At 40.9% G+C, this 132,704-nt stretch overlaps 3 protein-coding genes across 7 annotated transcripts; all 3 read left to right on the top strand.

Annotated features, from left to right (window-relative positions):
- Positions 1-12,231: 12,231 nt before the first annotated feature.
- On the top strand, positions 12,232-30,129 carry SINHCAF (SIN3-HDAC complex associated factor). The gene is made up of 6 exons (XM_053978437.1): positions 12,232-12,258; positions 22,274-22,421; positions 24,059-24,158; positions 25,127-25,253; positions 26,565-26,715; positions 27,590-30,129. Exons 2-6 carry the CDS (start codon positions 22,294-22,296, stop codon positions 27,750-27,752), a joined length of 669 nt encoding a protein of 222 aa, XP_053834412.1. The 5' UTR covers positions 12,232-12,258; positions 22,274-22,293; the 3' UTR covers positions 27,753-30,129.
- Positions 30,130-48,255: 18,126 nt separating this feature from the next.
- On the top strand, positions 48,256-81,245 carry CAPRIN2 (caprin family member 2). 4 transcript variants are annotated; one of them, XM_053978420.1, is made up of 20 exons: positions 48,256-48,260; positions 49,415-49,677; positions 51,343-51,405; positions 54,519-54,605; positions 56,226-56,464; positions 57,803-57,885; positions 59,754-59,918; positions 60,423-60,466; positions 61,791-62,633; positions 67,791-67,922; positions 68,118-68,205; positions 68,643-68,698; positions 69,284-69,385; positions 71,013-71,123; positions 71,752-71,904; positions 74,817-75,000; positions 76,559-76,741; positions 78,003-78,103; positions 78,818-78,884; positions 80,321-81,245. In XM_053978420.1, the coding sequence occupies exons 2-20, from the start codon at positions 49,429-49,431 to the stop codon at positions 80,887-80,889; spliced, it is 3,519 nt and encodes a 1,172-aa protein (XP_053834395.1). In that variant the 5' UTR covers positions 48,256-48,260; positions 49,415-49,428; the 3' UTR covers positions 80,890-81,245. The 4 variants fall into 4 exon arrangements, with proteins under 4 accessions (XP_053834395.1, XP_053834394.1, XP_053834397.1 ...); XM_053978419.1 differs by having other exon boundaries at positions 76,556-76,741; XM_053978422.1 differs by lacking the exon at positions 61,791-62,633 and having other exon boundaries at positions 76,556-76,741.
- A 6,906-nt stretch (positions 81,246-88,151) lies between these two features.
- Positions 88,152-132,153, top strand: IPO8 (importin 8). Of its 2 annotated transcripts, XM_053978424.1 has the most exons (26): positions 88,152-88,251; positions 96,465-96,546; positions 98,702-98,858; positions 100,109-100,267; positions 101,225-101,381; positions 102,712-102,801; positions 103,199-103,293; positions 103,861-103,945; positions 105,919-106,053; positions 106,919-107,018; positions 108,670-108,746; positions 110,024-110,140; positions 112,392-112,481; positions 113,134-113,299; positions 113,852-114,012; positions 114,462-114,587; positions 115,218-115,284; positions 115,929-116,054; positions 116,531-116,628; positions 117,651-117,746; positions 119,143-119,363; positions 125,781-125,986; positions 127,408-127,644; positions 128,314-128,430; positions 128,528-128,588; positions 129,121-129,208. In XM_053978424.1, the coding sequence occupies exons 1-25, from the start codon at positions 88,168-88,170 to the stop codon at positions 128,548-128,550; spliced, it is 3,072 nt and encodes a 1,023-aa protein (XP_053834399.1). In that variant the 5' UTR covers positions 88,152-88,167; the 3' UTR covers positions 128,551-128,588; positions 129,121-129,208. The 2 variants fall into 2 exon arrangements, with proteins under 2 accessions (XP_053834399.1, XP_053834398.1); XM_053978423.1 differs by lacking the exon at positions 128,528-128,588 and having other exon boundaries at positions 129,121-132,153.
- The last annotated feature ends 551 nt before the right edge of the window (positions 132,154-132,704 follow it).

The following is a 132,704-nucleotide window of genomic DNA, read 5'->3' as shown; positions in this document are numbered from 1 at the left end:
GTAGAGCTGTGAGCAGCATGGTTTGTCTTATCACAAAGTGCAGGGTGTTCTGGATAGATCCCCCTCAGCAAGTGGGGCAAATCTGAGCCCTCATTCCCCACGGCAGAGCAGGAACTGGCAGTAGAGGACAGGCATGTCCCTTTTGTCCCCTCCACAGCCACTCCAGGCTCTCGTTATCAGAAGCATTTTTCAGCAGGATGCACACATCCATCTTTCACTTGCACTTGGCCTGTAACCAAATTAAGTTTTCCTTTGACATTGGAAATTAAATCTGTTTGCAACGGGACCAGCTCCTGCCAGCATCCAAAGTGTTGGGAAGTTTTCACACAAAAATTGGTGCAGGGCTACCAGTGCGTTTTGCCAAGCACTGTAAGCCTCATGCCTTATCTGGTTCATCATCCAAGCTGGCCATGTTCCTGGAGATATCATAAGCTGAGCTGCTGAGCAAGGTCCTCCTCCCTGGGTTCCCCCTCTGTCCCTTGGACCTTGCTCCTTCTGAGTTTCATAAGCAGGGGGATTCTGAGAGACTTTTGTGCTGAGGATAAGGGTTAAAAAGGGAAGGAGATAGGGAAGGATAAGGGTTAGGAAGGGAAGGAGAAGGAAACAGCAGCAAGAGGGGGGAGGAGGGGGTCCATAATTAACTTGAAGTGGTTCTCAGCAGGCAGTGTTTCCATGCAAGCACTTCTCTGACTTCCCCCCAGCAAAGCACAGCTTTTGGGGGAGGATGGCAGGAGGGCTTGCACTCCTTTTGCTCCTCCCAAATGTTGAAGTGACTTTCTACCTCTGGCTTAGGCCAGGTAAGGAAAAACCACTGAGGACTCCAGGCACAATACACACTGTAACATCTTAATCAATTTCCCCTTCCCCCTCTTTCAAAAAAAAATACTTGCCTGCAAGGGCCTGTACTATTTTCTTCTTTGTTGGCACAGGAGCCATGGGTAAGGAGATGATGGTAGCAGCTCTTTTTGTGTCTGTATAATAACTCATGACTCTCTTACTCAGCTAATTAAAACCAAAACCCCTCTAGCTACCCTGAAAAATGTAAATAACATTTATTAAAACATTGTTCTGTGGTATAACCAGCACCCAAGTTACAGAAAGGCTGTTATGAAACAGGACTTTGCTTGTGAAGAAGTGGATGGCTGCAAATCAAGTGAGTACCAGGCTTTCTTCATGAAAGCATTAAGCTGGAGACAGACAGAAGTGTGTATGATTAAAAATGCATGAAATTCAGAGGGCAAACAGCTGGCAGGGACCTAAGCACCCTGAACACCTTTACATTGTGCTTTGCCCATCTCTGGAGTTAGCACAGATATATAGGGTGTGGAATATGCAGTGAAACAAGATTTCTCCAAGGGCATTGTGTTCTTAGCACAAGTAGCAAGGTAACAGGAAGACAAAACACATCAAAGCAAGAGAAAAAAGTTTTGATGAGACAGGAAAGTGTTCTTGAATCTCTGTCTCAACGCACAATGCCTGTTCAACAGCAGATCTGCTTTAATGTAAAATAAAGGGAAAAAAACCCATGAATGTGAAGCCAGGAATAAAGTCAAGTCCAATATTAGGACACAGCTCCTGTGTATGCACATTTATATCAAAATCCAAGCATGTTTCATCCACAAAATGAACCCCTGGTGCAAAAGCGAGTGAGTGAAACTCCTTGCTTGTTCCTTGCACTTGATAAAGATGCTATGGAACAGGTCTGATTTAATTCTTCAGCTGTGACAATGCCAGACTAGCTTGAAAGAATTTAATCTAACTTTTGAACACTCTAATCTGAATATACAAAACCTCTAGAGGTAACTAAATGAAGAACTCTGGGATAACAAGAGCACGTAAATCCAAGTGCATATTGTAGCCTTGCAAAGCATGAGCCATCCTAAATACTGTTTTGTGAAATCTGGAGACATTTGGAGAAGTGCTTTAGCTTTAATGCAGAAACAAAACCTTTCCCATTCACTAAAAGGTCCTGCCACCACTGTTATAGTACAGTTGGCAGGGCTTTGGAAACAATTCAATAAAGGGCTTGTAAAAGTTCCAGATGAGAACAGATGTTTGAAAATGTATTTTCTTTGCACTGTGTAGGAGTTCATCTCATTCTATAATCTCAGTTTAAGTTACTTGTCCCAAAGAATCAGATCCACAGGCACAAATACCCCACTGAGCTAATGTTTGCCATCTTGCAAGCAGATGGCTTGCTAGGATCAAAAACATAACTGTACCCCTTGGTCAAATCAAAAATCACAGTTCCTCTCCTGTTTTAGTTTTGGGAAAAGATTCTGTCTCTGTGTCTAGTGAAAAATCTTGTTCTATGATGTTGCACTGTGTCAGAATCCAGTCTTGTTTAGTACCCAGAATTTGCACAGCTAACATGAGTCCATACAGAATAAGCTGCTCTTGGACCTACAAGCTGCACAGTCTGGAAGAAATTATCAGGTAGTAGTTACCAGTTTGATTTATTCTTTCTATCACTCTCACTTTCTGTCTCACCCTGAGAATCCTGTGTTGGTGAACAGTAGGAGATATGAAAGCTGACAAGTTTTTTATGACCTTCTTACTAAGGTTCACCTGATACAATCTAGATCAGGTGTTCTTTATCCAGTCAGAGCAGTCTCCAATTCCTAACAGAGAATAACTGGAGTACACTTGGCTGGCTCTGCACTAGAACTAATCTGCACATCCAGGTACTGCTTCCTTCTGCCTTCCAAAAGCTAAACCCTGTTGCCTTTAGCCCCCTAGATGAGGTCATGCTGGTCAGAGTCACCTCACAGCCTGAGAACAAGGGATGGTCTCTGTGCCAGCCCCAGCTTTCTCGTAAGAGACTGGATTAGTTTCTTAGCTGGACACAATGAATAATAAACGCAGTTTATTTTCCCAGGACAGAAGACTCCACTCTGCTTCACACACCATGTGTGGCCCTGTGTCTCAAAATTTTGAGACAACTGTGTGAAATGGATGCTGTTGCTTGATGAACACTTTGGACAGTCCTTTGTTGTAAGATCATTTTATGGTACATGTACCTTGCAACTGGTTAATGCTGAGTACTATTTCTAATTTCCTGTGACTGGTATTATGGGCATTATTGATCCTACTTGAGAGAAACATGAGTTTTCCAGCAACAGGTTACTGACCACCTCAAAGAAATTAGTTACTCTCATTTCCTGTTTAAGGAGAGGGAAGTGCTGGGACCACACATAGAACAGGTGAGTTTTATAAGCCCTTAGTGCCAGCAAAGAACTATCACTGAAGGGAACATGTCATGCTTCTTCAAGAGGTTTTTGGATGTTTTCAAGTCTAAAGCTGTCACCCCCCACCACATCAGACTAATTCCTTAGCAGGGCTTCCCCCATTGATGGTAACAGACTGCCCTCCAGCAACTTAGCCTAAATTTCTCTGAGGAATGAAGTTAAGATGCTACAGCCAGCTACTCTCAGTGTTTTTGCAAGGGCTGTATGTGAATTTCACACAGGCAGATGGTTTGCCAACCATTACAGACTTGGTGAATGGAAAATGAGTAGCTGCTATCATAACTGCTGCCTCTAAATGGTCCTGGGTCGTTTAGAGAATGACTTGCCTGAAGCATGACTGCAGCTACCTGTTGGAGGGGGGAGTCTGAGTCTTCCTCTGTGCATTTAAAGCATTAAAGACAGTGGAGCAGGAAGCAGTGATGATGGTAGATTACATAAACCTAGCAGGGAGGGGTGCTGTTGCAGAGCAGAAGCTGGCCAGCATGAAGACACACCAGACTGTTTGGAAGGAAACAGTTCTGCAGGCATCACTGAGTCCTGCTGTCCCCAGAAGGTGGGATGAATGTAGAAGCCAGCACAGGAGCATCCCAGCCTTAAGGCAAGGAGCGTTAGGAGTCTGGGACCGTGGCCATGGAGCACAGAGATTGCAAACCCACACAGTGTCAACCAGAGCTCAGGGGTCTGTTGCTATGGACAGAAGCACCTGTGCAGAGGGTCTCAAGGAAAGGGCACTGTGGCACTGACCTGTTTCACTCGGTCTCCAAGCAGCTGAGTCTGGCACACTCTGCCTGCACCAGGTTCACTTCCTGACATTTTGGAAGTGTATAGGGATACATAAATGGTCTGTATAGGGATAGATAAATAAGTGCCACTGATTTGAAGTTGACTTCTGAGTTTAGCCACTGGTATCTGTCTCCCAGGACACCCTAAAAATGTTATTTCCAGTACCCCAGTCAGTATCTACATGCTGACTCAGTGTAAGGAGCATGCTGGGAGCCCATTTACCACAGCTTATAAAAGAGGCTTTAAAGGGCTGCTGCCGCCTTAAAGAATGGCCCAAACAAAACTCCTCCTGTTTTGCAGACCTTCTATGAATGGCTACTTATTCTAATTTACCACAGGATGGGTTTTACAAGAGGGTAAGTTTGGCCTGAGTGTGTAAGTGAGAAGCATTTGAACATTTAGACACACAAATGGGAAAGACCTGGACATTCCCACCTCACACACATCTGCTGGATGGGCACCCTTGTTCCTGAGGGTGGCAGCTGTGTCCCTCCTTGCCTTTTTTGTGTGGCTGAATTGTCGGGTCTCTCTGTTGTGGAACAGCTTGAAGGTCTAGAAGTAGAGGGAACACCCCTGTGGCCAGACCTGCCGTCTGGGGTCTGTCTGGGACTGTGGCTGGTACAAGATGGCACAGAGGAAATTACCTGGGACCTCAGACTGTTTTGCTCACCATGAAGCAGTTGGTCCAAGCAGGAGGGATTTAGCCCCTGTTCAAATTTTTTTTTTTTTTTTTTTTTTTTTTACTACATGGTGTGAATGGGATGTTTGTGATTCCCCAATCCACTCTGAGTGGAGTACTGACACCTGACATATGCAGGGCAAAGAAGGATCAGCACAAGAGATCACTTCCAGAGCTATCCAGCTTTCCCACTTTCCTCCTACAGATAATGCAAATCAACCAGTAAATATTGCTCTTGCTTTTGAAACCTTGAGCTAGGACTGGTTCAACTGCTGCTAAGTGTAGTCATCCTGACAAGAAGAGTCAGTCACTTCAGCTATGGATAGAGATTTGTTTTGACAGCATGTTGAAAATAGCACCTCAGAAACCACACTGGTGGTTTTAGAAAGGGCAGTTTTTGAAATGTTTCTGAGCAGCCAGCTTGTTACTCTGTAAATAGCAATCACTTTGTTTCGCTGTTTTTCAGAAAGTGCCCGTGCCTGGAGGACAATGCCATCCCAGGGCACCTCCTCACAGCCTGGTCATCCTGCAGGCTGCTCTTATTCAGCCAGTCCTGGGGATGCTTTTGCTCAAGGAGCCACCCTTGTGCCTCAGGGCGCTGCTTTCCGAGCCCCCTGCGTGCCCAGGTGAGCTCAGTCAGTCCAAGCTGGAGTGTTTCCCCTCCCACAGCTCCTAATCAGCCATAACCCTCACAGACAAACCCAGTCACATCCTACTGATGCCTCAGGTTCTACCTTTTATATTTTTCAGATTCTGTGCTGCTTTAGTGTGTACTTCTGAGCTTCATATTAGGGGATAGTAAGCTCTCTTCACAGAGTCGGGAGACAAAGCAATTCCTTCTCTAGCTGGGGACCAAGGACAAATGATCCAGATTTCAGGCCCAAGAGCATAAACAATGGTGGACAAAGACAGAAAAATAAGAAGGATGGGACTCCATGGGCTAAAGCTATAATTGGACAATTAACTCCAATATGCAAATGGACCAGAACTTATAAAAGTGAGAGACCTCATGACCAGTCATCCATTTTATGACCATTTTGGGTTCATCTTGGGTGTAGCCCTGGCTGGGCTCTTGTGCTGCCCCAGGTGTATCCATTGAGGCCTCCTAATAAGCACCTACTTTATTCTTTAACTCCATCTAGCCTCTGTTCTAGGTCAGCCTTCACAAGGCATCACTACTGACTGAGAAAGAGACAGAAAACTCTAGCTGTGGCTTTAACCAAAGAACTTCTTTGGGAGGTAAAAGGTATGTGGTGTAGAAATCCTAAACTCTCCCGATCCAAAACTCACCCTCTCCTTTCTGAGAGGCTTCTTACATTTTTCCTGGTGGTGGAAATAAATTGAAAAATACTCTGAGCCTGCAGGGCAGTACCCTCTAGCATCCCTTCTCTTCTACATGCAAATAGAATAGGTCCTGTGTCCTTGGTGATCTCTGCATCACGGGGACAGTGAAGACAGAGGAACTTTCCCGCTGGCCCTGAGATGTCTATCAGATCACTCTGTGCCTGTGGAGCACAGGGGTCATGCTGCACACAGGCTCTGTGGCTCAGGCTCTGCCCTGGAGGCAACATCTGGGTCCCTTGACTTCTCTGCATGCTGTAATTTACAATATGAACGGGCTGTCAGACCTGAGGGATGTCACTAAGGTCACATGTGTGTCCTGGTTTGGGTTTATTTCTCCTTCATCACCCTGTAGAGTTCACTTGTGACTATGAACATCCATTAAGGGACCTGACTTGCTTTTGGGGAACCCCTTGATCAATTTTTGTTCAAATTTTGCCTGAAGCTTACCCATCCTGCTTCTGCCCTCCACTTATCTACATAGCTTTGTGAGTGAATACTTCCTCCTGGAAAGCTTCTCACCTTTTCTTATCTTCTTTTCACTTTCAGAGTGGGATGCCTCTGCCCTGAGGAAGGGGGATGTATCTTGCTGCCTCCTCCCTTTGTGCTGCATTCTCCCTGCCTGCTCTTTTCCTCCACCTGCCCTTGGCTTGTTTTTCAGAGGATGTTGAGTGTCAAATTTGGTTGATTTGTTGCAGTCCAATTAACTGATTCAATCCAATTAAGCTATCTGAAGTTATCTCTGTAATGTGGTGGCTTTGTTAGTCAACTCCTTTCCCTCCTACCCTTGCAAAAATTTTTGCCTCCAGCTCCTCCCTCCAGATTTTGGCGGTAGATTTCCACTTGGTTCTTGGCTGCTTGATCAAAGCTTGTGATCCGGACTGCAGATTCTGCAGATTTCCTGCAAAGACCAGCTCCTCCAGCTGCCTCCTCCTTTCCTTGGTTAGCCAAGTCTGCCCACAGCTCTTTTTCCTCACCAGAAGACTTGCAATTACTGTGTCTGCCTTTGACAGCTTGGCAAGAAGGTCAGCAATGCTTCATCTCCTGATGAGACTTGTCACTTGTACCTGAGCCTGGAGAGGTGTCACCATCCCCTGCCTTGCTTTGGCTGAGTGAAAACTGCCCACAGAGACATGTTTTTTCTGTAGTTTCTTTGGCTTTCTGCAGTCTAAGCCTGAAATCTGAAATTCTGTCACCTCCTCAAAGTGCCTTTTTTCCTTTCATTCTGCCTGCTGGTACTGTAGATTAAGTAGTGTCACTGAGGACAAACCTTTCTGAAGAAAGAATGGGTGATGCTTTAACCTGGAAAAAACTGCCTCAAGTTTCTTGCTTTTATTTAGCAGAGTACCTTACACCTGTAAGAAAACCCTTCCTGGCAGGTCCTCTGGCTGCTCCCAGAAGAGGATTTCAGGCATCAGCCATTTCAGACAAAAATCAATTTTCTTCCCTAGGTGTTTCCATTCCCAAGCATTCCTATTTACCTTCTTGATTCCTGTTGAGAAAGAGGTAAAGATAAAAAGCCTGTCACACTGAAGCATTGCTTCCTAGACACCATGGACACTCCCCCCAACTACCTGGCCTTGCTTTTCATTTTCTCTCAGCCAGCTGTGTCTGTGTTCGGAGCCATACAGTAGAATATAGGATTAAGGAGATGGATGTACCTGGTCAGGAGTCTTAGGTTCAGTAAGAAACTTCAAAGAGCAAATTTTGTCCCCTAAGTGATCCCACCTGACAACAAGCCTACCCAGCACTCTCCAAAGGAGCTATCAACTTCCTCTTCCCTAAAGATTACTCTGAAACCATCAGTATAAAATCTGGAACTGCTCCCCACTGCAGCAGATGGGAAAGATGGGGGACTCTGTTCAGAGGAGAAATCTCTTTTGGGTTTCCAAACACGGTCTCTGCTTTCAGAACTGCCCCAAATGACAGGATGAGGGGGGATAACTTTATTGACAGGAAACAGCCTGGCAGGCAGAGAGGGCTGATCTTCTTAACGGTGTCTTCAAATCGCCTTAATATAAATCTCCATAGAATAGTCTTACTGGCTTTAATAGGTATGAAAGCAATAGTGCTGCAAAGAAACCAGCAGTGCTTGAGAGGCTGCATTAAAGGTGTTTAACCAGCAATAAAAAAATGGTCATTTTGCTCTAGAATTTGAGGAATCCTTAAGAATTTAAGAGAATTATCTTCCTCTTAAGGAATTTGAAATGTCAATTAAAAACACTTCAGAAAGGTTATTATTCTCTGTTAAGCCCTAATGGATTTCTTAGGCTGGGCTATAAATGATCTGCCTTGTTCTGAGGAGTAAGCCAGTTCAGGGTCCTGTCTCCCTGAGCCTCATAGCTTGAGTACTTCATTCTGGAAGCATGAGTATCATAATATCAATTTTGATTATCATCAAACTTTGCTGCCTTTTTTTTTTTTTTTGTAGCCATCTGTTATTTGGCCTAAAACATAAAATGGTGAAAATCCCATTTCTTTATTAACCTCCTTGCTCAGTACTACCAGTTTTCAGAGCATTTGTACCTTCAAGAAATTAACATGCTGCTACTTACATGGGCAACTGGTGAAAGCAGAAGCTAAAGAATTCATTTGTTGATGCTATCTTGCTCTGAAATTGTACTCCTTGGCAAAACCTTATTTACAACTCTATGTCAACACTTTTTTTTTTTTCCCTTAAAAAACTCCTGGTAATTTTTTTCAAAATCATTTGGCCAATCACTAGGCCAAGAAAGTAAATTTTCAAATTACTCAAGTTACAAAATGAATTTTACAGTTTGAGGAGCATTGAGCAGTTCCTCAAAGCAGGAACAGTGGCCTGGGTTTTGTCTTGACAGCTGCTCTTCACCTAAAAACAAGTAGCCTATTTGTGTTTACTTATTCATTAATATTGAAAAATAACACAATGGGATCAGATGTCTTGTCTGGCAAATGCCCTGCTTTTTCTCTGTGTTAGCACTTCTCCCTCATCATTGATACATTTATGTTTTAAAAGCCCTCACTTTATTATTCACTTTATTATTATTACTATTGATATAATTTAGCTTCCCAGATAAAATAATTAAGAGCCCAGGCAGGGAAGGTACCAGTTTAACTGGAACACAGCAACAGTCCAATTAGTTTTCCAGATGCATTCTTAAAGTAAATGTTTTTTAGAACTGATCTGGATGAAGATAAATCCTCTGGTCTAAAGCTCATATTCAAGGTCACCTGGGATCTCTGTGAAATCCCACATTCCTCCTTTATACCAAGCTCTTAGTGGAAAGGAATATGCTTGATTTTTTAAAAACAGAACCTTGTGAAATAAGGCTTTATCTGTAGTGTAAGGATGCATGCATTTTTTCAGATATCTGCATTTTCTAAAATAAACTTCCCAGATTTGTCCCAAGTTGGAGGCCATTTTTCATCACCCTCTTTCCAAACAGTGAGGTCAGACAAGGTGTCCCTCTTATGCTTGGACAGCACACATGGCTTGCTCAAGGGGAAGGGGCTAGGGGAACCTTGATGAAAGATCATTAGGTATTTGAGTGCCTTTTATTTATTTGCAAGCTGGCTATCAACCAAAAATGAAAACTCAAACCATTGTCGAGTTACAGCATAGCCCTGAAATGTCATCAGCAAACACTTCAGGGGAACCAGAGATGTTTCAGAAATGAAGGCTGGACCATGTTTTTCATTTCTGTGTTGCCATTTGGAATTCTGTGGATAGAAGGGTTTTTTTTTCCTCTGAGAGGACGGGAATGACAGAGCTGTTTCACAGGCTGGAGCAGCACTGAATTTGGAAATTCAAATCCTCCCCAGGTTACAGCAACACCTGTCCTCATGAGATTTGGAGTGGAAGGGCACAAAGCTGTGAAATAAATACCAGAGAAGTTGTTCTGACCCTGGTTTGTTTGCAATCAAAGCCCACCCTGAGATGTTCTGTGAATGCTCAGCATGGTGGTGACAAGTGCAGCAACTGATTGGCACCGAGAGATCCATTTTGTTCCATTGGGTTCTGCTTGATATCTTAGGGAATTCTCATTGGAAATGTCATTTCATTGTCACTTGGGGATTTAAATGCTATACTAGATGGTGCTGGACTAAAAGGAATGTCACCAAGGGGCCTTGAGAAGTGTGCTAGAATAAAGAAATGAGGAAATAATGGGAGAAAATCTGGGAGAACCACTCCCTCCAATCAAAAAGAAAGAGGCAGATGAAATCAGACACATTATATGTAGACAAAAGTTGCCAAAAGTGCTGGTAGAGTTCCCTAGACCAGTTAAAAGCAGTAAAAGTATAGAAATATTTGGAGAAATTATTCAGCATTTGATACATTTGTGGCTCACAAGTTGTACATGATTTGGTTTAGCTGTGTCTGGAAGGAAGCCCTGGTAGCACAGGCAGCACTCTATGATCATTCAAAAGAACCCCCCCAAAACTCAGATGACAACCTGGAGGGTTCCTTGGGTGGTGTTCTCCTGTGCTTTGTGCCCAAACTGACTGGTTTGGCAGCACTGAGGAAGGAGATGGGGTAGAATTACCATGGGTTTACAAGCAAGTAGAGAAGATGTAAGATCCTCAGACTAAGGTAAGAAAAAGTAGCTTGTCCCACTCTGAAAACTAGAGCTTAGCTAGTGTTATTGATGGAAGCAAAAGGATAATTTCAGCAAAAGTTCTTGGTGAGTTGTTAATTCTGTGCCTAAATCAGGATTAGTCTGAAAAGGTCACTGTCATGAAAAAAAAGTTATAGAAATATTCATTGGCATTATTTCAGTGTTTTAGAGTACTCAACAACACCTGCATGTGGTGCCTGAGCTGCAGTTGATTCTGTGGGAAACTTTTAAACTTTTAAGTAGTTCAAAAGAAGGGAATCCATATTTGGGCTCGGTTTGAGTGCCAGCCCAGGAGGCAGTAGCTCGCAGCTTTATTGCAGTCACAGGCTGTAATGGTGCTAAGTCATAACTCCTTAGGTGTTACCTTGTATATCACATGCTAATCCGTCTGACACAGTTTTCAAAGAAAATCTATTTCAACATAACCTGCCAGCCGCCTCGTGAGGCAGCTCCTCCAAAATTGCACAAAGGAGCGTGAACCCAAAGGCTGCGATGACGTGACTTTTTAATTCACTCATTGTGACGCTGCAGGAAAAATTACATAAGCCACTGATGACTTTTAAAGCGCTTTAGAAAACGAACTTTAAAATTAACCCGGAGCGGAAAAAAAAAAAATCTTTCCTTTTTCCCTGTGACAGTCCCCCCGCGGGGTTCTGCGCGAGGAGGCAGCGATGGCCGCAAACACCGCTACGTGCGGTGGGGACGGGATGCGCCGTGCTGGGAGGGGGGCGGCGTGTCACCGGCGTGTCACCGGGGGTGGCAGGCTCGTGTTGCGGGGCTGTGTTTGCGGTGATGTTGCGGGGCTGGGCTGTGTTCGCGGTGATGTTAGGGGCTGTGTTTGCGCAGTTGTGTTTGCGATGAGTTCAGGGCTGTGTTTGCGGGGCTGGGCTATGTGTGGGTGATGTTTTGGGGCTGTATTTGTGGTGATGTTTTGGGGCTGTGTTTACGGGCTGTGCTCTGTGTTTGCGGGGAAGTTTGGGGCTGTGTTTGCGGGGCTGGGCTGTGTTTGCGGGGATGTTTGGGGCTGTGTTTGCGGGGCTGGGCTGTGTTTGCGGGGATGTTTGGGGCTGTGTTTGCGGGGCTGGGCTGTGTTTGCGGGGCTGGGCTGTGTTTGCGGGGATGTTTGGGGCTGTGTTTGCGGGGCTGGGCTGTGTTTGCGGGGATGTTTGGGGCTGTGTTTGCGGGGATGTTTGGGGCTGTGTTTGCGGGGATGTTTGGGGCTGTGTTTGCGGGGCGGTCCCGCGGGGGCTGCTCCGCCGCCGGGCGGGGCGAGGCAGCGCGAGGCAGGTGCGGGGCGGGGGCGCGCGCCGCGTGCGTGAAGTCACCTCCGCCGTCACGGCGGGCGCCGCCCCCTCGCGCGCTTCCCGCGCGGCCCTTTCTGCCTTAAAAGGACAATGGGGCGCGCGCAGCCGGTGGGGCTCGATTGATGAGAACGGAGCCGTGGGAACGGCGCCTGCGCAGAGCGGCCGAGGGGCGGGCGGCGGGCGGGGCGTGGGGGGGCCGCGGGCTCGCGCGCCCGCCCGCGCCGGCGGCAGAGCGCGGGGAGCCGGGGAGCGCGCGCAGCGGCGGGAGCGCCGCGCACCGCACGGGTGTTGGTGGGCGCAGCGCGGCGGTGAGTGATGCTTTCCTTTCTCCCGGGCGGGAGGGAGCGGCGGGCTCAAACTGAGTTTCGTGGCTGCTTGTTTCTTGTTGTTCGGGGTTTCTTTTTTTTTTCTTTTTTTTGCTTGTTTTGTTTGCTCATGGTAGGTTTCTCTCTTTTTTTGTTTTGTTTTCTTTTTTTGGTGCTGGGATTTTTTTTTTCCAGGAGCCGGTGGTTTCTGTTCATTCCAAGTTACTCCCCGAAGTTTGTTCCCAGTTTTGCAGCGGCAAAAAGACTTTGCCGCCTTGAAACAATTTGACACGCGTGTGGCTTCTGTGAGCGGCGTTTCGCCTTTTTTTTCTTGGATTAGTAGAGTTTTAAAGGATGCGCGAGCGGAGAGGAACGCCTCCCGCATTGTTGCGGACCCATCCCTAGAACTCTGACTTCTGTCCGCCCCCCATCCCAAAGTACGATTAAATCGCCAAGTCTTTATGAGGAAAGAGTAGCCAGTTCCCCATAATTTAACTCCGAAAGCAGTCCCAAGGTGCGGAGCGGGTTTGGAAAACCGGGCTTCTTGGCGATGACGGGCTGCAGGGCAACTTTCCCGGGCCGCGGTGGCCCTGGCTCGCCACGCGGGTGGCGTGGCCCCGCCGGTGCGGAGCGGGTGCCGCAGGTGCGGCCCCGGCGCGCCCCGCAGCGCACACCTGTAGCGCTCGCGCATAAGTTGGTGCCAGCGGCATGGCTGAGGAGAGGGGGACCCGCTGGTGCCCGCCATCCCTCTCTCCCCGTGTTTCACGTGGGGAGAGTGGGGCAGTTCTTATTGTTTCCAGTTATCATTAGTAATTGCGGGGGTGTCCGAGTCCGTGCCCGCTGCAGAGGAGCAAAACGTGCGGCCGTGGGCTGGCGGGACACGTGCTGTCGGTCGCACAGGTCGCGGTATGGGGCCTTCCCCGTCCTGCCCCCGGCCCGGTGCGCGACGTTGCCGGCGTGGGGACGGAACGGCGGCGATGGCGTCCTGCCGCTCCGTAGCTCGGTGCCAGTGCAAGCGGCTCCCGTTCCTGCTGGCGTCTGCCCGCGCCCGGCGCCAACAAGTTTTAACTGGGGGCTCTGGGGGGCTGCGCGGCGCGGGGCGGCGGGGCGAGCGGCGTGCCCCCGGCGCGGCACGTAGGCAGCGCCCGGCTGCAGGGAAAACAAAGGGCTCGCATGTGCTGCGGGCGGCGCGGCTCCCCGGCGCGCCGGGGGAAAGCGCTCCTCCGCGCCCGGCGGGGGCTCGGTTCCGGGGTGGCGGGTGTCGCTGGGGTAACACTTGTCGTGCGCGGGACGGTGTTTTTTAGGGGCTGCCTGCTGGTTTTGGAGGAGTTTGGAGGGGCGGTGAAACTTTGGATGCACGCGCGCTCCGCACGGCACCGCGCTGCGCGCACGGCGCTGCGGCGGGCGGGCAGGCCCCGGCGGCCGGTCCGGGGCTGCCCCGGGGTCTGGGGGTCCGCGTCGCCCCCGTCGCGGCGTGCCCGCGTTGCCGGGAGGTCTGCGACGGCCCTTTGAAGTGAAACTGTTGCCATGTTTGAATTACGTCAGGGCCGAGCCATGAGGAACCGGCGCGGGGCGGGGAGGGAAGGACGGGGGGCGACGGGGCACGGTCGTCACCGCGCCGGAACGGGGGTCCGGGTGCTCGGCGGTGCGGCCGCGGCTCCATCCCCGCTTCCCGCCGCTCCCCCCGCGCCGGATGGGGCGGCTGCTCCGCGACCGCGTGGTGGGGCGGTGTTTGCAGTGCGGGGGCCGCCTCGCAGCGCCCACCTCCGCGTTCGGGGCTTTCCTCCCTGGCGCGCCGGCTTCCCCTTCCTGTGCTCTTCTAATTTATTTTTGATTTTACTCGTCTTTCGGCGACTTGAGCGCTTGGCAGCCCCGCGCAGGGCGGGGGGGCTGCGGCCACCCGCGTGTGCGCTCCCGCGGCTCCACCTGACCGTCGGGGCCGCCCGCGAAAGTAGGTCGTGTGCCCCGGGGGGGGTCTTTGTTCCCGGCGCCGCCGCCCGCCCGCTCCTGGCTCCGGCCGCCGCTCCAGCCGCCAGCGTTAACGGGGGAGCGGGGCCGTGCCCGGGGCCACGAGGTGCCCTGCCGGGAGCGGCGCGAACGAGCTCTGCCTGTTTGGGCGTTTTTTACCGTTGTTATTTAGGGTTTGGTGGTTTTTTGTTTTGTTTTAAAGTCGCAGTCTTGCGCCAGGAAAGCGCTCCCCGTTGCGCTCTCACTTTGGTGAGATAAAAGTTGCCGTCTCCTTTCCTACCCCCGTGTCCGGATGCGTGTAGCTGAAGGGATTTAAAGGGACCTGCCAAACCTGTTGTTTACTCGGGCCGTGCCCGCACACGGCGAACAGGGCTGAATCCCGCCTGCCCCCGAGCCCCCCCAGCGGCTCATTCCTGGCGGGAACAGCCCCGGTTCATCCTACAGAGAGCCTTGTCCCCTGACTGATGGTCCGTCCTTCGGACTTAAATTATTCAATTAACATTACAATTGCAAAAATCTTGGGAGCTGCCCCCCAGCGCTGTGGCTGTGCAGGCAACCGCTGCAGGCAGCCGATGGAGGATGCTGCCTGCTGCTGTGCCCTGCACACGTGTCTGGGCTGGAGGCCGGGCCGTGCCACCGTCCCTGCGTGGCTGGGGAGCGGCAGGAGAAGGCCCAGCGTCCTGCATTGAGCCCACAAGTGCAACAGCAGTGGTTGCGCTTGAGCACAACCTGCGATGCTCTTTTTTACTTGGAATATTAATTTGGCACTTAGGAAGATAGCAGGCTGACAGCCGTGCACACAAGTGTTTCGCTCTTTGGACAAGGCAGTTGGTGAGGGTGATGGCTCCTCAGCAAACTGCTTTACTGCTGTGTGCTTGCTTCCAAAGCTGAGACTGCTCCTGGCAGCCGTGTACAGGGTGTGTGCACTCCCTTTCTCACCAGCCTGCAGGCAGACAGATCCACTGAGTAGTTTACAGCTTTTTAAAATTAAAGATTGCACGAACTTGGCACCGTAGGGACAGACAGTGAACTGGAAACCTTTCTCCTGATACCAGTGGACACTCAGCGCCTTTGATACACAGGTGAGCTCTAGGTTTCTTGGGATCTGTGGTACCTGGTAGAAAAGCAGCAAGTAACAAGTCTGGATTTTCAAACACAGCCACAGGCATGCAACATCCAGCTCCCGCTGAAAGTAAGTGGGATTGAGTGCCAGAGCCTCTGGGAAAAATTACTCCTCACTTCATTCTCTAAAATAAGCTAATTGCCGATGTATTCAGTCTTTCTTTATGAAGAAAGTATCAGTGACTCTTTGTAGAAGACGTTAAAAAAGCTGATAAATTCACAGAGGCTAAAAATAAAGTAAAAACTGTGACGGTTTGTTGTCTCACTCATGCCGAACAGCTCTTTCTGTGTTAGCTAACTCTGCTTTGCATTGATTCTTAACACCTCATTTCTTGTACCTCTCTCATAATGACATGAACGACATCCACAGGGTCCTACATGACAATCAGCTTCATTCTTGCACCCTCCGTAGCACTTGCTTTTTAACACAGAGAAGAAGCCAGTGAGCTGGGATTTGAAAATTGCCCAGGCAGGGCTCCATTTCACAACTCAAGCCTTTGCATTTCTGTAGAATGTGCTCAGTCCAAAGTCCAAGTGAAATGACCAGTAATACTGCTTAAGGACATGGAAAAGTGTCCTTTTTAATGAAGTTACTTCAGTTGTTCTGCCAAATAATTACTGCTCCTTCTGTTCAAGTCCCCATCCAGGGGACTTGTTTGTTTAAAATCAACATAAAAGAACCCAGCCAAAAAAACACAAACAAAAACTGTTCAGTGTCTCCTGATGTGAAGTGGCTGTGATGCTTTTTCAGTAGCAGGTGCTTGCAGACAGCATCATGAAAGCTGTGGTGACTGCACTCATAAGGATCGCAGACTGAACTCCAACACATGTTTGAGAACATCCCAGTTTTCCTTGCTGGGCTCCTGCTCAGGCTGAGCATGGTGTTAGTTATGCAATAGGAATTTCAGCTAGGGGGAAGTCATCTTTCAACATGGAATGTCTGCAGGTGGGACAGGTTTGGATTTTTTTTTTTTTTTTCTCCTTATGCAAATCTTGCTGATTATTGTTTTCATGCTTTGGCCTATCCCTTCTGGAGCACTAACCACATGGCAGTTCAGAGGAACACCCACGTGGCTTAGCCTTTCAGTTCTCTAGCTTAAAAGCGTTAGGAGCTTCCTTCCCAGGGAAGATCCAGCAGGTGAGTAGGCTTCTTTATGACTTGACTGCTTCTTAAAATGGAACCAGGAACAGCTTGTGACTCAGCTAGGATGCCATGGAGACTCAAACATGGGGAAGAAATGTCCAATTTGATTTTTGATATGTGCTTAGTAGTTGCTGCTAGGTGCATCGGCTGTGCTGAGATTTCACTTCAGCACTGAGCACACAACAGTAGCTGTGGACATCTACCAGCAAAAGAGGAAAGATTCCTGAAGATGTCATTTTGAACTTCTCTGGTTTTGCTGAACTCATCAAGTGACAACTCCACTGCGTGCTGTGGCATTCAGATGTTCCTGGTAAATACAGCTTTCCTACAAGTAAAGTTGTTTTGAGTGGAGAGAGGAAGGAAACTCTGAGGATATAGGATACACTGTACAGGATGCACAATTCCAAGGTTATTGGTTGTTGGTTATTAGTACCTCTGTTTTAAACTATAGGGAGAGATGACAGTAAAAAAATATTTTTGCAGATGCTGAAGTTGCATTTTCAGATGACTCCAGTTAGATTGGTCTCTTGCCATCCTTGGAGCATTCTGGCTCTGTGCATGTTAAATTTTTTTTTTTTTTTTTTTTTTTGAGGGATCCAATCTTGACTTCTCTTCCAAGGGTTTTTTGCAGCAGCCTGTGAACTCAGGGGAGGTATGTTTATGTTGAGTGTCTGATACAGATCGGTTCCTCTGTTGATGTACAATTCTCTGTCTTACAGTTGATTTGCAGTAGAGGTATTGCAGTTCATTTCAGCAGTGGGACAGGCTCAAGAATTTATTGTGAAAATAGCAGCTCTGCTTCTGGCGCCGTAGACAGCTCTGGAAGCATTTTTCATGTGTGTGCATGTGCTTGGGTATATGCTCTTGCAGATGCAAAAGCCAGAGCACCAAGGTTCTTTTTATATTAAGGCATCTGTTTAGATCCCTTAAAAAAAAAAAAAAAAGTGTAATTTTGGCTGTGTTTCTTAGTTCCAATGAAATACTGTAGGGATGACAATTGTGAGATTTTTACTGACAGAAACCGGCTGCATCAACATATGTAGGGTAGATGGTGTTTTTCTCTAGCCCAGCTTCAGGGAGGCTGTGCCAAGGCTGTTGGGTACACAAAAAGGGAAATCAAATCGTTGTTCTCCTCTCTGACAAAGGTAATGGCAGTTCTGGGTTGCACAAAGGGGAGATGGGGGGAGAGGAGGATACTAAGTATTTGGACTGGCATGCCTCTGCTCTCCCATAAGGCCAGGGAATGTTTCTCTTTCAGCTTTGCAAGAAGCAGGTGAGCATGTTCATTCCCACTGGCCTGGTAATTGTGTTACAAAGGGAGACATGCCTGTCTTCTAGGAATTCCATCCTTTCTATTATAAAACGTTTTCATTCTTCTTGGGTGATCAGAAAGAATGCAGAAGGAATCTGGAAAAACAAATGAAAGTAGCTCAGCTTACTTTAAGATCTGAAAGAGTTCAGAAGTTCTTCCCTAACTTGAAAACTTAATGAGCATCTGAAGCAATGCCTCCTTTTAATTTAGATCATCAAATTAAATTTTGCAAAGAAAACTAAACACTAAATTCTAGTCCTGACAGGTAACAAAAACATGAAACCATTTTCACACACATGCTTCTTTGTACCAGCCTTTCACAAAGGTAATAAGCAGGGTGTGGGGATTTTTTAAATTTCCCACTACTTTTCCTGACTTTACTGTTCTCTTTTGCAAGACAAGTTTCTATTTTTGATGCTGCTTTTTCAAAAGTGAAAGGGCAGAAGAATGGAGAGAGCACTTTCCTGGAGACTTTTCTGAGTCCCTTCAGGTTGCTAAAGCAGTTGTATAAAGCAGAACTTGAAGGAATAGCAACTTCTGCAAGGAGAAGCTGTGGAGAGGGACACCAGGGAAGGAAAAGGATCACTGTTTCCCTGGCTTGGGGGAATACTGCTTTCCCACTACTGCAGGTAAATCTTCATTTCTGCAGAATGACAGATAATGCTCTGCTAAGATTTCTGATTCTTTTTTGGAGATCTGTCCCTTTCACTTCTGTGCAACTGCTGATATATTTTAATAACATGCTTAAATTTGGCAAATAATAACAATGTTGAATAGCATTAATAACATGCTTAGATTTGGTGGAATTATATTGTGTAATGCTTTTTAACTTCTAGGCAAGTTACTTTCTACTTGACATCTTTTTTATCTGTCCCAAATTTCGCATGGTTAAAGTTCCACAGCTAAGATTCAGGTGTTAGGGCAGCTGGCATCCTAAATCCCTGGTTCTAATTTAAATTGCAAAGCTTTCAAGTTCAACTTTTTAAAGGGCACAGTCATATTTACTTCTAAGTCCATATTTGCCATTAAGCTCTCCAGCTGACAGAATATGTAGTGTATAATGGTCAAATGGCAACTGTTTAGGATTAAATGTGTAACTGGACTGACGCCTTCCATTTATAACTGCACTTGGATGCAGTTGTCAGAGAAATCTGTTTAACTTGTGGTTTTGCTACTAGCTCTTCCCCATTCAGGCATGATGTGTGGCAATACCATTGCTGACCATTCATCAAGTGGGAAACAGATGGCACTAGTTTCCCTTCTATTGAAGGATGGTGTTGAAAGACTGCTCCTGTGAGAATGGCAGCAATGATGCAAGCCAAAATATTTTCAGAATATATGTGTTTTCCAGTCTTTGCCAGAACATTGATTGTAAAACATGCATCTTATTCTACTGTGGTGTAAATACCAGCTGGTGACAGAGATCATCTTATCACTGTCTGGATTCCTGGAAGAAACTTGGTTAGAAAGTAAGCTGCATTGTTGATAGTTGTTTCTTGCCACGTAGCAGTCAAGATTTTCTTGCCGCTTAAGTTTGGTAGCACGGGTGAACTTTGTGTCTGCAATTAGTCTTTGACTTTCTAAAGAAAAGTATCAGACCACAGATTTAACATTGGAATAGTCAAACAACATCTAAAATTGCTGTTTGGAAGTTGAAAATTCCCAGGTGAGCATGCTGTTGGATCTCCAGAGGTTTGCTAACCAATGTTCTCAAGAGTATATCCTGAAGAAGGTGCTAAGAAACTAAATACTCAAAGCGTATGCCTAGATACTCTGTTGTTTATTTTCTTGACAAGCCAGGAATGTTTACCTGATTTGTCTGTGTATTCATTTGCTACACATCCAGCAGAGGCTGAGAGTAGTTCTGAGACTTAACCATCCCTCAGTAAGTCCATTCAGCAGGTCACTACTTGGATACCTTCTTTTACTTACTAGATCTACTCCTGCCCTTCAGGCCAACGCTGTACTAATACAGAGAGCAGTGAATCTCCTAAAAAGCCTGACACCATTTGGGATGACTTTGCTGGATATTTGCACAAGTTAACCTTGGGAGAACGTCTCCCTAGGTGAGCTCCTTGTGCTGTAAATGTGAAGAAAGGAATTCAGCACTTCAAGCCTGTGGAAGACAGCATGACCTGAGAAAGGAGGGAAGGAAGGACTTATCCTCTCCATCTCTCTCCTAGGCCTGGAGGATCTCCTTGGCATTCAGCTTGAGCAAGTCCCTTGCCATCAACAGGCTCTACAAGTCAAGGCAAGCTTTATGGAGAGTTGAGTCTTCCTAAATGTTGATGCAGCAGTAATTGCAAAGAGCCACAACCTCAGTGAGCCCCAAGTGGTCTCGTATATGCTAAACTGAAATGCAAACATGTACACTTTCGGCTGGAAACGGGTTCCTCGATTGATTTTGTGTCTGAGTATTAGCCAGCAATATTGGATACAATTTTTACTTTTCTCTTGTTCTTGGGAGTCTGGGAAACTGCATGTTTATTTTGTTGTGCTCCTGGACTCTTGCTATTCCCCCTGGGGTGGGGAGATGTATTTTCACCTCAGTGTAGGACTGTACCTGGGCTTGGGTGGTTCCCTAGCTTTTGCTGTGGTCCTGCAGAAGTGTGTGGGATCTTTTCCTGTTGCACAACATCCCCCTGTCACTTGGGTGAGTGTGATGCTGGGTATGGTCATTTTGTGGAAGTGTGTTTCTGACCTCACCTGAACCTGCTTTTCAAAATATTTTATTGCCATAATGATGCAGCAAGTCCTGGCAGTGTAGACACAAGATTTCAGATTATTTTTCTCTGTACCACTGGAGGGTAAAAGGATTCCAGCCCTTTACCTTTCTGAAGGTGGAAGATTTTGGGACAGATGCCTATGCCACAAATGCTAACTAGTAACCTGAGTTGGGTTACTGAGACTTGGTAGTGCCTATGACTGAGAAGTGACTGAGAGTCCCCCCTCACCACAGTTGCTCCTCTCCTGAAAGTCCTTCCTGAGCTGCTGGGTCATTCAGTTGTTTTTTGTTACCTTCTTAATGAATTCAGCAGCTTGGCCTTTATTAAGGAAAGATAGGGAAATGCTGTGTTATTTGCATGGCTCCATCCAATTTTAATTTTTTTAAAGCAGTGGGAACCTGTTCTCCTGGGGCTTCCTGCAGCCTGTCCCCTCTCTGAGCCCTTGGTGTGTGGTGAGCCTTGCAGCCGGTGGTAGAGGCAAACCTTGCACCAGGGTCTGTTCAAAAGAGAACATCTTGGAACAATCCCTGCCTGCGTTATGAGACAGATGCTGTGTGGCCTGTGAGGACTTGCTGTGCGTCCAGGCCCAGCGCCAGGAGAGCTGCAGCTTTGCTCAGTTGTTGGTTTGAGTTTTTGAAGCGCTGTGGGAACCCTGTTTGCTCTGACAGCTTCTCATGCTGTGTTAGACTGTGCCTGACAGGGGTCTGCACTGAGGAACAACCAACTTAGGGGAGAACTGGCTTGGTGGGGGGGTCAGCATGTGTTGAAGGGGTCTCATGGTGACTGCACTGACTATCTTGAGAAGTTTCTGCCTGGAAAATGGCTCCACTGTATGATACCTGCTCTGATAGCAAATCCCAGCCTTGGTGTACTGAAAAGAAGAGGATCTCGGAGAGCAGGAGGGCATTCTTGGCTTTCTGGGCTGGAGCCAACTTTGCAGAGCTGGTGGTTACAAAGCAACAACTTCCCTGTAACCGGAGTTCCATCCTTATTGGCAGGGCATGTGTGGTAGGCACATGCTGAGATGTGCCCCAGGGTCCTGCTTCCTGGCCCTTTCTTTCCTAGCTAGGTTTCCTTCCCATGGAAAGCAGGGTGGGGAAGGCAGGAGGCTGAGCATGTGCTGACATGGAGCTGGGATGCTCACCCAGGCCCTGAGAACAGAGAAGTGCTCCCGGGTCCTGCAGTGCAGACAGGGCCATTGAGGGCTGGGTGGGACTCCACCCTGCTGTTTTTAGAGCAGCTTTTCAGGTATGTCTGCCCTACAGCCCCGGGGGTATGACTGCAGCTCATTTAAAATGACTCCTACTCACTCTCAGCTAAGTTTGCCAGGGGTGTTTCCAACCGGCATAGGTGGTGGTGATGAAGTAGTTCAGTGACCCAGAGTTCAGCTGCCAACTCCTTATCCGTGGGCATGGGCAGGTTCACACAGCCTGTCCTGCAGCTTGTTGTGCCGCATGCACAGGGCTTTCAGTGGCCGGGTTGGCTGCGTTCACACATCTGGGTTGTGCTGCCTGTAGATGTGCCCTTGGAGTAGATTTGTGCAGCAAATGATCTTGTTATGGGTCCTGCTGGGTTTTGCTTAATATTTCAGCTGTTAATTATATAATTTCTTTAACTACTGCTTTCTAGATGCATCTGTTCTTCTGAGGCAACATGGGATAAAAAAACTATGCCCTAATCTAGCAGTTTTTTTCCTTTCATTATCTAACAGTGATAATTAATACCAGTTTCTGTTTGTTTTCACAGAGTACATCTGGGAGGAAAAGATGTTTGGCTTTCACAAACCGAAGATGTACCGGAGTATAGAGGGCTGCTGTATTTGCAGAGCTAAGTCTTCCAGTTCTCGTTTCACTGACAGCAAACGTTATGAAAAGGATTTCCAGAATTGTTTTGGGTAAGATTCCCGCCTTAGTCAGCACTTTTGGCATTGATCTCTAAGCTGCAAACCTGATGTACTGTCCTCCTTGCTCTGAAAGGTTATCAGAGGGGAGTGGTGGGAGAAGGCTGCCTTCAGCTTCCTCACAGCTTTCCTGGGCAGACTAGGAGGGGCTGGATCCTCTGCTGCTGTGTATGGTATAGTTTGATTTTCAATGTTGTCGGTGCCAAGGGAGAGCTGGTAATTCATAACAACAAAGGATCAGGCTCGTGTCTCTCCCACCTCACAGCATGTGCAAGGATTTTAGACTTCTCTCAGTACATTTTTTGCTGGTTCCATAGAGGTGTAAACAGCTACATAAAATAAAGAACTCTACAGATCCATGGGGGCTTTCTGTGGCTCTGAAGATTCAAGAATGTTAGATAAAACTTGATGAGCAAATATTTAGCAGTTTCAGCAGGGTTTATGTAGAGTACCCTGTTTACAAGTATTGGTGTCTTTGTTCAAATAGGACACAGCAATGTGTTATTAAAACTTCTCATTGGAAAACCATTATCTTGGAAGGTGATTAGCTTTCCAGTTAGGAAATGTTTCTTGAAAGCATTGGTAAATAAAACTATAAATACTAGAGATTTCTTGTACCACTTACTGTGATCTTTGAATTTTTTTGAATACTTTTGAAGAGTTTGAAATTTTGTATAAAATTCACAAGTTTTCCCCACTTTTTCTAGAAACGCTCTTTTCATGTAGTGAACTTTAGAGTGCTTTGTGTTTACCTTGGATTTTTGTACACAAGTCTGGTGCTGGCAGTTTTCCTTATCATATTTCTTCACTACTGTCCTTGGCAGTCAAAGGCTGTGTGCAGATCCATTGCTTTTTTTTGGTGGTTGTTGTTTTTTAACTGCAGTAAAGCAATTTGCAGTTTACCAGGACCACTGTTGTTGTGCTATCTGAAATGTGTTTGCCAAGGTAAAAATGCAGACTAAACACTGGGCAATAATGGTTTTCTGAGCCTGCCTCATTCAGCTGTAAATGATCCAAAGTTTCCCTATTTAATTAGCTGAAAAATTTTACGGTGCTTCCCTGTTATATTTCTTTTAGCATGGATTAGCAGTAGAGATGATTCCTGAGGAAAGCTTGTTAGAGGGAGCAAGTATTGCTGTCATTCCAGTGACTGCTGTTTCTGAAACCTTATCCTGTGCTCATGTGGGAGTATGTTAGGTGATGTTTGTTACTCATCCTTGAAGCTCTGTGGGAAAGTTAAGACCCGAGTAAGCTTTTGATGTTTGTTCCCAAGTGTACGTTTGAATAACTTGATTATTCCTTCTGCTCCAAACTAAGCAATCCACTGCAATTGTGTCTTGGTTTTGGGGGAAGAGATTCCAAAACCTGCAGGTGGTGGGACTGTAGTTTTCAGTCCCCTCTGGAGGCAGAATTGTGACACCTTTTTTTTAATGCATGGAAGAGTGCTTTCTGAAAGTGAGACCTGGTCTTTAAATTGCACTGTTTGAGCATCCTGGATGACCTGCAATGTCAGAAAAATAGAATTTCAGAACCCTTCTATTAATCAATTTTTATTTACTTCTTGCTGTTACCAAGTGGGGGTGTGCTTTTATTAACTGTTGTTAAGTGATCTTTGCTTTTGTTTTTACCAGGCTCCATGAGGCTCGCTCAGGAGATATTTGCAATGCCTGTGTTCTTTTGGTGAAAAGATGGAAAAAATTACCAGCAGGATCAAAAAAAAACTGGAATCACGTTAGTAATTTATTTCTCTTCTGCCCCAAAACTAACTCCTTCTAGAGAGGGGAGGTGCTGGCAGGGGTTTGGGGTTTGCTCTTGCACCCACACCCTCCCTTCCCACCCTCAGCATCTCTAAATGCTTCCTGGAGCACTTACTACTGTGTGGCTCCTACCTGCTTATGTGCAAAAGGTGATTATGAAAGCCTGAGATGCAGTCACAGACTGACTTACCTTGTAATTCCTTGTTTTCACAAGCTCATAACTTTGTCCAAAAGTCTCTTATGACATACAAAAAAAACACAAAACCAGAAAACATTTCAAGTTTGGCCTTTATTCAAAATTGGTTGCTTTTTTTTTTTTAACCAGGCAAAGTGACTTGCTCAAGCAACACATTAATCAATCTTATTTAATCAGATAATTACAATGACTAATAATCTTGCAGCTATTTTCACTCATATATTCTGTTTTGATACGTCTAATTCAATTCAGGCCTAAGGCTGGAAGGATGATCATGATTCCTTGTGTATATAATAATCTTTATATTCAGGATGCCTTGATAGTAATGGGAGCCATAACTATGGTTATTACTACCACTAGCTTTACTCAAAAGTTAAATTTATGACTAAAAATACATCCAAAAAACTACAGGGCAAACGCTTGGCAGACACTCTTAACTGGACCTGTATTAGCTTAAACAATTATTTGGTTCTAAACTGAATGTGTTAAAATGGGAAGTTGGCAGAAGTTGAACTAAATGTGCTTTTTAAAGTAGTTTGCTGTATTTTCCTGCAGACTCAGCCTCTTGCAGAGGCTGAGATTTAGCCAGATTAAATGAAGCATGAGAGTGTCAGTGCACAGAACTGGCTTGGATTAACTTAAGGGGATTTTGAACACCTTCTGCTAAGTCACTTACCTGTGTCTTGACTGGGGCAATACCTGGGCATGATGCATAAGTATTCAAACATGCATTTTCCCTGTCCTAGGTGGTAGATGCCAGGGCTGGACCCAGCCTTAAAACAACATTGAAACCAAAGAAAATGAAAACTCTCTCTGGAAGCAGAATAAAGAGCAATCAAATCAGCAAACTGCAAAAGGAATTCAAGCGGCACAGTAAGTGGATCCAAAGAGATTTTAGCCATAAACTTCAGCCTCCCCTAACACAGCTCACTGTTAACTGGCCAAGCTGACTCACCCTCTAGATTTGGTTGTGCACTGCCACATTTGGGCTCTCCCTGTTTTCACAGCTTCTTGTCCTCTGAGAGTTTTGGGTGGCATGAGAAGGAAGAGCTTGTGTGCAGGGTGGGCTGCAAGACAGAGGTGGGGAAGTGGCAAGGGAGCACGAGGAGTCTGGCTTGAAAGTGCAGGCAGTTGTAGCTTATGTCCCACACTTAAATGACATATCCCTAGAAAAAACATCTTGGGCAAAGATCTCATTGAAACTGAAGCTGGAAGAGGCTTCTCCCTGCTTTCAGTAATGTGCTATGGCCATATTCAGCTCTCTTTTCCCAAAAAACATTACAGTCTTTTTCTTCCATACATACTTTTTAACCCCCGCCTTAAATTCCTACCATGTTTCCTTATACCTTCCTCTGCCAGTCTCAGTGATTTCTTTCCAGTAGCACATGGACTCTCCAAACAGATTTGGATTCATAGCTTTCCAACAAAACCATCTGCCAGTTATGCTCTAAATGTGTGTCAGTACTTAAGGCTTTTCTTCTAAAGCAAACCTTCCAGCTTCTTAACCGTTGCTGACTTGAGTCTCTCTCTCTCTTTCAATTATCCTACCTAGTCAGAAGGAGAAGTCTCCAAAGAATCAGTGAAGGCTCTGACCCAATGAGATTTTATCTCCTCATTCAAGGCACTGCAGTTAATTTAATTGTCACTGTAGCTGCCAGAGATGGCAGCTGAAAGGTGGGAGAGCAAGACACTGTTAAGGTGTGTCTGCAGCTCCTGGTCTTGATCCAGCAAAAGCTCAATACTACCTAACACATAATGAGAATATATATATATATAATGCATTATTGGGAAGAGCTTTGCAGCACTTTACCTGAAAGAATAAGAAAGAAAATGTACAGTGAGAGAGAAAGACTGGAACACAGATCTCCACTGTCTTGAGGGATCTCCCAGTGATTTCAGTGTGTGGGCTGTGTAGGCTATGTTTGAGAGCCGGCAACTGAAGCCTGATCCTGAACCTTTTTCCAATCCCTCATGTAGAAGGACTCCCTCCACTTCTGATGGCTGTTTCACAAATCCTGACACTCTGTATCGAAACAGGCAGGAGCAAGTGAAATAAATGGGTTGTCGTTGTTAGGTTTTTCTTATTAAAGCATATCTGTGCATCTGCTCCCAATCCACATGTCAGGAAGAGGGTAAGTTGTTGGATGCATGTTCTGATCTTTGCATTTCTTCTTTGCTCTGCAGATTCTGATGCCCACAGCACAACTTCAAGTGCCTCCCCAGCTCAGTCGCCCTGTTACAGTAACCAGTCAGATGATGGTTCTGACACAGAGCTGAGCGCTGGGGCCAGCAGAACACCAGTGTTCTCCTTCCTAGATCTCACATACTGGAAAAGGTAAAAAGCAGCAGAATGTGCCCTCTGTGCAGGCAGCAAGCTCACTTTGCATACATGCTGCTTGATTCTGCGTCCTCATCCTGATTTGTTATAAGGATATAATTTAAGTCACAGGGCATTATAGAACACCTGTCTGTTTATGCACAGAAAGAAATGCTTTGTGTTTAAGACATTTTCCCCTATCTCCCTTCAGTTCCATAAACACTAAAACAGTTGCTGGAAAATGTTTTTGCTGGTTTTGGGAATAGCAGATTATATTCCTGTCTGTCATTATCTCTTCTTAAAACTATACCCTGTAGATACGGTGTGTTGCTACATACGAGGGTGTTCCCAGCTTGCCAGCAAAACATAGCATTTGATTTGGTTGACATGTGATGGTAGTCATTTGGGGGAAAAAAAAAAATCCTGGAGTGGGAGGAAAACCACAAGGTTTTCTGGGAGCTGACGAGCTTGTTATCTTTTATTGCATGTTGTGACACAGTAATCCCTTGTTTAGCTAATTGCTCAATTGAAATTGTTGTGACTTTGCTGCCTCCTCTCAAATAATATTTGCAAGTGCATTGTAGCCAAGGTTAGTTCAGATCAGATGGTTGTGTCTGAAACTTCCCTGGGAAGCAAAGTTGGAGACTTGGTTTTTGTATAGACATGTTTGGGGTTTTTCTCTTTTTCTTTGTTGGGTTTTTTTTTCCCCCAAAGACCTGTTGTTGATTTAGACACAGATTTGTTTTCTGTTTGTGAGCAGTCTTTTTGCCCCTGTCCTCTGGGCTGGAGGCTCAATAAAGTAGTGTCTGGGGTCAGACTTACTTTTTGCATGTTTGTGAATTCTGTATATTCTAAACAGACAAAGTATCTGTCTCCCTGCCATTTCTTCCAGGCAAAAGGTCTGCTGTGGAATTATTTACAAAGGGCGTTTTGGAGAAGTCCTCATAGACACTCATCTCTTCAAACCTTGTTGTAGCAATAAAAAGTCTACCACTGAAAAGCCAGAACAAGAAGAACCCCAATCTCCAGCAATCTCCACCCAAGAGGAGTGGTGACTTCCTTGGATAGCTGCAGAAGGTTATACGATCCTCTTATTCTCTGGAAAAATACTAGAAAAGTGACTGTTCATTTTGGACACCTGCTATGCTGCCAAAAGACTATTCCCTAGAACTGTTTTGGGTTTTACTGCTACAATTTCCTCAAACTCTGAAGCCAGTTTGTATCCTTTCAGAAAGACTGTACATAATATTTAAGATGCTATGGAACACTTGGCAAAGCTGAATGCTGCTGCAAGGTTGTCTAATTTTTCCCCCACACTCACTTCCCAGGTGAATATGAGGATGGGGTTTGTATATTAAAGTATATGTAGTTCATGTTTCTATACTGAAAGAAGCAGTGGCTGTAAGGCTTTTTTTTTTCCTTTCTTTAAAAGTTGGTTGGCAAACTTCCTAAATTCCCAAGAAAATATTTCATTCTTAGACATGTATGAGTCAATAAGATTAACTAATACATAAAAATGTTATAAGTCACCTCACCAGTTATAAAATATATATTTTTAAAGGTGTGGCAATTTCACCCTATACTACTGACAACAAAGACAAATATTTCATTCCTCCCATGTGATACAGACTGGTAATCTGCAGACATCTCTACTTCAAGTGGTAGCTATCTGAGAAGCCCTCCAGCATAAAAGTGCTCTTGAGAGGGGGTGGGAGAGCTCTCCACCTTAGCTAAGGATGAAGATTTACCTGAGAACTGAACATAGCAAAATGGGAAGTTACTTTTTTTTTTTAAGCCAGCAGCAGGCACCCTGGGCTTGTTGTAGTAACCCCTGGTGGTTAGAGATGGACCAAGAAACATCTTGATGCTCAAGTCAGGTGTAGATGGCAGCCAGAACTGAGTAACTGCTCTCTGTTGGCCCAGTGCAGCTGAAATGTGACCACAAACAAAACTCCTCCTGGTTTTGGACCTGACAAAGAACCAAACCTCTTGCTAAGCAAATTAGGCTCTGGTCCAGAGACATAATCTGGTTGCAGGTCTGGGGTTTGGATTCACAATAACTGTTTTGAAACCCTTCCCCTGCAGTGCTTTTCTGTGTTTGGGTTTTGTTGGGGTTTTTTTTTTTTGTTTGTTTGTTTAAGCAACTGCCAGGTCCACATCTTTGTGAATATTGAAACTGAAAATTCTGCTAAGAATGGTGCTGTGATGAATCAAGGCAGCGGCTCTGTTTGCATATGTGATCAGAAGATAATAATTTTTGCACAGATTCCCAGACAAGCTCATGTGCAAATTGTTGTGACACTCCTTCAAATTCTGCTTTGCCTCTAGGGTGGAAGCAGCTTCCTGGAAGACTGTGCTGCAGTTTTAGCTCCCAGTTGCTTCACGTTCCTTTTATGAAGGTTTTACTTGTGTGAGTTGGGAATTCTGCTTTTTGTTTGGTTGTTTTTTTTCCTGGTTTTAGGGGGAGGGGGGATTTTTTTTTACTATTACTCTTTTGGGATAGCCTACAATGGATTACTACATGGTGTGATTCTTGTGGTGTCCTGTGTAGGGCCAGGAGTTGGAGTTAATCCTGATGAGTCTCTTCAACTTGGCGTATTCTATGATTCTAAGCTTTCCTTTTTTGTGAGAGTCATTGGCATAATACTGTGGTGGGTAGGGTTTAGGACTGGATTTCCATGTGGTCTTGGTTCCTGAAATGGGAATACTTAGCAAATGAAAATATAGATAGGGAAAGATATGCAGGTTTTAAGAGGAGCCTCTACCCTCAAAGCTTTTTTTTTTCTTTCTTTTTTCTTCTCCTGTTGGGTCAGCCAATCTCTGGAGAGAAAGAAAATCAGGGGAAACAAGGCTTTGACTTATCACAGCCTTAGAGCTTTCCTTGGACTAATTTTGCTTTTCCTAAACGCCAAGGTTCTTAAGGGAGGACAAAGCTGCTTACCTTGCTTTTATTCTCAACCAAATAGAATCATTCAGGTTGGAAAAGACCTAAGCCCATTGAGTCCAGCCATAGATATAATGGATACTTGATTGTATAAAGGCATAACTAGGTTGGTCATGGCTAATACGGGCTTGAGCAAGAGTCCTCGCTGTGTTTGCAAACACCCATTTCATGTGAATTTGTGTTTTCAGCATCAGTAATTCTGTACACCTAAGAAGGCTGCAGTGTTGGTGGTAGGATGTGCTCTGATATGGATCATCTCTTCTGTATTTATTTATTTATTGCTAGATTTCAACTGCCAACTGCTTCCCCTACTCCCTCCCACCTGTTCCATTCCCGGTAGTAATGCAAAATGAGTAGTCATGCACTTTGTATTAATGTATTAGAAATCTATGGAACCTGTTTTGTACTTTTATACTGTTCAGACACTTGTAATCCAAACTTTGTTTTTACTAGGGTAATGAATAAATTCAGTCTTATTTAGAAAATAAGCAACTTCTCCTGTGTTTATTTCGGCTTCATTCTTCTGTTTATTAGATTTGGTGTTGGAGCCAGCCCAGGCAACCCATGTTTCTATTTGAACAAGACCAAGCCTTTTTTTGAGGGGGTGTGAGGTAATTCCCTTCCTATTTCATTTGGAAAGAAGAGCAGAGCAAGGGAGGGAGGTGGTGTTTGTTGTGACAGACAGCTGTCTCAGGACAGAATCACAGAGCTTTCCCCAGCACTGTGCATGTGTCAGGCATTCCTTTACTGGCAGTGGGTGGTGCTGGCAGTCTGTGTTCCCAGGGGGCTTGCTCTTTCTAGCTCACCAGCATTCATCAAAGGCCAGCTGAAGTAACAGCATGGAAGGGTTGGTGCTGACAGTATTTGGAAATCCCTTTCCAAATCAACAGGAGATGGTGGAAGAGACTCGTGCTCCTCTGTTGAAGCTGGAGCCTGGTGTGTCCCTTCCCACGGCAGGCACAGGCAGCTGGATGAGCTCCAGCAGACTGGTGGGAGCAAGGTCTCTGGTCAGTGAGGAACTGAGTTTATAAGATAATGGGGAAAACATTGCAACCTTAAGCACAATGGCTTGTTCCAAGAGGCTGTTTTGAACTTCGGTGGAGATGCTGTTTTATTCCTGCTGATGTGCTAGCTGTTTTCTTACAAATTGAGCATGATGATATTCAAGATACATGTAGAAATCATGTCAGAAAGCCCTGCATAGACTGCCGGATTGTAGTACAATAGCATCTGGTTCTGATGTATTTGCATTTTCTGCTGTAGATGCCTAAACATACATTGGGCATAATTCAGTTTACCTAAAATGTAAAGTCTATGTGAAGTCACTGAAGAGAAGCAGATGCACCAAAAGGTGGTTTAAAGCAGGTAACCTACTGTGTAACCCATTATTTGCAACTTTCCACCCTGTTTCAAACAATCAGTTTCTTTTCTCACTCTCCCTTAGACTGCTGCTGCACACCAGTGCTACAGCTACTGTCAGGGTAACCTCTGGGTGCTGAGGACATCTGTGCTGATGGATAGAGGGCTTTGTGGGGCAGAAAACCTAACAGGGTTACAGCTATGGAGGAGGAAGCTCCTTTGGGAACACTGTGGAGGCATCTTCAGAGCAATGGGAAGCAAAATCCTGGGTGTAAAGCCCTCCTGTGTTTCACCTGGGTCAGCTGTTGCAATGGCATCTGCTAAAACACTTCATAGTGCATGCACTGTAAAGGTGCTTTACAGAGGATTATATTGGAAGATGAGAAAAACACAGTATGGGACAAGAAGATATTTTGTTGGAGGTCACCAGTGGACAGGGAGCAGATCCATGATTTCCAAAGTCTGAGCTGGGCACCCAGTGCTGCTGCTGAAGCATGCAATGGGAAATTCTGTTTGCTTTTGTGTGGTGCTGCCTGAAGAGTAATTTTATTCCGATTTGTACAGTTTTGAAGTCTCTGTAACTTCTACAACACTGAACCTGAGACATGCTTTCTGAGCAGATGACTGGGTCCCATCCAGTCCCAGTGACCAAAAAGTTACAGCTCTTCTGAAGTCATATAAAAAAACTTCATTTGAATATAATGTAAGAAAAAAGGAAACTAAATGGTTCTTGTACCACCTAATGTAATTTTGTAGGTTGTCCAGATCAGCAGTTAGAGCAGTCTGACATGTATTCTGCAGATCTGGTCCTGCAAGTGTTAACATCAGAGACAGAACTAACTCCTTTTTGGCTTTAATTTTCTGTCTCCTTCCCCTGGACATCTGTCCATGAAGAGGAAAGGGAGCATGTGTCCAGCTTCTGTCCAGCTCTTCTTTCTCAGACATTGGAAGTGGCACCAGGGAAATGCTGCTGGCTTCCTCCATAGAAACAGTCTACAGTAAAGCAACACAAAACTGGTGCTCCTTTTCAGGATAACTATATGTAGGGTTTGTAAAGCTGTTGTGGAGCTATTTGGTCATGATGGGCATCATGTAGCCAACCCAGCCTTTTCAGGAAACTCCATTTTGCTCTTTGGTGGCATTTCTATTGGAAATTCTATGTTTGTGTTGACCCAGCAGCAGCTTTGAACTCCATTAATGGAGAACAGGTAAGTTAATAGTTATGTGTCTATAGAGAAGTTATACATTCTGGGAGAAAAGAAAGGTACACAGAACCCTTGTGTACTCCAAATCCTGAATGTGCTTAAAATTAATGTGACACTAACATTTCACGCCCTCTGTCATTGTGAATTTAGGTTTTGTATCTCTTTTATATTTATTAATGAGACTTATTTGGCAAATACTTTCTAGTGTATCTGAGAGAGAGGTTATCGCTACAGGAGTGTGGGACATCTTGCCATTGCCTCTGGCCCAGCAGAAGAGTGACTGGAAAGGGATGGGCTGCCTAGGCATCCTAACCCTCAGTTCTGGGCAGGGGAAGGGATTGTTCATGATCCTGCTCAGCTCTTGCCCTTGCTGCTAATGTCTCATCACCACAGACATGGGTTCATGCCTCAACTGTGACCTTGGCCCCGCATCCCTGCAGAAGCCAGAGGATGGGAGAGCACTGGGAATGGACTGGGAAACACACCATAGCTGAGACTTCTTGGAAAGGAATGGGGGAATCGGGCGCTTTGAGGGCTGCAGAGAAGGGTGGCACGGGTGGCTCTTACTGCCGACCTCTACAGCACGGCCTGACAATACCAGGGAAACCACGGGCGTTTATGAGGTTGGAAACCCTCAGTCCCCGACGGCCCCGCGGGAGCCATCGAGGCCGCTTCGTGCCGCGGACGGGCGCGGCCCGAGCCGCTCCCGGAAGCCGCCAGGTGGCGCCGGCCCGGCCCGGCCCGGCCCGGTGCTGGGCGACCGCGGCAGCGTCCGGTCCCGGCTGCGGCCACCGCGTCCTGGGCATCCCCGGCTGCGGTGACAGCACCCCTGCCGTGCCCAGCTGCAGTGCCAGTGTTCCTTTCCCGGCTGCAGTCCCGGCGGAGCCCCGGGATCGGGCTGTGGGTTGCCGCGGCTCAGGCATGGCCGGCAGCACTCGGCTCTCCTCACTGCACCGGCACGGCCGGCCCCGTTCTCCCGCCGCAAAAACCGAGCACAGACCTCATCGCCACCTTTCCCCACACGAAACTGGGGCTTTAATTGCCTTAATTTCATCACGGCAAAGAGTTATTGGACACATTAAAAAAAAAAAAAAAATATATATATATATATATATATAAAACAAAACTGGTATTACTTGGACACAAATAATACCAGAAGTTCATGGTTGTCAGCCTGAGTAAATTAGTGTAATTGTGTCACCTAAGCCAGGTGGCACCAGATTTGGCCCAGTAAAAGCAGTCTATAAGAGAGGTGCAAAGGAACTGCTGCCAGCAAGATCCCTTAGCAGGGAAAGCAGCTCAGTGAAAGCCCATGTCTGTGTGCTCTCATTGCTGCTGGAGCTGGTGTGATGATGTGAGAGCCACAGCTGCACTCACGGTGATCCTGGCCCAGGTGCTCGCTGTTCTGTGGATGTGTCTGCCCTGCGAGCTTCTGAGAGCAGCTCCACACTTGGCTGTCCTCCACAGCAAAATAGGGCACAGGCCCAGCACTGCTGCAGGCTAGGACACATGGCAGGCAATTTTCTTAGAAGCTGGGCTAAAGATACTTCTCTGCTGCCAGGTCTGTTCCCAGGAATTTTAACTATGGAACAGCAGGATGCCCTGGTGATAAGGCAGTGCTGCACCTAGTAAGTGTTTCACCTTCTGACATCTAGGCAGTAACTGCTTCCTGATGGCTCTGACTGATCAAGGAGCTGGATCCTGGGCATTTGCCTTCAAGTGATGATCTCTGAGCTCCCCTTCTGCCTGAAATGAGATGGACAAGGACTGTGACCTCTTCCCCACCACCTGTGACCATGAGAGAAATAGATCTTATCTCCACCTACAGTCTTTTCAACTCTGCTTTAGGGAGAGCACACATTAGGTCACAAATCAGTAGGTGGGTTTTGATGCTGCATGAAGAGGCTCTGGAATTCCACACTGCCCCATAACTGCTGGTATGCCTTCTGTGATTTTTTTCTTCAAGAAATGGAAGTGCAGGACATGAAGGAGACACACATGGCATCTATAACTTGCAGAGCACAGAGCCAAATCCTCCTCAAAGATGCAGGCCACTGCAATTGAGTCCCAAGGCCCTGTTCTTTCATCTGAGAACAGGTGTAAATTAAATGGTTGTGAAATTTACAGTTGATTCCCAGACACTACATAACCAGAATCAAAAACTTCTGTTCCACTCCAACGAGATTTCACATCCATGTGCTCCTGCTGCTCATTAACATTGCCTTAATTAGGCCATGGTATTCCACAGCAGATTGGTACTGCTGCAGAGTTCTAATCTAGTGGGAGGTCTTCCACCTGCTTAGTGAGAAACCTCACTAAGTAATTGGGAAAATGCAGTGGATTGAATCCAGGTGAAGAATCACAGGTTAGTCACTAATGGCTCCTCGCAAGGATTACTTTCATGGCAAGGCCACCTTGTGAGGCATTGGAGAGCAAACCATACAGAACCCTTTACAGAAAGGCTGCCACCTGGTAATGGTGGCACAGGGAGAGTTCCTGAGGACTTAATTAGATCTATGTAAATTATTAACAATGAATGCAGCCTCTTTATGTCTGATTTACCAAAATGCCCATGATCCAACCCTTTCACAGAATCACAGAATCAGTAGGTTGGAAAAGACCTTCAAGATCACCGAGTCCAACCCAGCCCTAACACCTCAACTAAACCATGGCATTGAGTGCCACATCCAGTATTTTTTTAAACACTCCAGCACCTCCCCAGGCAGATCATTCTCTGGGGACTCTGTGCCAAGAAACCCTGCTGGGGGCTTTGGCAGGGGTTGCAGTGCTGGGCAGGATGGCTGCAGTGCCATGTATGTCAGTGTGACAGAGTGTACCTGCAGAGGGATGCTCCATGTGGGCAATCAATGTGCCTGGGGCACAGCAGTGGTATGTGTGCCCTGGTGCCGCACAGCCAGTCCATGGGCTCCTGCTGAGCCAGCCATAGGGACAGAAATGCTGGGGGAGGAAACAAGATAGGCATTGTTCTTGAAGCTGCTGTGGTATAGACACTACTGCAATTATTTTATGTCCTGAAGGGGCATCAGATTTATTGTCCCCCTTTTTGTCTTACTGAAATAAAACAGGAAATAGGAACCTGTTTGCACCTTTTTTTTTTTTTTTTTTCTTCTTTCTGCTATTTTTCATCTTCTAAAGTTACAGAGCTTCTAGAAATTTCAGAATAGTCATGAACAGGGGTCAAGGCACCATAGGAAGAAAAACCCGAGTAAAATCTAACCATGTTAGATCACATGTGTAGTAACTCTCCTAAGTAACATCACCCGCTTAATCTGATCCTGCCCCATTTTCTCCCTTTCTCTCAGCTTCATCTCTTTCAATGTTTCTGTCATTTTTGTCCAGCCTGTTGGACACACTTTTGAAGTCTGAGTGATAACTAATCATCCTGGGTTTGCTGCTGACTCTGTACCTTTGGGGGGTAGATGGCAGTCCTGGCACTAGCTGAATGTTTGAGACAAAGATCACGTGGAAAACGGGAACAGAGAATCCACATGGATTTCATAGGAAGACTAAGCAAATGTGCCTCTTAAAAAGAAACAGAAAAGAGTACGTTTTCTAAATCAAGGAAAAGATTGGTGGTTTTTTTTCTGAATGTAAACAGTAGTATAATGCATATTCCTATTGCAGGTGAGGAATGTGCCCTTACGGAAGGGTCTGAGAGAACATGGAGATATGTGCGAATATTGAATAGGAGGAGAGCTGAGAAGCATCAGGACCTGAACAGCTTTTCAGTAGTGTTCGCACACAGCAACCATCTGCTGTCTCCCGTGCTTCTGGAAGGCCCCTGTGGGCAGCCGGGGGGCAGGAGCCTGCCCTGCTCTGTGTCCGCAGCTTTCCGTGGCAGACGGGCTTTTCGCTGGGCAGGCATTTTATCCCCGTGCCAGTGAGTGCGGAGCGCACCCCTCTGTAGCACCTCTGCTGCTTTACACAGGCCAGCCCTCGGCTACTGTCCGTGCCTCCGTGCACAGCGCTCTGCGCGGCGGGACCGCGCCCGCGCTGCCGTGCGGAGCTGCCGATGGCAGCGCGGGGACAGCTGGCCTCCGCCCTCGAGAGACACCTCTGCCCGCGGGGACCTGCGGGCATCCCTCACAGCCAGCCTTACCTGCAGGCTACACAGAAAGGAAGCTAAAACTAACTAGGACTGATTTAATATCCGTGCAGGAAAGTGTAATGCAGAGCTTTGTAGGCTTTGAGGGGCTAGGGAGAAGTTATGGAGGTGAAATATTTGCCGTGTGGTTTGGAAGGTGATTCTGCCACTGGGATACATAGGGAGATTTGATTTTGATTTTTTAACACAAAAATGTCAGGAAAGTCATGCCTTCTCCTTTTACATTAGTGCTTTACAATTTCCTACATCTCTTGAATTAGGTTAAAAGCAGCAATGTCTGTGAGCTGTGAACCATGAGGCAGATTTCTCCTGATTTTCTAATGTGGAGATTATGTACCTATGAGCTGGCCAAAGTAAAAGGGCAGTGTTTGTATAAGGGATTATGCTTTCTGCCTGCCTGTGGCTGCAGGGGAACAAACCCCCTCCATTATTAGATGGGTGCTCTCACTGCTCTGTGTTCTGTAATGAATTTGGAAATGGTATTTTAAACTGTGTAAATTATTGCCTCTCTCCTTGTTTAGAGGAGTTTGGCCAGTTACTGCCAAATTATTGGCTAAACCTAGTGAAAAGAGAGTACAAAAGTTATGCTGTCAGGTCTGCTTTTGTCTCAACAAAAAAAAAAGTGAAAACTTTTTGTTTCAGTCTTTTCTCTCATTTATAGTGTAGGAATAGTGTAAATTATATGTGTATGTGCATTAGATGGGGGTTTACCCAGGCTCCTTGCTAACTTTATAAAGCTGTCCCTTCCCCTTGGAACTTCCACCTAATCTCCATTTTTTAAACTACGTTTTCTAAAAGCTTGTTCTTTTTTTAAAACGAAACCACAAACAAAAAACAAAACCAAACCAAAAAACACCACCAAAGCCAGACAATATAACCAGCAACCAAATTAATAGTGGATATTGGCTGACCACTACTGCTTGTTTTCAGCCATAGCCCTTATAAGTACAGCAGTTGTTGTGAGCAACCACTGAGAAACACAAAGGAAAATGAGATCTCTGTTTTCAGCACTGTCTTTCTCTGATCTCTTGTAAACTGTAAATTCATTTAAATTTTCAAGTTAGTTGAAAGCTTATGTCCAACAGAATAAGTATGTTTGGCTTTAAAAAATCTCACACATTCATCATTACTTCTACTTGCCTTAGTGTCTAGATAGCAATAAAAATAACAAATTCTTCAGTCATCAGTACATTCATTTAATAATTATAAACATCACTGGGCTAAAAGGATTCAAAGGAAATTAAATGTGCAAGTAACAAGCCTCATGACTATGCAACAAAGTGGGAAATTTTCAAATCACGGTTTTACAGCATGTGTATGAGTTCACTGTTCTCTATTATCTATTTAGAAATCACTGTCACAGCTCTCTTATTAATGTATGAGGTAGAACCCAAATGTATAATAATTTCAATCACCTTCATAATTTTTTTAAAGTATTGCTTTAAGACTCTCCATTATCATATGCCAAATGGCAAAGTCGGTTCCACTTGATTTATTTCATATGCTATTCCAACAGCATCACAAGCAGTTCATTGTTACACGTCTCTCCAAATAATGAGTTCAAGACATCCTTTCCTTCCCACCACTTCATGCTGCACATTTCGTCATGTGTAATTGTCTGATGGAGAAGGGAAGCAGGTAGCATGGGGGTATGAGAGAGAAGCAGCATCAATGAAAAAGTATTGGACACAGGTCTTATACCCCCTGAGGGCCATGGAGTATTTGGAGGATGGATAAAAAAAGGAAACAGGATGAAACTAATCAACAGATGATTAAAAAACATCCCTCCCTCATCAGAATGCTATCCATCATCACAGATGTTCTCTCCTAGGATGGGAAACTTCCAGACAACCATGAGATTCCCATAAAAGTTACTGGATAAAATTAACTGAGCTCTGTCTGAATGCTGCGCTTACAATACTTGCTGGAACAATTAACATGAGTCCAACAAACCACTTATTAACTAATCAGTATATTTTAAAAAGCCTAAAGAACCTAAAAAAAAAATCACATAATGGTGGTAAATTAAATTGGAGTAAATTAATTTCTTGTGTACTTAAGCCTGTGCTTTGCTGGACTGGCAGCATACTAATCATATAAAATGCATCTACTTAGAAATACTCCCATTTCTTCTCAGTCTACAAAATGTAAACACCCCCTGTTCTTACACACACACAGAGTGAAGCACATGTTCCTCTTCTGATGATTGTGATGTAAAAGTACAGCAACTTCTGCTTCCTCTATATATTTGGAGGGGCAGGCTATTTGGAAAGCAGAGAAAGCATCTAGTCAATTTGCAAAAATTCAATCTGCTGCTTGACATACTTTTTTATCCTTGATGCCAGTTTTCAAGGGAAATTCCCATATAAAGCTTAATTCAACTGCACCTGCTGCCTTGAATGAACTTCTAATAGCAAGAGTAACATCAGCTAAACATGAAAAAAAAAAGTTTAGAAATGTTTTGTAGCCCATTAAATTGCTATTATTTTTCTACTTGAAGTCTGTATATATAATTTCAGTGTAAATAATCACATAAATTTTTGGCTGTGAGAAGGGTCATTTGCTGTGAGGATGGAGGGGCAGAAATTTCATAAAAATATTTTCTTTAAGTTGCATTGGAAATTTAGGCAACTAATTTAGGTTCCACCTTAAGGTCATTCATACTTGTTGGGGTTTGGTATATTGTAGGGTTTTCTCTGCTACATCCCACCATGTAAAGCAAACAGCAGAAGAGGAGCTGAGCAGTATTGTACTGCCTTGTGTAGAGCCATTTTATTCCTGGGGACGTTCCAGGTTTGTGGATCCCCTGTGTCATTTAAAAAAACCCACAGCTCATAAGTAAGAGAGTCTGAGACTCAGCCTGTGATCCACTGAAGGAAGACAAATAATAACTGCCAAAAGAACAGTTCTAAATTATATTGGCACTTCGTATGGCCATCACATCTGAGTATCTTTATAAAATCAGGTTGAGTAATGCAGTTTCTAGTGAATTTTCAAGATCCTCTGAGTTTTTACTGTATGTTTCCCTGCAGAGAGCAGAAACATCCACCTAACTGCAGTCAGGTGCTGCTTGAGGGACTTTTTGGTAAAGGTACAAGAAACTTGAATTGCACAGCAAAATAAACTTTCGACAGGAGCAAACTAACATGCAAACCTGAAACTGGTAAACCTTTGGAAATGTGAAATTAACAGCAGCATCGTGTGTAGACATCATGGCAAAGTAAGGGGGAATGTAGATGTTTTTAATTTTAAATCTTTCTCATAAAATGCATCAAATATTCAGAGTGAGGGTTTTTTTTTTTTGTTTGTTGGGGTTTTTTTGTTTGTCTGTTTGCTTTGGTTTGGGGCTTTTTTGTGAGCACGGAAGTCAAATTTAGGTCCCCACTGAATATATAAGTACAGAGGGAGTGAGGGGCAAAATACTGACTGGTGAGAAGCCCACAGCAAAATTCCCAATGCCTTCAATGAAGGCTGGGTGATGTCTTGCAGGATCATTTATGTACTTAATCATAAACTTGTGAACAAATACTTACAGGCCATGGGGCTTTTGGTTTGGTTTTCAGAGTGCCTGGACCTTTCTGATTCCTTCTGATGTCAGAGGGAGCTATAGGCAGTTCAGCATTTCTGGAAGTGGAGATTTTAGCTATGGAGCTGTCTGCTGGGTCTAGGGCTACCTGGGGTCCTACCTACCGCAGGGGTCTTGGAGAATGTTAAGATGGAATGGCTCATGGTTCTGCATCCGAACTCTGATCCACTCACCAGTCACACAGGAGATTTTCTTTTTTTCAGTTTATGTTAACAATCCTGTGTATCATCATGCTGTTGACTCTTGAGTCAATCCAGGGTGTTTTATTCTGTGAAATGAATACATATTTATTTATCATTGAAACATGAAGATCTGACCATGCTGCCTTTCAGCCTTACTGTAAGAAAAGATTTGTGCTTTGATGTGGTTTTTATAGTTTTCCCAAGCTCACTCCTGCATCTTTGTTTTGTTATCAGCAGTGATGGTGCAAGGCTGCTCTTCTGAGGATCTGAAGATACTCTGCTGCTGTTACCTTGTCTGGAGGCATTATTTCACAGGTTTTTTATCTAGTGTGCAGCCTGTTGAAAACCAGGAAAATATAATTATTCTCCTATATCCTGTCAGGCTTCAGAGATGGTTCTGGTGTTTTTATACCAGAAAATGTTCCTGGTATTCCACTGGCTCTAGGAGGTATAACAGCAGCATGCTTTTGACAACATTATTCGTTGCTTTTTTTTAAACTACATGTCTGCATGCTCTAAGTGCTGCAAAAACACTAAGGTGTTTTTGGTTTTTTTTTTAACAGGATGTCTGAATTGACCAGTATTCATAACCTTTAAAACATAATAATACATATGTATCTGAATTAGATGAAGGAAAAATACCAAGAATAAATAATTATTCATAAACACTCTAAGTAAAGTTCTTTCATGTAACTTTTTCACTGGCATCCTAATACTATCCTGGAAAGCTGTCTAGATTTTTTATCTCAAAGAAGCACTTGCTACTTCTCTTTAAGAAGATGAACCATCCCATTAAGATCACAGCTTTATGAGCAGGAAAAACAGAAAAGGCAAAACCCCCCATGGATTTCAATATTAATTTTTAATAAAAATGGAAATTGCATATGGTTTTAATGAAGTCAGTGAGATTAGTCAATTGCTCAGAGTTAAACATGGGATCACGCAGATGGCTAATAAGGGTCCTGAATAAAAAAAAATTTGCAGGTTCAGCTGCAGTTTATACTCCCTGTGGTTCCATGTTCTGGCACTTGTGTGAATGACACTTACATCAATACAGCAAACATAAAAAAATGCCAAGTACTTAATCAAAAAGTATGAAGCATACTTAGATTTTACTTAATCAAGTTGTTTCAAGTGAAAGCTTCCTTCTTGTGGCAAAACTTAATAAGGTAAGAGAAAACCAAATTAGTTTCTATGCAGGCATTTTAAGAGGGAGCTTTCTTTATAACAGAGATTGAGAGTAAATAAAAATGGGAGTTAGATGAGGCAAGGGTTTAAATCAATGGCCAATATTGAATTAATTTTAATAGTATAAAAAATATTAAGACCCAACTTGTCAGAATCTCTGGACAAAGGCTTGCTGCTCTCTGAGAGCTTTATGGATTTGTAGGGATGGTTTCAGCCTTGTTAAAAATTGTCAATATGCTTATTTCTCATAAAAATTGATGGCTTTTTTTATAAATATACTGATAGATTTAGGAGCAATCTGTTTGCTGGTGAGTCTAAGAAAATAATGGTTGCAGGATAAGATCCTTTTAGAATACAAATGAAAGAAGAGCCTGGATTTTATTAAAAAGTAGAAAAATGAAGGACTATTATCAAAATTGGTTTTTGTACTTTGAATTCTGCAAGGAACCATTGGAAGCCTTCAAGAAACACAGGGCCTATTCTATAAATCTTGAATGGGTTTATTTGCATTCATGTGTTCAGTATTGTTTTATATTGTGACAAAATGGCCAAAGTAAAATTACACATATGCATGCACATATTAGAAAACCCTTCTCTACTTTATAAAAGTACCAGAGAGATGTTTTGAGTCTCTGCTTTGTAATTTTTCCCTATAATTTTTATTTACCATGCATGTTAAATTTTTGTCAACATTTTCCCCATATAAATACCATGTTATTTCATGTAAAATTTAAGTATTTACCAGAACATAGATGAATGAAATAAGTTAACTGATAATAAAAATTTCTACAGTCTTCAAGCTTTGTTCACTAATAATTTTGGATGGTTTTTTTTTCCTCCTGACTGAATCTCACAATAGCACTTTGTGGAGTTGCCAAATTTTGCCCCTCTTTTTATTCAATTACATACAGGTGCGTAACATTTTGCATATTAAATTGCTCAGACCTTGTAGCAGGAAAAAATGGAGCCACAGAAATTGAATCCTGAATTCAGGTCACAGAGAGATTTCAGGAATGTCAATTGTTTACCACTCATCCTTTTTTCCTAATGAGATAAAAAAATCAGAATGTGGTGCCTATTTTTTCCTTTCCTCTCAACTTAGTGAATAATGATGCAGAGGAAGCTACCAAATGGCAGAGATAATCTGCAATGGTCTGAAATCAGACTTTTAAATTAAGTTTAATTGAGCCCCAGAATGCATCAGTGACACAGTAGGATTCAAAGGGAAACACAAGTGAAAACATTTTTCCCAGGTCCACCTGAAAAGCCTGAGATCAAAGGTGTTTAGGTGGCAATAAGAAGGAAATAAATCTGTCATTAGCATTTCCCTGGGAATAATAAAAATCCATTAGCTTCTCTGGGGGAGCCAGATTATTGGTTGTGGAGTAAAAGACATGAGAACTGTCCAACTCATTACTATCTAAACCATACTTAGGACAATTAACTGGATCAAAAGCCCAAGCAAGTCAGGCTGTTATATTTTTAAAACCTATTTAACTTAAGTATTTCTGACCCATGCGCCAGGGTTGTAAGGGTACAGAAAGTCTGAGATTCATGTTTGTGAGGTGCCAGGAGGTCCCCTGTAACACAGAGACCAGAGCTGTGAGCCATTAAGGATCCTGCAGCTGAGTTGGTGGAAAAGCAAACCAAATTCTGGGAGAAGAAAATGGAATCACATAAGAACTCAGAAATCTGAAAAGGAAGGGCCTGAGAAAGGTTTTTAAAAACAGTTGGGAAGCTACTTTCATGGAAGTGAAAACCATAGCAAAAAACCATAGTGCTGCAGCAGGAAAATATAACAGCCTGTAGCATCCAAGGGCTCTTAGGGCTGTGATGGAAGGATAAGGACACCAAATAATTCATAGGTACTTCTTGGGAAGTAAAGAATCCCTGGACTATCAAGGTTCTGCCAGAGAGCAGATGAAGGTAGCACACCCAGTATCTCAGTATTGTGTGGTTAATCCCTGTGCAGAACTGTGAGCATGTGCAGTTCTATAGTTCCTCTTTTCAATGAACTCTTTCCACGACAGAACTCTCCTTTCCTTTTAGGGAAAAGAAAACATTTTTGCACAGACTAACAAAACTAAATAATAAAGATCTGTTTGGGAGATACTGTTGGTTTCAAATGGACAAATACCCTGGGCAGTTTTTATCCAGCATTCCTGTGAATGGTGGAGGTGGGATTATCCCCCTTTTCTACAGGCAAAAGTCAGAGATGCTACTCACTTTGAGTACATAATTCAAGATATAATTCCTCAATCTCCAGGATATTTGTATTCTAAGGGCCATATAATGCTCAAAGCATCCCCTTTGTTTATGCTATTTGCAGCTGTGACTGCTCTGTACCTACAACCAGATCCTAATTCATCTAGAAAATGAAGAACACATCCATGTAAAATTCCTCAGAAGTTTGTAGCAGAGATAGCTTAATTAACTTAAAGGTCAATGTTCACTTGAATTATCCATAAAAATACATTTTCCTGGAGTTATTTTGCTCATTCACTGTAAATCTTCTAAATCCTGCAAAACCTAAAAGAATATATTCTGAACTCAACTGTTTTAATGCACAGTCCACCTTTGTTCTAAGGCCACATCCATACCAGGCACAGAAAAAGGAGATAGGAGAGCTGTTGTGGAGAAAATAACACTCTACACGTGTTCATATATCAATGTATCAAAAACAAATGTTTCTGACACAAATAACAAATCCACTTTCACGGACTGGTCCCTGTTTTGAAGCATTTACAGGCACATGACAGCTGCAAATTAGTGATTTTTAAAAAAACTTTTTCCTCATGCACACACAATAAAGAAATCCCATATGAACACCTGCTCTGCAAAATTTCCCCTTTTGCAACCACGGTTTGATTAACTTCTAAGAAAGGACAGAGACATTAAGAGAGGCAGGTGCTGCTGCTTCCACTGCTCAGATCACATCATCTTTCTGCTTAGCTGGGCCCTCTTTCTACTAAGTTTGCCCAGCACCTTTAAAAATTGTTTTTTCTGTAAGACTTTTTCAGTTCCAAATGAACTCTTCCATTCTGGGTGAGTGCTTCAAATTGAGTTGAGACAAACTAGGGTTTGGATTAAGTGATCGTTAGATGTCCCATCCAACCCTAATCATTTGGTGATTCCCGGAGGGACTGAAAAAACAAGCAGTTCACAGGATCCTTTCTACACTTTCACTGAAATTCCAGAAACCCACAGCCTGGAAACAGGAATTTCAGCTTCTGCCAGGGAGCATTACTCCATTCCCTTGCAGATCTTATACGTGTTAACATAGACCTTAATTAAACACAAGCTGTTTGGCCTGGAGCTACTTAGGTGAAATTTGGCTAAGCTTGTAATGGCTGCTCCCCGGCTCAGTAACTATTTCTGTTTAATTTTGTTGCTCCTTTTCTTCTTTCCCTTGAAAATTTTGGGAGAATTTTTCTGATGAAGACAAAGAAAGTGAGTGAAAAAAAAGAAAAGCAAAATGAGAGGAATGGAAAGGAATCAATAGAATCTAGAATTCTGGTGAGGTGAGAAGTGAACCAGGCTACTGAAACTGACTGGAAATTGGAAAGGAAATGGAATGAAAATGCCTGGCACTGTTTGCATGCAAAGAGCAGGAACATGAACAAGTTTGCTGGGCAGGATTGAACATGGAGGCAAAAAAAGAGGAAAAGTTTCTATACAAGGAAACTGAAATCAGGATCCTGTGACAAAAACACAGAAGACAAGGAGCTGGAGTGTAAAGGGAGAAATGTATGTTTAATGTGTTTAAGAAGCATTTCTAAAGTTAGAAATCACTGTAAGGTGCAGCAGCTTGTGTAAGGCAATGCTGGAAAAACTTTCTCCAGACCCCTTGGCTCTGAGTTCTGAACATCAGACAGGCAGCCACAGGGTTTATATGTGGATAAAACACCTTGCAGCATAAAACAGCCTTGTAGCAACATATTTCCTCCAGGTCTTTCCAATAAATTGAGTGTAATTCTGACTAACAATCCTCTTTGTGAGACCTAATGTATTCATCTCATGTTGGGTCCAGAATTCTTCAGCCTTCCTGTCTGAAATATGTTCTGTGACTGAAGCAGGTTTCTCTAGTCCATCGGTGGATAATCTTTGCAACATCTTCACTGTCTGTCTTTCTCCCCTTAAGTTAACAAGCAGCTCATGCTACACATCGACTTCCTGGAGTTTCAAAAAGCAGTAACAGAAGGGATGGCAGGGAATGAAAATGGGAACCTGGTCTCAGTGCTCACCACAGCTGGCTGTGGGCTGGAGGGACACAGTTGATGTTGAATGCCACTGGGATTAGGAAGGGGTTTAGGGGCTGGATAAAGAGTCGGGTGGGGAAAACTGGAAGTGGTTGGGCAAAAGGTTGGAATTGTGTGCAAAGGAGATCCTCCTTCTCAAAGGAGCCTGTGACTTGGACAGCTTGGACTCAGAAAGACTGAGCCTGGGGTTCAGGAGTGGAAATTGGAATCTGAGAAAAATGAGAGCAGGATAAACATCTAGAACTGGGAAAAATCAGGACAGTCTCATTGGGAGGGGATAAACAGAATCAGTCAAACATTACAAAAAGAACAGAACTATTGTCTTCAGCCATTAGAGTGTATTCCCCTTCTGATCCTAGAGTAAAAGGCACAGATCCCCATGGCTATGACTGATGCATGTCTAAACTATCATAACCTATGATCACCTACTTAGAGATGATCTCAAAATAGATCTGCAAAAAGGCATTAAACTAATTAATTTAGGCTGTGCTTAATCCTGGCATTTCCTAACTTCACTGGGCTTGACCTCACCACATTAGTACACTCTTTAGAGCTTAGAGACCAGATATATTATAAATGTATATAGCATTAGTCTCAATTAGCTACTCTGTATTTTTTAAAAATGAAATTAAAATATTATTTGATTTTAAATATGGATTTGGCTTGTATGAATTTTCCTTTTGATTTTTCCTTTTTTTATACAAATAATTGTAAAAGTGCACTATAAAGCAGTTTGTCAGTAGTAACTATGACTTACAGAACAGTCCCAGGTGTATGAACATTAATTATGACTTATTATTAACAAACGCATTAACTGATCATTCATTTTATAATTACTTTTCAAGGATCTAGCCCATTCGTGTTAGCTTTGGAAAAAACCCACAGAAACCTACTGCAAGGACTCTCAGAGCATACTGCTGATCCTAGACACAAGCTGTGTCTTACTCATTAGCATTTATCAGCCATGAAAACTGCCTCACAAAGTGACCTCATTCTAGGAGCCAGGGCTTTAAAAAAGTGTAGACTTTCAGGACATGTGATTAAAGAATTTGACACATTGAGAAGTGTAAAGATTATGGATGCTACAGGTGGTTGCATACAACTGAATCTGATTCTGTGATACTCTGTGATTTCTCCTTATTGTTTCAATCATGTATCATTTGCTTGTTTTATTTTAAAAAGCAATCTTTCTTATGTATAACATTTCCTCCCCTGTTCTCTCATCCATCCATTGTACTACATTAATACTTCTTGTGTTCTGTAAAACCTGTCTTTGCAATCCTTCCTCACTAAATCACTTTTGTCTCATTCAAAAAGTCTCTATTTTCATTACTTTCACATCTTTCAGGATTGCTATGAACTTGCCATATAGTTTATTTATTCTTTGTGGCAATGGCCACAAAACCAGAAACACAGAAAACAGATTTGGAACTTAGTCCTCTGATCTTTGGAAGGTCTGTTTTCCCAGTCTTCCAGCCTTCCATACCTTACATAGCATTGATTGCTGGGGTTTAACAGAAGTTTGTGATTACTTTATATTGTGTGTATTCAATTCACCTCAAGTGCTTTTACCAGTTACCAAGAGTTTACACGTGGTTGGGTGGCATTGGGCTGTCCTGTGGAGAGTGGCTGAGGGAACTGGGGTTGTTCAGCCTGGAGAAAAGGAGAAACAGGGGAGACCTTATCACTCTCTACAACCACCTGAAATGAGGCTGTAGCCACGTGGGGAGTTGGGTTCTTCTTCACAGTAACACGGGATAGGATAAGAGGATAGTCCTAAAATGTGCCAGGGAAGGTTTAGGTTGGACATTAGGAAGAATTTCTTCACAGAAGCTGTGATCAGACATTGGAATGGGCTGCCCAGGGAGGTGGTGGAGTCAGTGTCCCTGAAGGCGTTTAAGGAAGGACTGAGCGTGGCACTCAGTGCCTTGGTCTAGTGTACAGCTCAGTCATAGGCTGGACTCCAATCTAACTGATTCTGCGACTATTAGAGGGCATTCACTTTTTTTGCTATGTAAGGTGACCCACAGTCCCGCAGGTCTCCTCCAGGACTTCGTGCGGGTCCAGAGGAGCCCTTCAGCTGGTTTTCAAGCACACACCAACACTTTTCCTGTCTCAGTGTTGCACCAGCCACAGGGTGTGACTGAACAGCGAGCTGCGAACGGCCGGAGGCCGAGGGGATCCCCTTGCACTGGGAGGATGAAGCCCTTGTCGTGGGGCTGTTCGGGGAGCGCTGCCCGCCTGCCCCGGGCTGACTGTGGTGAGAGGCTGCTGCGATACACGCGATGCGACAGCGCATCGTGGCTTTGCCAGGGCCCCGTGCCAAACCTCGCCCTCTGGGACGGCACATAGCGGAGTGTCACACCTGACCTCCCTTCCCCACAAGCCACAGGGCCACTCTCCCCGGACGCTCCGTGCCCCGCCAGGGCCGTCGCTCAGGTCCCTGCAGGAGCACCAGATCCGACCCGAGAGCTTCCCGTCCCGCTCCCTGGGGAGCCCAGAGCATCCCACAGAGTTGCCGGGCGGACGCCCCGACCTTCAGGGGAGCCGCCCCGCGGCCCCGCCCTCCAGGCCCGGCGCAGGGCGGGCGGGCAGGTGAGGCGGCGCCGGCCATTGGGAGGCGGGCGGTGACCGGCGCGGAGCCGCCCCGCCCCGCCGCTATATGAGGCGAGGGGCGGGCGGTGGGGCGGGCCTGAGCGTGTGCGGGCACCGAGGTGAGCGGGGAGGCGGGAGCGAGCGAGGCGGTGCGGGGCCGGCGGACCGCGGGCCCCGCAGCGCGGCGGCCGCGGGAGGTGGAGGAGGTGAATCCCCGGCAGGAAGGAGCCGCTGCTCCTCCCTTCCCCGCTCCCCCGCCACCGCCCCGCTCGGGGAGCCGTGGCGGCCGTGCCCTTCTGCCCCCGGGAGGAGCTCCCTGCCCATGGCTGGCAAGGACGCGATGGAGGGCTCGCCCCGGCTCCGCCGGCGGCGGAGGCTGTCCCGGAGAAAGGCAGGTTTTGCCTTGGTTGCCCGCTGGGGTGATGTGGTGCGGCCTCCCCGGCGGCGGGCAGGCAGAATTGTGGTGTCATTGCTTTCCAGGAGCAGGTGTCCGTAAGTAGTTGAAGATGAGGATGGCCGAGCATCTCTTGCAGAAACTCTCTGCTCAAGGTTACAGCCCCTCCAATGGAAGCCGGTGTCTTGCCGTGGCACAGGCACGTTTTTTGGATGGGTGTAGGCAGGGACCAATTCCTCACGAAGAATAATGCTGTTGTAACTAAGCTGGCTGTTTGCTTTAGCAAACGTTTTTCTTTTGGCTTTTTCTTTTGTGTGTGGGTGGTTTTTTTTTTTTTTTTTTTTTTTTTTTTATTGAGTTCTTTTTAAGTTCTCAGTTGGATTGCTGCGGAGGTCATGAAAGGGTAAAACCGATTTAAGGGGATTGAGAAGAAGAGGGGCTATACCTTCAGGCATGGCCCTTCTAAATTTTCATTCAGGCTGCAGCCTGGATGCCAGGCTAGTGGTGTGATTTGCAATTGCTTGCTTGCAGTTTTTTCCCCTGTGGGTGATGTGTGCAGGAAACCTGCCTAGTTTTATATGGTCACTATATTGAGTTTCTGGAATCATCCCCTCTGCTGTCTAATTCTGCCTATGTAAAGGATTTTTGGTGTCTGGATGGGTGGGGAGGCTGTGAACAATACAAAGTTTGCCTTGCTTTGAAATTCTTGCTACAGATATTTTGAAAGGGAGGGAGAAACATGGAAAAATTGTGGTTGGTCCTTCCTAAGGCTCAGTTTTGTGGCTAAATGTTCTGAATGTGTGACGTGATGAGAAAAGACGTAACTTGAAAAGGGGGAAACAGGGTGTGAGAGAGCTAAAAAAAAGAGTTTCTTTGCAGCTCCATCCATTTCAATGGTGCAGCTTTCCCAAGCCCCTTTCCATCGTCCATCATCACCTTCAGGCCGGTCGAAGGAAGGGGAGGAGAAGAGGATGAAGGTGGCCAAGCAGCAGGTGACCCCGGCTGGGGAGAGCCCGGCTCCCGCCAGCCCCCTGCAGTCCTCGCTGAGCACGGCGGCCTCTCCTTCCCAGGCGTATGAGATCTACATCGACAACGGGCTCATCTGCCTCAAACACAAGATCAGGAACATCGAGAAAAAGAAGGTGACTTGGTTTTCTTGCCCATGACACCTATTTAAGCTGGTGATAGTAAAGCTCATCGCCTTTTAAATAATATTTCATGTTATTTCCATTATTTTTAACAGCTGGAATAAGGTTATTTGTGTATATAGAGAACAAATATATGTTGATCAAAACTGCAGATGCTTCTCTTGACCAAAACAGTTCAGAACAAACTTGCATCTGATTTAAACGTGGTTCTAGTCTTGCAGAAATCTTTGATCAATTATATGCAGCTGATATTAATTTAGATATAAATTGTTTGTTAAAATCAGAAGTTAGAACAAGTGTTTCCTCTGATAGTGGAAATGTCAGATTATATTAAATATGTATTGCCCTTTATTTTGCATAAGTATTTGACTTACATATTTTAACTACAGGCAAATGTTAGTGAGTAGGAAAATCAGAAATCCTCCAAAACTTGATCTCTCGTTTTCATCTCTGCTTTTCTGAGGCTGAGGGGACAGAACAGAGTTAGTAAGAATAATAACTGAGATAATTAAACACCTAAAACATTGTAGCTGTGACTAGTCAGACTTCTGCATGCAAAGGCTTTTCAGCTGATTGGCAGGTGATTGAAGACTATGTGCTTGATTTTGAGTTGAAGATCTTATTTTCTGTAGGATAAAAGATGTAAAGGTGCTGTTGCTTTCAGTGCTGGATCAGGATTGCAAGTAAAGCAATTACATGACTCTGTTGTGCTACTTTAAATGTCTGAAAAGCTTTTAGTTATGTCTTAGGGCAAGGAGAGAGAGTAGATCAGATATCTGGCCATGTGCTTAAGGGACTTGATCCTCCTGCAGGAGATGCAGTATTACTGCTGTCTCATGTCATACATCATGCTGTAATTTTGAATAACATCAGACAAGCATGCTTGTGTGATTAAACAACTTTGTGTTGTGTTCTGATTCTGTCCAAGGAAGCTTCTTGTGAATTTCTCTGGTACCTTTGATTTTCACATGAATGACAATATGACCTCATCAGCAAATAAAACCGACTCACTAAAATGAGTAGAAAGTATTCCTAGTCTTATGCTCCTATAGGTACTGTGTCAGTGGAGCTCTAGATACACAAATGGAATAGTATTTGACTTCATGGCAGTGAAGTCACCTTTCTTTTCCCTAAAGAAGTTTGCAATACCAAATAGTTTAGTTTTGTATTGTTTACATCAGCATTTAAAGACTGCTTTGATATATTGGAAATAAATCTTATTTCCTCCCTGAATACACTTGTCCACTTTCTTAGTGAACAGGGCTATAAATTTTTGATGTAATGAAAGACATAACCAGGATTATTCAAGGATAATATAACTAAATTCCAACATTGACTTGGGAAAGCTAAACAAGCCTACCTTAAACAAGGACACCGGATGTATTTGAAGCCACTTAAAGATCTTGGATCAATGCATTAATAGTTCTTAAATGAAACAAAAGTAGCAAGTAAGAACTGAAAGATCAGTGGTAGGGAGAGGAAGTAGACAGTCCTGCAGACTGAAATTGCCAAATCAAAGGCATAGCAAAACTGTGTTGCTTTCTCCAGAAACAAGAGGAAGTAGGAGGTTTTCTATTCTATGTCACAGTATTTCACTCATATCCCTTGCTTAATTTTTGTATTGATTTTTGTATAATGTTTACTTTGAATCTTCTGCAGCTCAAACTAGAAGACTACAAAGATCGTCTGAAGAAGGGGGAAGCCCTCAATCAAGATCAATTGGTAAGATTGCTTTTTATGCAGGAGTGGAAGGCCTCAAAACCTTCTGATCTGGCAGGAAGGATGGGTTGCTGAAGGAGATGAGGATGTTTTTATAGAAGCAGTGACTACAGGGTTGTAAAGGTATTTTTCACAAAACCAAATGAACAAATTATTGGTAATCAGGCTGAATGTTGAGCCCATAAGCTCTATTGCCTGTTTTAACTTTCACAGTGTTCCCTGAAGGAATAGAGGATCCCTGTTTATCTTTGCTCTGTAGACTTTCAGCTTCAGTGCTCCTGCACCTATGTTTCTTAATGAGGTATCTGTGTACAGCTGATCAATAAGGCAGTGCAGTGTTAGAACCCAACCCTCAAGATTTCTGGGGAGGCTAATTAATCCTCATAATTTCTTCATTAGCAGCTCTTACTTGAAATTGCCTGTTGTCTGCACAGTGCTGTTGGTTACAAGTAGCCGTTAACATAACTGACAGTGCTGGTTCTCTTTTTGTCTTGGTCTGGAATGGATTTTAGATCTGAAACCAAGTTTCTATAACATGAAAACTTTAGCAGAGCTGAGTAGGAGTGTCACATAATCTAAAGAGCTTATTGCTCTACTAATCTAGGAGTTAAATTCTTAAAATGTAGTAGACACATGCTAAAGAGTGATTGTCTGATGAGGGCTACTGACACTTCAGTGGTAGTGCTGATCCTGCTAATGAACCAGCTGGAAAAATGTCACTGATTGCTAACTTTATCATGGTGCAGCAGTCTGAGAACACAAATTCTATTTTCTTACTGTGAATCATTTGTAAAAGAGTTAGACATAAATGGGATAAGAGGGGAAAATGGTACCTTCTTAGAAGTAGAGTAAACCTGTTGGAGTAAATTGTCACTTAGTACTTAACTGCAAAATCTGATGTGGTCTCTTGCCATATCAAGTGCAAAACTAAATTAATTAAATGTGATGGTTTGGAGTAGGTTGATGACCTTTCAATTCATCTCAACTCAATCTTCAATCAGGTGAGAAACTTTTGTGTTTAGATCATCGGTGTTCTTCACAATCTGTTTGCTGCCATGAACAGTGAGACTATTGAACAATGTTCTGTAAGTTGGAATAGCCTTGAATGTATTGACTGCTTTGGTATATGCCCTGGACTATGAAAAGCTGTTAGGTGACAGTGTTTGGAAAATGGCATTAACTTGGTTACTGGATTTTAGTATTCCTAGCTGGGCTTCATTTTTAAAGTTTTAGTATCTTCATCCCATTTTCTGGAGCTTTCTTAGGCTACTAAAATGAAGGATTAGATGCAGTCCTCATAGTGAACTGACAAGTGGTAGTCAGACTGTTCAGGTGACTATTGTAGAAACACATATCCTGTCAATATTTAATTAATAATCTTGTGAAGTCCCCTGCTTCAGTGGTTAAGATACAGAAATACTACATTTGTAACTTTCAGATGCAAATTTGTGGTGTATATACAAATTGAAGCTGGAGTAGAGCTTAACAGATCTTAACACCTAAAGAAATAAATTGCCTATAATACAGTGGTGCTCTAATATAACTTGATGTCATCTATAGCTTTAATTTTCTCACACAGAGGAAGAAGTGCATGTCTGATTATGAACTTGTTTTGCAAGCAATTTGGATTAAGCTGTAATTACTTACGGTGCATGTCTGCCAGACCTAATGTGTGTGCTAGCCTTATATTAGGCAATATTTGTTTCAAAAATGAGGAGCTTCCAGCAGCTTATTGTGCTGTTTTGCAAGCTGAGCAGATTTTCCTTGGTACTGTTCTTCCAATGTGCTGCTAATGAATGTTAATAACAGATGTATCAGAAGAAAGCTATTGCTTTCCTGTGGGCTGAGGTACAGCTTGTCATGGCAGCAGAGGTAGCTGTTCTTGATGTTTTCAGGTGGAGAGTTTTTCTCTGCAATTTGTGCTGTTAAAAGCACAGTTATTGTAACCTGACTAGTAAATTGTTGGTGTTAATTGTGAGTCTTCCTCAAATGTGTGGGCATTGGATTCTTAGAAGTCATTCTCTCAAGTGCTAAGTGAATTGCTAAATAGTACTTCAAAACTGCTTGGTAAATTGTGTGAAGACCTAAACTAAACCTAAACTACCAGGTGAGAGCCTGCACTTTGTGTTGAGTTGCATTTAGTCCAGGTAGTGTCTAGTATATCACAAACAAGGGAATAAAAGTAACTGAGCAATGAAACTGAACAAATGAACATATAACTTATTTTCCAGTTGCTTAGGAACACATATGGAATTTGCAGATGTCCCAAATCTTATTGGGACAGTAGATTAAGCTTTTGACACTGCACTGATAAAACACTGAGCACTAACACTGCTGTGAAAGAGCTTTATATTAGATTGATGGGACTGTTCTAGAAAAACCTGTGATATCATGTCAGGAGCATAAACCAAATTGAGTGTAAAGCACATGTGAGCAACTGGAATTAAACTTGTTACTTCATGCCTTGTGTGAAGGTATGGGCAGCATGTCTGGACTACAGCATTTTGCTATCTTCAGAGCTGTCAAGGGAACTTAGAGAAATTAACTGACCCATTAAAATGGGGTATATCAAAATGCAATTAATAATCTACTGCAATTAGTATTTTTGAAGACTAGCCAGTAAAATACTGGTTAAAGCCATTAGTGAAGACAGGAACATGATTTCTTTTGTGGAAACTAAATTGGAAAGACTTTTTTCTGGAAGTACGACTTGCCTTGTATATGTCTAAAGTTTGTACAAATTTTCTTTAAAGGCATTCAGTTAAGCATGAGGGTAGAAGATCTGTGCTGAAGTTCTCCTGTATTCCTTCCAGGCTTTCAGCTCACTCTGATTTTAAATAGTGTTTACCTCTGATTACCAAGACCTGTATAGGCAAACTTGTAGGGTATCTGTCTGCTGGTATGAGCTGGCTTTGAATTGCATCTCAGACAGTTATGGGTGAATGATACTTGCAATTAAAGTACCAGCCACAGACACAGTATCTTAAAAAAGCTACAGTTTCAGAAAAAAAGCACACTAAATGACAACTTCACAATGAGAGTTAAAGTACAAGGCAATAGAGTTGCAATCAGTAGTCTTAGGCATGAAAAAAATATTTTTATCTATTCCTTTGTAGGAGGCAGTAGAGAAATATGATGAAGTAGTGCACAACCTGGAATTTGCCAAGGAGCTTCAGAAGACTTTTTCAGGGCTTAGCCAAGATGTAAGTATAAATATTTTTTTCTATATTGACAGGAGGTAACTGCAAAACTTTGTACTACAACTTTAATGGCTACCCTTCTATTCCAGTACGCCACTTGCTAGGAAGTTCCTGTCCTGTATCTCTGCAGCAGTGAAGCTTAGGCATAGGCTAAGGGGCAGCTGATTAAGGACAACTGATTATTTGATACTTGTTAACCAGTTGTCTGTTTCTGATCACTTGGTAGGCAAAGGCTAAAGAAGCTTCCATAACTCCAGTGGTGGGCCCCTGAATGGCTGGGGCCTGGAAAATGAGACCTGTGAGGAGAGCCTGGAAGAACTGGGCTTCTTAGGCCTGGTGAAGGCTTGCCAGGAGATGCAATGTTATCCTTCAGACAGCAAATACTGAAAGAGTGGAGCTGGGATTTTTTGAGAGATGTGGTAGGAGAAGCAGTGATAATTGCTTGAAATAGTTGCCAGCCAGGTAGGAGGAAATGGTCGCTCAGTGGATGATTAAATATTAGAAGCTGGCTACCTAGGGAAGTGGTAAAATCTGTCCTTGGATTTCTTCAACCCTTGACTGCACAAAGCTCCAAGCAATCTGGTCTTGATTCACTCCAGCCTTTCTGGAGGCTGGGCTACTCACTGTCCCAAGATCCCTTCCAAACTTGAATTTTTTAATGCTTCTAGTGAGGGAAGGTGCTGGCATTAAATCACTTTGACTTCAATGAGAAGTGCATCCCTCAGTAAAATTTAACTAAAGCTTGTGGAGTTTGTTACTTAATCTGCTGTAGTTGTCTCTAATTGTGGCAAGTCATTGATTTAGTGCTTTATTTAGGTCTTTGTTCAGGACTTAAGGCACTCCATACATTATTTTTATGCAAGCAAGTGTTTTATCTTTGGAGAAATTGGTCTCTTGGCTTAAGCAAATTCTACACTTATAGAAGATTTGATCTAAGGTAGTTGTGGGGAAGCTAGACATGATTAGTCACTGCTCTGGCATTATTTCTACAGACTGCTGAAGGACTGGACCTTGTGATCCAGTGTATCTTTGTGCAGGTGTTTTTAGTAATCCAGCATTCTATCAGTTCATGTTTGTTCTTGAACTTATGCTGTATTTAAAGGCTAACACACCTTTTTAACTTGGCCCTGCTTCTGCTGGTATGGATTCTACAGCCAATAGCCACTACTGGAACACTAGGGGCCATCCTTGCATCCTTTGCAGTGTGTTGTAGGAAACAAAATTTTCATAGATTGTGACACGTATTGAGGCATTTTAAATTCTGCAGTTACTTGGATAGCTTCTGCTGGGTAGTTCTATTAGTGCCTGATGAGAAAACTGAATGCATATTCTGTATGTGTTCTGTAACTCATGTTGTTGCTTTTTAAACAAGTGTTTTAGTTTTCTGTCAACAAATAATTGTAGGATTCTGCTGTATCCTTTAAGCTGGGCTATTCAAAAGCTTAAAAGGTTCTGGATATCTGAAGAATTAAGAGCTTCTCTTATCTAACCAAAATCAATAGTTGGTTTCCTCACTGTAGGATAATCAATACTAGAACTCAATGTTTTGTCTTAGAATCTTGTTACTAAACAGTTGTAAACACATGAAATTGTGTTTAATTGTTGAATTCTGCATTAAAATAGCTGCTGAAAGCACAGAAGAAGGCTCAGCGGAGAGAGAGTCTATTGAAGCTTGAAGCAGAGAAGAAGAAGCTGCGTACAATACTTCAAGTCCAGTATGTGCTGCAGAACTTCACTCAAGAGCATGTTCAGAAAGATTTCAAAGGTGGTGTGAATGGTGCAATATACTTGCCTTCTAAAGAACTAGACTACCTCATAAGATTTGCAAAACTGACGTGTCCAGAAAGAAATGAGAACTTGAGGTAAGTTCAGGGGTTTTTGTCTAATTAGTATGCTTCATTTGTTGTGGTGAATGTCCTCTGTTTGACACTGCTGTGCCTTTAAATAACATGTTTTGGAACATTAATTAAAATTCTCTTCAGTGCACTTGCTTTTGTCTGAGATTAGGAATGTAAAGATTTACCTCACTCGGAGCATTAGAGGGAAGCTGCAGTAATTACAGCCCCACGTGCAGGCTACAGACTTTGCCACTTCATCTCCCTGTGGACTGAGGGGACATAGTCCAGTACCCTCCTTAGCAGGGAGGCTGGGGATGCACTGCTTGTCTGAGGCCTCATGAAATGAAAAAAGTGCAGTAAAATCTGTATTTCACTTAACGTTGATTCAGATGTGCTTCTTTATTCCAGAGGAATGTAAGATGATGCTCTTGCTGTTAGCTTCAAAGTGGTTTTAAAAAATTGCCTGAAGTTTTTGATACCTCTGCACTAAATGTCATGCATGTTACCAGGTTGTCAACAGAGATAATGTCAGTATCAGTGCTCATGTGGCACTGCTCTGGTGCTGTGCTGGCTCATGCTTAGTGTGACAGCCTGTCTGGTAGGGTAGTGCAGCAAGAATTGTATTCGAATATGGAATAAGTAGTTATTAAATGGTAAGTTGAGACACTTTATGGATAAGTCATGTTTGAATATGGACTAATTCTTTAAGTGCCTCAAAATTCTAGCCACTTGTCATGCATTAGACTTGCCAAATCTTTGCTCTAGAGTTAACTGCTTCCCAAGAACATCTGCTGATAAAAAGCTGCACAGCAGGAGTGTCTCATCCCAAAGTAACTTTGTTTCTAGTTTACTCTAATAGTATTACTTCTACAAGCAGAAATAATCTTTTCCTTTGGGATACTGTGTTTCATTGCAGTGGATTGAAAATTCCATCTTCTGCAGGAGGTGGATCTTGGACCTATAGCAAATTTTCCCAAGAGCTGCTACTTAGTGAGAATGGCAGCTATTGTTGGTTGCACTTGTAGAAGTTCATCCAATAAATGTGACCAGCTGATTAAATAGGCAGTTGTTGCCCTGTTTGGGAATCCTGGCTTGTAATGAAATTCAGCCATGTGGTTTTGTGGGACAGTGCTTAGGATCTCTATATTGACCAATAAAAGAAGTTCAGTTTGCTAGGTTAAATCCTGTGCAGAGACAGATGAATTGCCTCCAGTGATTTCAGGGCTTACTATTCACTCCATGTATACAGCCTTGGTTTGGAAGGCTGGACATCAGTGAATGTTTTAAAATGAGGGGTATTGTGATGGTGCAGCACTTGATCTTGGTTATGATTCTACCTGATAAAACTGTCATTTGTTTTAGTGTTGAAGACCAGATGGAGCAATCATCTCTCTACTTCTGGGACCTTCTAGAAGGAAGTGAGAAACCTGTGGTTGGAACAACATGTGAGTGTCTCATCCAGAGAAATAACTTAAAGATCTAAAATTTGTGTGCTTGTTAAACATCTTAAAACTAGTGAATACACATGGAAGGCTACAAATTAAACACTTTCAAGTGATGTGTGTATCTCGATTATCCAAGGACGAATGGCTGTTCCTAGTTCAGTTAAGTACAGGTCAATCAATGCCATGTGCTTTCATTTTCCAGTCAAGAATTACTCTTCAATCAGTGTGCTAGCATGTTTTTGAGGAATACTGATGGTAGCAATTCAAAACCTGATGCATGAATACCTTGCAGAACAGTGGGAAACTTTTTGTGTAGTTATGTGCAAATGGGTTAAGCTTGGAACAGTTCCCAGCCATGAAATGCTTAGTTGAGTACCGTGATGTATTACAAAGCTTCCTTGGCCCTGGGCTGAAGGTGCCACAGCATTGAAGATTCTCCTTTCTTTGTAGGAATTCTAGACTCATACCTATTGTCTCCCTACAGTTCAGGACATCGCAGTAGGTAAGGGCAGTCATTAATGGAACTTGCTGAGATCTCTCATGCACAGTGCAGTCTTTCTTTGATGTAATGGAAGTGTCCTTACTTTTCAAGCATACCAAAATCTGTGGGACTCTACAGATCTTCTTTCACTTGTGGCAGAGTTCCAAAATCCCTGGTTGTAAGCCAACATGCACATTGTGTTCCTATTTACAACTTGCTTGTGAGGAAACTGCCCTTGAGTTGTAGTGTCTTTCTATTGCAAACAGCCCTTGCTTGTTGTGTTCACACCAGTCTTGTAGCAGCTGTGTGGGAGGAATCTTTCATTTGTTACTGACAACAATGCTGAAACTGTTAGAACAGAGCATTAGTGTGCCCTGTTTAACTTCCATATACAGGTAGCTGAACTGACAGCTTAGTGTTAAATCTTCCCATGTAGTTCTGGATGAACTGCAAGCTTAGATTGCTACAGGCTGGTAACCTCAGCCTTGTATCTGTTGACATGAATAGATTGTTTATCAGTATCTCTATCCCTTTAGTGTCAGTCTTGCATCCCTTTGTGTGCAAGCTAGACCTCAGATAAAGCTGTTAGGTTGTTTTATTAGCATTCATTGCCTTGGAAGACAGTTTTTTATAGCCATATTAAATTCTAGCTACAATTCTTGTTTGTGTGGTTGCCACTGGTAGGAGTGATCTTTCACTGAAAGTTCTTCCTGTTCTCAAGGCTGCCATGTTTCCAGTTCCTCTGAAACAATTTCTAGAATCACTGTTATTTCTGAGATCTTACTCTCTACTTTAAGCTGCTGTCTCTTGTTTGCACAGAGGAGCAAACTGGACAATGCTTCTCAGAGTTCAGTTAAACTTTTGTTCAACCATGTCAGCTCTGAATCTTTTCCAGCTTCAGAGGAGTAAGTTCATTCTGGGATCAGTCCCTTGCATTTCCTCTGCTTGTTTCTACAGTTCTTAATTTTTCTTTGAGACACCATCCTGTTACTAGCAAGAAGGTCTTGTACAGTAGTTCCATTGTGACTGTTTACCTCTGTTGCAGTCTCATGTGATTTTAATATCAAAGCTGACTAGCTTATACATGGTAAACAAAGCCCTTTCTAAGCATATGGGAGACCAGGTGGTTCTGTGTTTACCTTGTGGGCATTTAAACACAAGCTGCAGTCTTGCCCTGGGATTGCAAAGATATTTTCAACTGCATTAAATTAAACAATCTAATAAATAATTTCCTTTACTAAAACATTTTATTGCTATGGTAAGATATGTGAACTTTGAGAAACTACAGTTCATATAAAGGGAGGAAGTAACAAGTCTTAATCTATAATCTGAATACCCCTTAATTTCAGATTTTGCTATTGTAACTTTATGGACTTTTACTCTTTAGATAAACACATGAAGGACCTGTTGTCCAAACTTCTAGACTCTGGCTACTTTGAAAGTATCCCAACTCCTCGCACCACTGTGCCAGTAAAAGAACTGGAAGAAGAAGTAAATAGAAAACCTGAGAAAACAAGACAGCTGTCAAAAGGAGAGTCTGCCAAAGAACCAGGTGGAATATTACAGGGTTCAATTTTTATATCAGTGTTGGGAAAGGCTTGAACTGAGCACTGACTTTGTATAGCTTGGTGCTAAATCTAATGCTGTGCTGTAGCTTACTTGCAATGTAGTAACTGAAATGGAACCTGCAGGGCTTGCAGCCCTATTTTAGGTAGTGTAGAAAAAAACTTTAAATCATATTAAGGAATGCTTTTGCCTTCTGAGCAAGTTGAAGATGCGGGGACTGCCTGGTGTGTAGGGAAAGTTACATATTAGGATAACAAAATAATGAACACTATAAAATGTTTCTTGTTTAACTCTAAACTTTTGCAGCTGTGAAATTTAGAAAATAAAAGTTTGTCTAAAAGTTGAATGGCAAGATGAGCTTTCAGAATATCTGGTTTAGCAAATTGGTACTATTATTACTACTACTATTTAAATAGATTTAAAGAGTTGCTACTGTTTGATCTGCCCTTCTGCATTTCATCAGTTGAAACATTAACATCTTTTTTTCTAGAATCCATTATGGAGCTTATGAAATCTGAAATACAGCCACAGGAGGTAAGATACTCTACTGTTAATTGCTTGCCTTTAGTATTGTGATTTATCAGACATGCATTTATAAATGCTCTTCTGCAGCCCCTTTTTAAACTTAAAAAGGGAGTCTGAGTCTGTTGCTTGATGTAGGAAGCACGAAAGACTTGGTTGTATTTCTCTTTTTAATGCCAAATTTATGGCATCGGGTGTTGTATTTTGGGATAAATGGAGCAGGATTGCATGAAGCAGTTACAGTGCTTTAATGCTCTGGCCTTTTCCTGAATAAAACAAAGCATCTGCCTTTAGAGTGGGAACACTGATATTTTGTGTACTGTGGAATAGAGAAAATAGACATCTGCTAAAGCTGTTTGTAAAAGCTGAGCTTGTTGCAGTAGGCTTGATATTGGTGGGGTCTTACTCTGATTTGTCAGGAAAGTAGGAAACCCAAGACAGACTTGTGTGCACAGGGGTGTGTAGGCCTGTTTCAGCAGCTCTTCAGACTCCTACACTTAAGCTTTGACTGTCAGTAGCATAGAAGTCATTAGACTTGGTTCAAAAAGTGGGGAAGGGTGTCTTTTTCCAAGTGGAAATACTGGTTCTTGAAATGCTGAATCCCTATTTCCCAGGTATCCCACTAGAGGGTGTACTCTAGAACAGGTTTTTCTAACTTACTGGTAACACTGTTACCTGAATCTCATCTGGTGTTCAGCCAGAAAAAGTATCTCAGCCAGTGAACCTTGTACATTCTTCACTTCATGTATTTACTTCCTGTTCATGACAAAGTGGTAACTTAGAAAAACTTGGGACATCATCATTGAACTCTCAGACTTACTGACTCTAAGCACAGCCTGCAGTTGAAGTCCAGTTGTACTTAATCTGAGAATCTAGTGACATTTTAGTATCAAAACTCCACTAAGAATGAGGGTTATACTTGGTTACTGGGTCTAATATTTTGGGATGCTTAGCAGAATGTCTGCTAATATAGTACCAGAGCTTTTTAGGTGCTTAGAAGGAGAGCTACCTTTATAAAAATCACAATTGAACTTGATATTGTCACTGCCTAGGAACATGAGGTAGCATTGAGGATAAGAGCAGTAGATGCACTCAGCTGGGTTTTACTTGTGCTGTTCAGCACTGTTCTGTTTCTCTGTGGCATGCCAAGCAAAGCTAGGCTGCAGTGTTGTAGGATAAAGCCATGGCCACATAGTTTCTATGACTAGTGCTTAGACTGTCTAGGCTCTGCTTTTAGTCAGCAGTTTTCAGTAGCTGGGTGACCTAATTTAACTGACCTGAACTGTAGTAGCAAAATGTGTTCTTGGGAACCATTAAGTTTCTTTGGTCTATATAGTTTCTCAACAGGCGTTATTTGCCTGAAGCAGAATACTCTGTCAAGAAGAAGCCAGAAGAGCCCAGATCTTGGGAAGCTGAGTGTGCTAGAAAACAAGAACCTCCAAAGTCCTGGGAGATGCTTGTTGATATTAAAGAGCAGGAACAGAAGCAGAAACAAGAGACCTTAAAGCATTGGGAAGCTCGTGTTAGACAGCAAGAACTAAAAAGACCAGATTCTCCAAAGCCTTGGGAAGCTCGTGTTAAAGAGGAGGAACAGAAGCGTGAGTCTGCAAAGCCCTGGGAGACCCGTGTGGAGGAGGAACAGAAGAAGCCAGAAGCTCCAAAGGCATGGGTAGCACGTGTCCAAGAGGAGCAGGAGACTCCCAAACCCTGGGTAGCAAAGGTCAGGGAAGAGCAGGACCAGAAGAAACAGGAATCACCTAAGCCATGGGTAACAAAAGTTAGGGAAGAGCAGGAACAGAAAAAGCAGGAGTCCTCAAAACCTTGGGTTACCAAAGTTAAGGAAGAACCAGAAGAAAAGCAGGAATCTCCAAAACCTTGGGTAACCCAAACTAGGGAGCAACCAGAACAAAAGAAGACAGACCCTAAGAAAACATGGGAAGTGCCTGTTAGGGAAGAGCCAGAGCAAAAGAAGCAGGAGCCTGTGAAGGCTTGGGCTGCACATGTTAGGGAGGAGCCAGAACAAAAGAAGCAGGAGACTCGAGAGGCTTGGGAAAAAGCTGACAGGCAGCAGCAAGTGTCATCACCGCAGTTACAGAACCCTCTGAAGTCCTGGGCAGCTGCCAGTATGGGGCCAAAGGAACAGATGGGCCCAAAGAAGTTTGATATGGAACCCAAAGAAGTGAGTTGGCATATGTAGTATTATCTGTCATAAGCTTTTGACATCAGTGAATTGGAAAAAAGCCACCTATCAGCAGAGGTATCCAAGGTGTATTTTGTAGGCCAATATATAGACTCCCATTTCAGTCTTTCTTGGGGGGAAAAAAATCTGGTGGTTAAAGTTTATATTTGAATAGCAAGATGGTCTGCTTTGCTTTTTACATCAGCACAGTATTGCTGTGTTTGAACCTTGAATAACTGCTTCATGAATAAGACAGAAGAATTAACTTGGTTCATAACTAGCTATTGGCTCTGGCCACTGTTAGCAGTACAAAGCAGGTATGACTCATCCAGGGATCAAATACTTTGTGGCTGCATGCAAATAACACTTCAGTAATTTTTAGGCTTTTGATTAAAATAGCTACTGATTCAAGAGAGATCTAATGTCTAGATCAAGCAATACCAACTGCACAGGGGCTTAAATATGTATTTCCAGATGAATGCATAAACTATATTGCTGTCCTAGGAGTCTAACAATAGCATAGTGTTAGAAATGTAAAAGAGTTCAGGTGCATGGCTTACACCTGAACAGGCTGTGGTCCTTTGATCACATTACCTTCTTTCTCACCTGTGCCTGGGTAGCAGCAACACTGGTCACTGTCAAAAAAGATAACTGATCTCTGCTACGTCTGCCTTAGGCCATGAAGATAATCTAAAGGTAGACTTCAGGAAGAAAATATGGGGAATCGAGCAGTTCTCTGTACACAGTGTTGTCACCATGACTGTCTTCCTGCAAAAGGCAGGAACCAGTACATCCCATGGCAAATGATTAAACTTGTATCTTGTCAGTAAACTTGGGCAAAACTGAAAAATTATGTTCTTGTGCCTAGAGGCGGGACCGCAAACCGAAGGTTGAATATGAGATTAAAAAAGTATGTAACAATGCAGCACTGGGTAACAGCATGGGATTAAGGTGTTTCAGCTTGAGCCATCTTTACAGTCAAGCTGAGTAGACTCTTTTGTCCACTGGTGGTGGTGGTACAGGTGGAATACCTGGTTGCCTCACTAAGTAACTCTGAGCACAAATAGGTGTTGTGCACCCAGCTATGTACAGTATTCCTGTAACTGAAACTAAGTACTGGAATAGTCTCAAGCACTTGTAAGGTGCCTTGGAATTTATGGTGTCAGATTACCTTAAGTGCAAGACGGTTCCTAATGAGAAGATGCTTCCTCTTATTTTTATATGGGATGGATAGATGGATGGCTTCAGTGGTTGAGAAAACCATTGCAGTGAGTAAAGAGGAGGATCTCCAGTCACCTGGAGAAACTTGCAAACTGCTTCAGAATCTCCCTAGTAGTGTGCAGGTGTGCAATATACTGACAAAATTAAACTAAATGCTGGAATGTGAAGTCACTGAAGGGGGATTGCTGAACTAAGTAAACAAAGCATATTTTAAAGTATTCAAGCTTGGATTTAGATAGACCATAAGAAAATGTCAGCTGCCTTTATTTTTGCTTAGTATTATTGAGAAAACCTAATACCAAAAGTATATTGAATGAGTAGAAAACAGTGTATTGTCAACATAACTAGTTTCCATAACCAGTTTTTTAAGAGACATCTTTGACTTGAGGTGCATAAAAAGAACAATTAAAATCATGTTAAGCTTTTCAGATAACAATTTCTTGTGCCCTTGCTTATGTAAAAAAGAGGCAATGCAGAGCTGTAGCTGGATCTGTTTGAGAAAATCTACAAATGCTTTTGTGCAGGGATGTAGGCACGGCAGATAATAAACCTGTGCCACTGCTTCTGCCCTCTGAGCTGAATCTGTTAGAGCTCTGAGGACTTTATAAAAACTATGTTTTGAGATACTAAAATATGTTTGTTTAACTTATATGTACTATAAGGTGGAATACCTAAGAAGCTGAGCCTAAGACAGAAGGATGAGCTGATGTGCAACCTGTTTAACTGTTGTTCTATTTAAATGATTGTGCAACCAGCAAGCTTGGTTAGAGCTGAATTTGTGGCCTGGTATGGGAAAGCAAAACAGTTTGGCTTGTGCTGTCATCCAGCATGTCATTTAATTCATACCGCTGTGAATACTGCTCTGAGTAAAAAGTGGATTTTAATTGTGTATCTACATGGCAATCACTGCTTACAGCTTAGGTATGACCATCCCACCTCATTTAGTACTCCTTAACTAACAAACCTAAAGAGGAATTCCAGTCCTGTCTCATAGAATGAAGTTTCACTAGTAAATGAGATGGTTGAAGTTGTATGTTAGTGTTGCATGTAAGTAGACCTTCAGTTTCTAAAAAATCCAGCTTTAACAGGATATATTGGCATTCTGACCAGCCAAATTGCAAAGTGGTCATTGATTTATTTGCAGTGGCTTAACTGGTCCTAGAAAAAATGCTAGATGTTTCACCTCTACTTTTAGTCAGTCAGTTCTCTGGATGTAAGTCAGGATGCATTTTATTGAATGTACGAGTAGCGTTGAAGTTCGGTTTCAGAAACATTTCTTATGACAAATTAGACTCTGAATTTACCAGTGCTGTTCAACTCTAGTGGTTCAAACAACATTCAGGTTAATGTTAAGTCATCTTAGCATGTTACAGGTTTGATCTGAGCCAGACTAATAGGTCAGAATCTGCTGCTAGTTTTTAATGACTACCAGAAACAGCATCTATGTGTAGACTAGAAAGAAAACATCTTAAGAATGTTAAGTACTTGCTCTTCTTCAAAGCATCTCTTTTTATAAAAAGCGTAAAAACTGAAATACTTTAATTTCCTGATACCTTTCTGTATATGATCTTATATTGCACTTAAATATTTTAGTTTTGGACCCCTAGGTACCAGCAAAGCAGCAAATCAATATGAGGTAACTTCACTGCAGCTTCTTCTAGCTGGTGTATTTTAATATCTGTATGAACTAGAAAATAACTTCTATGGAATGGAAAGTCTCAGTGTTTCAGTCCTAGCCTAAAGCCCTGATATCATATATGTAACCCTCCATTCTCATACTTCTTGAAGTAAAGAATGCTACCAACAGAATGCAGAGAGTATGAGCTGGGGAAGGAGATAAGAGCTCTGACAAATTGTATAAACATGCAGGAATTTTATCATTTTTGGAAGTAAAAGTGACAAGTCTTTTCTGCTTCCATGCTCTTGGGACTTTTTTAACTCGTTTTTTTGTGTTTAATGTACAAGTCTCACTTATGTAGATAGTGGACTATCTTAAGAGCTTTAGATCCTGCCAGACTTGACCTAGTTAGGTCACCTAAAGGTGAAAAGCTTCTGTTAGCCATTTTCAAACACACAGGACCAGTCTGGTCATGTCCTTGTGTCTTAGTAGAAATGGCAGTGGAGGAGGAAGAGGGTAACAAAAGCATGAATCAGTTTAACCCATAATGGATTTACTATGACAGTGAGTGCTGTAAAATTAAGACTTTTTGTAAGTGAGGACTAAAAGTGACGGACAGAAAGATCCAGATTGCTGGTAATTAAAGTTCATCTCAGTGAGATATAGATTAATTCAACTGTATCTTTTGTCCTACACTTATATCCTTAAAAGCTGTAGTTACTGTTCATTATTGGAAACTGTAGCAATATAAACTTGTATTTAACTGGTAGGTAAAGATAGTGCTTGCACAGCAGTATTTCTAATTAAGATAGAGCTGTACAAAGATGCACTCTATTAACTATAGAATAAAGCAAAACTACTCACAGCTCATCAAGCAGCTATCATGTGGGCCACATAGATACTAGAAACTGAGTCCTCCAGAATTAATCATGTGCTATAAGCTTGTCTGTGCATGGTATTGGAATTCCTGCAGAGGCCAGAGGTTAGTTTCAGAAAACTGTTGAAAGGAAATGCAAGAGGTTTTAGGCTTGTCCTAAAAGTGAACAAAGAGCACCTCATCAGTTTGTGCTGGATTTAGTGTGACAATTGTCATCATAGTTGAATTGTCATCATAGCAGAAATACCCTTCTGCCACATATTTTCCAAAGACTTTATGCAAATACTCAATAACAGTGCTGTACAATATACTGAAGTTGTAACTTGCTGTTAGAAACACAGCTGTTTGTCCTGTAGGAAAATAAAGGCTTTCATGTTCTTGCATATCCCATATGAATTGAAATAATGCAACTAAATGTCTTCAGATTTGCCTCCCTCTAGCTGCACAAACATAAGAGTAAAACTTTAGAGAACCACAAAAAGATTTAAAATACTTCTAATGAGCCTACCTCTTCTCCATGCTGCTTTCAAAGGATGTGTTAGACCATCTAGACAGTCTAATATTAATTGTCACTCTTTAAATAACAGGGCTTCTGCTGCCTAAGGAGCTCACTATTGTGATTTTTCTGTTATCTTAGACTTGTTCCCTGACAAAACATTTCCCTCTCTTAAAGTGGTGTGAGAACCAGTTGGGATGAACTCTTAAGGAACCAGCTGAAATAATCAAGGAGTAATAAATCCCTGCAAAAGTCCATGCTAGGTTCTTGTGTGGAAGCATGGGTATCTATGCCAAACTCAGATGTAATACCTTCTGCAGGAGGTGGTGCATTGAGATTATCCGGCTTTTTAGTAGAAGCATTTTGTTCTCATCCTGAGTTACTTACTTGCAGTATGTCTCTTAGGTGCAACTTCTTCAGAATGTCTGGAAATGCTCTCCTAATAAAAGATCTGTACTTATTTGTGTAGGCTCTATTGGGAGAAGTAAACTTTGAGTGAGGTAGCTTTGATTTTTAAGTGTGTTCTGGCCTTCAACTGAAATGTGAGTTTCCTTAGATGAAGTCCCTGATTTTGCTCTAGATGCAGGCAACTTACTACTTTGTTTGGCTATAAGAAACAGAAGTGAATTAATCTAGTGAAAGGTGTTCCTGCCCATGGCAGGGAGGCTGGAACTAGATAATCCTCAAACTGTCTTCCAAACCATTCTATGGAATCTGTGGCTTAACTAGTTGTAGCAATAGGAAGCTGGTTTGTTTGTTTGTTTGTTTTTGTTTGTTTTTGTTTTTTTCCTAATCAAGTGAAAACATGATTCAGGAAATATCAGTAAGAGCACAGAATTCCTTGGCCCACAGTGTCTGACACCTCTAGGTTACTCTGGAAGTATATTGCATAAGGCAGCTTTTCTTGCTTCCAGTATTAGATTTAATGTAACTTCTCCTTATTAGGTGCCTAAACCTGTACATCAGCCAGCTGCAGAATTTTGCTCTACTTCAACTCTTCCAAAAGATCCAGTATTGAGAAGGGAAAAACTTCAGGATCTGATGACTCAGATACAAGGGACTTACAACTTCATGCAAGTATGTTTTTCTCTGCTGTTGTAGCACAAAGCTCCTGTTCCTACTGGGCTAAGGAAAACAGTGCTGACAATGTGTGTTGGCACTGAATGAATGAATTTAGGCCTACTTAGCTAAAAGCAGCTTGTCAAGTGAAAATGTTTTATTTGTATCTAGAGTTTAATTTTTTTCTACCCAATGGTAATCTTTTTTTGAAAGGAGTCCATTCTGGATTTTGATAAAGCTTCACCAAGTGCCATTGGTTCATCCCAACCTCCTTCAGTTACTCCAGCAAGTAGTCCTGTAGGTAGGTGATACTATAAGTGTAAATGGTATGTACAATTTTGCAAGCACTAATAGGGTTTGCTTGGGCTGTAGATCAGTAGGCCTGGTGAAGATAGCTTGCTTAAATATAAAGAACAGACTATACTAAAAGACTGGTGGTTCTTGGGCTGTAGAACTCAATTACCCAGTTTATGAATTTTTTTCTTAATTTGGGAAGTGGGTATCTTTGCTGTGGTAAAAATATTTTTGTCATTGAGCACCTGTTCTTTTATCAAAAACCAGAAGTTTTCAATTGGGTGTAGTTTGCTGATGCTAGGTTTAAATATTTGCAGTCCACATGGTAAAAACAGTTTGCATCTTCACATACCAAATGTTTTAAAAAATAGAACTGCACACCAAAACTATATGTAGTGTTTGAAATTAAAAGTAAATGTTGCTTAATGCATTCTATTTTTACAGCTTCAAAAGAGCAGAAACTGCCAAGTCAGAGTGATTTTCTTCAACAGCCCCTTCAAGTAAGTTGAAGTTAGGACTGCCCTGAAGAGACAGGTAGAGGTTATTTACCAGCATGGACTTACACTTGAGTTGTTTTTCTTGCCAGTAGTTTTGTTTCATAGTAGTAGCTTGCAAGTCTAAGCTCACTCAAATGCTGACAAAGCTGGCTGCTCTTTTGGTTGAAAAGGGACAATAAATGCTTGAAGTTTATTGAAGTATGTTGAAGACATGCTGAAATAGTTTGCATATTTTTCCTTTAGATTCAGGTCATAGCCAGTAGTGGTGTGCAGAAGAACAGCTAGTTTTTTTCCTATATAGTGTTTTCATCTTCAAGATCCTTACACCAAAGACTGTATCTCAAGCTTTGGTAGTTGTGGTTAAATGAACCGTAAATCCAGTCACTGTGCTTGCATATGTTGTGACTTTTGCTTTTAAATGTGTTTCCTTACCACAAACAAGAATTCCTAAAAGACTGGTCAAAACACTTCAGTCCCTGAATTATTCTGAAGTTTACTTGGACATGCTGAGGATGTGAGTTTTAGTGAAACCAAACATGTACATTTTGATATTTTCAAAACCTTATCTCTGTTTTCTCTCCTTGCAAGGCTGCTGCTTCATCAGTGGTGCTGCATGGTTCAAACACTTCCCTAGCATCTGCTGATCATGCTCTTTCTGGCTCTGAAACTGAAGACTTGGTGACACAACAGGTACCATACCCCAGGGATCGCTGGCATTCAGATCTGTGTGATAGCTAGACCTAACAGAAAGCTCAGCTGGGGCCTTCCTGAATAACTGTACTGGAACAACATACAAGCAACAGCCGTAGTACAGCCTACAGTCTGGAATACTTAAAGATGGGTGGGAAGTTCTTGCTAATACTGCATGAATGCAAGGTCAACAGTCTGCTTCTTGACACAAGGAAGGGTGTGGGATGAAGAGTGCTCACGAAAAAGTGTGGTGCACATTCTTGTGGGAACATGGGAGCAACCTAAATGTTTGCTTTGGTTACAGTGTAGAATATTCCCTCTAATGATGACAGAGGTTGCATAAATTGAGATGGGTGTTGTCATGAAATAGCAGAATCTGTGTATAACCTGAAGACAGATATTCTCTCAAACACTAACTGAAGAAATACTGGGAATCTCATTTCCTGATGTTCAGCTAAGACCTAAAACTTTGTTTGCTTAATTGTATTTATGTGCAGTTAGGCATTCAAATAATTTTCAAATAGCGCTTAGAGCTGGAAAGTTTCATTTTATGCAGATCAGTGTCTTAAGGATCTCTTGTGAATTCTGTTGCTGTGTTCAAGAACACAGCTGGCTCTTTCCTGTTGGACTCTATAATTCAGAGTGTGTAGATTATAATGGGAAATATTCTTTCTTGCTTTTTACATTTGTTTTGCTGATGTATGTGTTATTAACATACTGTGTATGTAGTGCTTTCTCTATTTCTTAATATACTATATACTGATAGGGCTATGAGTCTTATGACCTCTTGAATCAGTAGTTTTGTCCCAATTCTTGACACCTTCTGTCACTTCTTTAGTGCCATAAGACTCCTTGTGCTGATAAGAATTCAGTAATTCTGCTGTTCAATTTGATTCCAGAAGGCCTGTGCTGTGCTATAAAGTAGAACATCTGAATTTTTTTTGTAGAATGCAAACTTATTGTTTGGAATTAGGGTTGCTTGTGCCCAGCTTATCTCTAGTCCCTTCAGCTTGAAGTCTAGTGTCTGTCTTTCTTTTCCAGGGAGAGAAGTAGTTAGGTTTTGGTCCCAGCAGAAGCAGGGAAAACACTCCATGGTGGCAGTGCTCCTCCTGGTGTGCAAGTACACCAGTGCTGTCTGAGGCACTATGATGTGTACATGGTGAGCACAGGACTGGTAGTCTTTAGCCCTAGGCTCTATACTTAAGTATTAAGCAACTCCTAAACATTGCATTACAAGTGTGAGCTAACTATAGAACACGCAGGCTTTGAAAAGCCTTGTTCAACAGAGCTTACCAGTATCTTTCCATTTAATTCAGTGGGACAGATGTATGTTGCAGACTTCACTGTAAGTGCTTGAAGCAATCTACTGTTCTTAAAATGATCTGACTTTTCAGGGCTAGTTGTGCAACCAGTTGTGTAAGAAGAGTAATCTAAATCTGAATCTCTAAAGCTAATTACTTGAAGATTTGGTTAAAATGACTATTTATTTAATACTTTGGCTTTGGAACTAATGCTTGTCCTGGTCTTTCAAAATCCATTTGTTTCAACTTCAGCACTGGTGTTTCATAGCTTTACCAGAGCACTATAGTACTACTCATAATAGCAGGTGCGTTATGGCTTCTTCTAGGCATCAATATCACTTTCTCAAGAGAATGAGAAATATACTTCCCAGCATCTGTATCAGACAAGTTCACCTATTTCTGAGCCACTGATACCTAAAAAGATTGAAATTGCCCAGGTGAGCTATCACAAGTAAGGTAAATACTTAAGGTGCTGAAATGGTAAGGGTCTTGACATGTCCCTTTTGACTCCTGTTTTGTGTAAATATTGGTATTCTAAATCAAGACTTCATTTTGCCATCTGCTCAGCTGAGGCCTAATGCTGGTTAATACTTTGTCTGGACAACTCAGCATTGTTTCTAATCTAAAACATAATTAAGTTGGAAAGGGGAAAAAAATCAGACCCCCTAAATTTCCCAAGTTCTTCCAGAAAAGAGAAGTAATTTTTAATATCAGCCAAAGAATCTTCTTTTACTAAAGAAAACAAAGCATTCTGCATGTCCTTAGTGGTAGGGAAAAATACCTAATGTCTCTATTGTGATGTTATTCCAAAGAATGGTATGTATAGTAGCTCTTAGGCACATTTCACTTAATCAGCAGAGAGTGCAATAGAAGTACTGTTTGCTGAGGATGCACAGCAAGCTTTGAAATTGTAAGCAAAAGCTATTTTGTAGCTCTACTATGTCCAAATGTCATCCTGTAGAAACTGCTGACTTCTGTCAGTCTAGGCTTTAGAACAAATTAACTGCTTCTGTTACTGCCTGATAATTATCAAGTGACCTTTCATTACATTTGTTCTTCCCCCAGGCAACTATTCCCCTCCCAAGTGAGCCACAGTCGCCATTGCCCACTTCAAGCTCCCCCATGCCATCAGTGCCACCAGCACAAAGCTTTCAGTCTCCTCCAGCAAGCAGCAGCTCTGTCACAATAACAGCAGCTCCCTTTCAGGCTATGCAGACTGTAAGTATGCAACACACAAGGAACTGACAAAATGTGAGTAACTTGGGACTAACACTGAGGAGCTGGCTCCTCTTGAAATAGTACCGAACTTGATAGGTCATTTTGTTTTAACAGTAAAACCTAGATTAGTCCTCTGGTTCTCTGATTTCTTCAGAACTTCAAACAGATCTAAGAAAAAAGATCCTGGTTTTGCTCTGTATAGTGCCAAAAAACTAATACTAGGATATCTTAGTAGCCTCAAGGAACTAAGAGGGAAAAGTCAGGCCTGAAATCAACATATTAATAGAGGTGCCCTATCAATGTGTAAAAGGTACTTACACTGTTCTTGGAAAAATATTTCAAATACAACAGACTTCATTGGAGAAAGGGAATCCTGAATACAGATATTAGGACAAAATGCTTTCAGAAGCCTGAGTTTGTCTTGTTTGCTTCAGTGGGGTAAAGTTCAGTCCACTGGAATCACGGAAAATGTGTTTTTGGAAAACTGGCATTGCTCATTATTCTATGTTGTTAACAAGTAGTCAGTGTACATGTCTAGGAAATATACCACACAGTCTGAGATGTTCACTGCAAATATAGGCCATCAGTAATGGTGTATGGCCTGAAAAAATAGTATCAAACATTGCTACTTCCGGGTAATCTGCAGTGCAGGCTTAGAGAGGTTCAGATGAAGGGTCTCCATTTCATTATGCACAGGCAAGGCAACATTATTTACTCCTCTGGTACATTCTTCAGAAGATTATAGAAATACTGATTTAATGTTTTTCTCAAAAGCAAGCTTTAGAGTCTCCAAAGGCATTCTCCATTTTAACAGAAGTACCAGTGTAGTTCACAACTTGCTGGACAATCTGTCTTGTGGTATTCATACATATGTGGTAGGAACTGGTGGAAGAAGATATCTAATAGCTTTTCAAATCACAGGAGTTAACAACTACAACTTCTGTGACATCCTGGTATGGTCTGTAGTAAAATCACTACATTGCCTTTTTCTGCTTGGTTTTCTGTATTTGTAGGAGAGGTTCAAGTCAAACTTACCTCAGAGGCACAGAATTGTGATACATATTACAAATAAGGCAATTTGTGGTGGGAAAGTGTTTTTTTTTCTAAGCTAGATATGTTTAAATTATGCTAAGTGGTTAGGGGGTGATTTTTCCTGAAAGTGGAGAGGTGGCAGCATGCTGTGATTAGGGAATTCAGAGTCTTTTGGGGACCCAATTTATAAGATAAGCATCTGTCATGGTATAAATATGGAGTTCTGGTCTCGCGTCATTCTGGTGATGGATGGACTTGCTTGTCCATGTTCAGAGTGCTTTGGTCATAACAATACCACTGAAAGTTCGCTTGAACTATTACCATGTTTTCAGATGTTAAATGTCTGAGATTGCTCTTGGGGTTTTTGGGGAAACCTAGCAAACATCTGTCACTAAGTCACAAGGATGTTCATTCTTCTTGTAGTGGTTGAAATCTTGAGCTTTGCAGTGCAGGGTTTTCTTCCCTACATTACTTAGATTCTCATTGCTGCCAGGAAAGCACAGCCATTGGACTTGAGCAGATAGGCAGGATGATTCCCTGCCAAATACTGGTATCAGAGTGACAGTAATGGAAGTATCTGATTACAAGTCCTCAAACATCCTATTGCTGCTATTGTGCTTATGGAAGCTTAAAGGCAGGCTTGACCTGTAGCCCTAGTCCTTGATTTGAATTCCACCTGTAACCCTCACTGCAGGAAAAACCAGACCATTTGCTACAAATTCTTCAGGGTGTTGGTGTTCACAGCCTGACTGCCCTGCCTTCTCCAATTCCCTGTAGGAAAAGGATAGCTTTGGATCACTTTATTTACCAGATGAAGTGATCAAAAATTAAAAATAAAACAAACCAGTTAGTTTTACTTCACAGTGGTTCAAAATTTATGCTCAACACTTCAGTATCACAAGACATTTCTACTGCCTCTTAGAGGCAATACTGGGTTTCTTGACCCTGGAAAAAGTATTATTTTTGTGTTGTTTTTTTTTTTTTTAATTGTAAGGGCATCTGCAAATGGCAAGAAGTGTCAAGCTGTGAAGCTGTTTCTTGCATCATCTAGCTGTGGCTTTTGCCCAAGTCTCTTCAGAGAGTTTATAGTCTTGTTAGATACACCTGTAGACTCAGTACCAGTACAGCTGACAGCTCTTTATGTGAAATTTAGATCCTTTTAATCAAAACAGACTTTGCCTATTTGATGTTGATGCTTGTTGTCACTTTTGACAGCATTATTTCTGGCAATTGTGTCATTGGCTATAAAGTAATACAGTCACTGGAGTGACTGAAGTCTGGATTATTAGATTTAACTAGCAGTAATATCTGCTCATCATTGTACTGCCCATACTATAACATTTAAATGACAAGACTTAGGTTAATTGTTTACTCTTGGGGAATGTAAAAAGAGTAGGAAAAATGAAGCTCCATTTACTGAAGGGGCAAATGATGTCTAATATGGTGTTTGAGTGGATAGCAGTGTTACATCAGGTTCCAAGACATGCAGAAGGACCCAGATTCTTCCCAAATGTGACTATCTCATCTCAGAATAGGCTGTCCCAGCTTCAGCTTGAGCTGTAGGACAGGTAGTCAGTGGATTTCACAGTGGATTTCCCACTGAAGGAAAATACCTTGTTGTATGGTAATTGTTCTGCTGACAGAGTACAATAGCTGTTCCTTGGGTAGTAGCTCCATAAACAGGAGCGTGTTCTGTAAGTTTACTGAGAGGGAAAATTATGGGTTGATGTATGATGTTTTTGGTTATTTCTAATAAACAGCTGGTGTTCTAGAAATACACTAAAAAGCATATGGATTCAAACCACAGCGTAGCAGGGTGGTGGTGTTAGGCAGAGATGTTAGCTGGTAGTGTTAAGCACTTGTTTGCAAATATGTTGTAGGTATTTAAAGTGAATGCACCACTGCCTCCACGTAAAGACCAGGAAATTAAAGAGGATTCTTCATATTCAGCGGGATATAACCAGAGTTTCTCCACAGCAAGTACACAGACTCCTCCTCAATGCCAGTTGCAATCTTCTCATGTTGCAGAACAAACCTCTCTTTCACAAGAATCTATGTCTTCAGGTGAGAACTGCACTTGTATCTGTATTTCAAGTAGTCTTTCAATATGTTCAGTTTATAATAGTATTTAAATTCCCTATCATGTGCTGTGAATACCTACCCCAGTGAAATTCTTAACAGGTGCTACAGAAATGTCTAATATTAGGCATATGTCAACTCTAATGTAGTTGATGGTATGTAAACTTAATTTCAAAACTGCTAGCAGGATGAAAGGCTGGTTCAAACTTGTTTCTTTAGATGAACAGACTGTTGTCACTTCCATGTCTGAATTTCCCAGTAGGTGAAACATTCAAGTATGTGGTGATACTTGCCAGTCAAACAACGATTTGCTTGGAATAGTAGCAATGATGAAATACTCTTATTTGGAACCATTAATTTGGTCTCTGGTAATAGTGCTGTCAGTGCTGGGAGTTGCTGAATGCTGAGTAAGAAAGCTGGGATAAGTTTTCAATCTGACCTGAGAAATACTGAGTTAGTAAGTGGTCTTGAGCTGTTGCATTCAACACAAACCTGATTTACTTGGTGTTCAGGTAGTGTAAGAGGTGGATTTGTATAGCTGACACTAAATTTGACATGAAACTGGCCCCTAAATGTCTTGAAATTTTAGGATGAAAGAAAGTGACAACTAGGGACCTGTATTCCTAAGGCCATCAAATAAAATGGCTCAAGGTCATTTACAACTGCTGTTTTTCTGCCAGAGTGATTTCCACAGGTCTTAGACTAGAAAGAGACTGATAGTGTGTGAAGTCAATGAGACATTAAGAACTCAGAACAGTGTAAGTGCAGCAGTCAGGAAAGCATGTTCAATGTTCCTTCTCATCACTTACACTACAGGTGATAAGCCTTCTGGATTTTTTTGTAGAAAATCATAATTTTTTAATAGCCTTGTGCAATGGCTCTCCACACACTTCACATAGGGGTTTATGCTGTTGTTCTGGATCCATTTTAAGCTTTTTGGATTGAAATAAAGCATGGCCTTGTGGAAGTACATTTGTGGTTGTAAGGTTTGTGTTTAAAGCTAACTACTCACCCTTGTGAGTGAAAAGCATTCTTGAATACATTTTACTTGGAGTTGAATGGCCTAGTATGTGGTAGGAATGTCTGTTGAAGAGACTGAACCCAAATATCTGCTTTCCATAGTTCTCTTATTGCTATCTAGGTATGATGGAGTTTGTCTTGCTGTTTCAAGGGATGTCAATACTGAGGCGACCTAGTTTATCAGTGCAAATTCTTAATCAAAGGTTACTTGATTTTAACCTAGATTATTTTCATGCTGCTGGCAAGCTTGTTCTCACCTGTGGAACTGACTCTTGTTGAATGCATTAGGGGCTTGCACTGAGAGCCTTTGCTGTCTACAGTAGATTTTAACAAGCACTACACTTTACAAAACAAAGGGAAGGATCCAATCACTTAAATGAAGTAATGAAGGGACAGAAGAACAGTCTATTCAGAGCAGCTTAATTGGTCTCTGAATGTCCTAATACTACCCTTGCTGCTGTGTGTGGTAACTCACTGTAGTTATAAAAAGCTTTGACTTATCTCTACCTTCTGTTTTAAGCAGTGAACTATCAACCTGATGGAGCTGTTCCTGTTAGCAATGGTAGCCTTGCCTTTTATCCAGGACAGGCTAATGTTATTCCCAGACCCCCTCAGCCTTACCTCAACAGTCGTGGGTCTGTCAGAGGGTCTGCTAGAGGTGGAAGGTCATTGGCTAATTCGTATCGCTCCCCTGGTGGGTACAAAGGTATGTCTGTATTTACTGTCATCCTAAAGAACATCTAATGTCCTGCCAGTAGAATGTGATTTAACACAACACAGTATTAAATTCATGCTCTTTATGTGAAATGTCTCAAAAACAAGACTTTAAGGGCAATGTGCAGAGAATGGGGCCCTCTGTTGTAGAATTTAAGGAAATTCATTCTAACTTTTATTTGTGGTCCCTGTACTTGAGATGTTAGGCCAAAAGGCAGAGCAATTTCATAGCTTAAATATGAAGACAGAAGCTTTCACTAATAGGTTATTAGATTACTCATATGGACTTTTCTGTTGGCAATTTCATTTGCTGTTCTGAACTTCTTACCCACTTAATTCTTTCTCTTGGCATCTTGCTGACAAACTGGGCAGGCATCTTCCTCTTCACATACCACTTACTATGTGTGTGCAAAATAAGGTATTTTTTGCTTAGGACTGCTCACTTTAATATTACCAGCAGAAACCAGGATGGGGGAGAGGCTCCCAGTAATGAAGAGCCTTTCTAGACTAATAAACTGAAGAGTTTTAACAGGAGCCTTATTTGGTCTCTACAGAGCAGTTATTCTTTGGCTGCTAGCTGAAGTACTATAGGGAGTTTCAGCAGACTTTAAGCAGTTACTAAAGGTTGTTGGTAGCTACCAGCTGCAGGTTGTGGCCTATTCCCCTTTGAAGTGAAGGGCACTTAGTCTGTGCTTCAGTTGTTGGGCTGAGCCTGCTCAGTACCTTGTAGGAACATGTACCAGATGATGAGTTTTATAGTTCTGACTTAACAGCAGTCCAGGGTTTGATGGTGTCTGGTATGAAATTACTTGCAGCTCTGCTTTACTAGTTAAATAATAGCTTAAGTTAATAGCTAAAGAGGCAAAATATTATAGTAGCCCCAAAATGTATACCAGTAATAGCTCAGTGTATGTAACAGAAAAGAAAGTGTTTCTTAATCCGATTTCCGGATTTAGCAAGCTTTTCAGCTGTTCTGTGACATTCTATTAGTATCACAGGGAAAAGATAGGGCATGATGTTAATATTTTTAAATACACAATTTTGATATAGCCACAGTGTAAGTTATGAGTAGCTACTGAAATGCATTTGTTATAGGAGTAACAAGGTTCCTATTCAATTCCAAATTTAAAAATAGGTCTGTTACTGCATAACTTAATGTACATAATTGCAAAAAAAAAGCTGTAGTTAAATTCTGGACTTGTACTGTAAATCAAACAATGAATGATACTGAATAATCGTCTTTATTTGAACAGGTTTTGATGCTTACAGAGGTTCACCTTCATTAACTAATGGCAACTATGGCCAGCTACAGTTTCCTGGTAGAGATTATGCTGGAATGCCATATTCTCAGAGGGTAAGTATTGACTTTATTTCAAGTAGCCTTCTGCTGTATAGGAGCTAACATTTCTTCTAACAGTTTTTCATTATTTTAAGAGGTGAACTATTACAAGCTGGAGGTTTTGTTTCACAGACAAATCCTTTTGTGGAATGGTAGACAACAGCTGAAATAAGTCAGTTCAGACAGGTAACATCTCTATGGCAGGTTGATTTTAGTCTGGAAGCAACCTATGAAATGCAAACAGATGATAAATAACATATTGTATGAGTCTGGTCTATTTTTAAAAAGATGGCTCACTAAAATGCCTCTGTAATGAAAAATAATGAACTCCTAAATGGACTGGCTGAGAATGTGGCTAGGCCAAAACTCCAAAAATAATAGAAAACAAACTTAAGAAGGCAAAGGTTCCTGGTGTGAGGTGGGTCTGTCAATGTCTTCTATGCAGGCTCATGGACTTAGAACAGACTTGAGATTTAAGGGTATTGCTCCGTAACATCAACTGACTCCATAGTTCAGAAGCTAACTTGATACAACAGGCATCAAAGTAGATCTTGAATTTCATATAAGCTATTATCAAAGTAAATTTTCCATAAGTAAAGCTCTTTCTCTGCATCTTGTTTCTGAACTCTGTCCCTGTATTTTAGAGGCGGAATTCATTGTGAAAAAGTGTATTGGCCTCCGTTGAGTTCAGATTTGCTTATAGCAATCTTCCTAACACTTCTCTTTCAGGATGTTAATTACCAGCAGTGCTATAAACGAGGTGGGATAAGCAGTGGTCCTCGAGCAAATTCAAGAGGTAAGGCCAAAAGCAGGCCCCCAGTGGTCCAGTATGTGCTTAGGCATTGCAGCTGGGATGTTACTGGGAACAGTGTGAGAAGCAGAATATGATCCCTCACCTAACAGATTGATCTTGGTGTAAATTAACCAAGCTTAGCTGGAGGCTTGAGTGCTGTTCTTCCACAGCATTGCACAGCAGAGGATTTAAATTCACTATTCTATCTGGAGTCTTCATGTCAAAGTTTTGACACAATGGTACCTTATTGAACTTCACAAATAACCTGACTAGGAAAACACACAGAGCAATTCCCTGTGTTCAGGGAAGAAGCACTGGGTTTCTCCCCTTATTTATGTAGTCTCCCCTTATTCTGGGTCAGCTATCAGATCACAGAGACTTTGTAAAATTATTTTTTCTATGAAGATGTATTTGGTAATACAGGTTTACTTTGTATTTCCATAGTCGAGTATAAAACCTAAAGAAATAAATAAGGCTAGTTGTGTCCAAGCATGAATAGCATGTGCTTTGAAGAGTTGGAAACAAGATGAATTGTTTCTACTGTATGTGCTGGAAAAAGATGGACTTCCAGTGCTACAGGTGAGAAGTGAGATGAAGAGTAGCTGTAGATCACTATTTTAGAGACTAAAGGGAAATTATGGCATATTGTAGAAGCTGTTTTAGGATAAAACAGGTCATTCTAACTTGAGGAATAGAATATACTTCAGCAAATAACAAAATTAACAGCTGATGGAAGTACTCATTAGCATTAGGATCTCACAGCAACTTCACTTATTTTAATGTCTGTCTTAAGGTGTTGTTTTCCAGTGGAAATAAATGGTTTGCAGCTTGACTGTGGCTGCTCTAAATTTCTCAGATCTAATAAGGTTTTCATTCTAGACCCTTTTAACTTGGATATTTGGGAAGATTAACAGCTTTATTTTGGGGAGTGAAGTGCAGAAGACTTAAAAGCAACACTAGTTTGTCAGACTTAAAATATTCTAGCATCATAAGTTGAAAAGGTATACAAGAAATGCAACTCTAGAACAACAGCGTTGCGTAACATTAAGTGAAAATTGAGATCTTGAAGGTAACTTGGCTTTAACTTTGTCAGTGTTTTCAGCAATTACATTTTATTTCTTCTGAGAAGTTAGCATATGCTTTTTAAGTTAACATATGACATACTAAAGGTAAAACAATTACAACCTGCTGCCCTCTCCTACTTGGAAGTATAAGAAGTAATTGTTCGTAGTTCAGTTATGTCTCATCCTGCTCAATGCAAGTGTGATGAATGTAAGCCAGCTTCAAAGTTGTGTTTTCACTGGAGTCCTTTGACAATCTGCTGTGGCTCAAAGATCAATCTACTGCAAAGCCTGTAAACTTGCTGCTTAAGATTATGCCCACAGGTTTAAGGGTATACTTCTGTTATAACACTCACCACTGCTAATGGTTTTTAACAGCAGGGTGGAGTGACTCCTCTCAGGTGAGCAGCCCAGAACGAGACAATGAGACCTTTAACAGTGGGGACTCTGGGCAGGGAGACTCCCGCAGCATCACCCCTGTGGATATGCCAGTGACCAGCCAGGCTGCTACTATACTCCCGGTGCACGTCTATCCGCTGCCGCAGCAGATGAGGGTCGCCTTCTCCGCCGCTCGAACATCCAACCTGGCCCCTGGAACTCTAGACCAGCCCATTGTGTTTGACCTGTTGCTGAACAACCTTGGAGAAACTTTTGATATCCAGCTTGGTAGGTTCAACTGTCCAGTGAATGGTACCTATGTCTTCATCTTCCACATGCTGAAACTGGCTGTGAATGTCCCCCTGTATGTGAATCTCATGAAGAATGAAGAGGTCCTTGTGTCAGCGTATGCGAATGATGGGGCTCCTGACCATGAAACAGCCAGTAACCATGCAGTCCTGCAGCTGTTCCAGGGAGATCAGATCTGGCTACGGCTGCATCGGGGAGCCATCTATGGAAGCAGCTGGAAATACTCCACCTTTTCGGGATACCTCCTTTATCAGGACTAAAATCCAGTGCAATGTTTACAAAAGAGCTGCTCCAAACACCTTGGTGAGGGGGGTGGGACTAGCTTTGCACTTATTACTGACTTTATAGAGGATATGTGGTTCCAGTATTAGTGGGAAATGGTGGTCCTGTTTTGCAAGGTGAAATCATGGAGTTGGGGTACTGAATCAGCACTAATTTGGCACTTTATCAGTTGTGATGTAGCCTTGCTAATAAAGCTGTGAATGTATATTGTTTGCACTTACCCTAAACTGTATTAATGTCCAGCTTACTACACTATTGATTGCCTCAAGTATGGGCTATTCACAATGCCTTGTTGTGCCTCAATAAAACAAGTTAATATGCATTTTAGTATTAATCTTGCCTGTGGTTTTAATTTTAAGACATATCACAGACATTTTTCCTGATGTGGGGTGTACATGAATATTACATAGAACTGGTCTCCAAGTTTCAATAATTTAGGGTAATTTGTATTTAACTGGGATTGTTTCAGTTCCTGCTTAATGCCATTCTCAAGAGTGTTACCTTGATCAAAAGGAATTCAAGATTTAGCCACCTTTTTTCTTTCTAAAGGTCAAGAAAATTACCTGAAAGGTCAAGAAATCACAAGTGCAATGCTACATACTTCATTAGAACTACATCTTTTAAATATATACCCTGTCAAAATCTAGCATGGTCATAGCACCTGTCCTTCAGTAGTGAAGTAGTTGAAATTCGTAAACCTACCAACAGTTATTCAAGGGGCTGGCTTACACTGTTATTCAGCTGCAATATATTTTAATGTTAAAATTCAACTTTATGAAGCATAAATGTGTATGGCTTCCCCCCTGCATGAGACTTGAATCAGATTTTAATACAGGTTATTTCCTCATTTCAGAGAACTGCTGAGGAACTTGGTATTTGTAGTTGAAGCCTGGTGCTTGCATTTTACATCAAACCTGAATACAAATGCTAGGAAGCATTTCTGAAATCCCTTTCTTAAAGCTCTTGGGCTTTTTGACCAGCCTTCAGCATTCCTGTGGCTTGAGAACTGAACAGCCATGATGTAGGTCCTTGTCTAAGCTGCAATGTCAAATACTATAAGTAGTTTCAATGTTTAAAATGGTAATATGAACTAGTAAGAAGGTAGGTCACTGGCTCTCTCTCCTTTCAAAAGCTTCAATAAAATGTTTTAATAGCAGAAAGCACTTGATCTGAGTGAACTAAATTAGCCAGTGCACAAGCCTGACTGGTATATCTAAGGCTGAAGCAGAACTATGCAGAGTGAAAGCAACTGAGCTATCTGCTTATTTAAATAAAAGTAAGAACCTAAACTGAACAAACCTCAGACCTGGTATAAAGCTGCTCTTTCTAGCTGAGCAGTTTCAGAGCTTCCAGCTTCAGTTTGCCCTTGCTATCCTGCAGATGCCAAAAAAAGTCTGGTATGACTTTACGAAGTTACTGGCATAAAGGTCTTGATTTTGTTCCAAGCTCAGCTTTCTTTTTCATATAGATTTTGAGGGTGATCATATTCTAAGTATGGGTTTAATTCCTTTAGTAAATTTTGAGAGAAGTTGACATAGGACAAGCTTTGGGAAACCTGGTTTTTACCACTACAAAAATGTCAAGCCTTAACTATTGTACACTAAGCCTGTATTTTGTATTTTTAAACATGCTAGTTTTGACTTTAGCCAACAAAGAGGTTTATTTCTAGAACACCCACTACAGAATAAGTGGCAGTTTAATTAAATCTGAGGTAAACATTTTTGTTTCTGAGCTGTATCTTGTATAAGATGGATTTTTACATGCCTAGCTAAAAGAGTACACAGGTACAGCCAGAATTGTGCAGGTAAGATGAAATAGAATACTTAAGTATACAATTCCTTGACCATAGGTTATGTAATAGATTTTTTTTTTTTTAAAAAAAGTGAACATTTTTAGGCTTTAGTCTGAATCACAATAATCTCTACAGTAGTAGCTACTTTAAAATAAAATGTCTGGCTTTGTCCTGCTATTTTTATTTGAAAAGAATACACAACTTGGAGAAGTCTCATCCCTTAGAATAACTAAAAAATATGATTGATTTGTAGGTTTCACACAACTTTTTTAGCAAGAATTGTTGGTTTTCACTGTTTTTAGCCAGCTGTGAATGCAGGTTTTACTAGCCTCTGTTACAAAAAGGAGGGTAAGTACAACTGAACAGGTACTGTCCTTAAGAAGGTTTCAGAAGCAACTCAAAAGGCTGTAACTGAAACTTAAATGCTAAGACTGTTTAAAAAAAAACACTATAGAAGACCAAGCCAAGCACCTTTTTTTCCATACCCATAGATGGCCACAATCCACTGGCAGAAAATTGCTATTCTGATCTACAAAATACATAAAAATGTTATGTCATATAATTTTGCCATAATGATAAACACTAGGGTAGGGATATCTCATTATACTTCTAGACTAATAATTGTTTTTTAAAGCTTCTCAAAGGACTTCAGAATATTTCAGTGCATTTTCTACTGACACAGTTTTAGTCTAGTCAGTATGTCCAGACCAATGACCTAGTTCTTTATTCTGCTTCTGGGCAAAACATTTAACAGGTGAGTTTCACAACCTGGAAATAATTTACTGTGTTGTTTTCATGTAAATACTGTCTGAGAGTGTAAGTTGTATTTACACTTCTTTTTCCTCAGTAATTTTTAAATGTAGTTGATTGAATCATTGCATTAGGAAAAATGCCTTCACTATATAAGGATTATAATCAATTAAAACATACAAAGGGGCATCATCATTCTGCTAAATTTCCTGTTGCTGTCTGCTGTGCAAATTGGATACCACCTAAATTCTCTCTGATCTACTTCTCTTGTGCAGCCTGCTTAAGATTAAAGGTAAGAAACACTATGTTTTCATAGGGAGTAAATTTGTGTTTTCTTCTCTTGACATCAGTGAAATATTGGAATTACACTGAAATGAGAGGGTGTAATGGTTTGGCTGAGAGAGAGTTAATTTTAATCAGAGTAACTGGTATGGGGCTGTATTTTGGATTTGTGACCAAAACAGTGTTGATAACTCAGGGATATTTTGGTTATTGCCAAGCAAGCCTTGCACAGAGTCAAGGCCTTTACTGCCTCTCACACTGCCCCACCAGTGAGTGGGCTGGGGGAGCACAAGGATTTGTGTTTGGGAGGGGTTAAAGCCAGGACAGCTGATCCCAACTGACCCAAGGGATACCCCAGCCCAGGTGATGATGATGATGTGTTTAGCAATACAAGCTGGGGGAAGAAGGAAGAGAGGGGGACATTTGAGTTACAAAGCCATCTGACATATGTGGTAGAGCCCTGCTTTCCTGGAAATGGCTGAACACCTGCCTGCCCACAGGAAGTGGTGAATGAATTCCTTGCTTGGCTTTGCTTGAGTTTCTGCTTTACCAGTTAAACTGTCTTTATCTGAACCTACAGGCTTTCTCACTTTTGCCTTTCCAGTTCTTTTCCCTGTCCCACTGGAGGAGAGTGGCTGTGTAAGGCTGAGCTGTGAGCTCAGGGGGGGTTCAACTGTGACAAAGACTTTCTTAAAGTTTTCAAAATTCTAACAGACTTGTGACTTTTGTGGGTTTTTTTCCAGGTCATGGAAGTGAGGGGAGATGATGAATAATCTGCCATCACTGCCATGGCTGACTTCCTGCAGCTAAGGAAACCTCCATCCTGCAGGCTGCAGTGGTGGTGCAGAGAACATCACTGCCCTGTTCTGCTGGTTATGTTTAGGTACCTCTTCCTCCCTGACTGCTTTGTTATCTACAGCTACTCCAACAAAACAGTCAGCAAGGGAGATGGCTTTGGAATTTCTGATCAAGGGCTTGTGTCTGGAGGATTGGAATACATTTATCTGCTGCAGATCATCCTTGCTAGCTCTTTATTAAACCTATACATGTCTTGTGAAGGATATGAAAAGTCTGTTGTGTATTATAATTGGAGAGATGCAGTACCATAACCAGGTAAAAATGAATTAACCCTAGTTACACACTTGTTCACAAGTCTCTGATCAACTTAATTTTCTCCCAACTATAAACAATTCTCTTAAGAATGAAAAAAACCTTATGTATTTGTGGTTTAAATGTTTCCTGGCAACGTTGTACTTGAAAAAATAATATTGTGAAGTACTAATCTGGCTGGAAAGTATTAGTTCATACAGCTTTTGGGCCCTAGAGTAAGGTTTGAGATGTGGTTGGTATGGAATGAAGGCTTTATGCTAAGTACAGATCCAATCACTTTAGTGCTCATTAGTTATCACTTAGTCATTAGTTTACTACAATGAAATAAACCCTGCATTGAGAACAGTGGTTTGCTTTTAGCCTGTAGCACATCACCCAGAGGAGTGCTCTTTTCTTTCTCATGCTTTTTCAGGAGTGTCTGTTACTAACTGCAACTTACACCCAGGTGCTGTCCTAAAGGGACTTGGTTGGCATGAAAAGAAAGGGGCTGTTCCATGCCACAGAACGTGTGTTACGTGCACCTGAGACCTCACCAGAGTGTATTTCAAAGCCACCAAATGTCAAAGGACTAATTGCAAATAACCTGCAACATGGAAGGCTTTTCAAGTTTTCCCAAAGTTCTTGAATTTAATACCGTTATTTTGATGGCATCTCTGTAAAGAACCAAGTCTAATTTTTGTTCAGGTCAAACTGGTTACTTTGAAAAGCCTTAGTTTCACAATTGAATTTTAAAATAAGATTGTTTGTTTTAAATACTTTACAAAACTGTTGTCATAGCACACCTGGAAAGATTTGGAACTTTAAAACCCCCACATCTTTGCTTTGCATTATCTCCCTCGTACTATCATTCTTTTTTTTTTTTTTTTCCTTACTTGCATACTGGTGCAACTTTGATTTAATTTGGTTTAGTTTTTTAATATCTCATTTGTCCCTTCACATTTGACCTTCTGTCACCAGCAGTTAGAAGGCTGACAAGAAAAATCACTGAATTTTACCTCAGATTTTTTATTTGCAGAGTAGCAGAACAGATTTAAAAAACCAAACCATTCATTTTAAGTACATGAAACCCCAAACATTAACAGAATCTTTGCTCTAACAAAAAGGAATATGAATTATTGCTTACAAGCAGTTACTTTCATCCTGTAGTTTTTGAAGTCACATAAAACTATTTCATTTAATGACTAAACTTATTTTTAGACTAACATAGTCACTGGTATCTATGAAGGTTCATGTTCTACAGAAAGAAGTATTGGGCATCCAGAAAACCCAGGGAACAGGCAAACTACAATGCTTGCAACACTGAAAGTACCATTTTAAATGCAAGAGGTAAGTGCAATAAAATTCATTTTAGGAAGATGTTATAACACCCTTTAAGGATATTCTGTTCTTTATTGGTATGTTTTACATCACTAGCTCTACAGAAATCCTTCAATAAATAAATTTAATAACTTTTAAGTTTGCCTACCATGGATGAATACATAGAAATGGAATGAAACAGGACTGCTCCAAAACAGGCCATAACATGTTAATTTGGGAAAAGGGAATAGAGATACACCACTACAAATCCTTTAAAGCAATCTGGATAAAGCAAATCCTTTAAAGCAATCTGCTGTGATAGGGAATCCAAGATTTTTTTAAGTGGGCAGTTTTCCCTGGACAATTTATTACCTTAATCAAAATGGGACAGCAACAAAGAATTACCATTGTTAATAATATATACACTAACTTTTTACCCTAACACTGGTTTTATTTGAATTTTATGAGTATTACTGAGCACACTCTCATCTGCTTTTAAGAAGAAAGGGAAAGGTCAATGGAAGTGCCTATGATTTCTTGCTAATGCTGTAGAGCCGCATCACAGGAGAAAGGAAAGATAACGATCAGGTGTTCTGCAACACTTCAAAAGGTGATGAAAAGCACAAGAGAACGCACAATCTCCCCATGTCAGGTAGGTGCAATTTATGGTGACAGCTGGATTCCTTTTTAGTTAGAGGCAAAGTTACTAAGGGACATTTAAAAAATTATTATTAAATCACTATAGTGCCAGCTGCTTTAACATTTTGGTTTCTACTGTAATTACAATGAACAAATGACATATTGTCCAACTGTATTAAGACACCTATATAATGGGATGATCTTGTAATTGCTGTTGTGTTTCACTCCTCCTAAGCACAGCAAATAGTCTTTCAGTTCTTCCAACCAGTTAATCACACATCTCTGGTTTGTATATATTATGTGAAACATCACCTGCAGAAGTAACCAAAGGATTTGGCTCACCAAAACCACATTAGTCAGAGGTTTCTCTGGTCTATTTACCTGAGAATTATGCCTTTGACAGACATCTTTCTTACACCTGCACAGATGCTTAAATCTTCATTTGGTTCACTAGCATGTTCTGGGATTTAAGGGGGGAAATAATAGGCAAGGAGTGGAGAATCTGGGTGGGGCAGGTGTTTTGAGTTTTGAAGTGTTAGAGGTGGTGTTTGTACATTCCTGACAACCTGAGGGGTAAGCATCTCCTACCCCCTCTCACACACAAACAGCATTAAGACGAGCAAACCCTTTTCAGGTTCTACTAATCTACATAATGAGGACAAGTATCACACAGAAACGTGCTCAGAAGCAGAGTAGGAATTATGACGTGTGACCCAACTGTGCGTTTGAGTAAAATCCTTGCAGCAAATTTCTGTCTTCCTGTATGTTGTCAGTCGTTCTTGTGCAGGGCACATCCCTGAGGCACCTGGATAAGCGTGACCAGTGTCAGTTCTCCTCCATGGACCTGACCTCATCACCTCGTCCAGTCCCCGTGTTCTCACTCTTAATTCTTGTGCGAACGACTCGCGGGATAGCAAATACAGAACACCCAAGCCTGGCATGAAAGCTGAAAAGCTACCTAGAAAAACAGAATAAACTATTAAGATAGAAAAATGGGATTTTTACATCCTAATTTAAAAACAACCCGTGCAGGGCGCGGCGGGAGCCGCCCCCGCCGTTCCGTACAGCGACATGGGCTCCCCCATGGAGTCACGGCCCGCAAGCCCCACCCCCTGCGAGCCCTCCCGGCTGACTCCTGTCCGTACAAGATGGCGGCCACCTCTCGTCGACCCCGTCCCGAAGCCAGAAGGCGGCGCCGCGGCCGTAAAGCAGTGCCCGCTTCCCGATATCCAGCTGTCGCAAACCGGTGAATGGCTGTGGAGAGGGGCCGGGGGGGTGGGGGACGCGGGCCCGCGCTGGTGGCACGGGGGGGCGGCGGCGCTAGCGGCGGCTCCTCCGCGTCCTGCTGCCCCGGGAAAGCGCTGCCTGCCGGCGGGTGAAGCCCAAGATGGATCCCAACAGGATCATCCAGGCGCTGAAGGGCACTATAGACCCCAAGCTGCGCGTCGCCGCCGAGAACGAGCTCAACCAGGTGAGGGGGGACCCGCGGGCGGCCCGCCCCACGCGCGGCACGGGGGCGTCCGGCCCCGCCGGCAGGGGCGGGGGGCGATCGCTGCTCGGCGCCGGGACCGCCCGCCCGCAGCGGGGGCCGGGGCCGGGGCCGGGGCCGGGCGGGTCGCTGCCCTCGCTCGGCGGTGACCGCGGTGCAGCGGCTCCAGAGCAGGCGCTCCCGAGTGCGGCAGCCCGGTGCTCGGCGTGGCCGGGGCGCTGCCGCTCGATGTTGGGAGGGATGACATTGATGTGGCCCTGCGCGGGTCGCGCCCTGGCGCTCACGGGACGGGCGGCAGTGACGCTCGGGGGGCGCGTTCTGTCCCGCTCAGCAGCACGGCAAGTGAAAGTTGGAGGAAGGCGCCTTAGGTTTCATGGGCAGTATATGTCGTGGCATCCTACAGTTAATCATAGAATTATAGAATATGCAGAGTCGGAAGGGACCCATCAGGATCATCGAGTCCAAGTCCTGGCCCTGCTGCCCAACACGATCCCCAAGAATCCCACCATGTGCCCGAGAGTGTTGTCCAAACGCTTCTTGAGCTCTGTTAGGCTTGGTGCTGTGACCACTTCCCCGGGGAGCCTGTTCCAGTGCCCAGCCACCCTCTGGGGGAAAAACCTTCTCCTAGAGTAGCAGCAATATGCACGGAATGAATCTGTGACTCCAACCTTTGAACGTTCGAGAAAAGAGAAAGTTCCCTTGCACAGCATTAATGAAACTTTAATTTCTATGCTTTGATGGAATATGTGATCCATTCTCTTTGAGGACTTGGGATTATTTGATTGTGTTGTTGTGTTAACAAAATAGTCAATGAGAATTGGTTGTCAGGAATTATGCTATTCAGGATTGCTCCTCTGGCTTAGTTTTATATTTAGGCAACTTAAAACTCCTTCTGAATTAGATATAGCTAATCCTTGCTTTAGCAGTTGGTAAATTCCTTTAGTAAATCAGTGGATTAAATGCTGGACATTGAAAATGCTCCTGTGAATATTTAGATAAGGATGCAAGGCTTTTTATCTCTTTTTGGCATAGTTGCTTTAAAAATCCATCAGCATCTGTTTTTATCACCTACTGCTAAGGGCTGAGAGGGAAATGACAAATATTTGTCAGCAGCCTGTTGCACAGCAGTCAAAACAACAATACAAACTACTGCTACTACAGTGTTCTGCTCAGAACAAAGAGGCAGCTGCTCGGTTCCTGGGTCCTGCTCCTAATACTGACATCACCAGTGAGTACTGGGAAACTCAGGAACAGTCTTGAAAGCATTTTAAGACTGAGAGCTGTAAAATGTTGTAAGTTTAAGTGATGGATAGTGCAATTCTCGTGAAAGACACAGGTTTTAGATTCAAGAGTGCAAGCAGACCTACGGAGAACAGGTTGAGATGAAGAATTTTTCTTTTAAAATACTTGATGCTTTTTCTTTTTTCTAACTATTATGAAGAATGAATCCTGGAATACAGGATATAGAATCCTGGAATAGGCATACCTATTTTTGTGTAGGCTTCCTGTTACCAGGTGAAGCGTGATGTATCTGACATAATGTGCTGAGGTAGTGCTGGGTTTGACATGACTCTTGGGAGGAGAGGAACAAAAGTACTCCTGAGCAATGTTGCTCAATGTGGGACTTAGACATCTTGAAGCTTTTTAGTGCTTTTGACGCAAGGCTTCAAAGCAAGGTGTCAGACTCCCCTCCCGTGTAGCTGATGGTAGTGTTGAAATGTCCCTGTGTTCCTGCAAGTGCTGGAATCCAGGTGCTGTTCTAGAATTTATCTTGTTCTAGCAAAGGGACCAATCCACCAACCAAACAGAAAATTCTCTGTTGATAAGTACCCGAAGTGGTGATGGAGCCCTTGGCTGAACAGAACAGGAGTTACCTTTGTTCTGTGTCATAGCTGCAGGGATGCTGCTCTTGAGACAGGTTCAGGGGTGTTGAGGTAAAACTTACCTGTGTTAGCTCATCTGCAGTGTACACTGGCATTCAGCTGTGAATCCAGGTAGTGCCATGAGTTTCCCAGACACTGCAGATCCTACTAGTGCACCAAGACAGTGCCTGTCTGTAGGCACCTCAGTGCTGTACAAGTACAGAGTCCTTTAGAACAATATCCTAATAGTCCTGACTCCACAGTTTGCTTACAGTGTAGAGCACAGGGAAATAGAGGGTACATGAATGAAAGCTTTTCCACCTGTAAGAAGTCCCAACATGTTTGAAAATGCTTCTTTCTCCTCTGTATGTTCCTGCACCTGCATAAAGATACACCGGTGAATTTGCTGTCTGCCTTCTGGATTATCGCCTAACTGCATTCAGAAAAGGAATCATGATTCCTTTTTTTTTTTCCTGTCCTTTTTATATCTATTAGAAGGCTGCTTATGAATTTTCTTCCTCTTGCAGCTAGAAACAAGTGTTGGTTTTCAGCCAAAATTGGTTTATGGTGCATTTATATCCATTTGTGCCAATCTTACTTCAGGTTTCTTGGTACCCTCTCTGACGGATTTGTCAAAGGCTGATCCCCTAGAGGACTGTTTTTCTAGCCTCAGCAGGGTATGTTTCCTTTGCCATATCATAAAACTGAATTTTTGAAATCTAGTAATAGGAGCACAGCTCTTCTCTGCACCAGTTTCCCTTTGAAATAATCCTTCTTGTGGAGTCTGGTCATTTGTGTTTGCAGTGTTCCAGAAAGTCTTGTGCTCAAAGCTGCTAATACCTCATTAAATACTAAATCTACAATTATCTTCTTTATGTACAACATCTACATGTTTCTTATCACTCAATCTACCAAAGTCCCTTGATCCTTTTATTCTGTTGTTCTTCACTCAGAAACCTCAAGTTTTTAGGAGTAGTTCTGTCGTCCTTGGGTACCTGACCATGTACTTTGGCCTTTTACCCCACTCCATTTTTGTTGGTGCAGTTCTATAGATCATTCAGTTCTTAGCAGGATTTTTCTGTTCTTTCTCCTTGGTTGGTGCTACTTCAAAATCATTAACAAACTTCACTTCTCTGTGTGATCTGAACACAACTGTAAGCGTGGGATTTATTTGAAATCTGATTCTTGCTAAATTAGAGCAGTTTCCTGCCAGGTCAGTGTCTATGTCATGTAATTGCTGTCATTTCCCTTTTAGCCTCTTGGGTTTCCAAGTGTACACGTCTTTCCATCCCCCTCTTTTTCTTTTGCACCCTTGCCCTGCCTTTTTTTAGTTCAGCTTTGTAATGTAATTAGCATGCACTTGGTGATGATATTTATCACTCACACTGTACTTAGTAGAACAGTTAGCTACCGTACCAAGAAATATATTCAGTTTCTGTGCATCATTTGTCAGTATCTGTTCCAGGCTATTACTCCTGTTACATCTGTCTCCTGGACTTCAAGGACTTTTGCTGAGTTCATTTATTTATTTATATTATGGTTATATACTGCTTTCATGTGCCATTTCTTGGAGTACTGTGAAATATACTTTACTGAATGTACAGAGTTATTCTAATTCCAGTTCAGATAGGATTTCCATACAGTTTTTATACATTAATCTTCAGTGGCCCAACATGCTGTAACACATTCCTTTGGCCTGTAGCAAAGGAGAAAACAAGAACTCGATTGCAGAAATACAGTTGGGCTTTTTAAATATTGAGTAGGAGTTACATAATTTGGCTTTGACAGCAACTGAGTAGCAGTGCTGGAAGAAGTGTGAAAAGATTACCCAAAAGCAGAAGAATCCAGAATAAAGTTTGGCTTCCTTCCATATCTTTCCACGTCTTTGTTGAGCTGGCTGTTATAGTAGGCAGGGATCTTAAGGCCACTCTGTAAGTGCCAGTGAGCGTTTCATGATACCAAGAGGGAGAAATCCTGAGACCAATTTGATGAGGAAGTTGACTTAGATAATTAAAAGTTATGTGGAAAGTGAAGTTTCTTTGATACTGGATGAATTTGGCATCAGAACCCATACAGGTAAGAAATTCAGGTGGGTTCTTACACAAGCTTATTTTCACTCTGTATGCAAACAGCGTGTTTTCCCCTCCCTACATAGTATCTTTGCATATAGGCAGGGACAATAAAAGGATCTTTTGAACTTCTGGTTTGTTTTAACAGCTGTATGTGACTGACTGTGTAAAAAAAAAAAAAAAAAAGACTGAAAATGCTATTAACAACTGCAGAAATACTCCTAAGTTTGCCAGTGGAATTTCTAAGTATATATTTTCAGTACAGAGAAACAGAAAATAAGACTTGGTAAACCAGGTAGCTGAGCATTTGGATCAGATGTATTTATGCCTTGAAATTATCTTTGTGAAAAGTTATTAGCTCGTAGGTTCAAGGTACAAATTTCTTCTGTGTGTTTGTTTTTGCAAACTAAGATGCAGTAACTTGTTTTTTCAGCGATTTTTATGTGCCATACTTGTATTCAGAGGTATAAAAATGATGTTTACTACTGGTGGAGAAGGATGATCTGGGCTTGCAGAACGTGAAGGAAGGCTTCCAGGTTTCCCATATCCGTTGTCCTAGAGTGTCCTGATGTTTTGCAGGGGAAGAGGCACCTTTCAGTGCCATTCTGCACTCAGGCACTGGAGTTGCCATCAGTACAGAGGGAAGGTTACTGACTCTTGTGGTTCTGGAGCAGTTGTAGTCTTTAAATGTGACAGCAAGCAAGACACAAGGATAATGCTTCATGAAATGAGTTTAGTAGTGTATGATGCGTGAGAACCTGGGAGCCAAATATGAACATTAGATGTGAAAAGTATTTGCTTCAGTTGGATCCATTTGGGGAGATTTTCATGTGTTTTTTGCTATTTAGCTCTCCTTGTATTTTGCCCCTTTACAAGTGATGGTCTTCATCTTGACGTTGTTCAGTGGCCCATCTGAGGTTCACTTGTGTGTCATATGTTCTGTACCTAATCAAATGGAAGAGGAGATAGACAGAAAAAGATGTGTTCTCTGATCTTTTGAAGCCTGGAGCTGTGATGGTGATGCAGTGAAGGATAGATCAGGCCAAAGGTGAAGGGACAGAGTGCAAAAAACTGCAGCTGCAGTGCACAGATCCTGAGACAGTGGACACATATGGAACAACATGCATGGGTCGTATGCATCTCTTTTCCACTGCTGTAAATATACCCAATTATGCCTTTCCAATGCTGTATGCCTCTCCTAGTGTAGCTGCTAGCCTTGCACACTGCTGTATTCTATCCTCTTAATCTCAGTGGAAATTAAGTGAGATTCTCTTTTAAGATAAATGCTCTGATCTGGAATTCATACAAGAACAGCCTGTATGTGTTTTACACAGCTTTAAAAGAATTGCTCTTTGTAAGTACTCAGTGAACGTTTGTTTTTCAAAAACTTTCACTTTCTCTTTCAAAATAAACGTGCTCCAGTGGATCAGCATTTTCACAAAAAGTTTTACCAGATCCCGGCAATGTGGGTTCAAGGCAGTGTAATTATTCACCAAGTGCGCAAAGCACGGTGCTGTGTTGTGGGAGTTATGCTGAAGGTCTATTTCAGCCATCTGGTGCCTCCCTGCGGCTCCTGGGCATGGCTCTTCAAAATCTGCAGATAGTTTTGTGTTCCTTCTGTGGCACTGACAATATTCCTGCTCTCCTTTTGTTAAGGTGCAGCTGCAGTGATATAAAGAACTGTCTTGTTGAACTCATCCAGCTCCAAGGTCTCTTCCGTGTCCATTTCGTGTCACAGTATACACCTGACAATTGCTCTGCACCTGCTCCTGTGATAGGTCCAGCTTTGTTTGCTGATGTCCGGAGCAACGCAGGGAAGGGACGCATCCCAAGATCACAATTTGCATGACAACTAAACAGACGAGAATGTGCTGGTATAGGAAAAATGTTGCTGCATGCAGCTTTTTAAAAAGTCCTCTGTTCTAAAAACTGCAAACAGCATGTAGTTTTCCTGACCCGGGATTGTTGCTGCACAAATGAGCAGGATGTAATTTGAGCTTCACAAATACAACAGAATCGTGTGTCTCGTTTCTAACGTGGGCTCACAGTCTCTGTTGATCCCTACAGTCTTCTTGTTTCTGATAACGAGTAGTAAACAGAGCTATGTCAAAATGTAAATTACAGGCACGACAATAGAGGGGAACAGAAGGATTTAATGGGCCTGGCGATCTCTGTAGGGGTGGTGCTGTGTGAAGTGTAAAGACATGCACGTAGCTCTGTGCCGGTGGGGATGAGACCCCCTCGGGGGACACTGCGCCTTCTGTCTGCGGAACAGGACTTTTGTCACACCGGGTGCTTGCTGAGTGGATCTGGCACGGAGGCAAATAACCGTATTTGTGTAGATCCTGGCAAAACTTCAGGGAGAGCAGTTGTCCACCAGCACAAGTAGTACTCATAAAACTTCCTGAAGTAGCAGTGATCTTAAAGTAGATTCAGTAAAAGCTGTTAGGACAGGCAAAGGGAATTAATATTGTTAGCACTGTGTGCAGCCTAAATGTGGTACTGGTAGGATTGCAGGAGGAAACCACTACCAACAAAACAACCCTCAAAGCTGCATTTTTATTGGTGTGTTTATAGTAGTAAAAGCTTGTAGATTTGGTCTGGGAACACTGTACAGGCACTGTTGAGAACAAAAAGGATGGTTAGAGTTCATGCATGGTTTTAGTCTTCTGTGCTGCTGCGATTTTTCGTGCTTTCCTTATCTCTGTGCAGCTTGGGTGTTGAGTGCTGGAGAATGCTGCAGTCGACTGTGGCCCTGTCAGAACCCACCAGTGTTGTCTAGTAGTGACTGAAAGGCAAGCTTTGTACTCCGGGATACTGGATTAAAAGGTGATCTTTGGAATCCAGTATACTTCAACAAGTTCAGCATGTCTGTAGATAAATGGAGTTCCTGTGCTGGATGTTACAGCTTTTACTTTATTTGGAACATTTCTTAGGGATAATTAAAGTTTATAGAGAAGGAAATTGCAGGAGAGTATGCTTTTGATTTGCCACTACAGCTTTTATCTCAGATCTAAGATTACTCTATAAACATCAAATGAGTCTCTGAGTTAGAATTACACTATCATTATAGTGAATAAAATAAGGGCCAGAAAGTTAAGTGATTTGGTGAAATTATTGAATGATAGTGTCGCGATGCAGCTGGGACACTTAGACATCATGAAAGCAGTGTAATTTTACCTTGTTATGGATATGGTGGATCAAAGAACTGGGGACATGAAGGGCAGAAAGTATCTTTTATTTCACAGCTTTTGAATGAGGCAGAGTTTATGGGAGGGTGTTCTATACTTGTGCTTTAAGCACAACTCTGGGAACAACCACAGAACTGCCAGGCATAATCTAGTGGGAAGAAATACTATAAAAGGTGAAATACAGAAAGCTGCTGCCATCTAGCCCCAAGAAACCTCTCTCTTTGAACATAAAACACATGGATCCAAGGGATGAAATATCTGACCTACCACTACTGATCTGCCAAGACTTAGTAGTAACTGCACCATGCTAAGTCAGCGATTCCTCACTGGAGGAGCCCTGGTGGATGGCAGCAGGATAATGCTATCAGATTGTCACATCTTTTAAATCTGGTGTGCTTTGCTCAGAAGTTCACTGAGCATTGTTTTCTCTTTGAAATTCTTCAGCTGCATGGCTGATGTAGCATTTGAAAAGTTCCCATGAAGGCTGTAGGTTTTGAAATGTTATCTGCCTACACTTGATTTTAATTGAAAATGCTTGTCCCACTGTTTCCCCAGATTTTATTGAGATGCACTATACATTTAGTTTGCTAAAAGATAATTGTATATGGCTAATGCAGGTGCTGTTTATACTTGAAAACAATTCTAAATGATTTTTAAAAATCTCTTTGCTATTGCTGTTCTACCACAAAATATTTTGCTAATAAATGGCCTGTACTGGTGAAGCTTGTCAATGTCCGTTTGACTTCTGGGGCTAAGTTGAATAATTCAAAGACAGATATCTAGTGCTTTTCGCTATATATTCTTAGAATTATTTAAATATTTATTATCACTAATCTTTAATTGAGACCCTTTTCACATTGCTTATTCTGTCCATGTGCAATTACATGCTTTGCTTTTACAAGTAATTATTTGGATTTCTGCAGATCTGGGTAAATTCAAATCCTGAAAACTTTCATACATCATGAGGAGGATGCAAAAGCAGTGCAAAATCCTTAGTTTGTATTCCTCATTCAGCATTACTAGTTCAATCTTCTTTAAACATAATGACTTACTGTGTTGTCTATGTATTTCAGTCCTATAAGATCATCAACTTTGCTCCAAGTCTGCTGCAAATCATAGTATCCGATCAAGTTGAATTTCCAGTGCGTCAGGCAGGTGAGTTAAAACCCCTTGTTCCGTTTTCTTTCAGTCAGTCTGTTACTTGAACAGACTCTTGAACTGCTGCAATGTAAGTCAGTTCAGGTTTGTTCTGAAGAAGGAAATAAAAAGGATCTATCTCTGCTGTTTCTTTCCATCATCAGGGTCAGCTAAAATTATGGGTAGAGGATAGAGTCCTACTTTGGCTTTCCCTGTGTGTATAGTGATCCCTACTGGATTGCTGTGATACTGACAGGAAAAAAACATGAGTTCTCAAAACTGAGAACCCTTAGGTATTATTTCTCCTGGTGGTGCAGAAGTAATGGCGCCAAGACAAGTGTGAATTTAAAAATAGAAAAGGGTATCACATTTGAGTACACGTTTCTCTATTTGAATCTCTTTTCCCTGGAAAAGTGAAAATTTCTGAAAAATGGAAATCACTCTTTAAGTCATAGATCAAGGGTAGCCAGTATCTTGGTGACTAAAATAAGTAGATATGAAGGAAGGCCACATCATTGATAAGTTGCACAGTTACAGTCTGAGCATGTCTGGAGGGATTGCTCAGCTGTGTGTGTGAGTTCAGGTATAGTGGTGCAGTTAACTTCGGTGCATGCATTTGTGGAAGATCAGATTCTAAATTCTCAAATTCTCATAATCCGTTTTAACTACTCCTGTGTAATATGTTTGTGTTTTTTGTTTGTTTGGTTGTTTTGGGTTTTTTTGGGGGTTTTTTTTGTTTTTTTTTTTTGTTTTGTTTTGTTTTTTTTTTTTTTTTTTTTTTTTTTTTGTTTTGTTTTGTTTTGGTTTTTTTTTGGTTTTTTTTTTTTGTTTTTTTTTTTTGTTTTTGTTTGTTTTTTTTTTTTTTTTTTTTTTTGGACAGATCCCATTAATCCCCTGAGTGCTTTGGAGCGTGCTGACATATTCTGTTTGTCATGCTGGCCTTTACTTTTTCAACGATAATCCAACTTTGAATGGTGTTGTTAGTCCATTCTGTAGTAAGGTTTGAGGCTTAATCTAAACTCCATAAGGTCATTTTTATAAATTAATCTCTCATTCCAGTACCATTCAGGGAAAAAAATCAACTATGTAGAATGTAATTTTTTTTTACAGAATAGGAGTGTAAAATGGAAGAGCACATTTAAGTCATATTTGCAAGCCAACAGATTTCCCTGGGAATTTTTTAAAAGCCAAAAATTTGTATAACAACAAGATCTTTGGACAAAATAGATTAAAATTTTGGGCTGGTCTTTCAGGACCTGTTTCTTGTCTGACTAGTCTGGCTTGTCATAGACAAAGAGCTGTTTTTCCTCTTGCTCCTATAAAATACTTTACAGACTACACGTTTCTGTGCTTTACAATTTCTTATCACCAAAAGAAATTATTGTACCCAAGGATATCTTACTTCTACTTTAAAACCCTAGCTAGTAATCAACCAAAACAGTGTCCAGGCGTAAGAGTTTATTAAGAACATTCCTTTAATGCTTTATACCATATTTCTTATATATCCTAAAGAATGCCTTCAGGCATTTTAGTACTGATGCATAAATGCTGCTTTATTTTCTGTTGAAGATTAGCTTTATTTTTCTTGTTTTCTTCACATGAGACAGAAGGGAACAATTTGAAGGTATTATGGGAAATCCTAATAGTGAAATAAAGCTTAGGGAATTCACAACAAACATTTCTGCCTGAATAGAAGGTAGGCCACGTGCCAGTTTCATACTGGGCATTTCCCCAAGCAGAGTTTGTCATTCAGTCCCATCTGTTTGTGCAGTGATTTGTTTACACAAGCCTTCCAAAACATCACTTACTGAGCTTGAGTTGTTGTTTTAGGAATGAGTGAAAACACACATAAGTAGATTTTTGTTGGCTTGTTTAGAATGATGGGATATTATTTTCATATGGAAGACTGCTGTAGTAAAAATGTACCTTGATAGATGCTGATGGAAATACTATCCTGGCCTGTTCTAATCAGATGCTTGAGCCTGATCTTGTGTGGAATCATAAGAAAAATATTTTTATGATTCAGCTGTGCTCAGTGCCTGAATTGTTAAAAATTCAGGCGGTGGTTTTCAGTTGCCTTTTCAAGCCTTTGTTCTACTTCTAGCCATTCTGCGTGTTGAGCACTGGGCAATGTGTAGAATTAAACTATTCTTTCCCCACTGTCTGTCCTTAGCTGCCATTTACCTGAAGAACATGGTGACACAGTACTGGCCGGACCGTGAGCCACCTCCTGGAGAAGCGGTTTTTCCGTTTAATATTCATGAAAACGATCGGCAGCAGATTCGGGATAACATTGTAGAAGGAATCATTCGTTCTCCCGACTTAGTGAGGTACCTTACATTGCACAGAGATGTTTCTGTTGCTCAGGTTTTCAGACCCGCTGGTCTGATGTTACTGTGAAAATCTCAGTCTTTTGGGAGATGAGACAAGTACTCTCTTTGTCAAAGTAATAATAATCTCTTTACACTTATTCATGTGTGTTTTTCAGAAAAGTAGTAACCTGGCAGCAAGCCCTGTGATGTGGTTTATCCTCTCAGGGTGTTGTTCAAAGTGTCTTGTAACACTTACTGTAGTATCAGCCTGTCTACTTGGCTGATTCGAGGCAGATAGTATATACAAGACTGTCTGCAATATGGGATTAACCATTCAGGGAAATACTGTCCAAGATTCCTTTTTACTAGTAGCCCTTTTCTTAATTACTTTATCAATTTTTATATGTAACCCCAGTATTTAACTGTGTATTAGGGTTCTTGGTTTCAGGTGTTAAAAGAATGAAGAATTTTGGTTCTGCTTTTGCTGGAAGAATAGTTAAGAATCACAGACATACTACAGTTAGCATTTTTCACCCCTTTAATTAAAGTGAGGCTGATAGGATGGGAGCTGATATTTTCTGCAGGCTTTGTTTTTTCATTGCTTAGCAGAACTAAAAGTATTTCTCCACAGGCTCTAGTTCAGTGCTGCTCAATTTTTTAGTCACACCTCAGTTTAGTCAATCAACAGTTCTGCCTTGCTTCACCATTGTGAGTGGCATCTAAAAGTGGGTGTCAGGAGAGAAACAGTAAGGTGTTCTTTAACTACTTGGCTCTGCCATATGCTTTGGAGGTTGAGAAAGTGCTGTTCTAGAAGATCCCAGGAAAATTGCAATTTTTTGAGGAACCTGTGGCTTGGATCATAACACAGGCCATTATTCTTTAATGGAAACATACACATTTGTGCTTTTGTGGCTGCTTTCAGCTTGATAAGCAAGTAAAAACATTTGTTGTCAAAGCACAAAACTAGCTGGTTCCATGAGCAATTAATTCTTCTAAAATACTGCTTGATACATGTGAAGAGGGAGGAGGGAGGGAGAAAAGTAGCTAAAATGTTCTGATAGTAGTTTATTCCTTTAAGTTAAATCCTGTTGGATTTTTTCTTTTCCTCTGCTACTTCCCAAAACTCTTTCAGTGCTGTCAAAATATGTTCGATGCTTATGACATAATATAGGTACTGTAGCCAGTGAACCAAGATTTGGGATTTATCCTTTAATTTAAACACTATGCCATGATCTTATTCACTTACATTTTTTTCTCCTCTGCACTAGGGCCCAGCTGACAATGTGCCTCCGTGCTATCATTAAACATGACTTCCCTGGCCATTGGACAGCTGTGGTAGACAAGATAGGATACTACCTGCAGTCTCCAAACAGTGGGAGCTGGCTTGGGAGCCTCCTGTGCCTCTATCAGTTAGTGAAGACTTATGAGTAAGTTGATGTCCATCAGTAGATGAATAATTGGTACTTTGTCTAAGTTGATTATAGAAATTGACATTCTTAAGAGCACTGGCAGTTCTACAAGGGATTTCAGATAGAAAATGGGAATTAATAATTATCATATGCTTCCTTTCCTGCAAATAAATGAAAAATATTCATCATCTTTGTATCATTAGTGAATTGAAAGCAGAACTGCCAGCAATAATCTGTGTGAATTTACTGAGACTTTTTTCTTGAGGTTTTGTACTTTTTATCTGACTGTAAAAAAATTCCTTAGGATTATAACTTTCATTGTTTGGAGATACCCCAAATTTTAGATGCATGAATACAAATTATTTTCTGCTTTTATGTCATGAATACAGTGCTGTCATTGTCATATACTGCTATTGCATATTGTTGTCTGTAGCATCCTACTGGTTGTCTAAATCCACAAAGCATAAATTAGGAGCAGTGTGGTGGGGCTTATCGCTCTTGCTATTTTTTTAATTGCCTATTATTAGAAACATATGTATTAACCACACAAAAGGTATGTAAATGGAGAAAGAGAATCTTTTCCAAAGCAAGGAATTGTCTTTCCCTTTCAATGGCTGTTCACTCCCATTTGTTCAGCACCCAACTTGGGTTTAGCATTGGTATGAACAGCAGAGAAATTCAATCTGCTTCTGTGAGGTGACAATTCAGTAGTAAAGATCAGTAGTTCTTCCTCTCAGTAACTGCCTTTGTGTAAGGCAACGTTTGTTGTTTTCCATTTTTTTATTTATAGGTATTTTTAGTGAATTTGCACAAAGGGTTTAGATGGGGGTTAGAGAAGGGGAGAGTGATTGAGTGCTGGATATTCTTTTTTTTTTGTTTTTTTTTTAGGGCACAGAAATGAAATTGTTGGTGGGGAATAGACATTAGAATCACCAGTGTGTAGGTCCTGGACCAACATTTTTGTTTTCATTGCAGGTACAAAAAGGCAGAGGAGCGAGATCCCCTCATAGCAGCCATGCAAATATTTTTGCCTCGGATTCAGCAGCAGATGATCCAGCTTCTGCCTGATAACTCCCATTACTCTGTACTGCTTCAGAAACAAATCTTAAAAATCTTCTATGCTCTTGTTCAGGTTGGCATCTGTGTAGAGTAAAACCAAACTTTTATTTTGCTGGGCACTATGACCCCTTTCAGTACATTCAGAGCTGTGATTGAATAAGAATTCCCTTTTGGGTGGGAAAAGTCATATGCAATAAACAGCTGTTATAGAAATAGGATATTTATAGTTTTTTTACTTTAAAGCTGGTCACATCGTTGTACAGATTAAATTTTTAATGAATGTAGGGGGCTTCTGCACATTTTATCTGTAAGCTCACTAGAGATGTGTTCCTATTTTTATAAAGTTGCACGTAGCTTGATACAAACTGCATGGGTATCTGGACGGTGTGGTTGGCCTCTGAAAGTGTCAGTAATTAATATTGTAGTGTAATTGTCAAATGTTGCACTTCACTAGGAGGCATTTCTCATTACCTGCTGAAAATCTGGCAGATGCTAAGTTTGAGGCACATGCACTTTAGAAAGATGAGTTTGGCTTTTACTGAGATGAGTTTTGTGAAGGAGTACTTACAATCAGAAATCAGACCAGATCCTTCATAAGGAATAGCCTGAAAATTCTTACTGAGTGTTAAAAAGCTAAAATAGTTTCTTATTAAATGGATGGAGAATTTAAAAAATACCAAGATCCTATTTTTCTTTTCAGTAACTTGCTGAATATCTTTACTTTTTTTTGGATTTTGTAGAGAAATGAGGTTTACTGGATAGTAGCTAGGTAGTAGCAGTGAATCACAGAATCACTAAGTTGAAGAATCACAGAATCACTAGGTTGACCTTCAAGATTATCAAATCCAACCCAGCCCTAACACCTCAACTAAACCATGGCACCAAGTGCCACATCCAGTCTTTTTTAAACACGTCCAGGGATGGTGACTCCACCACCTCCCAGGGCAGACAATTCCAGTACTTTATCACTCTTTCCGTAAAAAACTTCTTCCTGACATCCAACCTATATTTCCCTTGGCACAGCTTAAGCTTGTGTCCTCTCGTTCTGTCAGTAGTGAGTACATTTGGCTTGCTAAAATGCTGTTGTTTGCCAAATAGTTTGCCAAACCCCTGTAATACTGATACTGCTGTAATCCTAAAAAGTACCTGGGCTGTTGTGAAGAAGAAAAACAAAGACAGTTGGCAAGTTCTTAGACCAAGGAACTTTCCTCAAATTATGTCTGCTTGGAAATTCCTCTTCAAATTGTACCAAGAGATGCAATTAGAGTAGTCTTGATATGTAACCTAATTGGTTTTAATTTTACTTAAAACCTCATCTTCCTTAGAATGTAACTGCTGCAGAAAGATCTGCCCTTTACAGAGAAAAATAGTATTTCATACCTGTGTTTTTTCCCTTATTGCAGTATGCATTGCCCCTTCAGTTGGTGAATAACCAGACTCTGACTCAGTGGATGGAGATCTTCCGGACCATCATTGATAGAAATGTACCACTGGTGAGTTTCAGCTTTGTAAAGACCTCTGAAACTTGTGTGTTGGCATTTGAGGAACAGTCAGTGTAAAGATTTTCTAAGTGTTCTTGTCTGAAGATTCTTATCCTTGGATTTTTGAGCCAGAGTGATGTAGTATTCAAGTGTATGTGAGAATTTACATTTTTAAAATATGCATAATTTTGAAATTAAAGTACAGGCATTGTGCAGGTATTGCACATACACATTCTACTGCCTAATTAAGATAACTGAAAATTCCTGAGTGTCATATAACTGTTAACAGAATCAAGGCTTTAGTCCATGCTGTGTGTTTATATTAGTTTACTCAGGAAGGAATATTTAGAGCATAACTGCTTCTCAGCAAATGGGGTAACTAATTTAAAATAAATATATTTGTTTGTAGGAGACTTTGCAGATTGATGAAGATGATAGACCAGAGCTGGTGTGGTGGAAATGCAAGAAGTGGGCATTGCATATTGTAGCTCGTCTCTTTGAACGGTAACAAACTGATTAAAACCTAAATTTGGGTTATAAGTCTGTACCATTACTTGACATGCAAGTAGAGAAGACAGTTTGATCAATTTAACAGCTCCTGGTCACTGAAGAGGTTTTCCTGCTGCTGTCCTCTGCCTTGCACTGGCACAGCTGCTGGTCTCAGCTCTTAGTGAAATGATTTGACTCCCTTAAGATGGCAAGAAACTTACCCCACTGGAAAAGTAAATCTATCTAACTACATATTTATTTTACTACACTCAGCTGCAAGTGTTTATATTCTCAAACATAAAGGCAGGGGAAGATTTGAAAAGAAATCTATAAACATGGAAGTTACAGAGCTTGCGACAAAAATCCATGTTTACTTGAGTATAATACCTTACCTTGGGATAATTTAAGAAAAGGGAAGTGAGGTGTTACATGGGAAAGGATGACTTAGAAGGAACCTGTTGTAAATTTTTCCTTTGCTGATGCAAGACCACTCAGGGTCCTGTATGGTTTAGGAAGTACTGTATTTTCCTGACACCATAGACTTTTCACAGTGTAAACATCTGTGTTCTATTCCTTTTAAAGATATGGAAGTCCTGGAAATGTAACTAAAGAATATTTTGAATTCTCAGACTTCTTTTTAAAAACCTATGCTGTGGGCATACAACAGGTAAGCACAGGTCATTTTTTATGAATTGCAATATTTTGACTGAAGAAATGTGTTACTTTTTAACAGTGTGCTTGTATCGAGGTTCATTTATTGAACAAAAATTATGAGAGTGTGGCAGATTTTCCTTGTGGTGACTGAGAAGTTCTTTAGAACTCAGTGCCATACAGCTGAGGTATAATAACACAATTTTTTAGCAACTCAAAAAACCCTGTGGGAAAACTCTCAGGAAAGGTGAGTGCTGATAAAATGGTATTGTTGTCGTGTATAAGCACTCTAGATACAACTGAGAGGAACACTTGGTGCAGAGGCCTCATTTCACAGAAGAGTGTATTTTCAGGCCTGTCTTAAGTGCTTTTGCTGCAAACAATTTAGGCACACTAATTCAATGATACTGTTTTATTTTAGGAAGATACAAGCAGATTAGAAGATGTCTGGAGAACAGCAATGAATATTATTTTATTCCTGGAAAGTATATTATGTGAAAATATAGCATAAATTCACTGTTGGCAAGGAAATTATTTTTGTTAGAGAATGCTAATTATTTGTGTTTAACATGGTGTGTGGAGATAGTCCAGTTCTGATAAAGTTGCTAAACAACTCTTACTCTTCTTCTGATAACTATTACTCTTCTTCATCCAGTCTGACAACAGAATAGTTTATCCATCAGGAAGAACTAAGGAGGGGAATGGTTGTGGTAAGGCTGTAAATTAAATGAAAAGGGAAATAGCCTAATAGTTTTTCTTGCAAAGAAAATAATATCTAGCCTAATATATTTTCTTGCAAATTCCTTGCAATGTGTAACTCCTGTGCAGAAAAACAGACTCCCATGGGCATTTATAATTTGAAATGCTTAAAAGTTTGTCTGTTAAGGTATTATATGTTGCAGAGGAAACAGTTTAGCTTTCAAGATAAATGTACTGGAGGATCTGCACATTTCTTCGATTTCTGGCTCTTATATAGTGATTTATCATTATTCCTTGCAGAGTTAATAAGAATTCTGTTGTGAATATTACATTACTAAGCCTTTGTTACTTATTCATCAGTTGATAAGTGCTGACATTGTGCTACAGTCTCTATAAGATACAGACAGTTCTTGTCCTTGCAGCATTTCATATAAAAGCCTTAACATCAAACTTAGTATTCCTAATGAAGGAGCTATATTCAAAATAAAATTTATTATAATGTTCTGAAGAATTACAAAGCAGAATTGTTCTGCTGAAGGCATATGACTCAAATTTTGTTATGCATTGCCCTTGACTTCTATTGTTATTCATATATATGCCACTTTGCACTTACTAATAATTCACCTGCTATTGGTGCAGATTAGTAGCTTTGTACTGTGTTTTTTTCTTATTAGAGGGCACTTATACCAAGGAAGCTTTGTGTGGTAGAGTTTGTAATAGCATGCCAGGTGATACTATCTGATGGCTACAATAGGTAATAGAAGTTAAGGGTTTTGCAGCTGTTCTGATTCAGAGGCTTAGGTGAACCTGTTTTTCTTTCCTAGTTTAGTATTTCTATTCTCTTCACTGTTCTTCCAAAGTAATTTGTCTTCTTTAGGGACCTGTCATTAAATATGAATGCAGGCACCATTTAGCAGGTATAGAAGCCACCAGTTTGAAAATCTCACTGTGCCTTTTCCTTACCTATTCCAAATTTTGCTGAGGCCTCTGTAAACTGTGAGCCTCTCACTACTGACGTGTATCTTTGGTTTATAATCACAAGTGATCACATCGTAGGGCTAGTAGTAAAGGTGGACGTCTGCACAAATGTCTGCAGGATTAGAACCTTGATATTAAAATTATTTATGATTTTTGGATCAAAGGCATTATAATGACTTCTAATGCTAGAACATCTGCTGTAAAACTACTTTATCTCTTCATGTATATTCACTGAGGAAGTGCACTGTATGTTTATGCATGAGGCAGAATTTTCAGTCTTCATTTAAAAATACCAATTTGTCACTTCTTTAGGTTCTCTTAAGAATCTTAGACCAGTACAGGCAAAAAGACTATGTTGCACCACGTGTTCTTCAGCAAACATTGAATTATCTGAACCAAGGGGTGATTCACTCTATAACATGGAAGCAAATGAAGCCACACATACAGGTCAGTGCTTAAAACCCAGTCATAAACAATGCATGTCATCAGAGGGATTAAAAAACACCCCCAGTACCCCAAGTTTTGTGTTTTTAAAGAAGGTTTCTTGAATCATTCAGCAATTGATCTGGAAAATAAAATAGCATTTCTACACAAATGTGGTTGTGTTTTGCAATATGTGACTGCCTTTTATTGTAGATAATGTTAACTCAATCAAAGATTCTGTTCCATAAGTTCTTCATTTGAATTTTTACAGTCTGCTAGAAAGTCATAGTGTTCTGGCTTTTATTAGATACCGGTGTTCAGAATTGTCATAGATTTTTGATTGTAGTGCAAAGATAGTGCACAAAGAGAACATTCATCTAAGAGGAGCTAAACCCTCTTCTAAAGACATGTCGTATAAGTGAATTAAAGAACAAATGAAAAGTGATCTTCCTGCTCTTTTATTTTTTCATATTATAAGATCCCCTTTGCAGTTAGTTAATTCCATGACTTTTAAGGGGAAGGACTATGAAATCCATTCTCATGTTAAGTGTTTCATTAGTGAGATCCTTCTGCAGAATGTATTATTCTGCTGTGTATGGACAATGTCCTGAAGTGTATTTCGTGCATGGTCATGTAATATTATAAAGGTAGATTGTATAATTACTGCTGCTGTCTAGGACTGTTTCAAAAAGGAAAGTACCTATAATACTGTAAATTTGTTTCTGGTAGACAAAATAAACGTGTGCTGCTTAAAGGAATGTAACTCTCCAGAAAAATAAGTCTAATAAATTAGTGCATGGAGGAGGGCAGCTGTACTGTAATTTAATTTTACATTTAATGGAATTTAATTTTATGTTTACTTATGTGTATTTGGCTTTTCTAAAATTAGACTATAACAGAAGAGGTGATATTCTCTTTGATGTGCTACAAAGATGAGGATGAGGAGCTCTGGCAAGAGGATCCATATGAATATATCCGCATGAAATTTGGTAATTTGGCTTTATTTTTTGCTTTCATCATAACTGTACCCTATAGTTCCAGTGATCAGCCTGGCCACTGTAATGTCTCTTCACCTGAACAATGGGAAGAAAAAAACTTTTTTCTTAAATCTCACCAATCTGTAGTTAAAACCAGGTGGCAGATCAGGTGAGTTTGGGCCATTTGGCTGGTAGCTTTGATCTAAATGATTCTCTCAGAGCTTTTTTCTACTTCACACATGTTCAGAGCAGCCCAGACAGACTGACTTGCACCCTTGTTAGTGCCTGTTTCAGAATCCTGACTTGCAGATGTGCCAGCTGTTTGCAGGTTCCTGCAGCTCTCACTTTGACCAGAAGAGGCCTGACTTACTCTTTCCCTGTTGAAAACTGTCAACGCCTTCAGCGTTCTTCTGCCACTTATTACTGCTCAATTGTAAGATAATTAGATATATATATTCTTTCAAAAGACACAGTGCAGAATCTTGTGAATAACACATAGGGCCATACTATGAATAATTACATTTATGAGAAGAGTCATGTCATTGAAAAGGAGAAAGGTACTTTAAAAGTACAGCAGTTTTAGCTGGAAAATTCCTGTGAACCAGGCACCACAGAGATAAATATGTGGCATTTGGGAAATTTTAATTAGTTGATTTGGGATTAGTGTATGTGAAAACAGAATTTAATTATTCATAGAATAATTTAAAAGCTTGGAGAGTTGTTATGCAACAAATTAATTACAATATAGTGTAGATCACTAGGGTATAACTACATCCTTGATTTTTGGTATGTGAATTCAGTTCTTTCTGTGTAAGTAGTGAATCTTATTTTTATGTGTAGCTGAGGCAGTTAAATACAGATTCAGATTGTATCGTGGAAGGTAAAAAACCACTCAAAGTACATAACACTCATATATCAATGTACATTAAATGGAATTTTTTTTGAGACACTTTTTCATTTGGAACAAGAATTCCAGTGGTCTGGTAGTATTTCCTAATGATGTTTTATCATAACGTTTTCGGGAAAAGTTGGTGTGTAATTTGAGCCACATTTTAAGATAGCACTTTGAGATCTTTTAGTTTGATTCAATTTGTGTGAGGATGTTTGGATTAGAACATGTTTGCAGCACAGAGCTTTTTTTTTTCAAGATATAAATTATACTTTCAATATGAACATTGGAGATTTAGTTGCAATAAATGAATCTAAAAAACTTGACCTTTCAGCAGCTATAAAACTACTCCAGATCTAAGTAGATTTTATGTACAAAAAGTTTCCCATGAGGTTTTAATAAAGTAAAAAATGTGTACATGTGGTATACAGATGGTACTGGAGTGTATTGTTGTTCTTCTTATAGGGGTTTTAATTAAAAAAAGAGACAGGATTTTTCATTCCTTGTATATGGTCTCAAAAGAGCTAATGAATAAATAGTATATTCTTAATTAAGGGAATGAAGAGTGACAGTGGATTTGGAAGGCAAGAAGTAAGGTGTGTGACATAAACTTGGGTCTGACTCTTTAACCAGGAAGTGAAGACAATCATGTCAATAATTTTGAGGTTATATATTCATTCAGATTTTGTGATACCCCAAAACCAAGATGGTTTATAAAAATTATATTAGTCAGAAAATAAATTTTTATTACACTTTTTTCTCACTGTTTTTTAGATGTATTTGAGGACTATGCATCCACAACAACAGCAGCACAGAATCTCCTTTACACTGCTGCGAAGAAGAGAAAAGAGGTATGAAAACAGTGGCTTTTAATTATTTGAATTTTCCTTAATAATGTTATTTTCCCCTTATATTTGAAGATGCTACAGGAAGCTATATTTTCTTGAAAAATATACTTGCTGCTACATAATCAAATGTTTCCTGGCTGAATGCTGTCATTTTGGGGAGAGTTAAAATATGGTGTGTATAAATACTAAGTGGATTCTTCATGCAGGTGTAAAATGCATCTGCCAGATAAAAAATGGGTTGGAATAGATATATTGGAATAAATTTTCCCAGGTTTACAAACAACCTCTGTCACAGCTGTTCTCAGCATCACAAACTGTAGCAGGAGGGAAAGTGGATCTGATCCTTATTAATTTTCACTGATGCTATTTAAAATCCTTCTTAACAGCAATGAAATTAGCAAGGACAAAGCCCATTCCATGTAGTTACCCTTTAAATGAGGACATAACTTTTCTGTAGATCTTTCTGTATTTACAGTGACCTGTGCAAAAATACCCAAGCAAGCCCTGGAAAGCACAGTTGGCTAAAATGGTAAATGTTTTTCTAGGTTCCATTTTAACATCCAGTAATCATGGAACTCCATTTCCAGGTGGATTTTCAGAGGAGGACACAGTCTTTACATTAGGTGGAATAGGTGGAATACGATCTTTTTACTTTTTTATTGTCAAAACAGTTCTTGTCCACTGATCTTCTTTCTCATTGTCATAATTAGTATTTAGACCATCCCAGTGGCATGTTGGAAAAGGACATAATGGGTGTGGAAATCACGTTCAGCTGTTGGTTTTGCCGAGAAACTTTCCTAAGTCTAGTCAACTTTAGAAAATACTGTCAAAATCAATAGATCATATAAAGTTTGAGATTTTAGTCCAAGCTCTCCTTGCAAATATATATATATTTTCATAGATATATGCACACACACAAACGTATTTATATTTATGTGTGAGACAAGCCAGAAAAGAAGAGAAAAAGTGGGCGAGGTGCTGTTTGAGCCTTTTGCCTTTTCATCACTTCTTTTTATTTGCTTCAAGACAGTGACAAAAATACCTTACTTGCTATTAGTAATGAGAAATTTCATGGAGATTAATCTAATTTTGACCGCTTTGGCTGAAAAGTTGAAAATTCCAAAGTTTTACACTTTAACTATTGAAAGATGCTGCATTTAGTACCTCACATTGCTTTGGCCAAGACAAAATTTCTTCTTGAAAATGTCATATGATTTTTTTAAACAATGCTATTAAAATAACTTGACTAAAGAGGATTGTGTGTTTTCTGTCCTGCACAGGTATTACCAAAAATGATGGCATATTGCTACCAGATTCTGACAGAGCCAAACATTGATCCAAGGAAAAAAGATGGAGCTTTGCATGTTATAGGATCCCTAGCAGATATTTTACTGAAGGTAAGTGGTTAAAGAAATGAAAAAAGTTTGCAATTCTTGCTATCAGCTGTGATTTAAAATAAAGTAGTCTTTCTTTATAAAGTATGATTAGCCCTTAGCCACATTTATAAAGTCTGTAGAGAGATTGCACTCTGATTGCAATCAGAATATGAGAGTCTGTTTATTTAAAAATATTAACATTCTTTCCTGGTTTTTATATCACAATTTTTATACACAAATCTTCCTTCTCACGTTTTTCCAAAGCTCTGTTTGTTTGTTACACAACGGTCCCTTGGTCCCTTCCTGCTTTACTAGTAAAATGGAAGTGTTAAGAAAGCAAACATGCATTCCATCAGCAACATTGCATATGATTCTTTATGAAATTCCCCAGCAGCCTGCACTGTTATGGGCTTATTCTGGTTCCAGGAAAAGGTTTACTTAATATGTTACAGGAATGTTCTGTCTAGCTTTCCAACTTTTTCACTCTTCAGTAAGTGGCTTTAAGTCTTATTTCATCTGCCAGTTGGGAGTTTTGAAAAAAGCTGGAAAGAACAAAGAGCCTTCCTCCATTTTTTTATAGACAGCATCTTCAGAATTTTGGGTACATTTCTGGATCTGAATGCAAACTTAATGCACTGTTGCTCTCTGATTGATATTGATTACAGTTTGCCTGGTGCTTTTGTAGATGGTGGAGTCCAAAATATGCCTTTGCTCCATCTCAAAAGTAATTGCCAAAACATTGCTTGTAGCATGCAAATGGTGATCTTGTGCTGGAGGCTTCTTTTAAAAATTGATTTATTATATTTTATTTGAATTGTCTCACTGTGCAGGACGTGTCTTCATATCACGAGCAACATCTTACCAACATTTGCCATCTGTTTTTTTGCAATCTATTTTCTGATCTTAAATCCTGAAACATCCAGTAACTTTTGCAGAATTTTTGTAGATTATTTTGGATTGTAAATGCCCTTCCTCATGCAGGAGTAGAACAGTAAATGAGGATGACATTGTTTGTGTTGTGAGGAGACTTTCATATTAACATATTTATCTCTGTCCTGTGGGGGAAAAGAGATTTATTCCAGTATTCTGTTTCAATTTGAAATTTTCAATCCTGAAATGTGAATTTGTATTGTACTTTATGAAAGAGTAATAGCCCCAAACACTGCAGACCCCTTAAAAATTTGGATTTCTTGTGTTTGGAATTTGACACATTGAAACATTCCATCAGCTGTTTCCATATAAAATCCTGGATTTGTAAATGCTTTCTGGCTTTTGAGCTGACTGAGATATTGCGTCTAAGGAGCTCATAGACGCAATGGCCCTGCCTGAGCCACCCGGCTCCCCACAGCACCTCCAGTTCAGTTCCTACAAACTTCTGGCCAGTGTGCACAAAGGGCAGTATTTTGCTTTCTCTCTGTTTTTTCTCTGCTCAGTCCTTCATCCATCTCTGTGAAGGCTGGGGAATGAGTGTGGAAAAAAAGCTGTGTGCATTGGTGAAATAAAGTATGATCACATAAGATACATGTTGTATTGAGTGTCCCATTCCACCCTCTTCTGTCTTAGCCACTGAATCATTCCTTTGGATGGTAACAGCATCCCTAGCATGTATCTTTTCTATTATTCTGGGGCTATAAGAAAAGTCTCAAATCTCCATTCTGGTTCTAGCTTCCTGTGAGTATCTTGGGATTTGATAAGGTTGGAATAATGAAGAATAACTCTCATCCAGTATCCTTCTCCAGCTAAGAAAATTTCTGTCACAAAGGAATTATCTTTATCCATTAATAAACATGAAATAAGATGGGATTTGTTGCTGTAGTGTCCAAAACACTAAGTTTTGATACTTTGAGTAATAGTAGTTCATTTGAAACTCAGATGTGTTCCATACTACACTCATTTATCTTCAGGTATATATGTACTCCTTTGTAGGAAGAATGGAATTACTAGGTTATGGATCCTTGTTCATTTTTAAGAAAAATCAGCTGGTACTAATTGCCTTAAATAACATGAAAATTCCAGTTCACATGCTGTAATGAATAATGCCAAGTAGAATATTATATGCACATTTCTTTCACTTAACTGGTTTTGAACTTGCTGTGCTTTTGAGTTGATTCTATTCAAGATAAGGGATCCAGTTCTCTTTGTGAGAGGATACCTTTATTATATAAACAAATTATTGTATTTCCCATGGTTGATATTTGAAATGCATTATGGGCTAGAAAGAAGTAAGGAAAAATGAATGGTCTCCAAAATTAATTTTTCCTTACTCCAACAGAAGAGTGTCTTCAAGGATCAAATGGAGCTGATGTTACAGAATCACGTGTTTCCCTTGTTCATGTCTAACCTGGGATACCTCAGAGCTCGAGTAAGTTCACCTGTTACATCAACTCCAGTATTTGCCATGGTTGCTTCCTTTGCAGTTTGATTTCATTCTGCATGTCACTGAAAGAAATTAGGTAAATACATAGTAAAATTTAAAATAACATTCTTGTGCTGTATTTTTTCATAATTTTGATTTAAAAAATGATTTTTCAGTTAAAGGAATTGATTGAGGGTCTGTGTTATCTTAATGCTCACCTCTTCAATCAAATTTAAGAATTTGAGCGGCAATTGTGGCCATTTTTCATTACCGGAGATGGCTGTGAAGAATAGGCAGGATTTCCACAAGTAGGTAATGTCAATTTGAGTGTTGCTTGCAGAAAATCCCCAAGTGCCAATATCAGTCATGGACAAACAATTTTCAGTGTTTTTTTCTGATTTGATTTCCCCCAGAAGGACCAAAGCTATGAATCCAAATTATGTGCACACTGAATTTATTGGAATTTGGGAACATCTAATAAAGAACTTGAGCTTGACTGCAATACCAGTGTTACATTTAATGAAAGAATACACCATAATTAAGTGGGGAAAAGAAAAGCAATGCATACAAACAGGGAGATAGTTAGCACTGGTTTTGGCTCAGTTAAAAATCTTAAAATTGCCATAGTCCCTAACTTGCTTCTCTTTTTGCCTTGCAGTCCTGTTGGGTACTTCATTCATTCAGTGCTTTGAAATTTCACAATGAGCTAAACTTGAGGAATGCAGTAGAGCTGGCAAAGAAGAGCCTGATTGATGATAAGGAGATGCCTGTCAAAGTAGAAGCAGCCATAGCCCTTCAGACCTTAATAAGCAACCAAGAACAAGGTATGTGACAGTGATTCATCAGCTGTATACACTGATCTATTGATTTTTTGTCAAGACAAGGAGGTTGGTGCAGATTTATCTAAACATTTCTGTCATTTGAAGACACAGATTTCAGAATATTTTATCATGTTTAGACAAATTCACTTGCTCATTACATCCCAGAATTCTGACTTCAAGTTTTTATGGCACAAAAGAAGTTAGAATCAGCATGTTTGTTTTAATAAAGTAAATATCACCCATCTGTGGTTTTTTTTAAGTGAAGTTAAGCAGTGTATATGTTTAAAAATGAACACTGTTTTGTATATGAGAGCAAGTGTTCCCTCAAAACTGGATTTTAGCTGTAGGTGGCATTTCAATATTACACTATTTACTCTGTCTACTAGTTATGGACTGTAAAATTGCCTTGGGTATGTTTTTTGGCTTTTTTATTTCTTTAGTGAATTCAAATTTTAAAAACTTATTTTGTTCAAGAGTAGTCAGCTACCTGGCAGTTTGGAGATGCTGTATATTTGTGTTTATAGTTGATTTCACCTTGTTTCTATTATCTTTTAGCCAAGGAATATGTGAAGCCTTACGTAAGACCAGTGATGCAGGAGCTCCTGCACATTGTCAGGGAGACAGAAAACGATGATCTCACGAATGTAATCCAGAAGATGATCTACGAGTACAGCCAGGAAGTCGCTACTATTGCTGTGGACATGACTCAACACCTGGTGAGAGGAGTAGTAAATTACCACTCCAGTCAGAAGCACATGCCTAGTTTGGAGAACATTTCATGAACTCTGCTTGAAGTACATGCTGTTTACAATAATCCTTGTAAGAGTCTGCCTGTAGTATTTGCAGTATTTTTGGGTTTTTTTCTGTATGAAGCATCTTTAAAACCTATAGATTTTTCAAAGGCACTGATTTGTGTCACTGGTTTTAATGAACCAAGGTCTAACTGTTTAGCATTTCAAATGACTTAACGTAGACTTCTGAAAAAAAATACAGGAGATTTTAATTTGCTATGTTCCCCTTTCAAAAGCAGCAAGCATATTTTTCAGTGCTGACAGCTCTTAGAGATAAGGCATTGCTGTTGCTGCATTAACTGCCTTGGTTTTGAATGACAAATTAGAAACACGGGTTTGCTCTTGAATGTCAAGTTGGTTGGTTTTGTTTACAGGCTGAAATATTTGGTAAAGTACTTCAGAGTGAGGAATATGAGGAAGTAGAGGACAAAACGGTTATGGCCATGGGCATCTTGCACACAATTGACACAATCCTGACAGTTGTGGAAGATCACAAGGAGGTGAGGTTTTCCTTGGTACTTTCCTCCTTTCATTCACGACAAGAAGCAAATGTTGCATCACTTGGCATGAACGTGCATTTACTGCAGCGGGATGGTAGCAAGCCATCTCTGACAGATTTGAATCTAAAGCCCAGTTTACTTTTGTGATTTATTAATTGTTTAGCTTTCAACTTCAAGGGAATTTATGTCCCAAGGGTAAATTCTTAGCCCTTACTTGGTAAACACTTCATTGGAATGTGCTAGTTTTGGTTGGGGTAGAGTTAATTTTCTTCACAGTGGCTAGTTGTATTACAGAGTGTTAAAGTAGAATTTAAAAAAATATTTTGCATAAGCCTAGTTTTTTACAATGATGATTCATATCTTTAGTTTACCCAGCAATATCTTGGATAGAATTCCTAAGAATTGGTCTCCTAATTGTGGTGCAATGTATGCCCACAAATCAGGGTAAAGAGGTTCTTTCTGCATCAGGGAGACCTTATTTCATAATATTATGATTGTTAATGAAGCATTTAAAAAATGATAAAATCCTTTTTGATTTGAAGAACTTCTCAAACTGAATTAGTCAAATACATTTATTTGATTGCTGTATTTCTAATTTTTTTAATAAACTGCTTTATGTTTTTATTTCAGATCACTCAACAGCTTGAGAGCATTTGTTTACAGATCATTGGCCTTGTTTTGCAGAAACACGTTATAGGTATGTTTTAGAGATATGTAAAAGCATGTAAATTAATTATTGTTATCTTCCAGAACAGAATTTCATCTTTTTGTGTGTGTTTCTTTAAAGAAAAAGTCATTACTTTACCTCTGCAATTTGTTTCTCCTGATCTACACTTGTACATTAGTCTGATTGGCTATTGTGTTTTGGAGGTCAAAAGCTGAAGATGCTGTTCTGATTCTAATTCTGGCTAATTGTGTTAAAGGACAATGTCTACAATTACATTAGTCTCTTACAGACATGGTCTGAAATTAAATTAATGCTTTATCAGTATGCTGCACTAAAAGTTACAGTTTTGTGATAAGGCCTAGCAGAAAATGCAAAGGCTGAGAAAAAAATGTATTTTTCAGTAAATCAATTAGAAGCATTGTCTTTAATGTGCTGCTGATGTATTTTTTGGTATGTATTTATAGTGGAAAACTATGCATATCATTGTAACTATAGCCAACACAAGGCCTATCTGAAAGAGTCTTTTATTATTTGTTTTATTTTTCTATGTATGATTTAGTTTCTAATTGTTGTCTTCTAGTTGTTACATGACTCACAACTCAGTTTCAGATTTCAAGGTATTCGCAAGTTAAATTTATTTTGTAAAGCACCCTGCTTCAAATTGTCTTTTGCAGAGTTTTATGAAGAAATTCTGTCCTTGGCCTTCAGCTTAACGTGCCAGATGATTTCACCTCAGATGTGGCAGCTTTTAGGTGTTCTGTATGAGGTTTTCCAGCAGGATTGCTTTGAATACTTTGCAGGTAAAGTTACTTCTGTTCTAGTGATGTTTTTACTGTTTGAGAATTCATCTCTAAAACCCACCCTGATAAGGGTTGCTTCCATGTAGTGTCTTGGTTTAAAATGATCATGTATTTGAGTCATGCCCTGCCCGTCTGTTTAGTGTGGGAGTTTAAACAGGAGATATTTAAGTAGGAGAAGCGTGTTCAAATCTGTCAGTGTGATCAGTTGTTGTAGGGGTGCTGAACTCAAAGAGAGTTGAATATTCAACGTTAATTTGAAACTACAAATTGATTAATTAAAATGTAATCCTTCTCTAGTTCTACAAATGCACCCTGCATAGTGCATTTTATGAAGAATTCTTCCAGAAAAGACTTCCGCAGAGTTTGAATTTCCAACCATATTCAAGAATATAAGCTAATGAATTCCCCTTTAGGACTACCTCTGTGGTTAGCACTTTTTGTAACTTTTTTTCTCTTTTGCTCTCCCTGTTCTGCAGACATGATGCCTCTCTTGCATAATTATGTGACCATTGACACTGATACTTTACTGTCTAACCCAAAGCATTTAGAAATCATTTACTCTATGTGTAAAAAGGTAAGGCTGCTGATTCTTACTGTTGTGCTTATCACTGGTACATAACAATTAGAGGAGCTAAGTGGCCTGAACATGCCGTGTGGTGCCCAAGCATTTCAGAACTAAGTGAATTTTGGTCTTGACTCAGTTCTGAGCGCATGCAGCACCTTCACACTTTTTAAGTGACATGCTTTAAGAAAATAGCAAAAAGCTGTGTGGGAGAAAGTTGCTGTTCGTCTTGACTCTCTTCCATGGAGAGCTATTTTGGTAGGTAGGGCATTAATGAAGCCTTATTTCCTTGGGTTGTGTATCTTGCAGTTGGACTCTTTGGTTGTCAGCTAAGGTGCAAACTCATTTGAAGTTCTTCCTACATTTATCTTGTTTCTTTTTCAGGCTGAGTCTCTCATGTATAATAAAGTAGGAGATGATGCTGTAGTCCTCCTCTGATTTGGGGCATTAGAGAGTGTTAGGCATCTAGCTACCTGCTTAGTTTTAAGAAACTGAGAGTATTTGAATGTGAAAATGTTGCTTCTTTTGTCAGGTTTGATTGACAGTGACCATGGGGTTAGAATGTACTGAGATGAAGCCCTCAGTTTCATACTCATATGTATGTGCCTAAACACAGAATGATTGCGTACATCTTGTTCTTAATCAGAAACTACCCTAGACATAGCACTTCACTTTGCTGTGGTGTTAATCTGCCAGTGATTATTAGAATTGAAGTGAAAAAATGGACACACAGTGTGGAAAACATCAGTGATTCTTCTAAGTGACATTTCTTTCAAAAAAAGGGAAAGTGCGAACATATAAAGAATATAACTCTTTAAGAACTACAGCAGTTTCTTCTAGTTTTTAAAATTCACCATTAGCCACTTACCCTTGTTTATGTCCTGTAGAAACGTGTCTTAATTCCTCACAAAATTTAATATGAATACATATTTATATGCTGTGTAGAGATTTTTCGGTGTATGCAGGTACAGGAGCACTTGCTTTCAGTGTTGTCAGTGACTACTGATAAATTAAATTGTTACTCTGATTGTTAGGTACTGACAGGAGATGCAGGAGAAGATGCAGAGTGCCATGCAGCCAAACTCCTAGAAGTGATTGTTCTTCAGTGCAAAGGACGGGGTATTGACCAGGTGAAACATATTGAACAGGTTTTCTCTTTTATTGCTTTCTAATGATCCATGACTCCTGAGAGAAACAGCTGCAATTAGAGAATTTGAGGGAAATGTACAGTGGGAGGAAAACAGAAGTAAATGAACTCAGGAAAGTTTGTAAGGTTGGGGTTTTTTGATTTTGAGACAAGATGTTAGTGGGCCACAAAATGGATATGGACTGAATTATAAGGATATATAGTATGTTGTGCTTTCTCTTAATAGAATTTCCCTTTTGGTGCAAAACACATAGTTAAAACTACTGTGGCTGAGAGGTTAACTGTACATGTCCAACTACTGTTGTTTCTCCAAGCTCCAACTTCTTGATGTTTTAAATTATTAAGTGCATTTGGAAATGCAGATTTTTTAGCATGGCTTGATTGTGATTGCAGGGAGAAACATAATCACAAATTTCCAGAGTTTCTTAGAACATCTTTTTAGAAAGTAGTCTTTTTCCTATTAAGGGCCAAAATCTGGACTCATGTAATGAGCCTAAATTACCTTGAGGTATCATGTTTGGTGTTGCTACAGTGCAATTCATGGATTTCAGTGATAAATTTTCAGTTAATTTCACTGAAAGTGATATAACTTTAGTGTAAATCTTAAGTAATTGAAGATAAAAATGTTCTCTGAAACATTTGGTTTTTTAAAGGAAATCTGGAAGCCTTTAAAGTGACTTCAATGTATTTGCATTGAAATACATATGTGGTGGAAGGCTTAATTGAGCTGTACAACTCTGTGAATTAAAATGGTTGCACACTGAGCTGAAACTCATAAACTAAAGCTTTTGTAATGCTTCCCAAATTTTTGTAAAGTATAAATTTGTACATTGAAATATATATGTGTTTAGAAGATGTTTATTTCATTGTTTAGAATTTTGTGTGTATTTGCTTTTATCTGAATAAACACATTTTAAACTTTCATAAAAAAATTTAACATCACTTTACATTTATTAGGAAAAACTTCTAACTATGTTACAAATTTTGGTAGTTTAATTTTTAATGCCTGTTAGTTTTGAAATTGTTTAGTATCTTTCTTCAAATATGCGAATGTCTGAGTTTTTTTCTAAATCTTTTCTGCATGCTAGAACAAATTCCACCAAATGGCCTCAAATATTCTCCCCTGTGCTCAGAATAACTCTGCAATTTTTAGCTCAGAGAAGAGCTGTTTTGGGTAAGATTTATAAGCGTGTGATCAGAGGCTAGAAAGAGAATAGAATGTGTTCCTTGGTTCTATACCTGAACTTCAGATAACTCAGGACGTAATTCTGATAAAAGTATTACAAAATTTTGTATGATCTGGCAACATACTAATGACTCTTTTATTTTCTTTTTTTTTTTTTCCCTTTCCTTTTCTTCTTGTCTTCTTTTATGCCCAGTGTATTCCCCTCTTTGTGGAGGCTGTTCTGGAGCGCCTGACTCGAGGAGTTAAAACAAGTGAGCTCCGTACCATGTGTCTTCAAGTTGCCATAGCTGCACTCTACTACAATCCTGACCTACTTTTGCACACCTTGGAGAACATCAGATTTCCACACAATCCTGAGCCCATCACTGCACAGTTCATAAACCAGTGGATGAATGACACAGACTGTTTTTTTGGGCAAGTATTGAGAGTTTGTTTTTTTTTGTTGTTTTTTTTTTTTTTTACAGTGTTCAGTATTGACCAGCTGGTTTTCAACAATGTGAGAAACTATGATCATTCTTGAAAACTTTTAAAAGTTTAGTAACGGATAAAAGGGACAATATCCAGCACTGGGGTCCTTGGCAATTTGCCAAAAGCACACTGTTAGCTTAAAACAATGTTCTCTATGTACCGTTAAGTTACAGGGGGTACATGCATATTCATAAGAGTTTATACATATTCAGACATTCCTGTGAGTTTACAAGTTCTAGGAACTCTTTCGCTTGGTTTTAACCTTTGACTTGTCTGCATGCCATCTTGCAGATTAAATCAATATATTTCTTCTTGAGGCTCCATTCTGTTGTTTTGACACTTCTTAATAATTGGAGAGTCGGTAGTAAGTTTTTTTCTCTTGGTGTCCTGGTTCTTGTCACTGTTATCATTCATATAAGATGGTCCACAAATGTGAGAAACAACCTAGCTATTTCACACCATTATCTGGGCTAGTTACACAAATAAAAACATTTTAATACATTACTCAGTTTTTATTTTAAATATTATGCTAAGCCCTAAGATATAATACATATTTATCACACTATTATTTATATAAGCTATATGGTACATACATAAACTGACAGGTTATATTATACCAAAAAGCAGTTAAAAGGAATTACAAATTGTATTATATCAGAATCTTTGTGATCAATTAGCTTGCAAAAGCTAATACATAGATGCAAAAGCCAGTAACTATATTTATCATTTATAACAAACAACATGTTAACTTTTTATCTGAAACACTGTGTACATACTTTCTGTTCTGTATTTTTTGTAAGTTATTTTTAACTGCTCCATTTGATTTTAAAAAAACATTACTCTCTGCAGTGAACCCCACTTCTGATTTTAGATGAATTTTCACAATCAATTTGCATATTTATCATTGTGCCATTGACTTCTTAGCATACTGCTGAATGTAAACATGACTTTGACCTCCTTTGAATGTGTGTGTGCAGCACTGGTGTGCACTCAGGCAGGAGCTGAGCATTTGTAAAGTTACTGAAGGGCAGCCTGTCATCACCTAGCAAAGCATGCACTTGATGCTGAGCAGAGGCGAAGGCCAGGGCTTGCCTCTCAGCTGAGATGTGGTGTCTTAACTGTTAGATTCAAATCCACTTAAGGGCAAAGCAGACAGACCTAGTTAACAGCTACCTCTCACCTTCCTGCTCAAGTTTTGTTTTGTTACTGGAGGCTGACATCTGCCTGCAGGTGTATGGATAGGCTTAGATGGATGTCTTCCTTAAGTTGTTTCTTCCACACCTTGTGGTAATATTATTGTTGATTGCTAAATTATTCTTATATCTACCAACTTCAGAAAAGGGCAAGACATTTTAGGATTTCTGCATACCAATTTTCTTTTATGGCTGAAGCAAAGTTCTTGAGCTTCATCTCTTTGTGCTTTCATTTTTTTCTGCTACATATCACATGCTGAGCAAATACAGAGACTGTAGAAAAGAAGCTATTCCTTACAGATGGTAAACTGAAAGAGATCTACAGCCTGAAACAGTTCATCCTGGAGCATTCAGTGAGAAACTAGTCAGATTCAGAGAGGAAAAATGTTGAGGGTCTGACTAGGCTCCAATCTCAAATAGTACTGTGAGCTACAGCTTAATTTTCAGTTCTCCTGTGTTGCTCTGCAGAAGGCATCAGCTACTGAAACTACTGTTCAAATAAACTTTGGAGCTGAGACAAAGGTTAACAAAGCCTGTGAAAGTGAAAAGTTAAACATGCGGTTGTCATGCCCATCATCCTGCCCAGACTGCACTTGAATGGCAGCAGAGGCCTCTCTTTGATCTGCTGCTACCAGCAGAGAAATAATTATCTCTAATATTGCTTAAATCTACAAGTCACTCTTCCTTCTGTCTCCTCACTTTGTGGCTTCCAGGTGTAGGGTAGGGCTTTTGTTGTAGTACTGCTAGTGAGGCACTGTGATGTGCTGTAAGGGACTTCCTCCCTTTCCCTCAGGAGAGCAATGCTTCTAGCAGACAATTTGTTTTCTTAGGAGTATTAAAGGAGCCCAAGATTCAGAGGTCTAACTGAACAGGAAAAGACAGAAGTACAAAAAGATTTGTTGTTCTTGGAACCCTTTCTTGGGTCCCCCCCTAACAAGTTTATGTTAGAGAGCAGTGGGCACTCTTATTTGTACAGTCCTTTCTCTCATCAGCTGCCATTTGCTATTGTGGTTTACACTTAGTTTGCTTTCCATTAAGAGGCAGTTTTAGGCCCAGATTGAAATCATTTGGTAAACTCACAGATCCTAGAGAAACTGAACAGGATCAAAGTAGATACACTTCCAGATGTGAAGAACCAGGTGAATCTTGCTGATATTTCTTTGTCAGCCATGCAGGAAATCTGGAACGTGGTGGTGACAGTGGCTGTCCAAGATGCCTTGTCCACATAAATCTCAGACTCTTATGTGTGGACATTCCATCTCTGGAAGTGTTCAAGGTCAGGCTGGATGGGGTTTTGGCCAGCCTGGTCTTCCTGGGCTGGAAGGTGTCCCTGCCCATGGCAGGGGAGTTGGAACTAGATGACCTTTAGGGTCTCTTCCAACCCAAACCATTCTATGTCTTTCTTCTTGTCCTGTGAAGTCTTAGTCCCCATAGATTGTGCTCTGCCAGCAGTAGGGTTGTGCATGGCTGCACATGCTCAGGCTGGAACCATTAGTGTTTGCCAAAAGAATGCAGTATTTCTGGAGCAGCATGTATGAACACATGAGATGGAATCCATGGGAAAAATGCAAGCGAAAAGCAGTTATGGTAAGAAGTAGCTGTTCTTCCATGTTATTAAAACCATGGAAACTATTGAAAAAGTGTTACAAAGTTGGCATAATAAAAATTAGCCAGGCAGGAAGAACTCAGAACTCCTTGTAATGCTGTGCATAAATTCAGTATGTCATAGTGGAAGTCGCATACCTGTGGTTGTGTGCTGATAGTGCCTATGTTCCACAGGATATTGTATGTATTTCTAAATGTTTTCTGCAATAACTTCACACTGGAAAGCTTTTTGCAGAAACATTTGCTCCTTACCACTTTCTAGCTTTTTACTGACAGCTGAGGTTTGGGTGAAACTTCTGCATGACTAATTCTTATACTAAAAATTCTTCTATGGTAACTAGGGTGAAAGGAAAATCTGACTTGCTTCAAAAAAGCCCTCAGTAAGTGATTTTGAGTTTTTTGAAGCTGAATAGGGTTAAATATTTGATAGGAGTTTGAGTAGTTAAAAATCCTAGGTTTCTCAATTGTATATAAAAATCCCAGTCTTATGTTGGTTCCAGCTTTGCAACTAGAAGGAAATGGCAACTAGAAGGAAATTATTTGCAGTTTGTCCAGGAACTGGATTGATGTAATAGAAGGAAACTTCATTCCCACAGTAAAAGTAAAGGCTTAGCAATTTTTCCCTGAAATACTTTCGGCTTGGTTTAAAATACAAAAGATTTTAAAATCCTTTGTGCTATATTAGAGGAATATGTGTTAGCAAGAAGAAGTCCTGCAGATTATGAGGACCACACACAGCTTCTTAAGATAGAATTGGCTTGGAGTCATGCATTGCAGTGCTGTGTGTTGTGTGTTTAACGCTCCAGGCTTGATAAACCACTGAGGAATAAGCAGAGTCCCTGATTGTTAGGGAGGGCTATTGTGTGCTTCTGAGCAAATAAGTACAGATCTCAAAGCACAGATTACTAAGGAGAATCATATCCAGGCTCCCTTGAGCAGATGGAAGGGTGCTGAAATAATGAGCCTTTTGATAGCAGTGGAATGGTCCTGAAGCCATTTTTGCTATTATGAAAATATATAAGACTCCATTTTCCTTGTTCAGTCCTACAGGTCCTTAATACAGCTGGGGTATAGTAGAATACTGAACTTCAGGCAAGGCAGATGCTTTTCCTGCTGTTTGTCTCTGCTGGCAGGTGAAAGAAAAGTCTCCTGGCTTAGGTTCACTAAAGATGAATGCCTGAATTCAATGCCTGAATTTCTGCTGTCCTGCAGGGCCTTCTAATAACGTGCATATTCTGAAGACGTGTTCATTCTTGCAACTTCTCTCTTTATCAGCTTTAAAGTGGAGCATGACAAATATGCTGTGGGTTTTGGTCATTTGGGCTGCTTCCCAGTGATGACTCCGTTTCAAACAGCAGGGCTTCGTTCTTGTGCTTTGATTTGATGTCCCAAAATGATAATTTAATATGAAGCTAAGCCATTCATTACAAAGATTTTTTTACATTTTACTGTTGCATTCTGCAATTTGTGATGTGCAATGGTAGCTTTTTCAAATGTATAATAAAAAATAGTCCTAAGAATTGTTAGTTTACTCTGGTGCATGTGGCTGGAATTGGTAGCTTGTACATTTGGGTCTTGAAGAAATTTCATGGCTTCCCAGTATCAAGATGCAGGATGGAAATCTTCTGCATAGATTACAGAGCTTTGGTCATAATTGGATGACTGCTGACAAAAAGAGGAGGTAGATAAAGTTTTTTTCCATTTGTGCTTGCACTAAGGATAACTCTCCAAATAACAGCTATCCTTCATTTATAGGTAGCATTATCTTTAGCTTGGCTTTTGGTCTGCAAAGTGTCGTCATGAGAGCGAACAGCTTGTTTTTAACGTGCAGGAGTAAGTTATTTCAGCTGAGAGGAGTAAGAGATTTATAGGGTTTTCCATGAAAGCAGACCTTGTTCCTCTATCTCAGTCTCCCTGGTTTGTATGCCCTCTTTTGTGACCCATTCCACCTGAAAAGAGAGGATTATGGTTACAGGAGCGCTGCATTCCTGCTCACGCTTTGGTGTGTTTTTCAACGTGTGTAACCAAGCAGCCAGACCCAGTGTGACAAAGTGTGTAATTTGATATGCTGGTTGGTTTTGTTGTTCTTGGAAGGTCTGCTGGGATCATAATGTTCTGCATGGTCATATATAATTTATTTTTGTTGTCAGCTACTCTTGAGAATGAATCACTTCAGTAAATCCTAACAGGACAAACAACATGGGAGTTGTCATGAAATCCCTCCAGATCTCTAACCTTGTTTAAGCACATGTAACGTTTAGAAAGCTGCAATATAGGATCACTTGTGTCACTTAAAGGATATAATAGTTCAGTAGCATGTTATATAGGAACTTAGGTAATGAAATGCTAAGCACTGAAAAGCTGTATTTCTGTAGTGATTCTTGAAGTGGTGGATTGAGCTGGTTGTCCCTCTGTTAGCTTTATTGCAGCCTGTGGTGCCCATCTTATTTCTTCTTTCTCAACATGTATTCCTTCATTCCAAAGTAAAACTGATTCAGTAATGGAAGTATCCCAGGAGTTTAGAGGATTGATATTTTCTGCCAGCTCTGGAGATTTGCTTGGTTTCTCTAGGTTTTGGTGGCACTACTTCTCTTGCAGAAGGCTTGCACAGAAGCTGTCAGCATCAAATTGAATAGTTCAAACAAAAAAGCTCCTCTTATGCCCATAATAGCAGAATAATGTAATGTTAGCTCCAAGTTAGCTCCATCTTCTTCGGTAAAGGAGAACCCAAGAGTATCTGCAGAGGCATTTAGAGATTTTTTTCCCCATCTTATTTGCAGAAATTCCTGTTTCTGGAAGTAAAAATCAATTCTTATGCTTAAGAGCATAGGTTCTTACCTAGTTTCCCAACTGTGGTCCCATAAAAATTTTTCTGCTACTAATTCAATTAATTTCTTTTTCTTCAATTGTCTTCAGTTTGTTTTACTGGGGGTCTACTCATTTGTCAGTTCCCAGTTTGAGTATACTGCCAGTTACTCTTGATAAGATAGATGGAATTATTTCCCTGCTTTCACCAGAGTTAGCAATGTGTCTCAAGTTAGCATTAGAAATTGTATATTGAAATATGTATAAGACAGCCATTCTGATGGACTTCTCGTAATTTAATTTCAGCTATCCCTGGAGCATTCCATAAATGCACCCTGCGATTCAATGCATTTCCGCTTATCACTAATAGTTTTTGTCAATTTCCATCCCTGAAACAGTACTGCTATCAAAGCCAAGGCAAATTAATTTTCCATCCTATTTAATAATGATAATCTGTATCAAATGCTTTATTAAAGATAAGATAGTCTACATAATTATTAAGCAGTATTTATTTAGCATTACAAATTTTGCATTTGCTCCAGGAGTTTGACCAGTGCTAGAAAGATATTTAATTGTTCTTGGACGAGTACTTTCCAATGGGAAACTTGCATTCAGAAAGAAGAAAACAGTTTGTGTAGGATCTTTGAACATAGCCTCTGAGACATTGTTTTCTGACATGTCAAACACCAGGATTTTAATGTTCTCTCTATATCCTTGCAGTGAATCTCTGGTTTTATCTAACAATTGTGTCTTGTTTCAGACTTCATGACAGAAAGATGTGTATAATAGGATTGAGCATCCTAATGGAATTGCAGAACCGACCACCTGCAGTGGATGCTGTGGCTGCCCAGATTGTTCCTTCAATCCTCCTCCTCTTCTTGGGCTTAAAACAAGTTTGCGCCTCACGAGAGCTCACAGAACATGAGGATCATGCTAAAGATGACAAACACTTTGCAGAAGATAATGGTAAAATCTCCCCTTTTCACATTGTGGATTTTGTCTGGATTTAATTTAAAGGGGGTAAGAAATTGCAGTTTGTTTTTAAGACTCATTAGTCTGCTGAAAATAGCTCGGCTTACTGGGTGCTTGAAATACCATCTTAAGAGTTGATTTTTTCTCCCAAAGTGTAATCAAAATGTTTCAAGGTGTAACAGCTAACATTTTGTGAAAGGGTAGTATTGGTTCAAGAGTAACTTGCAGGTCTACTCTTCTGAGTTGTGAATATGCCTTGTCTTCTCACGTAGGCAGCAGGAGTTTGCCAGGACTCCACTAGCTATATTCTTACTTCCTGGAAAGAAGCTGTTTCACTACCCAGCTGTTTGAAAGACCTTTTTGATTGAATTTTGAAGGAGATCCTGGCAGGTCTTCTTTGTCCAAATGAAAAGTTGTTTGCAGAGTGGGGTTTGAGACAGCTGAGGTTCCTTGAGCACACAGGCCTCTAACCTCTGTGTCTGCCAGAAGAGAAAAAACATCAAAGAATGCCTTACAGAGGGAATTGTGGGGAGGGAATTCTCCACAGCATTGCAGGCAAATGTGTTTGACAAGGAGTGGATGTTTTGAAGTCTGAAAATTAGATTGGATGTAAGCAGATTATGTAATCCACTCACATTTCACCCATGATTGTTCTGTAATGGAATCACAGTATTCTTCTCAATACATAGGAATACAGTATGGAAACAGCACAGGAATGTTCAGATCTCTGTCCTGTGATTCAGTCCCTGCTTATTGCATCTATAGTCATCATTATTCTTTCTAAACTGTTAACACAGGAAGAGCTGCAGGTTTGGAAATGAAGATTTGGTTTTTTAAAATCTTGATTATAAGCCAGAAATACCTTTCCTTAAGTAAGAAAAAGCAGTATTTAGAATTGCAGGTTGTAGTTGCATTTAATTCAGGGGATCATAGTTTCATAAGCGGAATGGAAGGTAACACCAACTTAACGTGTTGGTTTAAGTTGTTCAAATAAGGCAACACTCAAGAAGAGAAGGCAGACGGTCTACAGATGAATTTCTCATGGTTTTATGTACATTTGTGAATTCTGTGCAAGTCTCTGTAATTTAAAAAGCAGAGTGATGGACCATTTAATGGAAGACATTTCCTCAAAAATTTTGGACCCTGTAATTGCACAATGACTGCATAAATGAAAGAAGAAAAAAGATGGCAGTTTCACATTCCTCAGGTCTGCGTAGAAACAAGTTTAACTGATCTTGAATGTAGGAAATGTTTTAACATTTAACATAAGACTTCTAAGATTTTGGGGAAGGGGTATTAACAGATGGTCCCCTTTCCAACCAAAACCTAGATTTACTAATTGTTTTTAATTCATCAGTCATTGTTTCCTTATAGTTTTAAACTTTGTTTTACAAAACATATCAATGCTTTTGCAGAAGAGATACCGAGCGATGAGGATGAGACAAATGAAGTGAGCCAGGCAATGCAAGAGAATCATGGTGGAGGAGGAGGTGGCAGTGCTGGAGGTGGAGAGGAAGAAGATGAAGATGATGATGATGATGACGACTGGGATGAAGATGTGTTGGAGGAGACTGCTCTTGAGGGCTTCAGCACACCTCTTGACCTTGAAAATGGTGTTGATGAATACCAGTTTTTTACACAAGCACTTCTGAGTATGTGTTTGCTGGTTGGCAGAATGATATAACATGGTGAAATAATTTGGAGATGTTTGTGGTCATCAGTGGGGAAAACCCTTTTCTTTGTTACAAATAATAGTTTAGATTACTGAAACTGTAAAATGTGATCTCACTTTCTAATGTTAGTCCTCAGTTTTTTGGCTTACTACTGCTGCAAAAAACAAATGGTAGCAAATAGAGCCAGAGATTAATTCTCTTCACGTTCTCCCTTAGAATTTTTCAATCACAGCCTAAATAAGTGGAGCTTGGTCACTAGAGGGACTCCTATATAGAGAAATATTTGTCACCTTCTTGATGTTAATAGAGAAATTATTTTCTCCCTTTCCTGTTTCACTAATCTTGTTGCTTTTAGTTTTCATATGAGTTTTAAACGAGAAGATTCAATTCACATTGTCCATGAATAATGGCCACATGGTTAATGTTCTGTTTCAGAAAGCAGAGGATGTAATTAAGTTCCCCAAAATGGATTGCCTCTATTAGAGTGGGAATTCTGTGCAAAGAAAACCGACAGGAATACTGATCTCGTTTAGCAGTGCAGATTCTGTTTTAAAACCAGTCAGAATTTCCATGTGTTTCATTTTGTTATTCTGAGATTAACTTGTATGTAAACTGACAATGACTTTTCCTCCATTGCTGCCCTGACAGCGGTGCAGAGCCGGGATGCAGCTTGGTACCATTCCCTGACTGCGCCGTTGAGTGAGGATCAGAAGAAACAGCTGCAGGAGATCTACACATTAGCAGAGCACCGGAGAACTGCTGCAGGTGAGTCAGTTCCCTGGGCCCCTTTCAGCTCTTGCAGAGATGTTGGAACTGCTTCTAATCTGTAACGACCACCTCTGTGCTAATTAACGTTTTCTAGGAAGCGTGAGCAGGATATCATGATTACATTATTCCTTGCCTGGAAGTGTGTGTTATTCAGAGTAAGTTTACTATTGTTTCTAATTAATTGCCTTCTCATTGACTTGTGCTGCTGTTTGAACAGGGTATGAACTAGTTTTACACAATCTGACGTTTGAAATGAAGAACAAATTAAGGCAATATCTATCTGCAGCCAGGCATTTGATGAAGATTACTATCAGTTATTATGTGTTTAACAGCTTTCTAACTTTTTAACTACTTATGTTGCCTTGCAGTTAGTGTGAGGTTTTAGATGCATAGAAAGCTTGCATCATGGAAAATAAATTCAGATTTAATCAAAAAGAATGCAGAATAGGGTGGCATAAACTGATTCGGTAAAGGATTAATTTTTCAACTCTGTTGCAGAGGTGTGCACATTTATGCCTTCAGAGAAAACCTGAGTGTAATGTATTCCTGTCATTGCATTTAGGGAATGAAATTTTGACTCAGCTGAGAGTTTTTTCCATAACTTTGCATTCGTAGTTGAGCTGTATTGTCTCTGACAAAGATGTTCTCTGCAGACTATTTTTCATATCCTTTTTCTTTGAATTCTAGAGACTAAGACAATAGAACAGCAAAGTGGCTACACATTTGACAACAAAGGACTGATCACAGCATTTAATTTTGCTGGAAATACTCCCGGTGGCAACTGAAGGATCGGCTACAGCGGTCAATGGAAAGGGTCTCATCACTACATTTTCTTGAAATCATCGTGACTTTTGAGTGATAGGGGAGGGTAATTTAATGCAGCTGAAGGTTTTCTGGGAAATAGCGGTGTGCTTCCCCCACCAGAATGCTCTTTCTAACCAGCTACTGTAATGTACAAATTCTTGTGGTGTTTTTATAATTTGATGGACTGAAAGGAAACGTTCGTCCTCAAGGAACCTGGATGACCAGGAGGGGCCAGGCTGCATCTAATTGAGTTGCACTTCTCAGGTTTTTGCTGTGCAGAATTGATAGATTCAAATGGATAACAGTGCCTTCTGTTGTACATGGATTGCCTGAACAAATGGATTTTGGAGTGCATTATAATTTTTTAAGCATAAGGACATTTCTTGATACACTGTAAGCCTTGGTTCCATGTTTTCCAATGCTTTTTACTCCTCGTTTTAATTGTTTGTTGGTTGCATACAAATTGCTGGATTCGGAATATTAGCACACCTTCCCTATTTGGTGCAGACCAAATGTATAGAGGGAGGTGTCTCTTGTAGTTGCAGAGCATACACTGGTTATGTCAAAGGGTATGGCAGATTTTTCCTTGATGCAGTAGTCTTAAATTATTTCTCTTAGCCATGAATTCAACTCGCTTGAGTTACAGTGGCTTGCCTGGCAGGTGGCTACCCGAAATCTACATCAATATTAGCTACTGCCTGGACAAGTGGTGTGGCCCTCTCATGTAGATGTTCTACATGACAGCTTATTTTTGCTATTATTGATGAATATTGGATTATATGTGGGATAATCTCTTCTGTTTTTTTTCATTCATTACCATTCCAGGGGTAATACTGAATAATGTGGTACAAAATATTTGCAATATTTTATTTATTTTGATAGAAGAAGAACAGCTTCAAACTTACCTCTTACTATTACACTCTGTGGTTGTATCTCTGGTCTGCATTGCAGTTGGTTATTCTTGTTCCATGCTGAAATTTCTTCTGACAGATTTTTTTCCTGAATTTTGAAGACTGGCTTCACCACTGGAGGTTTAGACTAGATATTAGGAAAAATTTCCTCATGGGAATGATGGTCATACATTGGGACAGGTTGCCCAGGGAAGTGGGAAGAATCAACATCCCTGGAAGTGTTTAAGCAACAGGTAGATGTGGCACTTAGGGACAGGGTTTTGCAGTGAACACGGGGTTAGCAGTTGTACTTGATGACCTTAGAGGTCTTTTCCAACCTAAAGGGTTCTATAGGACAAGGTGTTTGTGGAGAATTTCATGTAGAGAGGAAGTGATAGCAGTACTAATTTGAATAGGTGCCCCTCCTTTAGGTCTACTGGGATTGCAGTGATATAGCAAAAAGCAGTAGGGGTGCTTTAGAATGTGAACTTTGGATTGGAGATAAAATGTTTAGACCAGATTTTGTCTCTGTGTTAATTTCTTTATGATTTAAAAAATATTCACCAATCAATTTTAAACGCATACTAATAATCTATTTCTTTACAGCAGCGTCCCAAATAAAAAGTCAAAGCCTTTCCCATACCCCATTAAATTTTCCACAACTACAGTAAATTACTGCTGGCTCTGTGCAGTGCCGAAGCTTTCATTTTGTCATTCTGGGTGAGTCTGATAAATCTGAGGCACTATGTGCCTTGTCTTCTGGAAAAGGCCAGAGGATCTCTGCCCATTCCTGCTGGAATTTTCCTAGCCTGGCAGCTGTGGGGCAGAATGTTCCCTACGCTTTCCTGTTTCCTGCACCTTTTTCTCAAACTCTGAGGCTGTTTCTGTGATGCTGCTTCCTCTTTCTTTTTTTTTTTGCCTTCCTCTCCCCAGCAGCTACAGAGTAAAGTTGCCCTGGTTCATGTAGGTTTTTCACTGATGCTACTTATTTAATAGCAACAGTGAAAATGGGTCGTTTTCAGGCCCGTTGTACATGTGGAAAGTTGTGAGAATTCCAGGGTCTGTATTTCCAAAGGGAAACAGTCTGTTGAGCTGGACAAGTTCTTTAAGGTCAAGCAGCAGAGGGCCAGGATATCCTTTGAATGTCAGGTTATGAAAATTACAGGTCACTTGCGAATTTAGGCCTGGGGGTGTACTGACTGAGACAGTAAGTAGGAAAGCAATACATGCAGTTTGCTGGGGAGTTTATCAGAAACCACAGAAGTTTTGAAATCATTCATGAATTTAAGGAATGTTTTTTGGAAGTTAAAGGCACTGGTGACTTCTCTCTTACCTGTCAATTGAAGTTAGGTATTAGGCAAGTAAACTATTTAAGCCTTTTATTAGTTTATTAAAAGAAACAAGATTGTCAGGTTGGGTTTCTTTAAAGCCCATTTGCCTTCTCTACACTGGTGTGCAGAGTAGAAGATGGATTTATTTTTCTTCTGCTAATGAGGTTGCTTGCACGGTCACAGGCTAATATTTAGGAGTTGACGTGTTCAAGGTAAAATCTGCTTTTGCATAGCATCATCTTGGTGTCACTAAGCTGAACTATGGCTGCTCCCTAGTTCTGCTTCTTCTATACTTTTCAAATCAGCTGCCAAGAAAATTTCATCCAGATGTTTCATACAAGAGTTTAATCAGCATTATGGAGTTGGGAATCTTTGTTGTCTATTTTGCACTGGGGTCAGAGATGTCTGAGGGAATGGCATGTAAAAAGGTTAAATGCCTTTCCCTTCCCAGAAGATTCATAAGCAAATGTTTCTACTGGCAAAAGCAAATGTTAATTATTTTATTCCTTTTTTTTTAAAGGGTTTTCATCCAAAAAGATTTACTGGGCTCTGGCCTCCACTTTAACATATGGTTCTCTTTTAACATGATAAATACCCATTTGTACATGATCATAAATAGGTAATGGATTTTAGGTGTTTCTTTCTGAACTGTGTCCAGCTTTGTACTACATTAAAGGAAGAGTAACACAAATGTGCATTTACTGTCTCACTTTGAAGCCGAGGTAATGATGAAATACCAGATACCAGCACTGCCAACCAAGCATGATGTATTTGTCAATGGAAGGATAGAGAATCATGAATGTATTGCAAAATAAAACAAAGGCTGATAACTGGTGATTTATGTTGCGCCATGCCCATAATTCCAAAGTGTAAGATGATCTGTGTGGGCACCACAGTGGCTTTACATAGGAAATTAGTGTTATGGGGGTTGTAATCATAGCAAATGTGAACTTACATAAGCTGCTTTTCCAGATAAAATTAACTAATCCTGGGTGTTGAACTGCATATGCTGTTTTGTCACTTGTGAAGGGAAAGTAAGAATCACCACATGTTTTGGCTGCCTCTTTTTGCTGTCTCTCAGCATTGAAGTACATTGCTTGCTTTCATTACAAAGCAGAATTTTTAATCACAATGGCCAGCTCCAGGAAGAGTACAGAATATCAAACTGAGGAAAAGGTTGAAAAACCCCAAACCTCAACAATCCCCTAAAACACACATGTGGACAATCTGACTGAAATGAATGTAC

Source organism: Vidua macroura, chromosome 5, assembly GCF_024509145.1.
Source record: "Vidua macroura isolate BioBank_ID:100142 chromosome 5, ASM2450914v1, whole genome shotgun sequence".
Lineage (NCBI taxonomy): Eukaryota > Metazoa > Chordata > Aves > Passeriformes > Viduidae > Vidua > Vidua macroura.
This window is presented reverse-complemented; position numbering and strand designations above follow the sequence as displayed.

Bases quoted from the DNA above. Each gene is read 5' to 3' on its own strand.
- SINHCAF (XM_053978437.1), top strand. From the start codon at position 22,294: ATGTTTGGCTTTCACAAACCGAAGATGTACCGGAGTATAGAGGGCTGC. The intron at 22,422-24,058 runs GTAAGATTCCCG...TGTTTTTACCAG, and splicing joins GATTTCCAGAATTGTTTTGG to GCTCCATGAGGCTCGCTCAG. The intron at 26,716-27,589 runs GTAAAAAGCAGC...CATTTCTTCCAG, and splicing joins GATCTCACATACTGGAAAAG to GCAAAAGGTCTGCTGTGGAA.
- CAPRIN2 (XM_053978419.1), top strand. From the start codon at position 49,429: ATGGTGCAGCTTTCCCAAGCCCCTTTCCATCGTCCATCATCACCTTCA. The intron at 68,206-68,642 runs GTAGGTGATACT...CTATTTTTACAG, and splicing joins TCCAGCAAGTAGTCCTGTAG to CTTCAAAAGAGCAGAAACTG. The intron at 78,885-80,320 runs GTAAGGCCAAAA...GGTTTTTAACAG, and splicing joins TCCTCGAGCAAATTCAAGAG to CAGGGTGGAGTGACTCCTCT.
- IPO8 (XM_053978423.1), top strand. From the start codon at position 88,168: ATGGATCCCAACAGGATCATCCAGGCGCTGAAGGGCACTATAGACCCC. The intron at 106,054-106,918 runs GTCAGTGCTTAA...TTCTAAAATTAG, and splicing joins AAATGAAGCCACACATACAG to ACTATAACAGAAGAGGTGAT. The intron at 116,629-117,650 runs GTAAGGCTGCTG...TCTGATTGTTAG, and splicing joins TTTACTCTATGTGTAAAAAG to GTACTGACAGGAGATGCAGG.